The sequence below is a fragment of the Ahaetulla prasina genome, chromosome 16, assembly GCF_028640845.1.
Source record: "Ahaetulla prasina isolate Xishuangbanna chromosome 16, ASM2864084v1, whole genome shotgun sequence".
Taxonomy (NCBI): domain Eukaryota; kingdom Metazoa; phylum Chordata; class Lepidosauria; order Squamata; family Colubridae; genus Ahaetulla; species Ahaetulla prasina.
Genome location: NC_080554.1, coordinates 1,861,124 through 1,988,233, shown reverse-complemented (window position 1 = coordinate 1,988,233; position 127,110 = coordinate 1,861,124). Strand labels below are relative to the sequence as shown.

General features: G+C 45.5%; 3 protein-coding genes across 6 annotated transcripts; all 3 read right to left on the bottom strand.

Annotated features, from left to right (window-relative positions):
- Nucleotides 1-8,360: 8,360 nt before the first annotated feature.
- Nucleotides 8,361-84,428, bottom strand: ABL1 (ABL proto-oncogene 1, non-receptor tyrosine kinase). Of its 4 annotated transcripts, none has more exons than XM_058159283.1 (11): nt 83,516-84,428; nt 33,714-33,887; nt 32,594-32,889; nt 29,152-29,424; nt 20,484-20,568; nt 19,952-20,129; nt 15,776-15,960; nt 12,021-12,173; nt 11,574-11,663; nt 11,099-11,260; nt 8,361-10,250 (listed from the first exon to the last, which is right to left on the bottom strand). In XM_058159283.1, the coding sequence occupies exons 1-11, from the start codon at nt 83,655-83,657 to the stop codon at nt 8,638-8,640; spliced, it is 3,351 nt and encodes a 1,116-aa protein (XP_058015266.1). In that variant the 5' UTR covers nt 83,658-84,428; the 3' UTR covers nt 8,361-8,637. The 4 variants fall into 4 exon arrangements, with proteins under 4 accessions (XP_058015266.1, XP_058015267.1, XP_058015270.1 ...); XM_058159284.1 differs by having other exon boundaries at nt 33,714-33,884; XM_058159287.1 differs by lacking the exon at nt 83,516-84,428 and adding an exon at nt 42,787-43,362 and having other exon boundaries at nt 33,714-33,884.
- A 2,822-nt stretch (nt 84,429-87,250) lies between these two features.
- Nucleotides 87,251-95,730, bottom strand: EXOSC2 (exosome component 2). Its single transcript, XM_058159288.1, has 9 exons — nt 95,590-95,730; nt 93,612-93,713; nt 93,132-93,177; nt 92,236-92,325; nt 91,708-91,773; nt 90,592-90,660; nt 89,997-90,173; nt 88,842-88,970; nt 87,251-88,565 (listed from the first exon to the last, which is right to left on the bottom strand). The coding sequence occupies exons 1-9, from the start codon at nt 95,712-95,714 to the stop codon at nt 88,485-88,487; spliced, it is 885 nt and encodes a 294-aa protein (XP_058015271.1). The 5' UTR covers nt 95,715-95,730; the 3' UTR covers nt 87,251-88,484.
- Nucleotides 95,731-100,613: 4,883 nt separating this feature from the next.
- PRDM12 (PR/SET domain 12) lies at nt 100,614-117,067 on the bottom strand. The gene is made up of 5 exons (XM_058159555.1): nt 116,800-117,067; nt 110,912-111,111; nt 106,815-106,970; nt 102,581-102,692; nt 100,614-101,253 (listed from the first exon to the last, which is right to left on the bottom strand). Exons 1-5 carry the CDS (start codon nt 117,065-117,067, stop codon nt 100,871-100,873), a joined length of 1,119 nt encoding a protein of 372 aa, XP_058015538.1. The 3' UTR covers nt 100,614-100,870.
- Between the last annotated feature and the right edge of the window lie 10,043 nt (nt 117,068-127,110).

The following is a 127,110-nucleotide window of genomic DNA, read 5'->3' as shown; positions in this document are numbered from 1 at the left end:
GAAAGACTGTGGGAGAGGAAAGACTTCGCTGGAGAGGAATTCACTGTAGATTAAATAAAAGGGGTTTTTGTTGGGACGAAGACTCAGCTTCGTGCTGCTGGGGAAGCCTAGGTCAGAACAATACCATTTCAGAGTTGTCCAATCTATTTCTTAAAACCCTCCCAGGAGTGGTGCCCCCACAACTTCTGGAAGCATCCAGAAGCTTCTGGAAGATTAATTGTTCTCGTGGTTAGGAAATTTCTCCTTAAATTTTAGATGGGATCTCTCCTTGATGAGTTTCCATCCATTGCTCCTTGTTCTGCCTTCAGGTGCTTTGGAGAATAGGTTGACCCCCTCTTCTCTGTGGGAGAACCCCTCAAATATTGGAAGACGCTATTATGCCCATCCCCCAATGCTGTCTTTCATTATGCTGGACATAACCAGTTTCTCCAACCATTCATCCTACAATTTAGCCTCCAGACCCCTAGTCAATCTTTCTTTTTCACATGTTTTGGTGACAACCAAAGAGATAACCTCAGAAAGAGCCTGACTTCGTATTTATTCTAAATCCTTAGGATGGCGCGCCTAAAATGGTTCTTTAAAAAAATCTGCATTTATTTTAACTTTATCGTGCAAAACGTTGTCCAGTCTATTTTTGAAAAACCATGATGGAGCACCCAGAAATAACCAATCCTATCCAAATCACAATTCACGGCTCTCCAAATCGGATAACCCCTAATATTTTTAGGGTCACCCAATCCTTCCTCCATAGGGACGTAAGGGGCTAAGACGCTGAGCTTGTTGACCGAAAGGTCGGCAGTTTGGTGGTTCGAATCCCTAGTGCTGCTGTGTAACGGGGTGAGCTCCCGTGACTTGTCCCAGCTTCTGCCAACCTAGCAGTTTGAAAGCACGTGAAAAATGCAAGTAGAAAAATAGGGACCACCTTTGGTGGGAAGGTCACAGCGTTCCGTGAGCCTTTGGCGTTGAGTCATGCCAGCCACATGACCAGGGAGACGTCTTCGGACAGCGCTGGCTCTTCGGCTTTGAAACGGAGATGAGCACCGTCCCCTAGAGTAGGGAACGACTAGCACATAGGTGGGAGGGGAACCTTTACCTTTACACAATTTTAAAATCTGATCCTTCCACCTCTTAGAATTTTGCAGCCATTTATAGCTTTTGCAGTGTCGGAAACTGGAAAAGTGGCTGAAAGCTAATCCCTTAAAATTCCTTCTGGAGAAGGAGCAGAAGACAAAAATTGTGAAGAACAGGACTGTTGAGAGGTGCCCCAAACTGGGTTAGATTCTAAAGAAGAGATACCATCTGTCACCCACCCTTTCGCCCGAAGGAGCTAATACAGTCCCGGCTTTTGTAAATTCAGCAGATTTGAAGATGGCAAAAGGTTCTACGATTTCATTACAGAAAGCACACTTTCCTGAAACGTTATTAAAGCTTTTGTCGAAGAAAGAAACCGATGAGCAACTTTTATGTCCGTCTTCCACCCTGGGAATGCAGGGCTGTTACATTGCATCCGACTTTGAACACGTGGTTGGGGCAGTGTGTGTGTGTGTGTGTGTAAGGCTAGATTCGAACTGCTGTCCCAATTTAGGCCACTAATAACGGAAAGATGAAAAGGCAACATTTTTCAGAGATGTGAAAACCAGCTGGGTAACTTTGGGCCAATCATCAGGCGATGGTGAGTTCTAATCCCACCTTAGGGATGAAAGCCGGCTGGGTAACTTTGGTCCAATCACCAGGAGATGGTGAGTTCTAGTCCTGCCTTAGGCATGAAAGCCAAGTGGGTAAATTCTGGGCCAATCACCAGGAGATGGTGAGTTCTAGTCCTGCCTTAGGCATGAAAGCCAAGTGGGTAAATTCTGGGCCAATCACCAGGAGATGGTGAGTTCTAGTCCTGCCTTAGGCATGAAAGGCAACTGGATAAATTCTGGGCCAATCACCAGGAGACGGTGAGTTCTAGTTCCACCTTAGGCACGAAAGCCAACTGGGTAAATTCTGGGCCAATCACCAGGAGACGGTGAGTTCTAGTCCCTCCTTAAGCATGAAAGCCACCTGGGTGACTTTTGGCCAATCACCAGGAGACGGTGAGTTCTAGTCCTGCCTTAGGCATGAAAGCCAACTGGGTGAATTTGGGCCAATCCCTCTCTCTCTTTCAGCCCAACCCACCTCACAGGGTTGTTGTTGCAGGGAAAATAGGAAGAAGAAGGAGCACGTTCACCGCTTTGAATTATCCTATAAAGTAATAAAGGTGGGATAAAAATCTAACAAATAACAAAAAAAAAAAAAAGTGAGGGACACAGGCAGGTAATGAAAGGGATAATGACAAAAAAAAGCTTTTAAGAACTTTCAGAAGAAGGCATGTTGACGGTAATTGAATTTGCAAACGCCAAACTTGAGCTGCGGAGGGTGATGGGGTTTGCAAATTCAGTGCTATTTGTGTGTTGTCTTTTTTGGGTAGGGGGGCAAATCAGCCTTATTTGGACTCTCCTTCATTTCTCTCCTTAGAAGTCCACTGGGAGAGATAAGAGCCCAGGCGTTACCGATTCTCTATTCGGTTCCCTAACATTATTTTAATTAAAAAAAAAAGAATAGTTAGAGAGGGATAAAAAGACACAAGAGCACCTCGCCATTAAACTGATTTTTTGCATTAACCCATCTTCGAGTCTCACAATCAGCCTAGTTGATAATTTAAACAAGAAGGCTGGATTTGCACAACGCACAAGCTACCATTAAGCCACAGTTAAATGCATCGGATGATTTGCATTGTGTTAAGTTACAGGCCTGTTGCGGGCTTCCTGCACTTGAGAACACAAACGGTAAGAGAGGTCTTTCTTTCTTGTAGGTTTATACAAGAAAGGTTTAGTTTCGTGAATGAATTAGAACCAGCCTATTAGACAAGGGGATGGGATAACTGGGATTGCCCGGGATGTAGAAATTCAGCCATCGTTTCAGCAGAGGGCAGGAAACAAGGTTTGTCCACTGAGGTCCGTATCGACAAGAGGAGGGTCTCAGGAAATGACAAAAGTGGCCACCCAGTTGTAAGGTTTAGAAAGCTGAGGAGGAACAAAGTCTGAAGCAGAGGCGAAATCCAGTAGGTTCTGACAGGTTGTGGAGAACCGGTGGCAGAAATTTTGAGCAGTTCTGGAGAACCGGTAGCGGAAATTTTGAGTAGTTAGGAGAACCGGCAAATGCCACCTCTGGCTCGCCCCAGAGTGGGTTGGGAATGGAGATTTTTCAATATCCTTCCCCCAGGAGTGGGGTGGGAATGGAGATTTTACAGTATCCTTCCCCCAGGAGTGGGGTGGGAATGGAGATTTTACAGTATCCTTGCCATGCCCACCAAGCCATACCACTCCACACCATGCTTGCCAAGCCACGTCCACAGAACCGATAGTAAAAAAAAAAAATGGATTTCCCCACTGGTCTGAAGCCATGGGATGGGAATGGTGATTTAATTTTAAGGCAATCAAAATGCCGATTAAGGATGGGTCCAGTCAGGATTCAGGTCCCACCTATTATATTAGGACTTCCCAGGAAAAGGGGAGGAAGAGGAGGAGGAGGAGGAGGGGAAGGAGGAGGAGAGAGAGAAGAAAGAAGGGAGGAGGGAGGAGAGGGAGGGGAAGAAGGGGAGGGAGGAGAGAAAAGGGGAGAGGAGGAGGAGGAGGAGTTGTTTATTTTCCCAAACCATAAAGGAGCAAAGCTACTGAGGGACAACCTGTCCATAACGCAGGTCCAGTTTTGAAAAGGCAGAAATATCCTTAGAAGCAGCGCTGCAGCCTCAGTTTCCCTCTCTTGCCCAACTTCAAAGAATTACCTCTGCACCAAGTCAGCTGGAATGGCAAAGCTGCAGGAAACTTTATCGACTTTCCTGGGCCTTTCCCCTCCCCCCTTGGCTTTCTCCCCTCCCCAAAGTGTTCAGAGCCTTCATAAATATTTGCCCTGTCAATTTTCTATCGAGCTGACACCAACAGATGTTTGCAAACTGGACTCGGTTCTAAACGGGCTAATTGGCCGGCTTCAAATCTCCAGCTGACTTCTCTTAGCCGCGGCCAATAAACAAAGTTTTTTCCAAGATTCATGGAGCCCTGGTTTTAATTAAGAGTCCTTGGGGCTTGGGGAGAGCGAGAGAAACTGGAACTGGACTGCTTGCTTTGAGCCACGAATGAATCAAGCAGACGTCGCCCAACAGCCATGGTTTCTTAATCAATGGGCAAGTATGGAAAGGGAAACGCCGCCGCGTCATCTAAGATTGGTGCTTGTCTTGATAGGAAGGAGCACCTGGAGATGGGAAAGATTTCCACGGTTTGGGGTTTTGCTGGCTCGTGGGGGAATGAGTGAGCGGAAAATATTAATTTCGAGGGGGTGGGTGAGTTAGGATTCTGTCCCACCCATTCTATTAGACAGGACCATGGGAGGAGTGGGAGCGGGAGGGGGAGGAGGAGGAGGGAGAGGAGAAGGGGAGGAGGGAGAGGAGGAGGAGGGAGAGGAGAGAAGAAGGAGGAGGGAGAGGAGGAGAGGAGGAGGAGGAGGAGAAGGAAGGAGGAGGAGGAGGAGTTGTTTATTTTCCCAAACCATAAAGGAGCAAAGCTACTGAGGGACAACCTGTCCATAACGCAGGACCAGTTTTGAAAAGGCAGAAACTTCCTTAGAAGCAGCGCTGCAGCCTCAGTTTCCCTCTCTTGCCCAACTTCAAAGAATTACCTCTGCACCAAGTCAGCTGGAATGGCAAAGCTGCAGGAAACTTTATCGACTTTCCTGGGCCTTTCCCCTCCCCCCTTGGCTTTCTCCCCTCCCCAAAGTGTTCAGAGCCTTCATAAATATTCGCCCTGTCAATTTTCTATCGAGCTGACACCAACAGATGTTTGCAAACTGGACTCGGTTCTAAACGAAACGGCCTAATTGGCCGGCTTCAAATCTCCAGCTGACTTCTCTTAGCCGCGGCCAATAAACAAAGTTTTTTCCAAGATTCGTGGAGCCCTGGTTTTAATTAAGAGTCCTTGGGGCTTGGGGAGAGAGAGAGAAACTGGAACTGGACTGCTTGCTTTGAGCCACGAATGAATCAAGCAGACGTCGCCCAACAGCCATGGTTTCTTAATCAATGGGCAAGTATGGAAAGGGAAACGCCGCCGCGTCATCTAAGATTGGTGCTTGTCTTGATAGGAAGGAGCACCTGGAGATGGGAAAGATTTCCACGGTTTGGGGTTTTGCTGGCTCGTGGGGGAATGAGTGAGCGGAAAATATTAATTTCGAGGGGATGGGTGAGTTAGGATTCGGTCCCACCCATTCTATTAGACAGGACCATGGGAGGAGTGGGAGCGGGAGGGGGAGGAGGAGGAGGAGGAGAAGGAGGGAGAAGAGAAGGAGAGAAGGGAGAGGAGGAGGAGGGAGGGGAGGAGAGAGGGAAGAGGAGAGGGGAAGGTAAGGGAGGGAAGGAGAGAAGGAAGAAGAGAAAGGAGAGGAGGGAGGAGGAGGGGGGAGAGAAAGAAGAGGAGAAAGGAGAGAAGAAGGAGAAGGAAAAGGAAAGAAGGGAAGAGGAAAAAGAATGCACCCCTCCATCATGTAAACCCCTCCATTCCTTCTCTTCATTGGCCTCTCTGTTATGCTCACAGCCTAACGTGCAACTTCCCGACCGTATCCATAGTCTGCAGACTCAGGATTAACTATGCCTTGTTAATCTGGGTTTTAGTTTTTCCTCTAAACAGTGTTTGTGGCTGGCTCCCAGGCCTCTGCCAACTCTGGGTTTCAGCAAAGTTTTTAAAATTCTCATCAATTCCGCTTCACCCTTGACAAACGCCAGGCTACCAATCCGTGGCCTCCCCCCCACCCCCACGTGGCTCAGTCTGAATGCGAGAAAGAAGGCAGCTTGCTACGGAGGCCTTCTCCCTTTTTTTCTCGAACGTTCAATTTATTTTAAAAACAAAAACAAAAAAAAACAAAGACTAAGAAATAAACCATCTGGAATCTTTCGAAAGAACGCAGGTAAAATAGTGGTAGTGGAGGAAGAGGAGGAGGAAAACGGGTGAAAAGATCTCTTAAAAAGGTCCTGGATTGGACCAACATAAACTAGAGATGAAGAAGGGTGGGGGGGAGGAAATAAACCCCCCTCCCCTGTTAAGCATTACAGAAATTAAGAATTAAAAAAGTGGCAGTTATTTTACACACTGGAAGGCAGGGCTTACAAAAGGCATTAATACTGAGATATGCACAAGAGTGTATATTACAGTGAGAGATTATTCACAATAAGTCTTGGTACCCTCTGGAAATATCCAACCTTCACTGAATTTGGGGGGCCGTTCCCCCTTCACCTCCATTCTTTCAAAGCTTAAAATCACAGTTTCGTTCCCTTCCCTCCCTGTCCCCCCCGCCCCCCCCCCCCGCCCCGTCCCCGGTTGGGCTGGCCCCGACACACGAGGGCAACCTGGTAAACTGAGTATATGCCAGCAAAAACTGCATCCACATTCGTCACCACCGCTTGCAGGGGAAAAGAATAATTAAAAAGGTTTTCGGATGGAAATGCTTGGCGTAAGGGAGACAATGAATCGAATGTCCCAAATTTATTCCCCCCTTTGACCTCACCCCCAAAGTCTGCGGTGGAGGGTGGGGGGGCTGGCCACATCCCAGGAGCACGGAAGGATTTCTTGTCAGGCCAACGGAGTGAATCATGCAGAAAAGCAGCGGGTGACCTCCTGGTTGTGCATGGACTCAGGCAGAGTGACACCTTCCGAAGTAACCTTCCTCCCAAAATTAAAAAAAAACAAAGACTAAGAAATAAACCATCTGGAATCTTTCGAAAGAACGCAGGTAAAGTAGTGGTAGCGGAGGAAGAGGAGGAGGAAAACGGGTGAAAAGATCTCTTAAAAAGGTCCTGGATTGGACCAACATAAGCTAGAGATGAAGAAGGGTGGGGGGGAGGAAATAAACCCCCCTCCCCTGTTAAGCATTACAGAAATTAAGAATTAAAAAAGTGGCAGTTATTTTACACACTGGAAGGCAGGGCTTACAAAAGGCATTAATACTGAGATATGCACAAGAGTGTATATTACAGCGAGAGATTATTCACAATAAGTCTTGGTACCCTCTGGAAATATCCAACCTTCACTGAATTTGGGGGGCCGTTCCCCCTTCACCTCCATTCTTTCAAAGCTTAAAATCACAGTTTCGTTCCCTTCCCTCCCTGTCCCCCCCGCCCCCCCCCCCCGCCCCGTGCCCGGTTGGGCTGGCCCCGACACACGAGGGCAACCTGGTAAACTGAGTATATGCCAGCAAAAACTGCATCCACATTCGTCACCACCGCTTGCAGGGGAAAAGAATAATTAAAAAGGTTTTCGGATGGAAATGCTTGGCGTAAGGGAGACAATGAATCGAATGTCCCAAATTTGTTCCCCCCTCTGACCTCACCCCCAAAGTCTGCGGTGGAGGGTGGGGGGGCTGGCCACATCCCAGGAGCACGGAAGGATTTCTTGTCAGGCCAACGGAGTGAATCATGCAGAAAAGCAGCGGGTGACCTCCTGGTTGTGCATGGGCTCAGGCAGAGTGACACCTTCCGAAGTAACCTTCCTCCCAAAATAAAAAAAAAAAAGGTGGGGGGGGGGAGAGAAAGAAAAGAGATGTGCAAATGCCCAATGACCCAAATTGGTACAAGCTTAGCTTTGGTTGGAAGCTATAATCGCCTCTTCTGTCCCCCAAAGCAACTGAGGCTACCTCCTGGAAGAAAGAGGAGTGAGGGAAGGGATTGAAATTGTTTATGTAGTCATTCCTTTATCCGGGAGGGGAGAGGGAGGAGTGTTTGTCAGACACAGAGGGCAGTTGCTTCGGTTGGTCCTGGTAAGAGCCCCTGCCTAATTTAAAGACCGAAGTCTGCAGTGGGACAGGAGGGAGACAGAAAGGTTAAGAGAGAAAATGGGGTTGTGAGAACGCACCCGTGTGTGTTTAGAAGGAGTGGCAGAACTAAGAGGGTGGAGTGAAAAGAGACATCAGCCTACAATCCCGATGCACGAAGGCCAACCTCCCTCGAACTCCGTTGACCCTTATTGAACTCCTAGCAGGTGCCGAGGAGATTCCTGTGCGTGGGCTTTTAGCAACAGAGTCGCTTAACTGAACCTCCACGTGTGAACCTGACCTTCCGCCCCTGACAACGTGCAAAGAGGGGCTAAGGGAAGCAACCCAGAGAGATCCCTGCAATCAATTGGGTCTGGAGAAGTGGTTGTCCCGCAGGCCCCACTTCCAACGCAAAGCTGACACTGAACAGCAAGCAAAGCACTAGTCGGAACATCCCAAAGGATGCAGCGTGAAGCTTCACAAGGTTTGGACGTCCCCGAGTTACGAAGCAAATTTCGAGATGATATTCCAGATGAGAAAGATGGATTGGGGGTGGGGGTGGGTGGGCAGGTGTATGTGGAGGGGTCGTGAGGAGCAATGGATGAGCATATCCTGAGGGTGAGAGCAATCCAAGCAACGCGACACCTGGAAGGCTCAAAGTCGACGGTTTTGGATAAACCCAGAGGACGACTAAGATACAGACCACATGGCTAAGTCTTTGTGTTGTCTCTCTGAGGTGTGAGGTCCATTGTTTTGTCCGAGAAACCAAAATGTCTTGAGTCGGCTCCATCTTAACGTGGGTCACCGATGAGCTCTCCACTTCTGCTACCTCTGGACAATGTCGCTGATTTCTTTGACCGAGCCGAGCAACTTGCTAAAATCTGGGGTGGTGGCTGGACCTCCACCGACTGTGGCAGGGCAGATCTGAAGCTCCCGGAGGCTGTTCTCCAGTTTGTTGATGGCCTCTCGGAAAGCAAACTTATTCCGCATCTGCTGGATTGAGTCCACGTAGCTGACGCAGAAGGTGTACAGGTTCTTGCCCGCTTCCAGGACGGCGCTGTGGCTGACCATCTGCTCCGAGTTTTTGTTGATAGTGGTCCGCAGGGCATCGGAGCTCTCCAGGACTGTCCCCTTCGTGACGGTGCCACTCGCTATCTTCTCGGGTGGTTGGCGGGTCTTCCTCAGGGACACCCGGGTGGAAATCAGGGGGATGAAGGCCGTGGAGACCGGTTGGTCTGCAGCAGCCAGAGCTGACGAGACGGTGGGGGGCGATGGAGAAGGGGAACCAAAGAGCAGTTTGGCGGACGAGGGAGATTTCGGCACAGAGGAAATCAGCGGCTTTTTGCTTCCCTCGGCGGACTTGGGAGTCTCAGCATTGACGGGCTCCGCAGCCACTACTGTCTGCTTGCTCTTGGCCAGGGACCCTTCTGGTCCTTCGTGGCTGGGCCCAAGACCACCCTTGCTATTTTTACCCAAGTTCAAGACCGGAGGAGGCGGGGCAGGTTTGAGCTTCGACAGCTTCCCTTTTTCCTTCTCTGGAGCCGGCTTCATCTTCCGTAGACGGGATTCCTCGCCCAAGACTTTGCCAGAAAAGATGCCCAGGGTGTTTTTGGCTACTGTGGTTTGCTCAACTGACGGACCCCCAGGAGCAGAAGGAAGCAAAGGCTGCCTTCGGCTGAATTTAGGGGTGAGGGTAGGCGGGCTGGAGCCCAGGGTACACTCGGTCTCTTTGGACGTCTCTTCCAGCGTCTCCTCGTTCTTCTTCAGCAACCGCGGCCCCGAGGTGACTATTCCCCTGCTGACCAGGTCAGCCTTTACCTCGCTGGCTCGCTTCCGAGGCAGGGCTGGCTTTTCACTCTTGTGGCCCCCGAAGGTAGACGAGTCAAATTGGTGCCCCACGGACTGCGGGTTCCGAGGGAGGGTGACCGACTTCCACTCAGTGTCCCGGCCCCCGTGGGGAACGCAAGAGGCAGAGCAGGAACGCAAGAAACGCTTGCCAGAGATCGAGCCACCGTCCTCTTCATTGGGACCCGGGCGATTATTGGCCGAGAACCCTGATTTTTTCCAAACGTTTGGCGTCAACACATTAGAGCTCCCAGTCCCATTGGCGACACCGGCTGCCTCGTTGCTGGGGTTGGGGAACCTGGAACGGTCCTCTAAATCAGCAGGATGTGCGAGCAAACCCCCGTTGTTGCCATCTTTGGTCTCATCCTCCCCTCCTCCTTTATGCTCCGGGTGGCTCTCCACTTCCCGGAACGAACTACTCCGCTTCGGAGGGGTGGGCGCCGTTTTCTTTTTCTTCTTGATCAGGGCGCTAAAAAGATTGGTCTTTTTGTCTTTGGGGAGCAACCGGTCATCTTCATTTAAACTCCCATCAGCTGCAGTCCTTTCCTTCCGTGGCAGTACAGGGGACACAGCCGGTTCCTGCTCTGTAGATTCTGCAAAATAAAAACAGATTTTTGACACAATGTGTGAAATAGACAGGGAGGAGGCCTCAAGTGGGGCATTAGCCTTGAATCGTTGCATAGTCACAAAAGATCCAGAACTGATCTCCTCTAAGTTCCATGGAAACCTATCTATCATTTCCCGGGGGGGAATTACAGTCAGCTTGGAAAGATTCTCACACAGGAAGTCCTCAACCTATGACCAAAATTGAGCCCAGAATTTCCATCACTAAGCAATGACAGTTGTTAAATGAGCTTTGTTCCATTTTGTGACCTTTCATGTCATAGTGGTATTTGGCGGTTCTCCGAACTACTCAAAATTTCCACTACTGATTCTCTGAACTGCTCAAAATTTCCGCTACCGGTTCTTCAGAACTTGTCAGAATCTGCTGGATTTCACCCCTACCCTACACCATTTCTTGAACCCAACAGTTGTGGATCGGATCACTTCTATCTAACACAATATTCTTAAACCAGTATTTCTCAATGTTGGCTTACTTTAAGATGTGTGGACTTCAACTTCCAGAATTCCCCAGCCGTCATGCCAGTCCATGGGTTGCCCACTATTTATGACAGTACCCAGTTATGCTAAAGAAGGATTAAACTCAGTGGTGGGATTCTACCGGTTCGCACCGGTTCAGTAGAACCGGTTGTTAAGTAGTTAAGCAGTTCGGACAACCGGTTGTTAGAAGAAATTTCATTTTTTTCCCCACTTTACAGGATTAATCCCTCTGAGTAGTCCTTATGCACATAGCCACACCCACCCAGTCACGCCCCAAAATAAGCCACGCCCACAGAACCGGTTGTTAAAAAATTTGAATCCCACCACTGATTAAACTTACCCGTTTCTGCCAGGACTTTGGCAGGCCCCACTTCTAAGCTCTCGACCTCCTTCCATTCAGCCATTTTTCGAGATGACCTGGTTTTCGTGGGCAGCTCTGGAGCTTGCAAAAATGGGCTGGCTGTACTTTTCACCATTTTCTTCCCCAGCTCCTTTTCCACTTCTGAAAAACGAAGAGACAAAAAGGAAAATCGGATTTAAGACCAGGAAACCATATCTGAAATTCAAACTCTCTTGAAATTGAGCTTGGTTCCGGGCACGGACCGTCATGACAGCATCAATTATGCCGCAAAACTTTCTTCTCCTTAAAACTCTTTTGCTCTTTAAAAGGAGAATATTGGTAGCTCAGAATCTACTTATGGAGGGAGGAATCTACAAAGAAGGACTCTACAAGGGAGGGAGGGAGAGAGAGAGAGAGAGAGAAATAGAATTAATTAATTAATTAATTAATTAATTAATTATCTGGAGGCACCCACCATCTGAAATGCTGGATTCTTGAAACATCGTCTCAAATGCTTGGTGGATTTCAGCAAAGGACGGTCTCTCTGAAGCACTCCACTGCCAGCCTAAAGAGAAGATCGAGGGAGCACAAGTGGTGAACAACGCAAAGGGAAACTCCAGAAATGTGATCTTTTCAACCCGGGATAAGAAGGAGTCTGGGTTTTTCCCTGGTCTGTTAGCTTCTGGAGCTTCGAAAAGGCAGTAAGAGGACAGCCGTTCTTCCCTGTTCTGTAGGCTTAATAACCTCCGTGCAAAAAATAAAATTAAAAAAAATGCAATTTTACACTGAATTATCGGCGGCCCCCTGCCTCTTCCCTTAAAGTGGTGGTTAAAGGAAAACAAACCTTCCAGGCCCAGATTTGCGTCGTGGCCTTCCCCAACCTTAAAGGAAATGAACCCCAGGCAGCGGAGCGCAAACTCACACTCTCTCATGAGCTCGTAGACCTTTTCTGGACAGCCCTCGGGACGTTCCATGCGATAGTCCTTCTCCAGAAGCTCGTATACCTGCGACAGGTCAATCCCAGGGTAGGGGGACATGCCGTAAGTGGCAATTTCCCAAAGCAAGACGCCAAAAGCTGTAAGGAAGGACAGGGGGAAAAAAAATCAACCGAGGAAGCGATTTGGTTCCCCCCGCCTGCCCGCCCCTCCGCATCTCAGTTTGCATGCAAGAAAAATATCAGCAAGCAAGCAAGCAACGCATCCGAATGAAAGGAGTTTTAGCCTCCCTTAGAGTTGATTTCTTACTAGGGTGATCCAGCTAATGAGGCTGGCTGTTGGGGACATGATCTGGCGTGGGGAGCTTGGTGCTCTCTGAGCTGGGTGGTTTTCTTGCAGACGTTTCATGACCCAGCTAGATAACATCATCAGTGCTGGAAGGGAATGGGGTTTGTAGAGAGGAGGAGGAGGAGGAGAAGGAGGAAGAGAAGGAGGAGGGCAATGATAGTGGGGTCTATCCTGATCTCGTGAAGAAACAGCTGCCAGCAAATTACTAAACCCAGAGAGCAACAATGACCCCACAGTCCTCCCCCTCCTCTTCTCCCTCCTCCCTCCACTCTCTTCTAGCCCTGATGATGTTACCTAGTTGACATCTGCAAGAAAGCTACTAAACTCAGACCTCCCAGTTCAACTGTGAGCTACAAATATTGTCTTCTATCGGTATATTAGCTGTTCTCCCACAGCTTCCCAGGTTGGTCTCCAGAAGACAGAACGAAGGAAGAAGACCTCAAAAGCTAACCGTTTCTTTCAAAACTCCCAGCGGAGAGGTGAGATCATGCTGTGAGGATGAGTCGAGCCAACATTTTTTTTTACATAAAATATTTCTGCAGAAGCAGGTTACGTATGCTTCTGAAGGGGAACTTGCTAAAACAGAGAGGTGGAGGGAAAGGTCTCCTGGGATCCCATTATGGACACCTAACATCAAAAACGTCATCAAAAAAGCACAGCAAAGAATGTTCTTTCTGCGCCAACTCAGAAAGCTCAGGCTGCTGATCCAGTTCTACAGAGGAATGATTGAGTCTGGCATCTGCACCTCTAGAATTGTCTGGTTTGGCTCGGCAACCCAACAAGACGGACACAGACTTCAATGGATAGTTAGAAAAAACAATGGCTACCAACCTGTCTTTCACTGAGGACCTGTATACTGTACGAGTCAAAAAGAGGGCTGTGAAAATATTTACAGACCCCTCGCATCCTGGACATAAACTGTTTCAACTCCTACCCTCAAAACAATGCTAAAGAGAACAACTAGACACAAGAAGAGTTTTTTCCCAAACGCCATCACTCTGCTAAACAAATAATTCCCTCAACACTGTCAAACTATTCACTAAGTCTGCACTACTATTAATCTTCTCATCATTCCCATCACCCATCTCCTTCCACTTATGACTGCATGACCGTAACCTTGTTGCTGGTATCCTTACGATTTATATTGATATTGATTGTTTCCTAGTATGATTCGATTGCTTATTTGTACCCTCTATCATTAAGTGTTGTACCTTATGATTCTTGACAAATATATCTTGTCTTTTTATGTATACTCAGAGCATATGCTCCAAAGACAAATTCCTTGTGTGTCCAATCACACTTGGCCAATATTCTATTCTATTCTATTCTATTCTATTCTATTCTATTCTATTCTATTCTATTCTATTCTATTCTATTCTATTCTATTCTATTCTATTCTCACTCTACTCTACTCTATTCTACTCTACTCTACTCTATTCTATTTTCTATTCTAATTCTTATTCTATTCTATTCTATTCTATTCTATTCTATTCTATTCTATTCTATTCTATTCTCTCTTCTATTCTATTCTTACTCTACTATACTCTATTCTATTTTCTATTCTAGTTCTTATTCTATTCTATTCTATTCTATTTTCTATTCTATTCTATTCTATTTATTCTACTCTACTCTATTCTACTCTATTTATACTGATAAATAAATATGAAAACCTCCCACGTATCTCTTTGCTTTGGCCCAGCAACATAACAGAAGAGAAAGGAGTTGCTGGGCTTGAAAACAGAAACCTTCAACTTGCATTACGAGATGAATAACGGCTGGTCGTTTCAAGGTGACTATTTTTGAGATCTTTCTTTATTAGGCGTCTCCTCAGGCAGCAAAGGATGGGAAGAAATATGTTGCTAAGTCAGAAAGGAGAAGGAAACCTAAGATGAAAAAGCACCTTTTCCTGCTAGAAGGAAGCTGCTTTTTATGAAATTGCAAAACACAAAGTCCAAACTTTTCAGTCCGTTGCTCTCTTTCAACCCCACCTGGGATTAGAGAAAGGAGTGCACACGGTTGTGCAATTTGATACAACCCCGTCCTTTCTCGGGGCAAGATGCGTATAGAGCGAAGGGGCTTGTCAAAGCGGAGAAAAATCTCCATGTGAAAAAGGCCGAGGTCTGCTCTCCATTGGTGTAAATTATTATTATTATTATTATTTTTAATAAAAAAAGCCTCGGCTGGAAAAATAACCACGTCAAGGGAGCTTAGGCGCGCTGCTCTATGAGCACAAGAAAGATTGATTTGAATTTGATCTGGGCACGTTTGCACACTGGGGATGGGGGGAGAAATATTAGTCCTCGACTTATAACCGTCCGTTTTAACCGAGCGTTCAAAGTTGCAACAGTGCTGGAAAATGTTACTTGAGACCCAAAGGTGCTTTTTCAGGAGGCAACTGGACTTCCTTGTTTTCCTTTGAACTTTTAGGACACCGTGACCTGGTTGACTGAGAATCTCCATAGGTATTACTTAGGATTGGTCTTTGCAGTTGTGAGCGTCAAAACATCCCCATGGTCACTTCTCCTCCTACCTCTGCCTCCACCTCCTCCTCCTCCTCTTCCCCACAAACCCACAAACTTTCTTCTAGCACTGATGATGCTACCTAGTTGGGTCATAAAACCACCAAGCTCAGAGACCACCAAGGACCCCACAGTTCTCTTCCTCCTCCTCCTTCCCACATACCTCCTTCTCTTCTAGAACTGATGATGTTACCTAGTTGGGTCATGAAATGTTTGCAAGAAAACCACCAAGCTCAGAGAGCACCAACAGTTCTCTTCCTCCTCCTCCTCCCTCCACCTCCTCCTCTTCCGCACAAACCCCACTCCCTTCTAGCGCTGATGGTGCTACCTAGTTGGGTCATGAAACGTCTGCAAGGAAACCACCAAGCTCAGAGAGCACCAAGGACCCCACAGTTCAACCCTGAGCTCCAAATATTCTCTTTTACTAGAGAGATTCAGCCACCCATCCACTCATTCGCTGATTTAATAACGGATCCAGTTCATTTACTGGATTTCCTACCTTCAATCTCAACCACCCTGACCCTCAACGCCTTTGGGATGTCTTCCCTCCTTCCCCTCCCCAAATTTGTCTCGGGATTGTATTTTTCAATGGGTCGAAAGGAAAAAGCCGTTAAATACATCAGGAGCAATAATCTTAACTGCACAAGTTTAGGAAACACCTGAAAAACCTCAGCCTAAAAATGTCCACACATCCTTAATCCGGCAACTTTAGGGTGACTTTGAGCTCCAGAAGTTGTGGGTTCTCCATCCATCACTGGAGGTTTTCAAGGAGAGACAGGACAACCGTTTGACCAGGGTGGTATAGGATCTCTTGCTTGAGGAAGGACTAGAAGACCTCCAAGGTCCCTTCCAACTCTCTCCTTCTGTATTCTTACCCCAGACATCAGATTTGATGGAGAATTTGTTATAAGCGAGGCTTTCCGGGGCAGTCCATTTGATAGGGAACTTGGCTCCAGCGTGGGCAGTGTAAGTGTCGCCGGTCATCAATCTGCTTAAGCCAAAATCAGCTACTTTCACCAAGTGGTTCTCTCCTACCAGGCAGTTTCGGGCAGCGAGGTCCCTGCAAGGGGAGAAGAAGATTGCTGTTAAGAAGACACCGATGGAAACAGCTTAAAAAAAAAACAGCTGCAAGGAAAAGCAGGAGTAAGGGAGAAGAACATGCTGAGAGAAGGCAGGTTCAAGAGTAGAAAGATATAGAGAGGAAGGTAAGACAGGTAGATATGACTTGCAGCTTGAAGAGGTGCTACGCTAAACAGGGAGACAGATATGATCGATAGATTCCACTGGAGGAGGAGGGGGAGGAGGAGGAGGAGGAGGAGGAGGAGGAGGAGGAGGAAGAGGAGGAGGAAGAAGAAGAAGAAGAAGAAGAAGAAGAAGAAGAAGAAGAAGAAGGAGAAGGAGAAGGAGAAGGAGAAGGAGAGGAGAAGGAGAGGAGAGGAGAGGAGAGGAGAAGGAGGAGGAGGGGAGGAGGAGGAGAAGAAGAAGGAAGAAGAAGAAGAAGAAGAAGAAGAAGAAGAAGAAGAAGAAGAAGAAGAAGAAGAAGAGAAGAAGAAGAGAAGGAAGAAGGAGAAGGAGAAGGAGAAGGAGAAGGAGAAGAGGAGGAGGAGGAGGAGGAGGAGGAGGAGGAGGAGGAAGAGGAGGAGGAGAAATAATAGAAGAAGAAGGATCCAGACAGACTTGAACCCTGGGCTCTATCTAAGAAAATGCAATTCAGTGGTGAAAAAACAGTTTTATACTTAGGCAAGAACAACCAAATGTACAGGATACGGATTAGATGAAACCTAATGTTTCAGTAGTGATAAATGTGAGAGGGATCTTGGAGTCCTAGTGGACAATCACTTAAATATGAGCCAGTTGTGTGCAGCGGCAGCCAAAAAACCCAACACAGTCCTAAGCTGCATCAAGAGAGAGATAGCATCAAGGTCATATGAAGTGTCAGTACCACTATATACTGCCTTGGTGGGACCACACTTAAAATACTGCATCCAGTTTTGGTCACCATGGTACAAAAATAATTGTGAGTCTCTAGAAACAGTGCGGAGAGGGCCAACAATGATAATAAAAGGTCTGGAGGATAAACCATATGATGAAAGATACAGGAACTGGAATGTCTGCTTGATTGAAAAGAAGGACTAGGGGTAACCGTTTTCTGATATTTGAGGGGCTGCCACAGAGAAGAGGGGGTCAAGCTATTCTCCAAAACACCTGAAGGCAGGACAAGAAGTAACGGATGGAAATGAAACAAGGAGAGAACTAACGTAGAACTAAGGAGGAATTATCCGACAGAACAATAAATCAATGGAATGGCTTGCCTCCAGAAGTTGTGGGTGCGCCATAGCTGGAGATCTTCAAGAAGAGATTGAGACAGTCATGTCTGAAATGGGATAGGGTCTCCTGCCTGAGCAGGTGGTTGGACTAGAAGACCTCCAAAGGCCCCTTCCATCTCTCTTATTCTGAATGGTGTGAGGTCTCCTCCTGCCAGAGCAGGGGGCTGGACTAGAAGACCTCCAAAGGTCCCTTCTGACTCTGTTACTCGGTTATTCTGAACGGCGTAAGGTCTCCTGCCTGAGCAAGGGGGTCAGACTAGAAGCTCTCCAAGGTCCCTTTCAGCTCTCTGTATTCTGTATGCTCTAGAGCTGTGGGGTTTTCTCCAATGGGGGGACGCTCCCCATAACATCAGGCTCGCAAATGTCATTTTTCAAAGTCCCCGGGAAGCATCTTGGCAGCGTCTACCTCCTGTGGAACCGAGTCCCAAATTTATCTCAGGGGGGCGGGGGAGGAGGGAATGATGTAAGAAGGAGCCTGGTTGTTGCTTTTTTTCCCCCCTCTCCCACTGATGGAAGAGTGGATCAAATCTCCCGCTAGGTTTTGCTATTAGGGCGATCAGAGACCATTTCCCCGGACAAAGAATGCAAAGCATGAAGTGTAATTGCCGCTCGCTTAAAGGTCAAAAAATCGTCCTTGCAAAGATGGTTATTAGAGAAAGCCGGGGAGAGGCAGATAAAGCACACTGGACAATAAAGAACCGTGAAAGCCGAGCGGATGACAAGGTGAGTGAAGGATGGACGTTGCCTGCCACAAAAGGAGTTTTGGGAGAGAGAGAGAGAGAGAGAAAGGCACCCAAGGAAGAATGAGAGAGGGAGAGAGACGGAAAGAAAGGGGGGAACTTCATAAGAAGAGAAGATGTTCTAATAGAAGGAGGGCCATTACGGGCAATTTTGGGGCCGTTCCTGGAGGCCTCTTGCGCACTTTGCCGCACAAAGAGATGCGAAGAATGAGGAAGATGGTCTCATTGCCGGCCTTATTACAAAAGCACAAAGGCGGCCAGAACAGCAGCTCACCTCCGCTGCGCAAGACACAAGAGGGGGTCAGCGAAGGAGACGGGGGAGGCTTTTCGGGGGGGTTACGAACCCCCTTACAAGATGCGAGGCCAGGCTTTCGCCATTCCTCTCCACCGAAGAGCAGCTCAGTGGGTTGCCGCCTCTGGAAGGAGGGCAAGGAGGGTGTGTGGAGATACGCGAAGAGGTTGCACAGTGGGGAAAGATGCAGATATTGGGCTCGTCTTGGGTCAAAAAGGAGAGGGCCTCCAGTAATTAGGGTATTTCAGTGGATGTCTCCATCCCACCCACCCCCCAATGGGTTTAGCTGGTCCCACTTGGTTTAGAGGATGGGGCTTGCTGCGGCCCCCTGGCTGTTAAGGAATTTTGGCTGGCAGGGTTGAGGAAGAAGGGCATTTTCTGCTGTGGCCCCTGGAATAATCTGCTGTTGGAGGTGAGATCTGAGAGGGAGAGGAGGAGAGGAGAGAAGAATGAGGGAAGAGAGAAGAGAAGAGAAGAGAGAGAAAGGCACCCAAGGAAGAATGAGAGAGGGAGAGAGACGGAAAGAAAGGGGGGAACTTCATAAGAAGAGAAGATGTTCTAATAGAAGGAGGGCCATTACGGGCAATTTTGGGGCCGTTCCTGGAGGCCTCTTGTGCACTTTGCCGCACAAAGAGATGCGAAGAATGAGGAAGATGGTCTCATTGCCGGCCTTATTACAAAAGCACAAAGGCGGCCGGAACAGCAGCTCACCTCCGCTGCGCAAGACACAAGAGGGGGTCAGCGAAGGAGTCGGGGGAGGCTTTTTGGGGGGGTTACGAACCCCCTTACAAGATGCGAGGCCAGGCTTTCGCCATTCCTCTCCACCGAAGAGCAGCTCAGTGGGTTGCCGCCTCTGGAAGGAGGGCAAGGAGGGTGTGTAGAGATACGCGAAGAGGTTGCACAGTGGGGAAAGATGCAGATATTGGGCTCGTCTTGGGTCAATAAGGAGAGGGCCTCCAGTAATTAGGGTATTTCAGTGGATGTCTCCATCCCACCCACCCCCCAATGGGTTTAGCTGGTCCCACTTGGTTTAGAGGATGGGGCTTGCTGTGGCCCCCTGGCTGTTAAGGAATTTTGGCTGGCAGGGTTGAGGAAGAAGGGCATTTTCTGCTGTGGCCCCTGGAATAATCTGCTGTTGGAGGTGAGATCTGCGAGGGAGAGGGAGAGGAGGAGGAGGAGAGGACAGGAGAAGGAGGGAAGAGAGAAGAGAAGAGAAGAGAAGAGAAGAGAAGAGAAGAGAAGAGAAGAGAAGAGAAGAGAAGGAAAAAGGAGGGGAGGAGAGGGTAGAGTAGAGTAGAGTAGAGTAGAGTAGAGTAGAGTAGGGTTGGGTAGGGCAGGGCAGGGCAGGGCAGGGCAGAGAAGAGAAGAGAAGAGAAGAGAAGAGAAGAGAAGAGAAGAGAAGAGACAAGAAGTAGGAGGGAAGAGGAGAGGAAAGAGAAGAGAAGAGAAGAGAAGTAGGAGAGAAGAGAAGAGACGAGAAGTAGGAGGGAAGAGGAGAGGAAAGAGAAGAGAAGAGAAGAGAAGTAGGAGGGAAGAGGAGAGGAAAGAGAAGAGGAGAGGAGAGAAGAGAAGAGAAGTAGGAGAGAAGAGGAAAGAGAAGAGAAGAGAAGAGAAGAGAAGAGAAGAGAGATGGAGGGAGGGAGGGAGGGAAGGGAGGAAGGGAACTGAGCTGGCATTCTCTGCCCTACCTACCTGTGGATGAAATTCTTCTTCTCCAGGTACTCCATGGCTGAGGAAATCTGGGTGGCCATGTAGAGGAGCACCACTGCATTCACCTCTTGCCGGTTGCAATCCCGCAAGAAATCCAGCAGGTTCCCGTAGGTCATGAACTCCGTGATGATGTAGAACGGGGGCTCCCTGGTGCACACCCCTGCCAAGCAACGCGGACAGTAAGCCAAGACGGAACCTCCGACCTTCCCGTCTTCGGCAGCCTTCAAAAGCCAAACACCGGCGCGAGGAGGCCCCAAAGTAACGCTTCTCAGGTGGGCGCCCGAAGCTTTGGGCCTTCCGTAGACGAAAGCCGCCTCAGAAGAATTAATCAAAGACTCTATTCTGGTTTTGGTTTGTTTTTTTCCCCCTCCTCTTTTTAGGAATTAATTGCTTAGCCCCCTGACAAAGAACTGAAACATCTCGACTTGAAGCTACGGTGCCTCTTGGCTCTTTCGCATCCCCGACGCCAGGAAGCAAAGGGGCTTGCGTGTCGGTGGCCATTTCTGTCACTTACCCAGTAACTGCACCAAATTTGGATGCTTGACTTCTTTCATGACGGCCGCCTCTTTCAAGAATTCTTCTACCTCCATCGTATCTTCCTGTGACGAGAACAGAGAGGAAGGGGGGAGAAGGAATCAGACCCAAAAGTTGGTTGCTGGCCAGAAGGAAGCTATTTTCAGCACAATCATTAGAACTTACTTAGTTACTTACCTCCCTCTTTCCCTCCCTCCCACCCTCCCTTCCTTCCTTCCTTCCCTCTTTCCCTCCCTCCCTTCATTCCGTCCTTCCTTCCTTGGATGGATGGATGAATGGATGGGAGAAGGAAAGGGAAGGGGAAGGAGGAAAGGGAGGGAAGGGGAAGGGAAGGGAAGGGGAAGGAAAGAGAAAGGTGAGGGGAAGAGAGGGAGGGGAAGTAGAAGGGGAAGGAAGGGAAGTGTCTATGGAGATTCTCAGTCCTCCAGGTCATGGTTGTCCCAAAGGTGCTTTTTCAAAAGGCAACTGGAGTTTTCTTTTCCAAAAAGTCCAATGGCTTCTTGAAAAATCACTTTTGGGACAAGGGAAGAGACGGGAAAGGAAGGGGAGGAGAAGGGGAAGGGATGAAGAAGGGAAAGGGTAAATAGGGAAGGGAATAACGAAATGAGTTCTGATCTTCTTTGCAACGACCAAAGCCAACTTGAAATTTCTCCCTTTCTAAAAATCGCACCACCCAGTTCACTTCTCCCCTACGCTGGTCTCCAATCCTAATGAGATCCGTGACCCTGAGACCATCAAGGATGAGAGAAAAAAAGGCAGATCATAAGGTGGAATCGTTGCCCATCGCAACAGCTTTTTCCTTTGATTTCCCCCCCCCCCTTTTCCTCCCATGGAAAACTTGAAAGAACAGGTGGTGAACTTGCAAAAGGATTGCTGGAATGGAATTTGAAAAAAAAGAACAAAACACTCTCTTCTCCAATACTCGCTCAATTCACATCGGTGGAAATCCATTTTCTTCTTCTTCTTCTTTCTTTTTTCTCCCAGAAATTCCATTATCAAGATTCTTTTTTCTTGTGTTGGCCCGAAGGCCACGCGCGGGAAATGCAGAGACGCCGCCGAGCAAGAAACCCCAGTAAAATCAATGTAATTTCTAAAGAACCCCACAAATACCACAAATTTTCTCTCTGCCCTGTTTTTTTTTTTCTTCTCCTCCTTTTTCTGCGTATTTATATGGAGAGGACTGAAAACTGAACTCTGTTGGAAATAGCAGGCTTCCTTCCTTCTTGGAGTGTAGATGCTTCGCTGGCCTCCTCCTAATTTATTTTCTATTTAATTTTAAGGTTGTTACCCCCCCTCCCTTTTTTTTTAAAGGTGCCATTCCAGTACTGCTGGAATAATGCAACCAGTTTTGGTCACCACGCTACAAAAAAAAAAGATCTTGAGACTTTGGAAAAAGGTCCAGAGAAGAGCAACTAAGAGGATCAAAAGGCCTGGAGACTAAAACCTTTTGAAAAATTAAAAATTTTTAATTGTTGTTTTTTAATTTGTATTTATATGTATTTTAACTGCCTGTGAACCGCCCTGAGTCCTTAGGGAGATAGGGCGGTATATAAATTTGAAAAAATAAATAAAAATAAATAAATAAATAAATAAAAATGGCTGCAGGATTTGGGTTTGGCCGGTCTAAAGAAAAGAAGAATTAGGGGTGACATGATAGCAGTCTTCCAGTATTTGAGAGGCTGACCCAAAGAAGGGGGGGGTCAACCTCTTCCCCAAAGCACCAGAAGGCAGGACAAGAAACAATGGATGGAAACTAACCAAAGGGAGAAGCAACCTGGAATTGAGGAGAAACTTCCTAACAGTGAGGACAATTAACAGTGGAACAGCTTGCCACCAGAAATCGTGGGCGCTCCATTACCGGTTTTTAAGAAGAGACTGGACAGTCACTTGTCTGACATGGTATAGGTTCTTCGGCTTGAGCAGGGGGTTGGACTAGAAGACCTCCAAGGTCCCTTCCAATACTATTCTGTTCTATTCTATTCTATTCTATTCATGAACTTTAAGCAATTATAGTTGTATGCAGGTAGTCCTTGACTTATGACTACAATTCTTGATGCACTGTGAGGTTGGGGATTTTCTTGCAAATCTTTCACTACCAAGTTAGGTAACATCAGTGTAAGCAGGGAGTGGAGTTTATAGAGAGGAGGAGGGGGAGGAGGAAGAGGAAGAAGGAGAAGGAGGAGGAGGAGGAGGAGGAGGAGGAGGAGGAGGAGGAGGAGGAGGAGAAGGAGGAGGAGGAGGAGAAGGAGAAGGAGAAGGAGAAGGAGAAGGAGAAGAGGAGGAAGAAGAAGAAGGAGAAAGAAGAAAGACTGTGGGATCCTTGGTGCTCTCATTACCAAACTAGGTAACATCATCCACGCTACTAGAAAGCTTGGCTTGGTTTCTGAGTTAGCTATAGTAAAAGCCACCCCAATTGTTTGCTTGCCTCTCAGAATTTGTGATCCCCTGTGGTGACCAAGCATGTTGGTGTATACATACATACATACATGTGTGTGTGTGTGTTATATATATAAATATTGAATATATATATATATATATATGAATTAGATAAATAGATAGATAGATAGATAGATAGATAGATAGATAGATATAATATATATATATGAATTATATGTATTATTAAAAGGAATTTAAAAGTTAAAAAAAAGTTAAAAGGAAGAAACAGCTGCGATCACACATTGCTCCCAGAAGCACGAAGCTGAAGCCTGAAGATGACGAATGAGACTTCGTCGAAACATCGCCAAGACACTTCCAATTTTACACGGGAGAAAACCCGAACAACCAAAGACCTACATACAAACACCGGTGAAAACCTCAGAATATATATATATATATATGCTGAACATCTGTCAACCATATATATATATATATGGTTGACAGATGTTCAGTACAAAGAGTAACAGATGGATGCTTGTGAATCTGCTAGAAGAATCCTGGCTTCTGAAAAAGGAGACCAACCGTAGCCCTGGGTCTTTATGTATGCATGGAAGGATAGAAAACTCCATGACAGTGATTAAATTCACAGTCAGATAGTCTGATAATTGAGAATGGCATTTCTACTTCCACAGCACTTCTATCTTGGCATCGCAGGAACTAACAGTAGGAGAAACTCGCTGCTTTCCTGCTGACTATCCAAGAGATGCTCCTATTTATTTACGCCTGAGAGAAGCAGAATGTATAGTAGTCCTCTCAAAGACGGGTTGAGCTCCAACATACCTCAGCTCAGCAGGTAGCACGGTTGGAGGTTAGAGAGAGAACGACAGAGTTGGAAGGGACCTTGGAGGTCTTCTAGTCCAGCCTCCTGCTCAAGTCCGAGACCCTATTCCGTTTTACACAAATGGCTTTCCAGTCTCTTCTTAAGAACGTCCAAGAATGGAGCACTCACAACTTCTGAAGGCAACTTCCCTTCCACTGGTTAATTGGTTCTCACTGTCAGCAAATTTCTCCTTAGTTCTAGGTTGCTTCTCTCCTTGATGAGTTTCCATCCATTGCTTCATGTCCTGCCTTCAGGTGCTTTGGAGAACAGGTGGACCCCCTCTTCTTTGGGGCAGCCCCTCAAGTATTGGAAGAATGCCATCATGTCACCCCTAATCTTTCTTTTCATTAAACTGGACATACCCAGTTCCTGCAATTGTTCTTCATACGTTTTAGCTTCCAGCCCACTAAACCTCTTTGTTGCTCTTCTCTGCACTCTTTCTAGTCTCCACATCTTTTTTACATCATGGAGACCAAAACTGGATGCAGTATTACATTTTTGGGGGGGAAAGGCGTAAAATTCATTTCCATGAGGTCGCTACCCCACCCTTCAATCTGAAGTAGAGTTAAAATATGAAAGGATCCAATAAAATGGTACTCCCCGACAAAGTAAACACAGATCTGTGAAATTAAATCTGTGAAATTAAAAATTAATTGGTGGGGGATAAAAAGTAATCTGTGACACTAAAATCCACCATTATCACCACCGTCCAAGCATTTTTTGTACTATCTTGGGTTTTTCTACACGTTTCCATTTACTCCAGCAGACAAAAAACGGCATTGATGTACCGTACAATGGGAAAAGTGGAATACTGAGGGAAGGCAGCTCACAGAGTCTTAAAAAGACTATTGATTCAAAAAATATAAGACAATCAAACCCATAGGCTATTGATTCTGGGCTAAATAGCACCCTTATTAGTTTAACCAATGAGTTTGAGAACGTTGCATGCAAAAATTTAACTGCCGTACCCCACTTTGGGTCAAGTGACCCAGCAATTCATAATTTGATCCTGGAAGGACTGTCGAATCTTTGTTCATTCTTTTTTCTCCCCCTGCAATGAACCAATGGAAGAGTTCTCCATGAGGGCCATTCCTGGTGATGGCCACCACTCCAGAGCATGGTAACAAATTCCACAATGAAATGGGAATCAGAATTTGCTGGAGGGAGGGAAGGAAGAAGAAAGGAAGGAAGGAAGATAGGTAGGTAGGTAGGAAGGGGAGGAGGAAACATGATGAAAAGAAAAAAGGAAGGAAAACGAGGAAGGAAAAGTGGAAAAAAGAAAGAAAGAAGAAGAGAGAAGAAAGGAAGGGCAATGTGAAAGAGAAAAGGGAATGAAAAAGGAAAATGTGAAAAGGGAAAAAAGAAAAGAAGAAGGGAGATGAGAAAGGGGAAAAAGAAGGAAGGAGAAAGGAAGGAAAATGGGGAAGGAAGGAAGGAAGGAAGGAAGGAAGGAAGGAAGGAAGGAAGGAAGGAAGGAAGGAAGGAAAGAAGGACAGATTGGAGTCTGTTAAGAAGAGATTGGACAACCATTTGTCAGAAATAGTACAAGATCTCCTGCTTGAGCAGGGGGTTGGACTAGAAGATCTCTAAGGCCTCTTCCAAGGTTATTCTGACTTTCACGTGGAGTTAATGGCAATGCATTGATTGTGCTGATTGGCTACGCATCGGCAGTGTCACAGAAGGTAGACAAACAAGAACCTTGGCCATCACTAGCTACGGTACAGAGGACCATTAGAGAACATGACTCATTCTTCTCAAAGTTCAGATGTGTGGACTTCATTTCCCAGAATTCCTTGGCCACCACAGCCGGTGCTGAGCACCCTGGGAGTTGAGATGCACAAATGTGGATGTAGCCAAGGTTGGCCCCAGCCTAGACACCGTTTATTTTACCGAGGTTTGCTGAGAACCTAGCGTGGCTTGGCTCCCACTTAAAGCTAAGCCATCAATTATGGTTTATAAAAGCACGCCGAGCCAAACCCAACCCAACCACCTTTCGGCTCTACTCAGTGGGTGAAGCAAGCCACAATGAAGTTGAAACTAATAGAGTTCAGCTAACGGGAAAAAAAATAATAATACAGAGACCGAAAGAAGAAGAATGGAGTTAAGAAGAGTTAAGGAGGAAAAAAATGTATGAGGAAAAATCAAAATATGGACCAGATCTGCAATGGGGAAACTGAGGCAGCCAAGCAAATCTGCACTGCCCCCCCAAATGCAAGGAAGAAGGAAAGTCGCCATCTCGATCAAAAAAATTACGAGACGCCGCTACATCTCAAGATCCCAGACGGCAGCTTTTGCTCACTGTCCTCCACTTACGACCGTTTGTTTAATAGCCATTTGAAGCACTGGGGAAAAATAGTGACTTATGGCCGGTTTTTCACACGTACGACTGTTGACAATATCATCCCCCATGGTCATGTGATCAAAATCGAGGGGCTTGGCCACTGGCATGGACTTACGACGGTCGCGGTGTCTCTGGGGTCGTGTGATCACGCTTTGCGACCATCGAAATCAATGGGGGGGGAGGGGAACTGGATTCATTTAATGACCGTATCTGGGGCGATATGCCCAAACGCTGCAGCAAAAAAACCCAAAGGTCGTTAAAATGGGGCACAACTCTCTTTAACAACCGCCTTGCTTAGCGGCGGACATCTGAGGCTCCATTATGGTTGTAAATTGCGGACTGCCTATAATCCTGGAATTAGGAAAACCACTTTACAAGATCTAAAGCAAAAAAACCCTATGCAGAAAACTAAGAGCGCTTTAGATGGGCTCTTCCAACACATCCCCCTCCCCTTCTGTGTTGGTGTGTGCTTTTGTGTGTGTGTGTGTGTGTGTGTGCAAACATCCCACACTAATTGAAGTCTTATTTAAGGGCATCGAGCTAAACGTTGCAAGGAGTATTGAATGGGGGCAGCATTGGCCTTCATTTATCTCTCTGCACAAACTACTTTGTCAAACCAGCCACTCTATGGCTCCCGGCAACTCCGAAAACAGGATAATAAATAGTCTGCGGCAGAAAAATAATTAATCACCACCCGAAAGTCCCGGTCGGAACTGCAGAGGCGGCTTCCTTCCCGTTATTAGTTCAGTTCAGAGAGCCCACCCCTTGCTGGGGGAGGCAGGCCAAAAGAGATGGTCCCACAGAGGTAGTATCCAGCAGGTTCAATAGATTCGGACGAACTGGTAGCAGCGACTCTGAGTGGCCTGCCCACCCGCTCGGATGTAATGCCGTCCTGTTTAACCACGTTTTCGAGGCTGGGCACATGTATGGAAGGTACACACGCCTGTAAAATCCCGGGCGCATGTGCGGCGAACCGGTGGCAAAAATATGTGAAACCCACCATTGCGGTCCAAGCCACCTTAGACTATTCCCTCCGCCCCTTCCAATGGAGAAAAAAAATATAGTTTTGAAGAGCTTCTCCCCACTACTACCACTCCCCTCTTCTCAAATCCCAAAGTGACCAGTAAGTGACTTGGGTGGGTCTCCCTCTGCTGGTTTTGATGCAGGAATTGGAAGCGTGCTCTCTCTGGAAAGACCGAGCCGTTCATCTTGAAGGTCAAAAAGGCTCAACTGACAAGATTTTTAAAAAGTGTGTACAAGGGGGGCCTGACTTACGGCCAGGATTTCTGTCGTTAAGTGATAAGGTCATTGAAGTGATGAGGGATAAGACCTGAAGGAGTAGGTGCGAGGGGGGCAGTTCCAGTGGTGAAATCCAATTTTTTTTACTACCAGTTCTGTGGGCGTGGCCTGGTGAGCGCAACAGGGAAAGGATACTGCCAAATCCCCAAATCCGCTCCTGGGGGAAGTATATTGCAAAATCTCCATTCCCACCCCACTCTGGGACCAGCCAGAGGTGGCATTTGCCGGCTGATGGTTGACAGACGTCAATCAATCAATCCGCCTCTTTCTATCTGGCAAGCCACATAAGTCCAGACAAGGCAAGACAAGAAACAGCAGATGGAAACTAACCAAGGAGAGAACCAAATCTAGAAATAAAGAGGGATTTCCTGACAGTGAGAACGGTCCATTAGTGGAAGGGCTTTGCCTTCAGAAGTTGTGGGTGCTCCATCAAAAGAGACTGGAACAGTATAGGGTCTCCTTCCAGCTCTTTGATTCCTTCCTTCCTTTCTTCCTTCCTTCCTTCTTTCCTATCTTTCTTTCCTTCCTCCTTCCTTCCTTCCTCCTTCCTTTTTTCCTTCCTTCCTTCCTTCCATCCATCTGAAACAGTATAGGATCTCCTGCTTGACAAGGGGGGTCGGACAAGAAGACCTTATTCTATGCTCTAGGTCCCCGATAAGTTCTAATTCTGGGAAAGAGGGAAGGAAACAGAGGAAGGGGGAAGGGCTCAGTTGCAAGAGTGATGTGGCTACAATTGAGAGACCTGAAAAAAAACAAGCTAGGGATAATAGATTCTCCAGGAGAAAGTCAAAAATGACTTGATTATAATCCATCAGTCATTCAAAAGTGACAAGCGAGTGGGAAAATGTGAAAAGATGAGTAATCTAAGTGTTAGATAACTAGGAGCCGGAGGGAAAGGAGGACTGTCGTCCTAAATCCCTTGAAAAACTAGAAATTAGTGTGACATTATTTTACTCAATTCTTTTTTTTTCCCCTCCAAGGACTTGGGGGTGACAATTCGGCAAACTTGGGGAAGTCAGCAGCGGCCCCGGAAACCTGGTTTCATCCCTGCGATCGGGATATCTCTCAGAATAATCATTGGGGTCTTTTGATATTTTGCACGGGAAGATGCAGAAAAGACAGATATTGAAATAAAGGGTTTTTTTAAAAAAAAGCCATTTCTGCTCTGTCCCCCCCGTCGTTCCCTTTTTTGTGGGGAAAATCGATGGTTTCCTAGGACCGGCACAGCTTCAGGGAAGAGAGATCACAAGCTGTGACGAATGCAAGGGTTGTCTTTCTTCATCAAGTCAGAATTGGAGGCTGAAGAAATTGGTCAGGTTTCATGCCACGAAACCAACAATAAGACAGGCGGTCCTTGGCTTACAAGCACAACTGAGCCCGATATTTCTGCCACTAAGCGAGGCACACTTGTTAACTCAGTTTTGCCCCATTCTACCGCCGGTCGTCGTTAAGTTAGTAACACGGTTCTTAAGCGAATCTGACTTCTTCCCCGCTGACTGGGCTTGTCAGGAGGTGGCCAAAAGTGATCGTGTGCGACTCTTCTTGTGTCCCTTAGGAACAAAAAATCTCCAGAGTTGAGTTGGCCCTTTTTTCTCGCATTAGCCACCATTCCCGATTATTAACACTAGATGGCGGTATTTCCCCATCTTTTAAAAACAATCACAAAAAGGAACTTGGAGGATTTCGCTCTCCCCAAAATGAAGTCCACCAAACGCAATCGAAGGTTGGAAATGAAGATTTGCAAATGCTTACCTTGAGGGTCTTCACCGCCACAGTGAGGTTGTACTTCTTCCAGACGCCTTCGTACACCTCCCCGTATTGTCCGCCCCCCAGCTTGTGTTTCATGGTGATGTCCGTCCGTTCGATCTCCCACTTGTCGTAGTTGGGGGAGACCCCGTAAATGGTGGGCTTGTTCCTCTTCGGAGCAGGGTAGTGGAGAGTGATGATCAGCCCGTCGGCCACGGTTGAGTGATGGTGGACCAGCTCGGCCAAGGTGTTGAAGCGGCTTTCGGAGGAGACGTAAAGCTGGAGAGAAGCGAAAGAGAGAAGTGAGCCCGGCCGATGACTTTGGGCCAATCACCAGGAGACAGGGAGTTCTAGTATCGCCTTAGGCACAGAAGCCCTTTGGGTGACTTTGGGCCAATCACCAGGAGACAGGGAGTTCTAGTATCGCCTTAGGCACAGAAGCCCTTTGGGTGACTTTGGGCCAATCACCAGGAGACAGGGAGTTCTAGTATCGCCTTTGGCACGGAAGCCCTTTGGGTGACTTTGGGCCAATCACCAGGAGACAGGGAGTTCTAGTATCGCCTTAGGCACGGAAGCCCTTTGGGTGACTTTGGGCCAATCACCAGGAGACAGGGAGTTCTAGTATCGCCTTTGGCACGGAAGCCCTTTGGGTGACTTTGGGCCAATCACCAGGAGACAGGGAGTTCTAGTATCGCCTTAGGCACGGAAGCCCTTTGGGTGACTTTGGGCCAATCACCAGGCAACAGGGAGTTCTAGTATCTCCTTAGGCACGGAAGCCCTTTGGGTGACTTTGGGCCAATCACCAGGCGACAGGAAGTTCTAGTCCCACCTTAGGCTGGCTGGGTGACTTTTTCCAATCCCTCTCTCTCTCTCAGCCCAACCCACCTCACAGGGTTGTTGTGGGCAAAATAGGAGGAGGACAAGAGTGTTAAGAAAGTTTCACCCCCTTGAGTGATTCATAAAAAAATATATATTTTTTTCATTCAATTATGTCCAATTCTAAGCCTGGGCAAGTCCCTTTCTTGGCAAGGTTTTTCAGAAGCCATTCGCTATTGTCTCTTTCCTAGGGCTTAGGGAAAGTGGCTGGCCCAAGGTCACCCAGGAATCCCAGGACTAGAACTCAACAGCCTCCCAGTTTTTTAGTCTGATGCCTTAACCGCTCTCATAAAAATAAGAAAAGCTGCATTAAAAAGTCTGAAAAAATGTAATCTAACAATGCAGCTAGAATCACAGTCATTCGTACCCTTCCCCTTTTATCTTCTGTGTTATTTCCCTGCAAAACACATTATATATATATTTCTTCTTAGCATATTTTAAATCTTTGATTTAAAAAGCCACATTCTGCCTTCTTTCCCCTGTGGCTCATGTCAACTTTTACAAAAGATAACAAGATCCTGGATGGGCAGCTTTTGATAGAGGTTTTTTTCAAAAATCCTGCAGGCTCTTTCAAATGCTGATAAAGCGTCATTATACTACACCCCCTGAATGTTAACTTCCTTCTTCCATCATCTTCACCCTGACTTGGTCATCACACTTGGACAATAAAAAATTCTCTTCTCTTCTATTCTCTAGTTTATAGACTTTTAACTTCCTCCCTTCCTCCCTCTTTCCTTCTACTTCCTCCCTTCCTTCCTCCCTTCCCTCCTTCCTTTCCTTCCTTCCTTCCTCATTCCCTCCCACCTTCTTTCTGCCTCTTTCCTTTTCTTTTCTTTCCTTCCTCCCTCCCTCCTTCCCTCCCTTTCCTTCCTTCCTTCTACTTCTTCCCTTCCTTCCTCTTCCGCCCTTCCTCTTTCCTCCCACCTTTCTGCCTCTTTCCTTCTTTCTTTCCTTCCTCCCTCCTTCCTTCCTTCCTGCAGCTAAACACAGGGCCCTCTCAGCAACCAGAGGGAACCGCTGCTCCGTTATATATGATTAATTCAAGGCAGTCTAAACGATTATCAGTCGCCAGAAAATGCAGCCGGCCAAACACGAATTATTCATCCGTAGGCTTCTAGCGGCAGGAACCCTGTCGTGACAAAAATCACCCTGAGAGATAAGGCACCAAAAAGAAAAAAAGCAGAAACGAAGAAAGGAAAGGGGGGGGGGAAAGACGAGGAAATTTAAATCCCGCTGTCATCAGCCACACTTCTTGAAAGTCACCTTAGAAGGCCTGTAGTTACAATTTTTAGAGAAAGCACTGGTGCTCCTTGACTCACAACCATTCATTTACGGACCGTTAATGCCACTGAAAAAAGAGGCCCGTGACTGGTTCTCACACTTATGACCGTTGTAGCATTCCCCGTGGCCACGATGATCAAAATTCGGGCGCTTGGCAGCCAGCACGCAATTATGAAGGTTGCCGAATCTCTGAGTCATGTGATCACCGTTTGTGACCTTCCAATAAGCAGAGTTGATGGGCAAAGCTGGATTCGCTTAATGACCATGTGATCCACTTAACATCCACAGCAAAAAATAAAAAAGATTGTAAAAGACGTTCGCATAATGAGTCGCTTAACGACTGCATCCCCTAGCCATGGAAGTTCAGGTTCCATTTGCAGTCCTTAAGGACTGTCTACGTACGGCTTCTTCCTTGATACCGTTTCTGATACGAGCGACGGGGGGAAAATGACATATTTAACCTCGTTTGCAATTTCTCCTCTGCTTCCCGAGCCCTCCTGACACTTTTGCGAGCGGCTCCCTCCCGCCCCGATTCCGCAGCCTCCAAAAACTGCTTTATTTTCAACACCTGCAGTTATTAACCTGTCCGATTAAATTAATAATGGTGTGATGGGGAGGAAGATTCTTTGGAAGCGAAGAGCTACACCGTCTGGCTCTACCTGATTTCTCCCGGCAAATGCCAGCCGGGCCCCCGAGATACGATATCTATTTTATCAAACAACTTAATATTGTTTCATACGGCAGCGGCGGTGGATAATGGGTCCAACGAGAATCTAATTCCGCGCCGTTTCCTGGATGTTATTTTATTAAAACCAGAAAACCTCCGGCTGATAAGCGTTCTGACAAAAGGAGCCGGTGGACGTTTGGCGCTAATGAAAATCCCCTGGCTGTTATCTCTTCTTGAAAATTCTGATTAAAACAACTGCGGGGTAAGGAAAGAATCGTTAATCTGTTCAGCAAACTCCTCTCCAGGTATTTTCCACCGAGGGAGGAAGGATGGACTGGCCTCTAGTGGAAACAGCGCAGAAGGAAGCATCAGAAGCTCCTTCTAGCAAAATGACGCAAGTAATTTTATGCAGCTGGTGGGACATCTAGCCATCCCAGGTAGTCCTTGTTTAGTGACTGTTCAAAGTCATGACAGCATTGAAAAGTGATTTGTGACCATTTTCACACTTATGACCGTTGCTGCACCCCCATGCAGCATTCACGGGATCGAAACCCAGACACTTGGCTACATAAAACTGGTCACTTGTTGTGTGCTGGTTGCTGGCACAACCTCAGTAAAACTCACCTTCCCGTCAGAGGCGGTGTTGATGCGGTAATGGTAGACTCTCCCCTCGTATCTCAAGGAAATGGATCTCTGACCAGGACTGCTCTCGCTTTCCCGTACCAAAAAGCTGCCGTTTATCCCACTGCTGAGCAGGTACTCCGCTGCGTTGCGTGACACCGGTCCGTGGTACCACGAATGCTTTTCCAAGCTGTTTACGGGAGTGATGTAGTTGCTGGGCACCCAGCCTTGCCCGTTCTTCGTCTGGGCTTCGCACCATTCTCCGTTGTGGTTGTAACCCAAGACGCGAAGTTTTTCCCCTTTGGGATAAAGAAGTGGGGGGGAAACCTGATCACAACTCTGAGAATTGTCGGAGGGGACTCGGAGAGGGTGGTTCGCAGGGAGCAATTAAAACACATCGAAATAGCAAAAGAAGGGAATAGTTGCAGCTTGGGGTTGAACCATGGGGTCCTTGGAGTTCTTTGAACTTCCAGGAGTTTCATGACCCAGTTAGATAACATCATTAGTGCTAAGAACAGGGGTGAAATGCTACCGGTTCGCTCCGGTTCAGGTGAACCGGTAGTGATAAAAACTACCGGTTCAGGCAAACCAGTAGTAAAAAAATTACCGTTCAGGCGGACCGGTAGTAAAAAGAAAGCTACAGGTTCGGGCGAACTGGTAGTTTCTTTTTTATACTACCAGTTCGACGGAACTTGGCACTTTTTTTATCCGTATTTCCAACGATCAGCTGTGCCGCGGGGTTTAGCTTTGCTAGAAAGCAGGAAATCCTGCTTTCTAGCAAAGCTAAACCCCACGGAACAGCTGATTCCCTCCCCGCTGTTCTACTTCCCAAGCCTCCTTTTGGCGCCTACTGCACATGTGCGTCCACGCAGCATGCACCAAAAGGAGGCTTGGGAAGGTAAGTAGAACAGCGGGGTGGGATCAGCTGTGCCGCGCGGTTTAGCTTTGCTAGAAAGCAGGAAATCCTGCATCCTAGCGAAGCTAAATCATGCAGCACAGCTGATCACCCCCCTCGCTTCTACTTACCTTCCTAAGCCTCCTTTTGCCAAGTACTGCCCCAAATTATAAAATTGTTTATAAAGCAGAACATCTTTCCGTTTGGTTTTCCATTTTGAGAACTTACCTTTAGTGATGCTGAGAGTGTTGTCACCGCTGGCGACAAAGTCGTACAAGGCCACAAAAAGATTTGGATCATTTTCACCGGGAGCAGAAAGGAGGTTTTCTTTGGAATTCCAGCGGGCAGCTTCGCTCAAATTCTGCGGCTCGAATTCGGAGGCGACGGGCCGTTGAAGCGCTTCTGGTTGGAAGGAAAGTTGAAGGAGAAAGAAAGAAAGACAGAAAAGGAGAAGTGAGATCGTTTTCTCACCGGAGGATTTGAGCTCTTGCTCTTCTGTTCTCCCGTGGGCTGAGCCTACCCTCCAGTTTTAAAAAGAAAAAAAAAAGTTATCGGAAAAGAAGAACAGAAGAAGGAGCGAAGAAATCGGGAAACGGCGGCAACGGCAAAATGAATCGGTCTATTGTGAGGCCTGCACAATGCCACAACCGTAGGGTATATATTAATATGAATTCTCTTGAATTCAATTTGAGGGGATTGAATGGGGTTCCCTTGAACAAAGAGGGATTATCGGAGAATGGGATTCCATGCAGCCTAAATTCAACCCAGCATTTAAAGTCTGAATTGCAGAGATCTGTATAAATACTTAACTGCGGAAAAAGGGGGATTTTTAGCTTTTTATAACAGTTCTTCCCTCTCACACACAGAGACATTTTCTCTTTTTCTCTCTTTCTCTCTCTCTCATTGTTTCTCTCTCCTTCTCTCTCTTGTCTCTCCTTAGTTTCTCTCTCCTTCTCTTTCTCTCCTCTTTCTCTCTCCTTTCTTTCTCTCCTCTTTCTCCTTTTCTCTCTCCTTGTCTCTCCTTAGTTTATTTCTCCTTCTCTTTCTCTCCTCTTTCTATCTCCTTCTCATTGTTTCTCTCTCCTTCTCTTTCTCTCCTCTTTCTCTCTCCTTTCTTTCTCTCCTCTTTCTCCTTTTCTCTCTCCTTGTCTCTCCTTAGTTTCTCTCTCCTTCTCTTTCTCTCCTCTTTCTCTCTCCTTCTCATTGTTTCTCTCTCCTCTTTCTCTCCTCTTTCTCTCTCCTTCTCCTTTTCTCAATTCATTATAATGTCCCCTTTTCATCCACCCAACATTTCTTGTTGTAGCATCCCAGTTGAAATGTTTATTATTGCACATTATCAACTGCAGGCTATGTTTAACCAACTCAAAACGTTAAAAAAAAAAAAAATTGTGTCAATTACCTCTGTCTCATTTATCCCATTATCATGATAACTCCTTGCAGTTTCCCCAAATCATGTGAATCCCTTTGGCGACCTTCCGACACGCAAAGCCAGCAGGGAAACCAGATTCACTTAACAACGGTCTAACTTACCGACTGCCATGATTCACTTAACAACCAAGGCAAGAAAAGTTGTAAAATGGGAGAAAATTCATTTCACAAATGTCTCGCTTAGCAAGAGAAATGTTATGAACGCTTCTCACATCACAACAATATTGGGATCTCTGGAAGGCCACACTTTTCCTCAATCCAATAAACACTGAAAACCAGGAAAGGAAACCAGCTTCCGGTCTCTTGGTGACCAGCCAAGAGTGATGGAAGGAAAACACAAAAATGTTTATTTGACCAAACCCAACGCAACATGCCTGGAGTTCTGGGTGTGTAACTATCAGTCCTCCAGAAACTCTGTTTCTTTCTCCAAGATCACAAGCACAAATTTCCTTAGCAATTCTGTTATTTCCTCTCCACGACATGGATACAAAGTCAGTTCTGCTACAGTATTGTTGATTTTTTTCCCCCACTCCCAGACTGCAATTTGTCACTAATTTTGGTCTTTGGAAACTGTCCAAGCTTTGATCAACTTTCTGAAAGGTGCAAAACAACAAAATAATTTTTTTAAAAAAACAAGACTACCGGCTATTCATTTCAAGATACGATGGGAAAGATCTTTTCTTTTTTCTCCAAGATATTCATGGAAAGAAGATTAATTTCAGCAGTGAATTAGTCTAGGACTTGATATGTCATGGTAAACCTACAAAGATCGCTCTCTTAAAAAAACCTCAGAGATGTTATGCCTAAGAAGATGGAGAAGCAACAAGAAAAACAAAATCTGAATCCCGGGAAAAAGTAGAAATGATCCGAACAGAACAGAATAACAAGATTGGAAGGGACTTTGGAGGTCATCTAGACCAACCCCGTGTTCAAGCAGGAGACCCCATACCATTTCAGACAAGTAGCTGTCCAGTCTCTTCTTGAAAACCTCCAGTGATGGAGCACCCATAACTTCTGGTGGCAAGCTGTTCCACTGGTTGATTGTCCTCACTGTTAGGAAGCTTCTCCTTAATTCCAGACTGCTTCTCTCCTTGATGAGTTTCCATCAGTTGCTTCTTGTCTTGCCTTCTGCTGCTTTGGAAAATAAGTTGGCCCCCTTCCTCTTCTTTGGAGCAGCCCCTCAAATATTGGAAGACTTGCTATCGTGTCTCCCCTATTCCATGTTTCCCTAGACTAGACATACCCAATCCCCGCAATCGTTCTTTGTAGGTTTTAGCCTCCAGTCTTCTCATCATCCTTGTTGCTCTTCTCTGCACTCTTCCCAGGGTTTCAATATCTTATTATATTGTGGTGATCAGTCGCAATGGATGGCTGTGAAAGTTGGACCATAATGAAGGCTGAGTGCCAAAGAATGGAGGCCTTTGAACAATGGTGCTGGAGAAGACTCCTGCGAGTCCCTTGGACTGCAAGGCGATCCAACCGGTCAGTCCTAGAGGAGATCAACCCTGACTGCTCTTTAGAAGGCCAGATCCTGAAGAGGAAACTTAAATACTTTGGCCACCTGATGAGCAGGAAGGACTCACTGGAGAAGAACCTCATGCTGGGAACGATGGAGGGTAAAAGACGAAGAAGGGGACGGCAGAGAACGAGGTGGCTGGATGGAGTCACTGAAGCAGTCGGCGGGAGCTTAAATGGATTCTCTAGAGGATGGTAGAGGATAGGAAGGCCTGGAGGAACATGGTCCATGGGGTCGTGATGGGTCGGACACAACTTCAGCAACTAACAACAACATATATTTAAATAGCTTGTATTTCACTGTTTGGTGTGTGGTGTGTCCCCCCCCTCCCCCCCGCTTTTTAATTCACAATCAGCCACTTCAGGCCTTGTAAAAGGAGCCGAACAGGCGAGAAAAATGTTTTTTAAAACATAAATTCTTAAAAAGGGAAACTCTTTCATGTCTGGTCGGGCAGGAACTTTGCTCAACAAAGGCTTCACCTTTCCTGGCACCGAGAGAGATCCGTGTTGATAAACAGGGGAATCACCGCTGGGGAGTGCAAATCGTTTCCAACTGTTTTGCAAAATCAGAGGCTTTTGATCCGTTTCCCAGACACCACCGCCACCACCATCATCACCCAACTCTTTAATGGTCATAACGGAGGAGCCACACAAGAGAATTCTTCGCAGCATTCCTCAAGGTTCCCAAGACTGAATGGACGCAGAGACCAGGTGGTTCTCGACTTACGTCCATGATGGACGCCCAGCGTTTATGTTGCTAAGGCAGACAGCTGTGAAGTGAGCTTTGCCCTGTTTCACGACCTTCCTCTTGCCAACCGTTGTTAAATGAATCACTGCCGTTGTTAAGATAGTAATGAAGCTGCTAAGTGAATCGGGCTTCCCCGTTGACTTTGCTGGACTTTCCTTTCCTTTCTCTTCCACCCTTCCTTTTTCCTTTCTCTTTCTTTCTTTCTCATCTTTTCTTTCTTTCTTTTTCTTCCTTCCTTTCTTTTTTCCTTCTTTCCTTTCTTTTTCTTTCTCTTCTTTTCTTTCTCTTTTTTCTTCCTTCTTTTCTTTTTTATTTCTTTTCTATCTCGTCTTTTCTTTCTTTTTCTTCCTTCCTTCCTTTCTTTTTACCTTCTTCCTTTTTCTTTCTTTCTCATCTTTTCTTTCTCTTTATTTTTTTCCTTCTTTCACGTCTTTCTTTCTCTTTTCTTTCCCCTTTGATCTTTCAATGGGAATTTCAAACTTCGCAGGAATAATTTCCCCTTTCAAAAAAAAACCTTTTCAGTTATGTCACTTTTGTTTTCCCAAAGCAAGTTTTTTCGGGGAGAAATTCCACCTGGTTCCTTTTTTCTTCAGGGTTTAGCAGAGGCTGTTGGGACGTATTTCTGCCTGGGAGGGGTCGCACATATTGCAAGCAGGAGGGGAGGGTGGGGAGGCTTTGCAAACCGGCCAGGCTGAGCTGCCAAAATCTTTCCTTCTTCCGGCCACTTGAGATAATATTTACCAGGTGGAATTGAGTGGAAAAGAGGATACAAATCAAGATTGGTGGAAACCACAAAAAGGAGAGTTTGGTTAAGTGCCCTGAATTGGTATCTTTGGAGCTAAGCCAAGTCTTTTTTTAAAAAAAAAAAAGAAAGAAAGAAAAATTGGCTCACCCAAGACATAAACTCAAAAGAAGTTGGAAGAAAATTTGTCGCTGGGAATTGGTTTTAGGAAGCTCGGCATGAAAAGAGCAAAGAAGAAGTTTCATAGATAACTTGCAGGTTGTTCGGGGTGGGTGGGTGTGTCTGTGTGATTGCCAAGTGTGAATGGAGAAACGCAATCTGGCAGATGGCAGATCTGGAACATAGCTGTGCCGTGTGATCGTCGGAACCTTTTTTTAAAAAAAAACTTTTTTAAAGCATTTTTTAACTACAGGTTTGGGCGAATAAGTAGTAAAAAATGCTTTAAAAAGTTGGCCACGCCCACCCAGTCGCATGACCCTCCCACCAAGCCACACCTACAGAACCGGTAGCAAAAAAATTTGCATTTCACCACTGGTTTGAAGGAAACTTGGAGGTCTTCAGATCCAGCCCCGCTACTCAAGCAGGGACCTTATACCATTCTGGACAAATGGCTGGCCAGTCTCCTTTTGAAAACCTTCTGTGATGGAATATCTGTAACTTCTGGAGGCAAGTTGTTCCACTGATTTCTTGTTCTCATTGTCAGGGAATTTCTCCTAGGTTGGAGCTCTCCTTGATAAGTCTCCATCCATCTAGGTTGCTTCTCTCCTGGATTGGTTCCCATCTGTTGTTTCTTCTCCTGCCTTCAGATGCTTTGGAGAACAGCTTGACCGGTTCTTCTTTGGGGCAGCTCCTCAAATATTGGAAGGCTGCTATCATGTCATCCTTAGTCCTTCTCTTCTTTAGACTTAGACCAGGGGTCTGCAAACTTGGCTCTTTTAAGACTTGTGGACTTCAACTTCCAGAGCTCCTCAGTCAGCTTTGCTGGCTGAGGAACTGGGAGTTGAAGTCCACAAGTCTTAAAAGAGCCAAGTTTGCAGACCCCTGGACTAGACATACCTAGTTCCCTCAATCGTTCATCATATGTTTTAGCTCCAGCCCCCTAATCATCTTTGTTTCTCTTCTCCACACTTTTTCTAGGGTCTCAACATCTTTTTCTATATCATGGGGACGGGATCAGAACTGGACACAGTATTCCAAGTGTGGTAAAAGGACAGATATCAGCAAAAAGAGTGGAGGTTGAATGTTGCACTAGTGCACCAACGCGAAAGAGATGTTGAGGGCCTTCAAATGATCAGGAGTTGGATGCTACGGGAGATAACAACAATCCAAAGACTGCACATCGTTGGAAGCCTTCTTTTATCTAAATGGGATCACAAATTGTGTGATGGAATGGTAAGGCCACACTTGGAATACTGCATCCAGTTTTGATCGCCATGATGTAAAAAAGATGCTGAGACTCCAGAAAGAGTGCAGAGAAGAGCAACAAAGAGGATTAGAGGACTGGAGGCTAGAACATATGAAGAACAGTTGCAGGAACTGGGTATGTCTAGTTTAATGAAAAGAAGGACTAGGGGAGACATGATAGCAGTGTTGCAATATCTCAGGGGTTGCCCCAAAGAAGAGGGAGTCAAGCTATTCTCCAAACCACCTGAGGGTAGAACAAGAAGCAATGGGTGGAAACTAATCAAGGAGAGAAGCAACCTAGAACTAAGGAGAAATTTCCCAACAGTTAGAACAATTACATTACCACAGTCGTAAGTGTGGAAAAACACACATAAGTCACTTCCAGCTCTATTCTGATTGATTCCTAAAAGTTGGGCTGATTTTTCCAGTTTGGAGGTTTTAAGGAACAAAAATAGTCCCTTAAGGTTTTACCTTTAGATGCCCCCCACCACAATCATCTAAACCCCAAGGTATATCCTCAGGGTTCAATCTGAATACTTGGAGGTCATCGTATCGTCAGCTGTGCTTCTTAGGTCCCCCAGGAAGACAGAGGATTTTAATACAGTCTTCAGTCCCAAAAGATTTCTCTCTGAGATGGTTGTGACTTAATTAAGAAATAATGTGTTACGTGAGAAGCCAGGGGATATTGGTAAAATAGCAATCTTCTAATATTTGATCTGTCACACAAAAGAGGGAGGCAATCTATTCTCCAAAGCACCTGAGGGCAGAACAAGAAGTAACTAATGGAAACTATCCAAGGAGAGATCCAACCTAGAATTAAGTAGAAATTACCTGGCAGTGAGGACAATTAATCAGTGGAACGGCTTGCCACCAGAAGTTGTGGGTGCTCCAACACGGGAGGTTTTTAAGAAGAGGTTGGATAACCATTTGTCTGAACTGGTGTAGGGTTTCCTGCCTAAGCAGGGGGCTGGACTAGAAGACCTCCAAGAGCCCTTCCAGCTCTATTTTATTGTATTCTATTGGGCTTTGACTTAGAATAGAATAGCAGAGTTGGAAGGGACCTTGGAGGTCTTCTAGTCCAACCCACTGTTTTGGCAGGAAACCCTATATCATTTCAGACAAATGGTTATCCAATCTCTTGTCCTTCTGCTCTTCCTCTTCTTCTTCCTCCTCCTCCTCCTCTCTACAAACCCCACTCCCTTCTAAGATTGATGATGCTACCTAGTTGGGTCATGAAACGTCTGCAAGAAAACCACCAAGCTCAGGGACCACCAAGGGCCCCATAGCCCTCCTCCTCCTCCTCCTCCTCTCTACAAACTCCATTCCCTTCTAACACTGATGATGCTACCTAGCTGGGTCATGAAATGTCTGCACGAAACCAAGCAAGCTCAGAGAGCACCAAGGAGCCCACAGTTCAATTTTGAGCTACAAATAATCTCTTCTATCAGTAATCCTGCCTTTGCTTTGAATTCTCCAAGAGACGGAGCCCTGTGTGTCCGTTCCCACCCCCCACCCCCCCACCTCAAGATGACCAAGAAAATACTTGCTTTTGATTCAGGGACGTTTCTAATCAAAGAGGCTCCTTTGAACCCACTTTTTCAAACTTTTGAGTTTCGGGGAGGAATTTATTTATTTTTTGGCCATCTTTTGACACTCAAGCAACCCACAGCGCTGACTGGCTGGGGGAAAAAAATCACGTGCCCCTGTTTCTGCTTTCAAAACTGACAGGCCGAGAAAATGAAAAAGAAAAAAAAAATTCTTGGCCTGCCTGATGTTTGCCTTTGAGTGGCGTCCAGAACTCCTGACTAATCCAACCCTTGAAATCCTGGAAAAACAAAAGTTATTAAAGTACAATACCACGGGAAAGAGGAGATGGGGATGGGTGGGTGGGAGAGATTTCTCCTCGATTTGGAAAGCAGCGACGGTTGCCCGTTGCAAAAAAACGCAGCATAGCAAAGACGCGACGAAGGAACTACTTCACCCAGTCCGAGCGGAAAGTATGCGATGAGCTACAACAAACATCCAATGGGCCACATTCCCCAGAAATGCCATAATTAACATGATTAATCCTTCCCCGGGTTGAAGGGGGGGGGCAACCAATGTTTTCCTCACTCTTAATGTGGATTGGAAGGTCACTCCCCTCAAAATCCTAAATCCCAAAGGATGGGCAAAGATGGAAATCCGAAGGGAACGTTAAATTTAGCAGGGAAAAATATGAAGCTGAAAGGAATCATGGCTGCAAAGACGCAATGCGTTTCCCTTCCCTTTCTCCCCTCGCCCCCCCTAAAAGCTTTTGGGGAGGGGGCTTCTTTAGATTTGGTTAAGTATTCTTCTTGCAAAGTCCAAGTGATTTTATCTTTTTTTTTTAATCCACCAAACTGGAACAGGGGTATTAGATAGCCAAAGGCCTGCTGGTTAGGTTGTTGTTTTTTTCTCACCAACCTTCCTCAATGTTCTTCTACCATACATGGAAAAGAGGCACAACTTTTTTGTGGGCTAGAAGTTAATAAAAATCACCTGTTGGGCCAGTACTTTTTTCCCATGTTGGGAGGGAGGAGGAGAAGGAGAAGGAGAAGGAGAAGGAGAAGGAGGAGGAGAAGGAGAAGGAGGAGGACGAGGAGGAGGAGAAGGAGAAGGAGAAAGAGAAAGAGAAGGAGAAGAAGGAAAAGGAGAAGGAGAAGGAGAAGGAGAAGGAGAAGAAGGAGAAGGAGAAGGAGAAGGAGAAGGAGGAGAAGGAGAAGGAGAAGGAGAAGGAGAAGGAGAAGGAGAAGGAGAAGAAGGAGAAGGGGTCTTTGGGGATCTCTGAGCTTGCTTGTTTTCTTGCAGCCATTTCATGACCCAGCTAGATAACATCATCAGTGCTAGAAGGGAGTAGGACTTGTGAGAGGAGGAGGAGAAGGAAAAGGAGGAGGAGGAGGGTTTAAGGGGAAGGGGAGGGAGAGGAGGAAAGGAAGAGGAAGACAAAGAGGGAGAGGAAGAGGAAGATGAGATGGATAAGCACACTATCCTCTCTCACTTGAGCATGGCCTGAGGTGGGCCAAGGAGAAACTGAGGCAGCCAATATCCACTGCTTATTCCATTTCCCTGTTTTCTGCTGGAAAAGAAAAGAAAAGAAAAGAGGGATGGATGGAGGGAGGGAGGGATGGATGGATAGGGGACTGAGAGGGAGGGAGGGAGGACGGGAGGGAGGAAAGAAGAGGGAGGGAAGGAAGGAAGGAAGGAAGGAAGGAAGGAAGGAAGGAAGGAAGGAAGGAAGGAAGGAAAGGAAGGAAAGGGACAAGGACTTTGAAAGTTCCCAATTCAGCCCCCTTCCCAAAGGAGCCCTTCTTCTCCAGATGCACCACAGAGTCACTTCCTAGAAGGACTTCTGCTCCAAGACAAGGAGACCCACTACAGGCCTACAACTGAACTGAGGGGGAACAAAACAAAAATCTACTTTTCAACCATTGCAGCCCTGGACTTACCTTCCAAATAGCAACTGGAAGACGAAGAGAGTCCCTTTTTCGACTTACAACCGACTAATTTCAGGCAGATCTCCAACATTTTCATTGGTTAGAGGTCCACCTCCAGCCGATACTCTCCTTCCAATTTTCCTCCTCTTCTCCCTCAACCTCCAAGCCAAAAAACAAAACAAAACCCCTCTCTGCCTTTTTTTTTATCCAAAAATAATAATAATAATAATTCCACTATAAATCCAGCCTTCTGAAAACCGTTAATTCAACGCCGTCCGTCCATTTCTGACACCTTCCATCGCGCCTCTCCCCAAAAGTTAGAAGGTGCTTGTCCCGAGCTTTGCATTCTTAAGCAACTCCGGCAGAAAAGAAAAGAGAGAAGTTGGCTTTTTTAAAAAAAAAAAAAGGGAGGGGAAATGGAGGGCGAGAGAAACCGAAGTTACTTGGAGCAAAGGCTCCTGAATTTCCCCATCCCTCCTTCTGTCCGTCCGTCCCTCCCTCCGTCTGTCCATCCAGGGAGGGGAGGCAGGGGCTGGCTCGCTGCTCCTCAGCTCAGCAGACGCTGGATTTGCAAAGCTTGCATTGCCAACAAAGGCCTTCCTTCATTCTTTGGCGTGACATCAGGGACGCCTGGCCCGCCCACTGCACACACTTAACTCCTAAGAGTCCCGGTTTTGTTGAGACCAAAAGAGTCAAGCAACTTGAGAGAGAGAGAGAGAGAGAGAGAGAGAGAGAGACTAAAAGAGAGAGAGAGAGAAAGAGACTGTTGGGAAATTCCTAGCGGGAGAAAAAAAACGTCTCCGGATGCCCTCGGTCACCCTTCCGGGTCTTGCAATGGGCCACGCAAAGCAAAGTTTTATTTCAGCAGGAAGTCAATCAATCAGGATGGAGCTGGAAGGGACCTTGGAAGGTCTTCTAGTCCAGCCCCTTGCTCAAGAAGGAAATCCTACACCAGTGAGGGCAAATGTTTTCAGCACCGGATTACGCACGTGCCAGAAACCCAAAGATCAGCTGGCTGGTGCACGCGCGCCGGCCAGCTGGTCTTTGTGCGCGCCGGAACGCCAGAAATCTGAAGATGAGCTAGCGACAACACATGTGCCTACAGAGAAGGTTCTCCGTGCCACCTCTGGGACACGTGCCATAGGTTCGCCCTCACAGTCCTATACCGTTCCAGACAAATGGCTGTCCAGTCTTTTCTTAGAAACCTCCAGTGATGAACCGCTGAACTTCTGGAGGCAAGTTGTTCCACTGGTTAATTGTTCTCACTGTCAGGAAATTCCTCCTTAGTTCCAAGGTTGCTTCTCTCCTCGGTTAGTTTCCATCCGCTGCTTCTTCTCCTGCCTTCTGGTCCTTTGGGAAATAAGTTGACCCCCCTCTTCTTCGTGGCAGCCCCCCAAATACTGGAAGACTGCTATTGTGTCACCCCTAGTCCTTCTTTTCTCTAGACTGGCCATGCCCAGTTCCTGCTAACCGTTCTTCATTTCTTTTTGTCTTCATCGTCTTCGTTGCTCTTCTTCGCCCTTTTTCCAAAGTCCCAACCTCTTTTTTTCTTTTTTCTTTTGGTCATGTGGTGGCCGAAACTGGATGCAGCATTCCAGGTGTGGCCTTACTAAGGCTTTATAAAGCGGTACTACTAATACTTCCCGTGATTTTGATTCTACGCCTCTATTTATGCAACCAAGGATTGTATTCGCTTTTTTGGCTGCTGCCACAAAACGGTTGGTTGGTGTTTTAAGTGATCCCAAAGGTGCTTTCCCCACCCACCTCCCAAAAAAAGGCAACTGAACTTTCTTGGTCTTTTTTCCCCCCCACTTGAAAATTTCACTTCTCATCCGAGTCTTCTAGTACTTGAGGGGCTGTCAGAGAAGAAGGGGGTCAACCTTTTCTCCAAAGCACTTGAGGACAAAGCACTTTAGTCACAACAACACAAAAAGCTTGCTGAGATTCAAAAAAAAAAAAGATGCAGACAAGAGCAACTACGATGATAAAGGGACTGGATGGCTATAAAAGGCTATGATGAATGATGGAGGGACGTAGGAACGTCTAGCCCAAGGAAGAGAAGGCTTAGGGTGGACATGATAGCATCATCAATTGTGTTGTAAATGTTGTACCTTGATGAACGTATCTTTTCTTTTATGTACACTGAGAGCATATGCACCAAGACAAATTCATTGTGTGTCCAATCACACTTGGCCAATAAAATTCTATTCTATTCTATTCTATTCTATTCTATTCCAATATTTGAAGGGCTGTCACAGAGTGGATTGATTTATATTCCAAAGCCCCTGAGGGCAGGACAAGAAGCAATAGATGGAGACTTATCAAGGAGAGATCCAACCTAGAATTAAGGAGAAATTCCCTGACAATAGGAACAATTAAGCAGTGGAACAGCTTCCCTCCAGAACTTGTAAGTTGCTCCATCACTGGAGTTTTTCAAGAAGAGACTGGACAGCCGCTTGTCCAGAAGGCTATAGGGCTTCCTGCTTGAGCAATGGGCTGGACTAGAAGACCTTTAAGGTCTCCTCCAGCCCTATTATTCTAGGTTCTATCCATGTTGGTCAGGGATAGTATTCACTTACTTTCCTTACCCGTTTCGCAAATGTGAGCATGCGCCCTGTCCACGCATGCGCCCGGCCTTCCGTCAGGGGTGGGTTCCTCCTGCTGGTTTTACTACCGGTTCGATAGAACCGGACTGAACCAGGAGCAACCCACCAATTGCCTTCCGTGCCTAAGCTTTGCTGGTGCGCGTGACTTCTGCGTATGCGCCCGGCCTCAAAAACGTGCCTAAATAGGATGGCATAAAGCCAGGGCTAAGTGGGCGGCCGGGCCCACCCGCGATTTCCGCTACCGGTCCAAACTGGCTGTACACCACCTCTGATGTTGGTGTTTTTTTCACAACAATATGGAAACTGTAGACCCTTCTATTTTCCTGAATGCTTTTCCCCCCTCCAATTCTCCTATATTGATGGCTTCTGAAATTCTTTGAGAGTTGCCCCCCCCGCCCCCCATTCGATCATTAACAAAATTCAACCCTGTTTGGCTCTTTGAGATCAGCTGTCAACCAGGATTCCTTGTTTTCCAACGGGCCTTCGCCGTCTCTCTTTTCCCAGCTGATTTTTCCTTGTTTTCAGAGGAATTCAGGAAGGAAGAGTCACTTGGCAGAAGGGACCAGAACTTGCAGCACCGCTGACAATGGCCGGAAGGAATTCCTGTTTAGATAGCTGTCCAGCCATCTGATATCCGTTGTTTGGTTTACACTGGGTTGTGTCCCTGGTTCCTAAGCTTTTGATCTCGCCCTCAAAACGATAACATCACCTTGCAAGCCGGAGTGACTTTCACCTCTTACTCCAAGGTGGGTCAAGGTAGAGTTATCTTGGATCAAAGGAACAGCTGTGCCTTCAGAGGTTGTGGGTGCTCTACCCCTGGTTTTGAAGAAGAGATTGGACAGCCATTTGTCTGAAATGGTATAGTCCCTATACTACAGGGTTTCCTCCCTAAGCAGGGGGTTGGACTAGAAGACCTCCAGGTACCTTCCAACTATTCTATTCTATTCTAATTCTATTCTAATTCTATTCTATTCCTTGTTCTATTCTATTCCTTGTTCTATTCTATTCTATTCTAATCTAATCTAATCTAATCTAATTCTATTCTAATTCTATTCTATTCCTTGTTCTATTCTATTCTATTCTATTCTATTCTAATTCTATTCTAATTCTATTCTATTCCTTGTTCTATTCTATTCCTTGTTCTATTCTATTCTATTCTATTCTATTCTAATTCTATTCTATTCCTTGTTCTATTCTATTCCTTGTTCTATTCTATTCTATTCTATTCTAATTCTATTCTATTCCTTGTTCTATTCTATTCCTTGTTCTATTCTATTCTATTCTAATCTAATTCTATTCTAATTCTATTCTATTCCTTGTTCTATTCTATTCCTTGTTCTATTCTATTCTATTCTATTCTATTCTATTCTATTCTATTCTAAAAAGAAAGAGAAAGAAACCCAAATTCCTCTCCTCACCCTCAGGATGAGACGAATTAAACCCCCAAACCAGAACCCACCCACCCCATTTCTGGAAGGAAAGTCGCCATTCCAGGCCCACAAAAGGAACCATTGTGTGCGCTCTATCACGACAAAACTGACTAATCCATATTCCTCGATAAGCAGAGTTGACCATGAAGTCTCTGGGGGAGGGGAGGGGGAAGGGACAGCAAACCACAAGAGAACCCAAGATTACGTAACGGGGGGGGGGGGGTCTCGGGCCGCCTAGCCGGGGAGAAAACACTTCTGGGAAATGGGAGTGTGGCTGCGCTCGGAGGGGTTGTGTCACGAGAGCGAAGCTTGGAACCGAGTCCTCCTTAAGTTATTCGGCTTGCTGTAACTGGAGGCCCGTCTCCAGCCGCCCAGCTGCAGGATTCCAGAAAGAATTCCAGTAGAATTACTAAACGGGATTGCTAAACCCACCCGCCCCCCCCCTTACCCCTCGAGATCGCCAAGCAACAAGGTTAACGCACTCAAAGCCAAAGGACTAAGACTGAGTCAGAGAAAGTTATTTGAACAGCCTTTGTCAACGCCAGCACAACTTTTCTTCTTCTTCTTCTTCTTCTTCTTCTTCTTCTTCTTCTTCTTCTTCTTCTTCTTCTTCTTCTTCTTCTTCTTCTTCTTCTTCTTCTTCTTCTTCTTCTTCGTCTTCATCTGCTTCTTCTTTTTCTTCTTCTGCTTTGTAATCGTCTGCTTCTTCTTTTTCTGGTTTGTCTTCCATCTTCTTCTTCTTCTTCTTCTCCTTCATCGTCTTCTCTTCTTCTTCTTCTTCTTCTTCTTCTTCTTCTGCTTCTTCTTTCTCTTCTTTGTCTTCTTCTGCTTCTCTTCTCCTTCCCTTCTCATTCTTCCCTTCTCCTCTTTTCTGTCTCCTCTTCTTCTTTCTTTCCTTCTCTTCTCCTTCTCCCTTTCTCCATCTCCTCCTTTCCCTTTTCTTTCTTCTTCTCCTCCTTTTCCTTCCTCCCTTCTCTTTCTCCCCCCCCCCCCACATTCCACCTTTACTGAGATGGGTAGAAATTCAGACAATATTTCCAGAGCTTCGTGACCGAAATGGAAATGTTTAGGATGAGTGGGACAATTGAGACTTTCATTATTTTCAACGAAAACACAGAGATGTTAGAGGGGTTGGGACGCCAGGGCTAATAAGCCAGAGCTAATAAGCATATTCGCCTTCAATTTACCTCAGTTTTAAAACCTGTTCCACTGGGGGAATAATTCCCATGGGTGACCTTGTGCCAATCTTGCCATGATTCATGTCAGGAGGGACCTAACCACTTTTGGAAGTCTTTTTTCTTCAGCCTGGGCGGGGCATCTATTTTTCTGTTGAGAGTTGTATCCATGTGTTACAAGGCTAGAACCCAGAAGCTAAAACAACCTCCTTCCTCAACTCATTTTAAAACTTCAACCGTAAAATCATGGAGCTGGAAGGGACCTCGGAGGTTTTCTAGTCTAACCTCCTGCTCAAGGCAGGCGGCTTTATACCATCCCAGTCAAATGGTTGTCCAACCTCTTGTTGAAAACCTCCAGCGATGGAGCACCCACAACTTCTGGAGGCAAACCGTTCCATGGGTTAATCACTCTCATTGTCAGGAAATTTCTCCTTAGTTCTAGGTTGCTTCTCCCTTTAAAGATCTTCTACCTGTTACTTCTTGTCCTGCCCTCAAACCAATGGTGTAATCCAGATTTTTTTTTACTACCAGTTCTGTGGGTGTGGCTTGGTGGGCGTGGCAGGGGAAGGATACTGCAAAATCTCCATTCCCACCCCACTCTGGGGCCAGCCAGAGGTGGTAGTTGCCGGTTCTCCAAACTACTCAAAATTTCCGCTACCGGTTTTCCAGAATCTGTCAGAACCTGCTGGATTTCACCCCTGCCTCGAACGCTGTGGAGAATAAGCTGCAGATTCATAGAGCCCACAATGTAGAGATGATGTCTTCAGAGACAACCAAATTAAATTGTTGGGGTTTTTTTAAAAAGAAAAATTAAGACAAAAGGACCAGAATCTTGCATGTTCTTCTCCCATTTCTAAGAAGACTTCAAGGGAGAATGGTGGACCTCTATACGACATTCGGCTCCCCAAAGCTTGTGAGGTTTGGGGCCAGAACAGTGATATCTCCTCAGTTCTTGGAGGTGAGAAGGTTAAGATTTTGACCATCTGTCCTCCTTCTTGGCTGGAGGACAAAACTCCTGGAGGACATATCAGATCTGAGAGGCTATGCATGCGTGTATCAGTGGAAGCTCCATCAAACTCAGCATCTACTCCCAACAGAAGTGAAGCAGATGGTTGCTGGGCCCGCTTCCAACATCTAGTAGATGACCAGCGCTATGGGGACACATAGGGACGCGGTGGCTTAGTGGCTAAGACGCTGAGCTTGTCGATCGAAAGGTCAGCAGTTCAATGGTTCAACTCCCCAGTGCCGCGTAACGGGGTGAGCTCCCGTTCCTTGTCCCAGCTTCTGCCAACCTAGCAGTTCGAAAGCAGGTAAAAAATGCAAGTAGAAAAATAGGGACCGCCTTGGGTGGGAAGGGAACAGCGTTCCGTGCACCTTTGGCGTTGAGTCATGCCGGCTACATGACCACGGAGACGTCTTCGGACAGCGCTGGCTCTTCGGCTTTGAAACGGAGACGAGCACCGTCCCCTAGAATCGGGAACGACTTGCACATATGAAAGCTCCATCAAACTCGGACTCTACTCCCAACAAAGGTGAAGCAGACGGTTGCTGGGCCCGCTTCCAACATCTAGTAGATGACCAGCACTATGGGGACACACAACCCAGCTCATACACAATCTCATCTATGAGGAGAACAAGGGTCCCACAGCAGAAAACGCATGTCGGCCAGCCAGCACACCCTTCAACTGCAGACACAATCATGATCTCATTAAGGCACCATAGCAAGTGTGTTTTCTATCTTGACATGCTGTTGGGGGGGGGGTGTTATTTAAAAAACCCCTAGCTTAAATAAATAAATACCAGTTGTATTTGGGGAAAGAAACTATGTGTGATGGGGAAAAACAATCTGGAAGAGGAGGGGACAGAAAGCCAAAGGAGAAAGGCACAAGCTCATATATTTTTTTTAAAGTAGGAAAATATGGGTCCAAATCCAGGCTAATGTAACACGGTTGCTGGATTCACACAACATACAGTCCTGAAAGAAATCTGACAATGCTAACACGTCTGTGTTGGTCTTCCTGAAGAATTAAATCCTATATACCGGTACTTATTTTAGGCTAGGATTCAAACCAAACCAGGATTTGACCATGGTTTTGCAATCCAGGCTGAGGCTGGGTTTGGGTCACCCAAATGAAAGCTGTAACCTTTAGCTTGGTATCGATGCAAAAACAGCAACTCTTATTTTGCTCTCTGAATAAAATCCAACTTTACAATAGGATGCAATGCTCTGAACAGCCATTAGATGGCAGCAAAATTTAAGAGTTTTTCTGTTGCTCTCTGTCACCATCTAGTGTTGCTCTGGAGGTTTGCAATGCAGATCAAGTAACTCTAAAACAAACTCACCAATTTACAGTGTACAGGTTGTCCTTGACTTATGACCATAATGGAACCTGGAATTTCTATTGTAAGCGATGACGGTCGTACGTCGAGGCATATAACTAACTCAATTTTAACCTAGGATCACTACAACGGTTGTAAACTGTAGTGCATAAACTACGAACTGGTTGCCAAGCATCTGAATCTTGATCATATGACCATGGGGATGCTGCAACGGTCGTTAAGTGTGAACAATGGTCATAAATCACTTTTTTCAGTGCCGTTGTAAGTTTGAACTGTCACTAAATGAACTGTTGTAAGTCAAGGACTATCTATTTTGGATAAATGGCTGTCCAGTCTCTTCTTGAAAACCTCCAGTGATGGAGCACCCACAACTTCTGGTGGCAAGCCGTTCCGCTGATTAAAAAGCCTAACGCCATAGCAGAACGTAAGCCTTGGTTCTGTTCGAATGAGAGAAAAGAAATACACACGCCACAATCTCTCACACACCACACACAGCACAGCAGCCCTCTACAGTCCGTCTAAAAAAGACAGGAGAATTCAAAGTATTTACAACATATGACTTTGTTTTAATTTATCGTCTCCATGCATTTATTTTAACCCAAATTACCAAGTATGTCGGCCTGGAGCATCTTACGAGCCGTTGGGAATGCATGAAATAAGAAGAAATAAACCCTCTGCCAGCCCCAAGTATAAAACTCTTTCCAAATGCAACGGAGAGGAAAGAGTTAATGGTTCCATAAAAAGAGGAACAGGCCCCAAAGATCAAATTACATCCGAAGGGAGAAAAGAAAAGAAAAAGAAAGAAAATCGAAGAACTGGATGGGAGTTAACAAGGAGGAGGGAAGATTTTTCCAAAGTTGTTTCTAGGGTTCTTAAAAGAAATTGGAAAGAAAAAGAAAAGAAAAAAAACCTTTGGTGCCTTTTCAGCCCAAAAGGTATACAGGCAACACACCTCGACTTTTAACGGTTCATGTTAAGTCGAGGTCTGCCTGTACAGGTAATCCTTGATTTACGACCACAGCCGAGACCAAAAATTTTTGGTTGCTAAGCGAGACAGCTGCCCCCCCCCCTTTTATGATCTTTCCTGCTGCAGCTGTTCAGGGAATCACGGCGGTTGTGAAGTTAGTTAAGAAGCGCCCGAATTTTGATCCCGCGAGTCCTGGGGATGTTGCAATGGTTATAAGTGTGGGACATGGTCGTAAGTCCCTTCTTCGGTGCCGTGGTAAGTTCAAAGGGTCACTAAAGGAACTGTTGTAAGTCGAGGACTTACGGTTCTTTCAACCCAAAAAAAGTACCAGAGAGTGGCCATTACAAATCAGTACTTTTCTTGCCATTTATTTCTCCTTTTGTGTCATGTGGTTTTCAAAACTTTTGAGTGGAATTTGGGCATCCAGCTGCGAGCAGAGTTTGACTCTAGTGTTGGTTGGGTGTGGAGTCACAATGCCTTCTGGACACGGTTCTCCTCCTCCGAGGTTGCTCTTAGGATTAGCAAAATCCAGCGTGTTTCTGTTTGTGAAGGAGGCAATGCCCATTTGGGTCATGTTTTCCCAGCTGTGTGTTGAGAGCCCAGCCGCGCCTTCCAGCGGGAGGGGAAGGAGCCCAGCCAAGAGCGCCAAGAATTGGCAAGAGGCAGAAGGGAAGGAGGGACAAAATTAGGGGAAGATTACGGGTACCCAGGCCTTGAAAACCTAAGGGATAACAGAGATGGAAGGGACCCTGGAGGTCTTCTAGTCCAACCCTCTGCTCAAGAAAGAGATCCAGTCAGTCAGTCAGTCAATCTATCTATCATAATAGAGCTGGAAGGGACCTTGGAGGTCTTCTAGTCCAACCCCCTGCTCAAGCAGGAGACCCTATATCATTTTAGACAAGTGGCTGTCCAATCTCTTCTTAAAAGCCTCCAATGATGGAGCACCCACAACTTCTGGTGGCAAGCCATTCCACTGGTTAATTTGTTCTCACTGTCAGGAAATTTCTCCTTAATTCTAGGCTGTATCTCTCCTTCAATGAATTCTGAATATCTCATATTAATTGTCAGAGAAAAAAGTTACTTGAAGAGGTTACTGCCTCTCATAGGATCGGCCCAACCGTTTTGAGGGTTGGTGTGTTCCGGCTAGTTTACGAATGACTGTGTGAGTTGCTTAACAACTCCAATCAAAAACGGTCCCAAAATTGCAGCTAACAACTGCTTCACTTAGTGCCGATCCCAAGTTGAGAACTTAGCTGCATCAAGAGGATAGCTAAAAGAGCACAACAGGAAACACAATGAATAACCCACCACAGCATTTGACGAATGCTTTTCCGATTCAGATGCCACACAAGGAACACACACTCACACAACCGCACACGTCGTCCCCCCCTTGTGTCTTAAGTTGCAGCAACACACAGAAGGCACCCAAAAGATGTGTGACCTACTTAAAATTGCCTTCCAGTAACCCCGGTTGTGTTGAAAGGCGACGCCGCGTTAAGTGAAACCAGGCAGGATGGGGGGCAAGAAAGCTTTGGGGTTCTCGGAAGCGACTTGACGGAGACGTTGGTCGAACATTTTGCTTCTACAAGACCACAACTCTGGGAAGCCCACATGCTGGACCCAGATGGCCTGTTCCAGTGATAGAAGTTTGTCATCTTGTGTGTGCCACCACCCATAATGCAATGCGAGTGTCCCTGCGCATGCGCGCATGACTCCCCCACAGTCCCCCGCACATGCACACGCGATTCCCCCCGTCCCCCATGAATGTACACGCAACCTCCCCAAGCCACGTTTTGGGCCTAGTAGGCCTCCCTGGGGGAGCACCGCACCCACCATGCTCCCCTCTCCCCCTGTGCATATGCACACAACCCCTGCCCCCCCACGAAAGCACACAAGACCCCCCACACATGCGCATGTGTCTCCCGCATGCGTCCTACCCCCCCTCCACACACATCCCAAAAATCAACTGGCCAGCGGGAGGCGCAAGCGTGCATGCGCGGTGGAGCTCAACCGGGCAACGGCTCACGTGCCCGCTGAGAGGGCTCTGCGTGCCAGCTGTGGCACGCGTGCCATAGGTTCACCATCACAGGTAGTCCTCGACTGACAACAGTTTGAAGTGACAACGGCCCTGGAAAAAGAAAAGAGACTTAGGGTCGCTTTTCGCACGTACGACCGTTGCGGCTTCCCCGTCCGTGGTCATACGATCAAAACTTGGACGCCCCTGTTGAAGAACGGATTTTGGAAATTGACTGAATTAGCAGAGGTGGCCAAATAAACTGCTTTGCTTAGAGATCATGGACTAGGCAGCTATTGTAAGGAACTGGAAACCGTTTGTGGACTTTCTACCCACGAAATGTAATAACAGAGGGTTAAGCAGAGGGATTTGAAGATCAGTGCAATGTTTAGCTCAACCTGTTGACTTCTTTTTTCTTAGATGAGATAGATAGCTAGCTAGCTAGCTAGCTAGCTAGCTAGCTAGCTAGATAGATAGATAGATAGATAGATATAGATAATTAGAGATAGATAGATAAAAATTAGATATTGGAGAGAGAGAGAGAGAGAGAGAGAGAGAGAGAGAGAGAGAGAGAGAGACGGACAGACAGATAGATAGACAGATAGATAAGGATGGATGGATGGATGGATGGATGGATGGATGGATAAGAGAGAGAGAGAGTGAGAGAGAGTGAGAGAGAGAGATGATAGGGATGGTTGGTTGGCTGGCTGGAGAGATAGAGATAGATAGATAGAGATAGATATAATGTAAAAGGGGAGGAGAATATATTGCTTTTTATTTCCTTTCAACACCAGGGTGGCTACATGTTAAATGTTAAATTCAATTGACTCCTTTCTTCTCCTTTTCTGTACACTATTTTTTGTTGTTGTTGTTGTTAGGGTTGAATGTACGTTTTTGTTTTGTTTCATGTTCTTTGTTTGTTTTACTATCCTGTATTTTATTCTCTGAGATAAAACAATAAAGTTAAATTAAAAAAAATAAATATATCCAGGCACGCTTGGCAACTGGTTCAAATTTATGACCGTCGCTGTGTGCCAAGGTGACGTGACCTCTCTTTCACCGCCCAATTCGGTTTGAATTTGGGGAAAGAATTTAACCTTCAGATCAAAATATTTACAACTTCTGCAAAAACAAAACAAAAACAAACCAACCAACCAATGATTAGGATAAGAATGTGAAATTAGAAATCGTAGCGAAGTTAGGCTTCCGGTAGATTTCACTGGTATGCTGTGTTGGGCTTGAGGGATAAATAAATTAGCTGCACACGAGTTGGAATGGAAAAATAATGGCCATAATAATTACAAAATAACCTACCCCTAGGAAGACACAGAGTGGTATTTCCATAAAATATTTAAACATAAAAAAATGTAATAATGTTGAACGAACATCTTGCTGTTGTCTAGCTGCCCGACTGTTTCCATTTTATTTTGTTTTTACTGTATGTGTTTCTATTTTAATGGGTATTTTTAGTGTGTTTTATTGTACCACCCAGAGAGTTACAACTATGGAGCAGCTTTAAAATGTTTAATAAATAAAATTCAGGTGGTAAAAATGTATTTTGTCTTCTGAATTTTAAAAAAACAAACCCTCTCTACCCTCCAAAAGGATTCTTACCATACTTACAAGCTATGCAGCGTTAAATTGATTAGGGGGGTCATTTTAATATGTTTGTATATTGATATTTCATTTGTTTTTATTGGGTTGTAATGAACCATCCAGGGGAGAGGAGGAGGAGGAGGAAGAGGACGATTGTGGAGATCCTTGGGGCTCTCTGAGCTTGGCTGTTTTCTTGCAGACATTTCATGACCCAACTAAATAACATCATCCATGCTAACAGAGTGTGTGGAGGAGGAGGAGAAGGAAGAGACCACTAAATAACTGAGATTAAGCTGAAAAAGGAAGGACGGACGGAAGGGAGAGAGAGAGAGAGAGAGAGAGAGAGAGGGAGAAAGAAAGAAAGAAAGAAAGAAAGAAAGAAAGAAAGAAAGAAAGAAAGAAAGAAAGAAAGAAAGAAAGGCCCATAGATAGATGCAGGGGTGGGCTTCAAAACTTTTAGCAAAGAGTTCTCTGTCCGGTTGCTGGTGGGCGTGGCCATGGTGGGTGTGGCCTACTCCGCCTCCTGCACCACAGCTGGGGGGGGGCGGGTACCCTCCCTGGGCTCTGGAGGCTGGGGTGAAAACAGCCTCCCCAGGCTCTGGAGACCCACTGGAGGCTGGAAACAGGCCCAACTTCCCCAACTTCCGTTTTTCGCCCTCCCCAAGCCTCCGGGCGTGCCCTGCACTTACCTGTATCCAAAATGGGCCACTTGGGGACTCCTGGGGGTGGCGGGGGGGCAGGGCCAGCCAGGAATGGGATTTGAGGGTTCTCTGAACTGCACAGAATCTTAGCTAGAGGTTCTCCCGAACCCCTGTGACCTCCCAGCAGCCTACCCCTGGATAGATGGTGTCATCTAAATAGGTAGGCAGGCAGGCAGGCAGGCAGGCAGGCAGGCAGACCTAGTCTTCTAGATAGGGATACATGGATGGAGAGAGAGAGAGAGAGATGGAGTTCTAGATGGATGGATGGATATGAATAGATATGAACAGGCAGAGTTTAAAGACCAATATACAACCGTACACAAAACAATTATGAATAATATAAAATATCTCTGTCCTTACAAACGAACGGTAAGGATCTTGCTAGAAGAACTACTCAAATAACCCCTGGGCTGAAGGTCCCAAGCCATTTTTAAAGCCACAAAGAGCAAATCACATCACATCCGTGCCACCAGATTTCACTGCTCTGGAGATATTTCAACACTAACCACAGGAGCAACCACAGCAATTCTAAAGACCTTCTAAAGACCTTCGGGCTTGTCTCATTCCCACTTCCTTCCTCCTGTCTAGCCACTTCCTAAGAACTTCGGCAATTTTATTTATTTGGTCATCATGAATTGTCAATGGGTTTTGAGAGCGAAAGCCTTCCGCAAATCCCCTGATGTACGCGGTACAGTTCAATTTTATCAAGCTGACTGGAGGTCTTCAACTGCCCATGGCTGACATCGTGTCATCCAACGCTGGAAGGGAGATTTTTGGATAAAATGATGGAGAAGACACCCAAATCCCTGCTCAGCCTCTCTGGTCCAAGAACCTTCAAAGAACGTATTTCTGGGCCAAAGAGATAAGATAGTCTTGGATAACTGCCACCTGGCCTTCTGAAGTTCTCAACTTCTTCTGATGTTCAACCAAGACATACCATATAAACAGATGGAGAAGACACCCCAATCCCTGTCTGGCTTTTTTGGTCCAAGGATCATCAGAAAACCTGTTTCTAAGATTCTTGGATCACTGCCCGGTTGCCTTCTGAAGTTCTCAACTTCTTCCGATGTTCAACCAAGACATATTATATATCTACAAATCAGTTTTATATCTGCTTTTTTTTTTATTCCCTCTGATCTCCACTTCTCAGTTACTCTCTCCCAGGTTAAAAAAATTGAAAATCGCCACCGTTTTTACATCAAATTTAACCATCCATTCCCTACATATTTGACCCATCAAGTAATTACTGAAAAGTACAGATTATGTACAAAAGAGAATGGGTATTGATTATTATGCTGTCAACACCAAAGTATCCAATTCTCTTTTACAGAATAAAAGAACACTAAGGGAAACATTTGTGGATTGAATAAGTTGCAATTTGCAATTAAAAAAAAAAAAGAACAGGGAACCATAAATATTTTTCTTTCACTGCTACAATGATTTATTTTATTTATTTATTTATTTTGTCGAGTACCAATGCAACTGTGTAGCAAGAAAAATTGTGTCCAATGCAACTGTGTTGCAAGAAAAATTGTGTCCATCATACTGAAATAATCCGTCGGCGCCACTTCGTAACAGCAAAAATAAAACACCAAATCCATCAGGACATAATAATCCATAAATGCAACTTGGCAACAGCAAAGATAAAATGTTATACCCACCAGAACTCTGAATTAAAACTGCAGCATTCCGTTAAGCTCGGCACAGTGATCAAGGAGAAATTTTTTACAGCCATCCCAAAGCAAATACATCGAGTTTTGGAGAGAATAAAAGTAGAATTAAATAAGGAACTGAAAGCACAGCTCCAACACTCACTCTTAAACATCCCCAAAACCCAAAGTAAAATAGAAGGCAATCTCACAAGATCATGATGAGTGGGAGGGGGGATTGGACTAGATGACCTCTACAAGGTTCCTTCCAACTCTGTCAATCTGTATCTGTATCAATAAAGGAGAAAGTTTGTAGCTCAGAGTTGAAACATGGGGTTCTTGGTGCCATCTGAGCATGGTGATTTTCTTGCAGACATTTAATTATCCAACTAGGGAACGTCATCAGTGCTAGAAGGGAGTGGGGTGTGTGGAGAGGAGGGGAGAGGACGGGGGTGGGGCAGGAGAAGCAGGAAGAGGAGGAGGAAGAAGAGGTCTCCTGCTGGAGCAGGGAAATTAGATTAGAAGACCTGCAAGATTCCTCCCTCGTTATTCTACTTTCTATGGATGGATGGATGGATGGATGGGTGGGAGGATGGATGGATAGATAGATAGATAGATGAAAGATAGATAAATCAGGGGTCACCAACCTTTTGGAGCTCAGGGCACTAAATTCATAATTTTAAATCCCATGGACCACTAATATGATTTTTTTTAAAAAGATAAATAGTATTTAGTGCAATATAATTTTTCTGTGGGCCACCAAAATTTCCTCATGGACCACCAGTTGGTGACTGCTGAGACAGAGAGATAGATAGATAGATAGATAGATAGATAGATAGATAGATAGATAGATAGATAGATAGATGAAAGATAGATAGATAGATAGATAGATAGATGATAGATAGATGAAAGATGATAGATAGATAGATAGATAGATAGATAGATAGATAGATAGATAGATAGAGATGATAAATGAAAGATAGATAGATGATAGATAGTTAGATGAAAGATAGATAGATGAAAGATAGATAGATAGATGATAAGATAGATGAAAGATAGATAGATATAGATGATAGATGAAAGATAGATGAAAGATAGATAGATAGATAGATAGATAGATAGATAGATAGATAGATGATAGATAGTTAGATGAAAGAGAGAGATGAAAGAGAGAGAGAGAGAGAGAGATACTGTAGATAGTTGATAGACAGAGAGGCAGACAGACATATAGTGTTAGTTTTTGTTTCTATAAACCTCAACTAAATTATTACAAAAATAAAGAGCTGCCAAAACACAGACCGATCTCTCAAATAGGCAAAGAGCAAAATGGAGTGTAAGAAAATCTAAGTTTCCTCCCCTGGTTCTTCCCCTTTGTTGAGTGTGTTCCATTTCTAAGCATTCGCTTTGAAACTAAATCTGGGTTCTTTATTCCTACAAAAAGCCCCTATGCCTCTCAGAGTCGATTGATCCCATTCCATTGAACCCAAATTCCCTGCCTTTTTTAAGGCTTATTTTTTCCATTCCCGGTTTGTCCGAAAACTTGGAGCTATGGACGTCACCACTGTTCCCAAATCCAAAGTGTCAAATTGCCCACGAAATGTTGCAACTGCTAGTTTTCTTTCTTTACACGGCCTCTAATACCTGCTAAAACTCCAAGGGCCTCATTCTCTGTCGTCAGAGGTTTTTAAGCAAAGGATGAATTGCCTCCTCCGATGACCCCAGAATACAAATACATCCATTAAGATGATTCATAGATTGGCTGTTGATATACAAACGGATGCGTAAGCTGTTTTCCTCCAAAAAAATTTAAAAAATACATATATCTTATGCAACCATTGTGTGAAAGCCAAGCGAGGCTGCCCTAAGTCAAGGAAAGGTTTCCAGTGGCATTGAACAGAAATTAAAGCTTTGATTAACTCTGTGCAGGTGGTGATCCACCGAAGGAAAAAGAGTGGGAAAGAAAAAGAGAGAGAGAGAGAGAGAGAGAGAGAGAGAGAGAGAATGAATGAATGAATGAATGAATGAATGAATGAATGAATGGAAGGAAGGAAGGAAGGAAGGAAGGAAGGAAGGAAGGAAGGAAAAAAGAAAGAAAGAAAAAGAGAAAGAGAGAGAGAGAGAGAAAATTAAAGAGAAAGAAAGAATGAATGAATGGAAGGAAGGAAGGAGGGAAGAAATAAAGAGAAAAAAAGAGAAAAAGAATGGCAGGAAGGAAGAAAGAAAAAGAAAGAAAAAAGAGACAGAGAGAAAGAGAGAGAGAAAGATTGAATGAAAGGAAGAAAAGAGAAAAAGAAAGAGACAGAGAGACAGAGAAAGAATGATTGGAAGGAAGGAAGGAAGAGAGAAAGAAAGAGAGACAGAGAGAGAGAGAGAAAGATAAAGAAAGAAAGAAAGAAAGAAAGAAAGAGAAGAGAAAAAGAAAAAGAAAAAGAAAAAGAAAAAGAAAAAGAAAAAGAAAAAAAAAGAAGAAGGAAAATGTCTCTTGGGGAGTAAGGCAAAACTAGCCATGTGGTTTTCTTTTGCAAGTACATAGAATCATCGGGCTGGAAGGGACCTCAGAGGTCTTCTAGTCCAACCCGCTGCTCCAGGCAAAGAGCCCTATACTATCCCGGTCAAATGGTTGCTCAACCTCTTTTAGAACAGAATTCTTTATCAGCCAAGGGTAATTGAACACACAAGGAATTTGTCTCCAGTGTGTAAGCTCTCCGTGTACATGGCAAGCAGCAAAGTGATAAATCACAAATCAGAACGACAGTCATATGTCATAAGATACAAACCAACAACTGATAGTCATAAACGATATAGGAGAAGGTAATAGGAGAGATAAGAAGGATGGTGGTAATACAGTCCTACCACATGGTTAGATATCCTTAGGTATAACATAATCCCAACGCTGTGGGAATTAGGTGTTCACCAGAGTGATAGCATGGGGCGAAAATGATCTCTGTGTCTAGATATTTTGGCATGCAGTGCCCTCTAGCTACGTAATGCCCTCTTGCCCTATAGCAACGCCCTTCTGGAAAACCTCCAGTCATGGAGCACCCAAAACTCTGGGAGACAAGCCCATCACACGCACACATATACACACCCTAGTTAGGTTTTGCCCCTACTGCAAATGTGATTTTACAGCTGCTTCTTTTCAAACAAGCCTTCATTAAAAAAAAATTCTCTTTTTGGAAGAGTACCATCCAGTGGTGAAAAGCAAGAATCGTCAGTAGAATCAGTTAAAACCGAAAACACTTCCTTGAAAAAACTTTTGAAACCTTGTGTTGCTTTGACCAGGGCAGAGCAAACCTGAAAACCATGAACTGCATTAAAAAAACCCAAAAATACATGTACTGTAGATAATAGTTTTCCAGGTGTTTACATTCAGGATGAGCCTTGCAAAGCGAAGCTTAAGGTGGTGGTAGAAAAGAGGGGATATCGTCTCAAATTAAGTATACTTGATGATTTTGAATATTCATCATATTTATCTTGTTTTGAATCTTCAAACTTCGGGGGCCTTTTGGGAGTTCCATTATAATTTTGAATGGTCGCTAAGCAACCGGTCATACATTGAGAATTACCTGTATTCCATAAATCAATCTTTTTCTCAACCCTTCCCAAGTACCCTCAGGATAGCTGAGGCTTTGGGGGTTGAAGGCCTCTGCAGAAGACCGACAGCACAGTTCGCAAACTGGATCCATGTTCCCCAGCAGAATTTCCCCTATATCTAACATGGCCTGGCTTAAGAGGATTCGGGATTTGGGCTCCACTTAAAGACGACGTAAGAGGCGGTTGAAAGGTTTTGTAACAAGGCTCAGCCAATGTTTTGAAGAGCATTGACAGACCTATAAAACAATGTTAATGCCAAAAAGCCGTAAGATGTGGATTTATTTGATGATAAAGTGGCCTTCCCGTAAATAATACAGGATTGATGAGTCTGAAAATCAACAACTGGATGAGCACCGAAAAGCTCAAATGGATATAAGAAATATTGATTAAGCCGGCTGCCTCTCTTTTTGAGTTAAAATGCCATTCCCAGGCTGAAAAATAATTAGTTTGTGAGTTAAGCGTCTTTTCTGAAGACATTCATGCTAGGAACTAATTTTATTTTTTCCAGAATGCCTGTAAATATTTTAAGGCAGAGCGATTTTATAGCGAGCATTTTTTCCCCACTCTTTGGTTTTCCTTCAGATGATGATTCAAGATGAGCTATGACCCATCCTTTAGATTTCAACTGCCCAAGCCGTCTGCATAAAAATTAACTCTAATCAACTCCGTGATGTGTGCTCCCTGCAATTTAAATTTCTTTTTCTTTAAAATTGCATCAGGGATCATTTTGAAAAAAAGCACAAACCTTTATAGGCAAGCATGGCACAATTAGGACGGTTAAGAATCTGAGCCTGCCCACCGGCTAGGTTTAATCATCAAAACAGGGAGGAAGAAGAAACAGTGACTCACAACTGTGATGTTACAAATTGTTAAGAAATGTGACTGCATCAGTCATCCCATTTGGACAAGAAGACCTCAAAGGTCCCTTCCAGCTCAACTCAACTCAACTCAACCCAACCCAACCCAACTCAACTCTTTTCTCTTCTATATTCTCTTCTCTTCTCCTCTCCTCTCTTCTCCTCCTCTTCTCTTAATTCCTATTCTATTCTGTTCAATTCTATCCTTAATTCATATTCTATTCTCTTCTTTTCTCTTCTTTTCTCTTAAGTCCTATTCTATTCTATTCAATTCTATCCTTAATTCATATTCATATTCATATTCATATTCATATTCATATTCTATTCTATTCTATTCTATTCTGTTCTGTTCTGTTCTGTTCTGTTCTGTTCTTCTATCCTATCCTATCCTATCCTATCCTATCCTATCCTATCCTATCCTATCCTACTCTACTCTACTAATTTCACTTAGGTGCATTTGCTTTAAAAGCAATACAGGTAGTCCTCGACGTACGACTAACATCTTGCTTAGCAACAGACATTTTGGACTCAATTGTAGTTGTAAGTCGAGGAGTACTTGTGCACCTTTCTAGCAAAGGGTTTTTTTTTTTCCCTCCCGTACCAATTATAAAAAAGAAAGGAAGATTTTAGCAGGGGCATGGTGGCTTTAGAATTTGAAGGAAACCCATTCCGATATCCCATTTGTATTTCTGACCATACAAAATCTAGCAATTTCTGCAATGCTGTAATGTCAACACATTTTCTGCTAGGATTATACAACTTAAATCAATGACTTTATTATTAATTCATGCCGGGCTGCGTTTTGGGGTTTCAATAATTTATTGAAACAAGCTGCTCTTGGTAAGGATCTCTCAAATCATCTTCATAAATAGTGGTGTTAAAACAGAAGTGGAAAAAATAATTAAGGGATGGGTCAGCCCGGATTCCTTTTCGAAACAATCAAGAAATTCCAAAAAGATAAAACTTGGCTTCTATTTCTTTCTGCGCATGAAACAATTCCCGAATTTTATCAAGCAATAGTTTGTTTAGTGACTGTTCAAAGCTACAACAGCACTGAAAAAACTGACTTATGACCCTTTTTCACGTGTACGACCATGGCAGCATCCCCATATTCACAGGATCAATATTCAGAGGCATGGCAACTGGCGTGTACTTATGACAGTGTTGTGGTCCGCCAGCAGCCTGCGGAGCTAGCAACAGAGTCAGACAATGAGGAGGCTGGGGAGGAATATGGGCCAGTCCTGGAGTCAGGGGAAGGCTCTGATGAGGGCTCTGCATCAGAGGCAGAGCTGGGGCCAGGGCCATCTGGGAATTATGTGCTGCCTCCGGAGCCTCCAGAGTCAGACGTCAGTGAGGCAGAGGAACAGGGGGAGCCTGTTCCCAGTGCGCGCATGCACAGAGCTGCCAGAAGGCAAGAACAGTTAAAATAAAAGGGACAACTCAGGAGTAAGGCTTGGAGATGATTGGCCCCTCCCATAAGACATATAGGAAGAGCAAAGGCACATGAGCCTTTGAAGGAAGCAATGTTGTGGATGGTGTCAGTTTGTACATTGAAGCTCCTTTTTTGACTGTGTGGCTTTGCCAAGATAATTGCCAATTAGGTCTTTGGCAGCCTGTCAAAGAAGATAAAGGTGGGTATTTACCAGCCTTATCTGAAGGACTGTGGCAGACTTCTCTTGGACTTATTATAAACTCTTGGTGATTCAGCACCTACTGTGAATGAAAGGATTCACAGCCATTAAAATAAAAAAAGGGGGTGTTGAGACTAATCGTGTGCTTTTTACTATATCAGAAAGTCTAGGTCAGAACAGATAGTTGCAGTGTCTCGGGGTCACATGATCCCTTTTTGCAACCTTCTGACAAGCAAAGTCCATAGGGAAGCCAGATTCACTTGAACAACCATGTGACTAACTTATCAACTGCAACCATTCGCTTAAGAACCGTGGCAAGAAAGAGTGTAAAATGGGTCAAAATTCACTTAACAAATGACTCACTTAGTAACAGACATTTTGGGCTCAATTGTGGTCAAGGTAGTGAAATTTCAAAGCACTAGCTTTGAAATGGTTCGAAAAAATGTTTGCATACGTGAAAGCGCCCTCAAGAGTGAAATGACTTCTATATTTTAGCTCCCTTAATGTTGGCAAAGTTAAAACACCACGCGTGAAAGTCGAAGCAAGAGAAAACAGCATGCATTTGGGGAAAAGGGCAAAGGGAATAATTAAAAAAATAAGTGTTTTCCCCAGTCGGATAGCGTTCAGCCCTAAACTGATTTTCATTATGTCGAATTACCCGATAAAGAAATTAAAACATTCCTCAAAGTGACTCAGGTTGAAATTTTAAAAAGCGCAATGCTCAATAACGGCAGAGAATATATTTTCGGCTCGGTTGAACGTCGAAAAAAAAATAAATCTCAGCGACCAAAACAAAAACAAAAAAACCCCCTCACGCTTGATGGATTATTTCCAAGCTAAAATATTGCTTCCCTCTCCTACAGAAAATGATGGAAGGAAATTGGGGTCGTCAGAATTCCATTCGTTCATTCACTCACTCACTGATTCATTCATTCAGAAAATATTGTAAAATTTGGGAACACAGAACCATTAGGAGGGAAAATGGGATGAATTTTGTCTGAATTTATACCTGCAAAGAACTTTTTTTAAAAAAAAAACTAACAAGGAGAAAAGCAACCTAGAACTAACGAGAAACTTTCTAATAGTGAGAACAATTAACCAGTGGAACGACTTGCCTCCAGAAATTCTGAGCGGTCCAACACTGGAGGTTTTCAAGAAGTTATTGGACAATCATTTGTCTGGGATGATATAGGGTCTCCTACCTGAGTAGGACGTGGTGGCTTAGTGGGTCAGACGCTGAGCTTGGCGATCGAAAGGTCGACAGTTCAGCGGTTCGAATCCCTAGCGCCGCGTAACGGGGTGAGCTCCTGTTATTTGTCCCGGCTTCTGCCAACCTAGCAGTTCGAAAGCACGTAAAAAAAGAAATGCAAGTAGAAAAAATAGGGACCACCTTTGGTGGGAAGGTAAGAGTGCTCCATGTGCCTTTGGTGTTGAGTCATGCTGGCCACATGACCACGGAGACGTCTTCGGACAGTGCTGGCTCTTCGGCTTTGAAATGGATTGTGAGCACCGCCCCCTAGAGTCGGGAACGACTAGCACATATCTGCAAGGGGAACCTTTACCTTTACTTGAGTAGGGGGTTGGACTAGAAGACCTCCAAGGTCCCTTTCAACTCTGTTCTTCTGCATCTAGAGCAGGATAAGAGAGCAATTTGGTCTATTTCATTAAAGGATACAACCACTGCCGAGTCCCAAACTTCTCCCAAAGTGGCTGTTTTGACAAAGTCAACACCGTCCTTCCAAAATTGTCAGTCTAACTCTTTTGAGAAACTCTACAGTCATGTAAATTAGCCATCCTGGGTCTTTCAAGTCCTATTTAAAGAAGGAAATTAATTGCACACCATTCGGTGAAGTTATTTCATTTGTGTGTCGGTCATCTTCTTCTTCTTTTCTTTTTTAAGTTTTTTTTCCCTTTTTTCTTCTTTTCTTTCTTTCTGGGCTGCCGCCGCCGCTGCTGTTCATTTATTCCAATCTGCTGCATATTCCCGCAGCAAGGTTATTAGCTCTTTTGCTAATGGCTGCCAGGACTCATTTAATTCTGCTTAATGAATGTATGTCTGAGCAGCGGAACCTATTATGTGGAGCTTAATAAAGGTTGGGAATGAATTCCCCCCCCAAATTTATGGCTACAGGCTGCTGCTTCCAGATAAAATACACCGTAATTGCTAGGAAGAAACCAGGCAGGGGAAATGATGGGGGGGAAAAAACATACCCCAAGATGGGTGAGTAGCAGGTAAGGAAGGTATCCCGTAAAGGTATCAACCTATACGAATCTGATTTTTTTGGGGAGGGGGGAAATTACTGCCGTTGTTAAGTTAGTGACACCGGTTGTTAAGTAAATCAGGCTTCCTCCTTGACCGGAAGGTTGCAAAAAGGGATCACGTGACTCCGGACACTGCAACCATCGTAAGTATGAGTCAGTTGTCAAGGGTCCGAATTAACTGTGGGGATGCCGCAACGGTCGTAAATATGAAGAACAGTCGTTAAGACACTTTTTTCAGTGCTGTTGTGATTTTGAACGCTCACTAAATGAACTGCAAATGCACCTGTGAATGTAAGAATTGGCGTTTCTCTGAGCATCTCCGTAAATGTTTCTCCGTGGACATTTGTTGTCTAGGAATCTCCATATACGTTTCTCTAAGCAAAGTTAACGTTGGCGCCTCTGCTGGATCCATCATCTCCTTCCACCATCCCTCCGTTGTTGAGTGTCTCAGAGCCCTTCCATTTTTACATTCCACCAACTCCTTCTCCTAACCACAAAACTCACCGAAGACGTCACCCAACACCTCCTGCCTGCCTTCCTGACTCACTCCTGGGCTAGGTTGGTGACGCATCGATTCAGCGAGATGACTCACCAGCAACTCACCCAAACTCTTCCGAGATGCATCAGGCCACATGTGAGCCGTGAAGTTGGGTAGACCCATCTCCAAACTCAGCTTCCTAATTTGGAAGAGAGTTTATTAGCAGAATAACTGAGGTAGAAGGGGCTTCTAGCCGAACCCCTTGCTCAAACATCTACCTATATAAGCATCTACCTATATGCCTGTAAAAAAGGTGTGGAGACTCTAGAAAGAGTGCAGAGAAGAGCAACAAAGATGATTAGGGGACTGGAGGCTAAAACATATGAAGAACGGTTGCAGGAACTGGGTATGTCTAGACTAGATTAGGGGAGACATGATAGCAATGTTCTAATATCTCAGGGGCTGCCCCAAAGAAGAGGGAGTCAAACTATTCTCCAAAGCCCCTGAGGGCAGGACAAGAAGCAATGGGTGGAAACTAATCAAGGAGAGAAACAACTTAGAACTAAGGAGAAATTTCCTGACAATGAGAACAATTATTCAGTGGAAGAAGTTGTCTCCAGAAATTGTGAATGCTCCAACACTGGAAGTTTTTAAGAAGAGATCGGATAACCATTTTGTCTGAAGTGGTGTAGGGTTTCCTGCCTAAGCAGGGGGTTGGACTAGAAGACCTCCAAGGTCCCTTCCAACTCTGTTATTCTATTCTATATCACTTCAGATAGATCAGTGGTTCTCAACCTTTATAGTGCTGCGACCCCTTTAATACAATTCCCCATGATGTGGCGACCCCGACCATAAAATTATTTTCGTTTTGAATTTATCGCGCCTGAAGCCGTCTTGGCTAGCGATCTGAACTGCTTGCGATTGCCTTGAGGACGGAGGCATTAAAGCGGAGACTCCTCCCCTATTAAGTTTATGGCGCCTGAAGCCAGATTAGGCTAGCGATTGGGAGTGATTGCAGCTGGCTTGAGAGGAAGACATCAGAGCAAAGATTTCTCTCTTTTTTAATTCATTGCGCCTGAAGCCGAATTCGGCTAGTGATTTGAAGAGCCTGCAGCTGGCTTGTGGAGTCAACCATTGGAGCGCGATTCTTTGACTCGCAAGTATACTTCCCATATTTCCGATGGTCTTAGGCGACCCCTGGCAAATCGTCATTCGACCCCCAACGGGGTCCCGACCCACAGGTTGAGAACCGCTGAGATAGATGGTTGTCCAATCTCTTCTTAAAAACCTCCAGCAATGGAGCAGCCATAGCTGATTAATGGTTCTGTCATGAAACTTCTCCTTAGTTCTAAGTTGCTTCTCTCTTTGATTAGTTTCCACCCATTGTTTTTTGTCCTGCCTTCTTGTGCTTTGGAGAATAGCTTGATTCCCTCTTCTTTGGGGCAGCCCCTGAGATATTGGAACACTGCTATCATGTCACCCCATATGTCCTTCTTTTCATGAAACATATCCACTGAACCATTCATAGACATATCCACTGAGGCCAAACTTCCTTCCTTCCCTTTCCTGAAAAGCAACAAATTAAGATCACCAGTCACATAAAAGTAACCTGCTTTGCATGAACGTGCAGGCGGTGAATGAATGAGTATGCAAAATCTGCACAGTTCCAGAAGCAAACCGGATTTATTGGCCTTACCGCCCAAGCCCAGCCTGTTCTTCCTTCGCTCGCTGCCTGCCGCGTGTGAAGAATTAAGAGCAAATCTCGCCCTTGTTGGCTCCCAGTCCAAATGCTCTTGGTTGCACGTGATCGATTTCACAGGCCATCACTTATTTAATGTGTGACTCGTGTAACAATTAGAGGCAAATAATGGAGAATCGGTCAGTCAGCGGCTGCCAAAACTCCAAGCTTTATTATTCCGATATGATCCATGGCTGGAAGGATGATTATTCTGATGTGATCCATGGCTGGAAAGATGGTCTTGTTAAAAGAGCCAGGAAGGTTGATCAACCTCCATCAAGCGGGGGACAGGAGGGAAGGATGCAGCCCAGCTCTCAACATTTCTTGATGAACACTGTCTCCAAGCCCCCTGGAATGTTGTTGTTGCTGTTAGTTGCGAAGTTGTGTTCGACCCATTGCAATCCCCTGGACCACGTTCCTCCAGGCCTTCCTGTCCTTTACCATCCTCTGGAGTCCATTTAAGTTCACGCCGACTGCTTCAGTGACTCCATCCAGCCACCTCGTTCTCTCCCGTCCCCTTCTTCTTTTGCCCTCCATCGTTCCCAGCATTAGGCTCTTCTCCAGGGAGTCCTTCTTTCTCATTAGGTGGCCAAAGTATTTGAGTTTCCTCTTCAGGATCTGGCCTTCTAAAGAGCAGCCAGGGTTGATCTCCTCTAGAACTGACTTGTTTGTTCGCCATGCAGTCCAAGGGACTCGCAGGAATCTTCTGCAGCACCAGAGTTCAAAGGCCTCCATTCTTTGGCGCTCAGCCTTCCTTATGGTCCAACTTTCACAGCCATGCATTGCAACTGGCTCCTGGAATAAATCATGTTAAAGAAAACCACGCATGCTATTGGTTTCACACTCCTTGTGCAGGTAGTGCTTGATTTACGACCACGGTTGAGCCCCAAATTTCCACTGCTAAGTCAGATAGTTGTTCAGTGAGCTTTGCCCCATTTTTTTTACCACCTTTCTTGCTGCGGTTGTTAAGTGAAACACTGCAGTGGTTCGGACAGCAACCTGGTTGTTAATTGAACCTGCCTTTCCCCATGGACTTTGCCTGGCAGAAGTCGGAAAAGGGGATCACAACTTCTCCGTCATAAATATGATTCCGTTGCCAAGCATCTGAATTTTGATCACCGTGACCATGGGGTGTGTGGGGGTGGGTGCTGCAGCAGTGTTTGAAAAATGGTCATAAATCATTGTTACCTGGAATGGCCACTAAATGAACTAAATGAACTGTCCTTGACTTGCAATTACTCGTTTGGTGACCGTTCAAAGTTTATTTGTATTTATTTATATTTCTCATTTCTAGACCGCCCCATCTCCCTCCAGGTGGGACCTGCTACAAGCAGAGCGACAACGGCCCTAGCAAGAAGGAAAGAAGTACCGTTGTTAAGCAAGGCAGTTGTTAAGTGAGTCGCACCCAATTTTATGACCTTTTGGCCATAATTGTCAGGTGAACCACTACAGTTGTTAAGTAACTCAGCTGTTTCTCCGAATATAGAGCATTAGCATTTGCAGGAAAGCAGAAAGGTAGATATATTTAGACACAATAATAATTATAGATAACTAAACCCCACGCCAATGTCTTATGTCAGCCAAGAACTAAATGTCAAAGCTGGAACAGAAGGGCGGCACAGGGGGAAAAAAACCCACAATTCTGGAAAAATTCACCCACGGCCCAGCCAATTAATTTTCCCAGGGTCTGCTCCAATTACAGATCCTCCTTCTATCCAATCAGATTTGCACCCACCTCCAGACAAGTCAAAAATTGCTTCCTCCACCTCTAATCATCTGTAATTTTTTATATAAAAGCTCTAAATTTCTCCCTTAATTCTTCAAAGCAGCACTCAGGGATGCTATTTTTTTTTTAAAAAAAAAAGAACAACGCAATATGTTTTTCATAATTATATTATGGTTCTCCCCACCCCACCCAAAAAAAATAAAAATAAAAAATAAGATAAGGTGGAGAACTGGAGAACAAGGTAGAAAGAGATTAGAGAGGGAGATTCAACGTTATTTCCCATCTAGGCAGACATTTTGTGAGTGTGCCTATGAAACAATCCAATAGCAATCCAGCCCAGCAAGGGACAGTTCAGTGCTGACTTAGGCAGGAAAAAGAAATGCACAGGTATAGAATAAGTGGTACCTGGTTCAATAGGGGCAACTGCGAGAGGGATCTTGGAGGTTACTTAAATACGAGCCAGCCATGTGCGTCGGCTGTCAGAAAGGCCAACACAATCCTAGGCTGAATTAATAGAGGGATAATAAGAAGACAATTAACCAGTGGAACGGCTTCAGAGGTCTGAAAGGTTGGGGACTCCTGGACTAGAAGACCTCCAAGGTCCCTTCCAGCTCTATGGTTGTATGAAACGGTCTCAAAAATTCCTCCCCGTGGCCCCCAGCCTCAAAAAGCTTGGGGAACCAAACCCCCTGCTAATTTTCTCTCAGTTTGCATTCCCTTGCTTTTAAAAGAAAAGGGATCAAAGGCTTCCTTGCCAGTCAGGCCCAGGGAAAAGAAAATAAAGGAAAGTTGATTGCCTTGAAGACTGAAGGGGTAGTAGCTGAACAGATGGTTTATTCGTTCATCTCACTGTCTTTTCAAGTTTTAAAACAGCCCCTAATTAAGTCACTTAAAGGAGATCTAATTAGGTGGTGTCAGGAGACTACTCATTATCAAGACATTTCAAAAACAGGCAAAAAGAAAGAAAAAATCCAACCAAAAAAGAGAGAGAGAGAGAGAGAGAGAGAAAGAGGCCCATTATCAGAAAGGAATTTTTAATAGCTTCAGTTATACCTCCAACTGCATTTCTTACTTAGACCAAATCCCATCTTTTTTTTTTAATATTCTAAATAAATTCTGAACATGCCAAAGCTCGGTTAAGAAAAGTCAGTCAGGGGTGTAGCTCAAATTATGAAACAATTGTTCCCTGAATCATGTTTGGCCAAGTCATCATGAAAAAGGCCGTTTAAAAGTGTTTTTAAATTATGAATGCGGGTAGTTCTCGACTTGCAACCTTGTTTAGTGGCCGTCTGACGTTACAAGGGCAGTGAAAAGAGTGACTTAAGAACATTTTTTTTCACACTTACGGCCACTGCAGCAGTCCCCGGGGTCACGTGATCAAAATTTGGATGCCTGGCAACTGGCATGTAACTATGACGGTTGCAGTCTCCTGGGGTCACGTGATCCCTTTTTGGCCACCTTCTGACAAGCCAATGGGAAAGCAACTGGGATACTAACCCTAACAATTGTAGTGATTCACTTAACAACTCTGGCAAGAAAGGTCGTAAAATGGGGCAAAGCTTACTTAACAAATGTCTCACTTAGCGACAGAAATTTTGGGCTCAACTGTAGTCATACTTCGAGGACTATTTGCAGTGTCCCAAAAAACTCATGACAGCAATTTTTGCTTGAAAAAACAACCTTTACTTCCAGTTTTGGCCAAAACCACCCCATCATGAACAATGGCTTCACTTAAGGACCACAGGGCTCTCTTAACGGCCGCCACAAAAAGGATCACTGATTCAGGACAATCACACGATGACCTGCTTTTATAACTGTTATGAATTACGACCGTAATTGGCAGGGTCCACCATAGGTCACAAGGTGAGGACTAGCTGACCTTAATTTTAAGCTGCGCTTCCTTAATTAATTAATTAATTTATTATTTATTTATTTAATCGTATTTATATACCGCCCTATCTCCCAAGGGACTCAGGGCGGTTTACAGGCACTAAAAACAGATAAATACAATATAAATACAATATAAAACATTTTAAAAACTTATTCTAAAGCCCGTCCAATTAAAAATAGAAATAAAACCCAATTTAAAACCCAAAATTTAAAATCTAGCTCAGTCCTGCACAATTAAATAAGTATGTTTTAAGCCCGCGGCGGAAGGTCCGAAGGTCCGAAAGCTGACGAAGTCCGGGGGGTAGATCGTTCCAGAGGGTGGGAGCCCCCACAGAGAAGGCCCTTCCCCTGGGCGTCGCCAGACGACATTGCCTCGCTGACGGCACCCTGAGGAGACCCTCTCTGTGAGAGCGCACGGGACGGTGGGAGGTATTCGGTCGCAGTAGGCGGTCCCGTAAATAACCCGGCCCAATGCCATGGAGCGCTTTAAAGGTGGTCACCAAAACCTTGAAGCGCACCCGGAAGGCCACAGGAAGCCAGTGCAGTCTGCGCAGGATAGGTGTCATATGGGAGCCACGAGGGGCTCCCTCTATCACCCGCGCAGCTGCATTCTGGACTAACTGTAGCCTCCGGATGCCCCTCAAGGGGAGCCCCATGTAGAGAGCATTGCAGTAATCCAGGCGAGACGTCACGAGTGCGTGAGTAACCGTGGATAGGGCATCCCGGTCCAGAAAGGGGCGCAACTGGCGTACCAGGCGAACCTGGTAGAACGCTCTCCTGGAGACGGCCGTCAGATGATCTTCTAGAGACAGCCGTTCATCCAAATCAAATAAGTGCCAAAATTATCTGTTACGACAAAGGCATTTCCAAAGTAGAAATTAACACCGTCACAAACAGGGAACTATTTTCTTCCAGCAACAGAAGAAAAAAGAAAAACATCTTTTTTTTAAAAAAAAATATCCATTTCTTACAAACCAGTTGTTTTTATTTATTCAATCTTTTTCTTATTATTTCTTGAATTGGTATGCCGGCCGACTCCCAGGCACAGTGACTCTGGGTGGTTGAGAAATGGAAAACAAGAAAAGGACATTTTATTTATGCACCTTCAAACGTTTTTACGGCCGCTTGTTTCAACTGAGTGGGTCGCTGACAATACAGAAAAACAGAATAGAATAAAAACAATACAAGGCCATGAAAAAAAAATTTCTTAAATGCCCCGGGGGGGTGGGGGTGGGCTGCAAAAAACACAGTTTTTCCATCAAGTCAGGCTTTTGAATGCTGATGCAATTTATTGGCAGGTTTAAAAGCTGTGGTTCGTTCCTGGGAGTCCTGCAAACTCCACCAAGAAATGTCTTAATAATAAGGGGGGGGAAAAATTGTTTTCCAGAAAAATGTAATTCGCAGATCGGGACCCAAAGATAAGAAAGGCTCTTGTGAGAGCATTTGTAAACCCAGAATCGTATTAAGAGGAAGAGGAAGAAAATGGTTAAACTGTTAGGGACCCTAAGGATCGTACATAGAATATGGGGGCCTTGAAGGTCTTCTAGACCAGGGGTCTCCAACCTTGGCAACTTGAAGCCTGGCGGATTTCAACTCCCAGAACCCCCCAGCCAGCAAAGCTGGCTGGGGAATTCTGGGAGTTGAAGTCCACCAGGCTTCAAGTTGCCAAGGTTGGAGACCCCTGGTCTAGACCACCCTTCTGCGCATGCCAGGGCATCGCATATCGTTCCAGAGAAATGGCTGACCAATCTCTTCTATAGAAAAACTCCAGGTGATGGAGCGTCGAACTAGACCGTGTTGTTTCTCTGGGCCATATAATATATGTGGGCACATACATAATTTTGTATTTATTTATTTTGGCCTGGTTATGTAGTGTACATAATGCGGTGTACAGAGCCACGGTGGCGCAGTGGTTAAAAGTGCAGTATTGCAGATTACTTCTGCTGATCACCGGCTGCCAGCAGTTTGGCAGTTCGAATCTCACCAGGCTCAAGGTTGACTCAGCCTTCCATCCTTCCAAGGTGGGTAAAATGAGGACCCAGATTGTTGGGGGAAATAGGCTGACTCTACAGAGAGGGTTGTGAAGCGGTATATACCCTGTTTCCCCAAAAACAAGACATGTGAATGCGCAAACCCGCGAGCAAACCGGTAGCGACTGAAATCGAAACCCACTACTGGTGGTGGTGATCCTTTTGAGAGCTGGGTGCAATGAAATTTCATTTTAATGCATGCCGATTAGTGTACATTCAAAGTGGCAATAAAATTTCTTTTCTATTCTATTCTCTATTCCTATTCCACTCCTATTCTATATTCTATATTCTATTCTTATTCCTATTCTATATTCTATATTCTATATTCTACATTCTATTCTTATTCTTATTCCTATTCCATTCTTATTCTATATTCTATATTCTATATTCTATATTCTATATTCTATATTCTATATTCTATATTCTATATTCTATATTCTATATTCTATTCCTATTCCATTCCTATTCTATATTCTACATTCTACATTCTATTCTTATTCTTATTCCTATTCCATTCTTATTCTATATTCTATATTCTATATTCTATTCCTATTCCATTCCTATTCTACATTCTACATTCTACATTCTACATTCTATTCTTATTCCTATTCCATTCCATTCCATTCCTGTTCTATATTCTATATTCTATAGTCTATACAGTCTATAGTCTATAGTCTATTCTTATTCCTATTCCATTCTATTGATTGTAAGGCGAGGAGTAATCGCAATGACCCTTGTACTTGAATTTCAAATATTTCAAAGAGAAGCAGAGCTGACTTCAAGGCCAATTAATTATGGGAGTTTCCAAAATTTGGTCACTCCAAGAACCTCACATGCAGTAAAGTGTACCAAACCTTTTGTGAACAGGGAACTTTTCTCAAGCCATCCTTTCGCTGTTTCTGTGCGCAGACCCTTCCTGCCACCCTGTGGTCAGTTTTTCACACCTACGCAAACACACAAGCTCTGCTTGAAAGCAGAGGGATATTTAAATAACACCACAGCCAGAAAGCAAAATTTCTCAGGCCAATCTTGCAATGCAGGCAGTCCTTGACTTATGACCCCTCTTGGGACTAGATTTTCCATTGCTAAGCAAGACAGTTTATTCACTTGTTGCAATTTTACAATTTTTCTTGGGGAGGGCGGCAGCAGGTTTCTAAAGCCAATTACTGTTAAGTGAAAGATGCTAAATTTACAGATGCCTCCAATTCAGAATTTTTGTCGTGAGAGCACCAAAAAGCTGCAAAATCCTTTGGAACATTCCCATTCCTCCTCTTGCCTTTTAGCTTAAGCTGTTCAACACAGGTGGTGCTCAATTTACAGCTGTTTTGTTTAGTGTCCGTTCCGAGTTACAACAGCACTGAAAAAAAGTGACTTATCCCGTATTTCACGCTTACGACCGTTAACAGGATCCCTGCAGTCACGTGATCAAAATCCAGGCGCTTGGCAACTGGCATGTACATATGGCTGTTGCAGCGCCCCAAGGTCACGCGATCTCCTTCTGCGACCTTCAAAGTCAAGGGTTCACTTAACCACCGGGTTACTGACTTATCAACTGCATAGATTCGCTTAACCACGGTGGCAAGGAAGGGGCAAAACTGACTTAACGAACAGCTCGTTTAAGGACAAGAATTTGGGGCTCGGTTGTGGTCGTAAGTCGAGGACTTCCTCTGCCTGCAATCTCTTGGGCGGACCCACAAACGCTCCCCTTCGCACCAGATTTCACAAGCTCCTTAGGAGACGAGAAGTCGGGACCGATGATGCCAAAAGGAACCGTGAATTCCTTCTTCCTCCTGCAGCAAACGCGACTTGCTCGGCACTTCTCCGGGAAAACAGAAAATGAAATAAAATAAAACACCCGATCCGTCCTTCTCTTTTGCTGCTGCCAAACCAAAGCAAATGTGCAACTCAGCAGCGATCAGAATAAATATTTATAGGCCTGATGGTGCATTTTCTACCCACCCACCCACAAAAAAAAAATCAATTCTCCCTCCTGGCAGCTCCAATTTGGTGAAGGGGTTAGATAGAAAATGCAGGCTGCACCTTCGTGTTTGGGGATCTGCTGATTAAAACAATGGAATTGTTTCACACTGTAAAAATTTGGGGGGCGGGGGTGTCATCTGATGCTCAGCGACCCCTTCCCAAACCAAAGGGCGGGGAATGTAGCGCTTCATTGCCAAAATGTAGTTGTTCATATAATGTTGTTAAATCCAAGGAGGAAGTCTCACATCAATTTTTAAGTACATGGATGAAGTCAGCAGGCTGCAACTAGAGCTACCAAGTTTCAAGTCCTCATTGTGGGTCGGCGCCCAGGAAGTAGGCCGGACCAAGAAGAAACAAAGACCAAGAACAACCAAGAAGATTTACGGGAATGGAGACTGACACGTACTGTACAGAGAACAGTTGTAGGAATTGGGTATGTCTAGCCTAAGGAAGAAAAGGATTAGGGGAGACGTGATAGCAGTCTTCCAATATTTGAGGGGCTGCCCCAAAGAAGAAGGGGTCAAGCTATTCTCCAAAGCCCCTGAGGGCAGGACAAGAAGCAACAAATGGAAACCAATCAAGGAGAGAAGCAACTTAGAACTAAGAAGAAATTTCCTGACAGTGACAACAATGAATCAGTGGAACAACTTGCCACCAGAAGTTGTGAATGCTCCAACACTGGAAGTTTTAAAGAAGAGGTTGGACAACTTTTGTCTGGATTGGTATAGGGTTTTCTGCATGAGCAGGGGGTTGGACTAGATGACCTCCGAGGTCCCTTCCAACTCTTCTTACTGTTACCGTCTTTTATTGAGTTTGGCTGTCCCAACCATCTTGCAAATCTGATTCTGCTGGGTCGTTAAGAAAACTTTGGTCATAAATCGAAGACAGTGCAATCAAATCAACACAAAAGAAAATGAACTGTAGTGGTTGGGGGTCTTGCCTATATTTTGAGCATGGCCCAAAGTGACCCCCAACCCTTAAAAAAAAAACCTGGGGGATCCATTTCAAAGTTATCCACGGGCTTCTCTATTTCTCGACCAAGCAATAGCCCACCAGTAACCAAACTTCGATTTAATTTCCTTGAAAGACTTTTGCTTCAGTTTTGTTTTTTTAAGGGGTCCTTTGACCTGAAATCTTTCCCTTCCAAACTGCCCCCCACCCATATAGAAAGGCCTCTGTCTTAAATGTCCAACAATTTCAGGTTGGAGGAGTTAAGACAGGCTCCAGTCATAAATCTGGAAGTGTCACTGTGGGACTGGTGACCTTCCTGAGCATCTGAGCCCACAGTCTGACTCAGTTTAAAACAATTTCCTAAGCTTGCATATTTCCAGCGTTTTTGGAAGGGGATCTGCTCTAAACCTCAATGATGATGCAATTCAAGGAGCCTTCTTAAAAACTGTAAAAACTGTTTGGAATAGTCTTGGGAAAAGTTTTGTTTTTACGAGTCAGATCTCTCCTGGTGTAGAAAAATTCTTGCACGAAAGCCTGTTGGCTATTTGTTAAATGCTCTGTTTAACAAACCAATGTGTAAAAATAGAGGTCCGTTAAATCAGAATGTCCATTATATCTGAAAGAGAATATGATCTACTATTTGGAACTATTTGTTTTATTTTTACAAGTCAGATCTCTCCTGGTCCAGAAAAAATCCTTGCATGAAAGCCCTTTGGCTATTGGCTATTTGTATTGACTTTCAACTCTACTTTTGGCGAAGTAGAATAGTGCAGTAGTAACATAAAACTTCAAACTTTCATATACTAGTCATTTCTATAACAACAAATGTACATTATCAGCAAAACCTTCCCCAGCACCATCGTTCAAAGGCCTCCATTCTTTGGCGCTCAGCCTTCCTTATGGTCCCACTTTCACCGCCATACATTGGAACTGGGAAAACCAGAGCCTTGACTATACACACTTTTGTTGGCAGGGTGATGTCTCTGCTTTTTAGTATGCTGTCTAGGTTTGCCATGGCTTTCCTCCCCAGGAGCAAGCCTCTTTTAACTTCTTGGCTGCAGTCCCCATCTGCGGTAATCTTGGAGCCCAGGAAAATAAAATCCGTCACTACCTCACTGTCACTACCTCGCTATTATGGACTTGCTGCCGTGAACATATATAATAACATCAAAGGCACATCAACAACCATCAGTCTCTTTGTGTATCTCTGGGACTGTAGCCGTGGACCAAATAATGTTATTTTACCAGGTGAAAACGCACAAGGACAAGTTTGACTCATCAAAGCCACTAAAGTGAACTCTAGTGAAATCTCGCATCCCAACCACGTTATGAAACCTACTTACTTGCCATCCATCATTCCCCTTAATTAGCCTGCACATCACTAGAAGAAAAACCTGTTTCCAGAGGAACTAAACTGCACCCCACAGAACATGAAGCGGAAGGAATAAAAGTCGACCAACTTTGCTTTTCTTCCAAAAAAAAAAAAAGAGAGAGAGAGAGAGAGAGTAACCCACCAACGTTTCTACAATTGGAATGAGCTAGGAGACCCAGGTGTAAACTTGAACCGGAATTCAAAATTCAATATTCCACTTTAAGGTGTTATTTATCGTACAAAGCTTCATAAAACCGCAAGGCCAAATAGGGAACAACTGGGTGCTTTAAGTAACTGAAAGGCATTTAAAAAAAAAAAACACCGTTTCCATTCAGAGAGATTATTCTGTAAAAACAGGCAAGGGTCCTCTTGAGGCTTAGTCAGGTTTTGGCTGATCTTTAATAGGTGTTTTTTTTCCCCCTCTTTCAAGTTATAGTCTTCTATTCTCCCTGATCAATTAGGATACAAATAATTTCTACCAACATATGGCGAGAAGATGGTACGGAAGTTTATTTCCGCTGGGAAAAAAAATCCAGGATTTTCCCCAACCAAAGATATTAAAGTGCAATCAACTTTCAAAAACAATGATAAATATCCCGTTGGGGGGATTGATGTTAAGAGCATCGAGACGTGTGTTTCAACAGGAAAAAAGTTCGTTTATTGGATCGGGAGTTTTTTTCTGCCTAAAACTTTCAAAATCTCTCCTCCGAAAGGGAGAGAAGCATAAAGTTGTGGAGTTGGATGGATCCCCAAGGGTTATCTAGTCCAACCCTCTACATAATAGAAAAACTTTCTTTGAGAACTAGCGAACCAGCCTCCTGAAGAGATGGAGACAACCCAAATGGTGGACTGTTCCATTGTTGGACCAATGTTACTATAAACTTTTAGTACTAATATTAGAAATTTATTGGCCCTCGAACATAGAACATACAATCATATGTTCAAGGGACCTTGGAGCAGGGGTGAAATGCTCCCGGTTTGGACCGGATCAGCCGATCCGGTAGCAATGGCGGTGGGTGGTTCGGAGAACCGGTAGCAAAAATCCCTGCCCCCCTCCCCGCCCATGCCCACCCAATCGCCCGGTCACCCGCTTGCCGCTTCTTTCTGTCTCGCTCGCTTTTCCTGCCCGAATGGTAGGAATAGGTTGTAAAAAATGCTTTTAAAAGGTTAAAAAAAAGGCTCTGAGAGATTGGGATAAATAAATACCCGGACAACGGCGGGTTATCAGCTAGTCTCTTCTTAAAAACCTCCAGTGTTGGAGCATTCACAATCTCTAGAGGAAAGTCACTCCCCTGATCAATTTTTCTCACTGTCAGAAAATTTCTCCTTAGTTCTAAATTGCGTTTCTATGTTCAAAAATTTCTCAGCAGATTATCAGCTAAGGTGGGAAGCTAAGATGTGAAAAGAACACCACCAGGAGATCCCAACAGTAGGGAAAACTAAACCAGGAAGCTGAAAACTATCGCAAAGAAAAGTGCTTCTAAACCACTGCTAAAAACATCAAGATGCACGCGTCTGCATCGTCCCCAGAAAGCCAATATGATTTTCCTTTTTAAAAAAAATTCATTTCCTCTTCGTCCTTTTTAAAACTTTCAGATACCAAGATAACCTTAACCGCCTTGTGAACTCCGAGTCACACCAGGGCAGCGTGGACTGGCTAAAACCCAAGACACCAATTTTATATTTGCTTTTTCTGTTATCCCACTCGGTGGAAATTATCTGTAACTCAAACCCGGAGTCTTAGCTTCCCACATAATAGAGAGGCAAGAAAAACAACTTCCAGCCACCCAAATGAAGAGGGCTCCTGTGTTTGTGTGCGTGCTTCACAAACTTTGTGCGTTTGGACCACAAGCAGCGTGGTTTTTAAGGTGGGAAAACTTAACCCTAGCGATAACACCCGAGAAAAAGGCGGAGAACCAAGCATGGTTCTCTGCAGGATCAACCACAAAGCAATCCATAATTCAAGATTTCGGACGCAGTCCAGGTCTCCCTGGAGAAGGCGGCAAGGCTGCCAAAAATGAGACGCACAAACCAGAGGTCGGCAGAGCAGGAGGATCAGGATCCAACCACAAGACCGAAGCTTGGCTTGGGCAGCTGCTTGCAGAATCCATTTGGAAAACGGATCCCGCTCTCAACCCGTGAATTAAAGAGAAAACCAAAGTCAAAAGTTCAGCTCCAGGCAGGGTTGACCCATCGTCCGTTGGTTGCAGAGGACTCAGCGAAAGCTGAGAAAGACGCGGGTGTGTGTGTGTGTGGAAGGTCTGTAGGAGTCATGCGAACAGGAGAGAAATCTTGTTTTTCAAGCCCCTTTAAGGCTCTGGGGTGGAAATGTATTTGTCAATCAAGGCAGAAGGGCAAAAACATCCACAAACGTCAGATTTGCATCTGCCTGTTTGGAAAAAGAGCCATTTTTGCAAAAGGACAAGAGCAGGAAAAAAAATAAGAATCTTCTTTCTTCCAACGGTCATGGAAGGGCTCTCCACAATCCAGCCCCGTCTCCCGCCAGCCAGCTGGTCTTCAGGTCTCTGCTGCACATGTGTGCATGTCTGCGCATGCGCGGGTGCATGTCCGCACATAAGCATGTTCACATACACACACACTTTTCTGTTTGGGCACTCCTTGTTTAAAAGGTTCGCCATCGCTTCCCTAAACCAAGCACTCCCAATCCAGGCCAAGCGAAAATGATTCAGCCCAGCCAATAATGTACTGTCCCCATTTTCTTGTCTCTCTTAAGCTAATTTGAGAGGCTATGCACCTTCCCCTTTTCAAAATGTTTTAATTAACCAGTCCAAAATTCAATTTCCCAACTCCTAAGAGCCTAAAACCGAATTCTCTGCCATCCTTCCCACCACCAGTTCAGGTGTCAGCTGACTCGAGACGCGGAATTAACTTCCGATATGTAGGAAGAAGAAGGGATGCGGTGGCTCAGCGGCTAAGATGCTGAGCTTGTCGACCGAAAGGTCGGCAGTTCAACGGTTCGATTCCCTAGTGCCGCGTAACGGGGTGAGCTCCTGTGACTTGTCCCAGCTTCTGCCAACCTAGCAGTTCGAAAGCACGTAAAAAAGGCAAGGAAGAAAACAGGGACCACCTTTGGTGGGAAGGGAACGGCGTTCGGTGCGCCTTTGGCGTTGAGTCATGCTGGCCACATGACCACGGAGACGTCTTTGGACAGTGCTGGCTCTTCGGCTTTGAAACGGAGATGAGCACCGCCCCCTAGAGTCGGGAACGACTAGCACGTATGTGCGAGGGGAACCTTTACCTTTATATAGGAAGAGGCGAGAGAGATAAATAAATGTATAAAATAAATAAATAAATAAGGGAAATGTGTCTGGAGCCGAACTAATCACCCAGCTGATTAAATGATTACTAAGTAGCTCAGATCTTTTATTTAAAGGCTTGCAACGAAAGCAAATTAAACCCTACTCAGAAGCAATTCAAGACAGAGATCACACAAACTCTTGTTGTGGTTGCTTTCATGTGTCATACGAATCCCAAGTTTGTGGCAGTTTACGGAGGGCAGGTTGCGTCTGCACAACTTCCTTTTCCTTGTTTATTCGGATTTCTTTTCTTAGATTTCTTTTTTCTCCCTAATAACCATAGACCAGCGTTTGTTCTTTTCCTTCATTCTTCAGGCCAATCGTGGGAAGCACCTGAAAACTACCTCAAGAGACCGGCTATGTTCAAACAACCGCTCAAGCCATTATTTAGGTCTGTGATGGGGAACCTATGGCACAGATGCCAGAGGTGGCACACAGCGGCCTCTCCGTGGGCATGCAAACCGTCACCCCAGGTCATCTCTGCCACGCATACGTGCGCCTCCCACCGGCCAGCTAGTCTTCAGATCTCTACTGCGCATGCGCAGGGGGCGGGGCTCACGGGCACGGGGCGGGGTTCATACGGGGCGCACACACGCATGCGGGGCAGCGCATATGCGGGGGGTGGACGCATGTGGGGGGGCACATGAAGGGGCCGTGCACACATGCGCAAGGTGGTTGCGGGGGGGCCCGCACACACATGGCATTTTGGGAGTTAGGGCACATGTGGATTCGCGTGTGCATGTATGTGCTTTGGGCACTCGGTCTGGAAAAGGTTAGCCATCACTGATTTAGGTTAACTACAGTTTGTTGGATGACTTTGGGGCTGAGCCACTGTTTAAACATCACAACAAGGTGTAGCCCACAAGCCTACATATCATGATAGGCCACAAACCAGCATCACTTAGCATGTGTGATCACGGCCTCCTTATCTTTCAAACCTGGTTTGAGTAACACAGAAAAGCAAATAGCATGATATGTATTACGTCCAAATAGGGAATCTTGTTTTGGCCACATTTCCAACAGTTCTTCCAACGGGCTTAAATTTGGGTATATCTTGGCTAATCTAGAGGGTGCCAGGTGCCAGCGATAAAACTTTTTATACTGGTTCTCTTTGTACGTTGCCGATTTGGTTATTTTATAATTTCTATTCCTAATTTTTCCCCAATCCTCCAGTTCAATACTATTCCCGACATTTTTTTGCCCAGGTTATCATAACTCCCTTCACTATATCTTCAGCTCTATCAACTTCTAGTAAGTAGTTATAAATTTTTGTTATCCATTTTTCATTTGGACCAATCAGTATTTTGCCCAATTGCTGCGGCACAATCTCAATTCCGTACTCGTCTTTCTCTTTCTTGTACCCTGACTGAAGTTGCAAATATGGCCACCAATCAATGTTTATGCCCCGTTTTTCCAATTCCAAACTAGTTTTATCTACTTCTACTTCTATCATATATGGTGGTTGTGCCCCGAAATGAAAAAATACTGGAAGAAAATACATAGGTGGTTACAGGAATTAACAGGACTTCAGATAGAATACACCCTGGAACTATTTCTCCTAGGGATAGTTAAAGGAAAATACGATAAAAGAATAATATAAATCATCTTACATATCACAACCGCAGGAAGAAAAGCTTTCGCACAATAATTTTGAAATACAAATATACCTTCCGAAGGTTTAGTAATTAAAAAAAATTCGACTGCACAGAAATGGACAAACTGACAATTGAACTGAAAGGACAAATAGATTCGGTATTCTACGCAATATGGGAGAACTGGTACAACTGGATTGAGAACAGAAAAATGAAAAAGAAATAAACAAAATGGAAACAAAATTAAAATCGATTGTAAAAATGCATAAAGTGTATTTGAATTGGAACATTGTGGTATGTAAATGGTCGCAATTGTGCTTAAAATGTAAGTAAGACTTGTTTAATTGTAAAAATATAATAACAATTTTTAAAAAAACCAAATAGGGAGTCCTTCCCTTACGGTCAAAAATTGGGACTCAAATTCCCATCGCTAAGCAAGGTGGATGTTTAAGTGAGTCGCGCCCGACTTTATGACCTTTTTTTTAACCCGGTTGTTAAGTGAACTTTGCAGTTGTTAAATGAATCTGGCTATCCCGTTGACTTGGCGTTGTCAGAAGGTCGCAAAAGGGGATGACATGACCCACATTGCAACCGTCGTAACTATGAGCCAAGCGTCCGGATTTTGCTCTTATAACCATGAGAAAGGTCGTTTTAAGTGTGAAAAGCGAACGTTAAGTCCCCTTGTTCAGTGCCATTGCAACTTCAAATCACGGTCGTTAAGTGGAGCTCTACCTGAATGTTCAGGCTTAAAGGCTCAGCCCCCCCCTCCTCCCCCCATGCAAATTCACCTGGCCGTGCTCAAAACAAACCTACCCAGCCTGCTCAAAACAAACCAGGACTCTTACCATGCTCCAGAAAGACATTGCAATGGGTGCCCACTTGCTTTGACGACGAGGTTTCCTTCTTCACCCCACCTTTGATAAAGTGTAGGGCGGGAAGACTGGGCCTCCGTTGGTCGCCCAGGACTTTTCCAGGTTGCTGACCCATAGATTTTCCTCCCACTCGAGACACACCAACGCGGCCTTCCGGACAGGAGAGGAAATTTCAGCGTCGCCTTCCCAGCACCAGCTTTTCAAAGCAAAAGCCACGCTTCTTCTCCCTCTCTCTGTCTCTGTCTCGTTCTCCCCTTCAGCCCTGCGTAAATTTGCAAACTTCCATCCGGTCAGCAGGCGGGAGTTTTAAAGAGCCCTCCGCCTTGCAACTTCACCTGTGGTAAGGTGAGGTCATCATCAGATTGCAAGAAGACACTCGCATGAAGGTCTCCTTTTCCCGGCATAGCGCAAGGCCAAATCCCCCCTGTGGCTCCAAGCGTTATTCCAACGGAATCAAACAAGAGTCCAAGAATTGTAAAAAATAATAATAATAATAATAAATTTGTTTTTGTTTTTGGTCGTTCACTAGCCCTCCGTAAAAGTCCCCAAATTGACATCTGTAAGAGGAAGGCAAGGAAAAGGGAATATTTCAGTACTATTCGGTCCGATGCAAACGCTTATGGGTGCCGTAGTCATTCTGGCGTTGCTTCTGCCCCGATTCTGTTCTTTGGACATTCCAGTAAAATGAGAATGGATGCCAGTGGTGGTGGTGGTGGGGTCCATTTTAAAGACCAAATTGTGAAGACGCGGCGATATTTGCGGATAAATTCAATAAATCCAGCCACAATCGGACGTTCTGAGAAGCAAAATATTTGAAGGAAGGATGTGGTTAGTCCGAAGAGACGGAAAGTTGCAATGGAGGGTCATCTCAGGTCAGTACCGGTCAGGTTGTCCTCAAAAGCAGGTGGTTTCTATTTTTTTGGGGGGGGGGTAATCAGTCAATTCCTGAAGATTGGGGTCCAGCATCGATTCAACAGCAGCAGCAGCAGCAGCAGGAAGACCCAGGCAAACTTGGGAGCCTCTGAGAACGGAGATCGGAAGGGCCCCGTTCGAATTATGCTGTTAGAGAAAAAACAGGATTGGGGAAAAAATTGGGAAAGAAGGAAAGGGAAGGGAAGAGGAAAGGAAGGAAGGAAGGAAGGAAGGAAGATGGAGAAAGCTAAAGGAAAGAAAAATGTGACAGAGGGTGAGATGAGGGACCAGGGGAAGGAACTAGGAAAAGAAAAGAGGAAGGAAGGAGGGAGGGAGGAAGGAAAGTCTGAGGGAGTCAGAAAGTGAAAGGAAAAGAAAGGGGGGAAGGTGTTAATGAAAGGGTGAAGCCAAGGGAGGAAGGATGAGGAAAAAGGAAGGAAAGAAGGAAAGGGAAGAAGGAGAGAAAGGGAAAAAGGAGAGGAGAGAAAGGGGGGAAAAAAGGAAGGAAGGAAGGAAAAGAAGGAAAGAAAGAGAGAAAGGGAAAAAGAAGGAAAGGAGAGGAGAGAAAGGGGAAAAAAGGAAGGAAGGAAGGAAAGAGAGAAAGAGGAAAGGAAAGAAAGGAGGAAGGAGAGAAAGGGAAAAAGAAAGAAAGGAGAGGAGAGAATGAGGAAAGGAAGGAAGGAAAAGAAGGAAGGAAAGAGAGGAGAGGAAGAGGAAAGGAAAAGAAGGAAGGAAGGAAGGAAGGAAGGAAGGAAGGAAGGAAGGAAAATATGGAAAATGTTCTGAGAAGGAAGGGAAGGAAGGAAGGAAGGAAGGAAGGGAAGGAAGGAAGGAAGGAAGGAAGGAAGGGGATGAAAAGGAAAAAGAGAAGGAAGGAGAGAAAAGAGGGAGGGAAAGAAAAAAGGGGAGCTCCAGAGGGCGGCGAGGCCGGCGGAAGAGAAGCCCGAAGGCCCCGGGAGCCGGCGGGGCAGGGCGGGCGGGCGGGCGGCGGGGGTCTCCGGGCGGCCTCTCCGGCCTAGGGAGCGGCGGCGGCGGCGGCCATGGCTGCGGAGGGCCGGCGGGAGGGCGAGGGCGGCGCCCGGCAGGGAGGAGAAGGCGGAGCGGCCCGGACACCGCCGGAGGGAGGGAGGGAGGGGGGGCCCGCGAGCCCATCCTCCCCTGCCGCCCCACAGGCAGCGGGTCCCATGCTCCGCCGCCGCCCCCCGCTTTTCCTCTACCTTTCCCCCCCTCCCCCGCCTCAGGTCCCATCATCCCCAGCCGGCAGACCCCACAACCACCCCTCCGCTTTTTACCTCACGGGCAGAGCTGGGCGATGGGTCCCATCCTCCACTGCCGTCCTCGCTGGGTGGAGTGTCTGGCTTTGGCACTTCCCTCCCATTTTCCATCATCCCCAGCCGGCCGACCCCTCACCCCTCCTCTTTTTACCTCAGGGACAGTGGACTACAACTCCCATTGTCCACGGGGGGCTGGGTGAGGACTCCCATCCTCCACTGCCATCCTCACTGGGTGGAGTGTCCGGCTTTGGCACTTCCCTCCTGTTTTCCATCATCCCCAGCCGGCCGACCCCTCAATCCTCCTCTTTTTACCTCAGGGATAGTGGACTACAACTCCCACTGTCAACGGGGGCTGGGTGAGGACTCCCATCCTCCACTGCCATCCTCACTGGGTGGAGTGTCCGACTTTGGCACTTCCCTCCCGTTTTCCATCATCCCCAGCCGGCCAACCTCCACCCTTTCCTCTCCTGTTTACCTCAAGGATACTGGACTACAACTCCCATTGTCCATGGTGATGGGTGAGGATTCCCATCCTCACGTCTGACTTTGGCACTACCCTCCTCTATTTTCCATCCCCCCCAGCCAACAGACCTCTCCTCTTTACCTCAAGAGCATTGGACTACAACCCCCATCATCCCACAGGGCTGAGCAGAGAATCCCATTCTCCACAGCCCAAACCTGATTCTCATTTGTTGTGTTGGGCTCTGGTATCCATCATCCTCTGCCAGGGATGCCCGAGGCTCAGACATCTCTTAACAAAGAGATTTCTATTTTATTTAATTTTTAATTAAAAGCAAACTCCTAAATCTCTGTAATAAGCCACCAGTTTAAAAATATAAAAAAAATAAGAAACTAATGCATCCTGAGGTGTGTTGTTGTTTTTTAAAGTCCTGGCTTAACTGTAGCAAGACTGTATCCTAAAATTATATAATAAACAAGTTTAAAATGTAAATAATGTATTCTTAGCCCATTTTTGTTTCGAAGTCCTGATGCCACAGTAATGAATTCAACAAAAAAAAACCTTTAAAAATAGAAACAATAAATTGTGGCGAATTGCGCCTTGAAACCTGGCAGACAAATTCCATTTATTTTTCTCCTCTAATTTTTCATCCAGAAGGAAAGACAGCAGATTGTATTTTAATTTTTTTTAAAGGCAGGCTTGATGCAAATGAATCTTGACTTCCAACGACAACTTGGGGGGAAAAAAACCCACAAATTTCTGCAGTTTTCTTGGCAAGATTTCAGAAGCGGCTTGCCATTGCCTGCTTCCTAGGGCTGAGAGAGAGTGGCTGGCCCAAGGTCACCCAGTTGGCTTTTGCGTCCAAGGCAGGATTAGAACTCAGAATTAGAATTTATTCCTTTGTCCAATAAAATGAGCAAACGAGACGCATTTCGGAATTTGGTTTCACTCCGAATTAAACACAGCAGCAACCGCAAGGTTGCAAAGACAGCAATTCCAATTCGCTGTCCCCAAAATCGGAGGACTATTCTCTCGGCTGCCCAAACCACGATGTAAAAATAGAAATTTAAAAAGATTATTTATTGATTAAACATATTTAAATAGCCTTCCAAACTCGCTCATAGGTGACTCCCAGGCAGCTTGTAACATTTTCTTTAATTAAGATACACAGTTTAAGGAGGAGAGATGTAAATTACACAGGAATTGGTGCTGGGTAGGTTCTCTTTTTTAACTTCAGATCCTTTTTGCGGTAATGAACCATTTTTACGCTTAAGAAATCTCTTTCTTGTGCAATTTTTGGATTTTCAAAAAAAAATCCAAATTTGGATTTTTAGGGATGCTGAACGTTAAAATCAAGCATTTAGCAGGCTAGGGACAAACACTGGAGCAATGTTCAAATAAAAGAAGAGGAATAAAAAACTGGAACGTGTGGAGATGTTTGAAGAAAAGAAGGGTGAGAATTATATTAGCTCTTCCTTGCTGCTCATCCTTCCTGTTGAGTCTAGAATCTTCTCCAATGATATTTCCAGGTTAAGAGGTCATGGAGCAAGGCGACGTCCAAGCTTTTGATATTGTTCACAGAAAGAGAGAAGATGGACAGACAATGGGACCACAACTCTCTGTGGTCTACAACAGGGTGCCACAACAACCTGGGCTGCAGCCTACTACCGGGCCACGGCCTGTTTGGAAACCAGGCCACGCGAGGAAGGAAGGGAGATGAATGGGATGGATGGAAGAAGGACGACAGGGATGGGATAAGGACAGAAGAAAAGATGGAAGAAGAGAGGGGAGGGAGGGAAGGAGGGAGGGAAGGGAAGATGGAAAGAAGGAAGATATGAAATGAATGGATGATAGGTGGGTGGGTGGGTGGAAGGAAGGAAGGAAGGGAGATGAATGGAAAATGGAAGAGAGGGATGGGATAAGAAGGAAGGGAAGAAGAAAAGATGGAAGAAGAAAAGAGAAGAAAAGGAAGATGAATGGGATGGATGGAAGAAGGATGGGATAAGAAGGACAGAAGAAAAGATGGAAGAAAAGGCGGGAGGAAAAGAAAAAATGAAAAGAATGAGTATATGAGATGAATGGGATGGATAGATGGATGGATGGATAGTGGGTGGAAGGAAGGAAGCAAAGGGATGGATGGATGGATGGAAGAAGGAAGAGAGATAGGGATAAGAAGGAAAAAAGAAAAGATGGAAGAAAAGGGAGGGAGGGAAAGAAGGAAGGAGATGGATGGATGAGTGGATGGAAGGAAGGAAGGAAGGAATCCTTGCCGCTCCTCACCACTCCTTCTCTATCCTCATCCTTCCAGTTCGAGGAGCCTCTGGCGTGTCTGCAACGCAATCTCCTCCATCACTTCTGGTTTGAGAAGGTCTTTGATCTGCAGGAAAGGAGGAGACATCCAGATTATACATCACGCTTCCCTCTTCCCCCCACCTCTGGCTTGGAAGCCCCCTTGCTAACTTGAGTTCCTGCCGGGCAACTCTGGGCATTGGAAGTCCACACGGGTCTTCCTTCCCCTCGCCAAGGGTGAGAAACCCGGCCTCAGAAGGCTGCCCCGCCAAGGAGTTGGGCGCGCAACCCAACCCGTTTCCCTTGAAGAACCTTCAGGTTCTCTGGTGGAGACCCGGTGCCCAATGCCAAGGAGAGGCTCTACCTGGTGAGGGAGAGAAGCTTCGTAACAGTAAAGGATGCTGGTATCGTACAAACTCATCTTCTGGGAGACCAGAGCCAGGATACAGTTTCGGAGGCGGGAGATGACCTCGCGGTCAGACAGGGGCACCGGCTGAGAAGACGGACACGGAACCTGAGCAGCTTCATGCTTGGTGCATATCAGTTACAACCATTCGTTCAGCAACCAAATACTCCACTCTTTACTCTTTCTTTCTTCCTTTCTTCCTTTCCTTCTTTCTCTTTTCTTCCTTCCTTTTTTCTTTGCTACCTCCCTTCCCTTCCTTTCTTTCCTCCCTCCCTTCCTTTCCTTCCTTCTTTCTTTCTTTCCTTTTCTTCCTTCCTTCCTTTTGCTTTCTTTTCTTCCTTTCTTTTTTCTTTGCTACCTTCCTTCCTCCTTCCTTCCTTCCTCCCTCCTTCCTTCCTTCCTTCTTTCTTTCTTTCCTTTTTCCTTCCTTCCTTCTTCCTTTCTTTTCTTTGCTACCTTCCTTCCTTCCTTCCTTCCTTTCTTCCTTTCTTCCATCTTTCTTTCTTTCCCTTTTCTGCCTTACTTCCTTTTTCTTTGCTACCTTCTTTCCCCTCCTTCCTCCCTTTTTCCTTCCTTCCTTCCTCCCTTCCATCTTTCTTTCTTTCCTTCTTTCTCTTTTCTTCCTTCCTTCCTTTTTTCTTCCTATTCTTCCTTCCTTTTTTCTTTGCTACCTTCCTTCCCCTTCCTCCCTTCCTTTCTTTCCTTCCTTCTTTCTTATTTATATCTTCACCACTCATCTCCCTCAGAGAACCGCTCCACGCAAAGTACCATTTAATCAATAAAATTAAGCATTTAAAAACAGAATAGTTTAAGATTATTTTTTTTTTAAAAAAAGAAAAACATAAAACAATATAGAATTCTTTACTGGCCAAGTGTGATTGGACACACAGGGAACATTCTAGAATAACAAAGGAGACTTCCAAGTATGGGGAGGTTAGCAGTTGTTAACCCAGTAGATGAGGGGTCCCATGGGGCCAACTATCCCCCATGGTTGTGTGCCCCCCTCCCACGCAAGGCTCCAAGGCAGGTTTTGGCCCATTCGCGGAAGGCCAAGAAATTGGGGCCTTTCCTCCCCAAAGTTTCGGTCACGGTTTCGCCGAGCCTTCAACTCACCTCCAGGTTAGCCACGAAGCCCCCAGCCTCGTCCTCTTTCTGCTCAGCAGTAGGGTAGATCCAGATGAAGCCATTGTTGCCAAGAATGACGGAAGCCCCGCACGGTAAGTCGTGGAAGTGAGTTTTCTGACGTTTCACTAAAGACGGAGAGACCTGGACTAAGACCCCCTGGCCGAGCTGGAAAGAGAAATAATAAGGCCACGAGGAATAAGAGTGAAGGTTGGAAAAACACAGCCGTAGAATGAACACCTTGGAATTAAATGAATTACTCAGTCAGTAAATGAATCCCGCAGCCGTTAAGTTAATCCAGCCTCTCCCATCTTTGCCTGAAATAGATAGTCCTCGACTTATGACCACAATTTATGTTGCTAAGGGAGAAAGTTGTTGCGGGTTTTGCCCCATTTATGACTTTAAAAAAAAATCAGCTAAAACTTTGCCTAAAAGTTATAGAGAACTGAATAACTTTCTTCCTTCTCTTATGTCCAGTTAATTCCGATAAAAAAACACTAGTCCTATATAAGAAGAAAAATAACATACATTTCCAGAGCGTCCTGTCGCCTCTCAATGCATGAAGAAAAAATTAAAAGCAACTCACCTTTCCGTACTTGAGACTTCGAGTATGCAACGAGACTGCCCCGTCGGAAAACACCGCTTGGACTTCGGCCTGCAGGAAGCATTTAAGGAAATAAAACTACAGTGGGGTTCCCCTGCATTTCTTGTTGTTAGTTGCCAAGTCGTGTCCGACCCATTGCAACCCCATGGACAACGTTCCTCCAGGCCTTCCTGTCCTCTACCATCCTCTGGAGTCCATTGAAGCTCACGCCGACTGCTTCAGTGACTCCATCCAGCCACCTCATTCTCTGCTGTCCCTTTCTTCTTTTGCCCTCCATTGTTCCCAGCATTAGGCTCTTCTCCAGGGAGTCCTTCCTTCTCCTTAGGTGGCCAAAGGATTTGAGTTTCCTCTTCAGGATCTAGTCTTCTAAAGAGCAGTCACGGTTGATCTCCTCTAGGACTGACCGGTTGGATGGCCTTTCAGTCCAAGGGACTCGCAGGAATCTTCTCCAGCACCAGAGTTCAAAGGCCTCCATTCTTTGGCGCTCAGCCTTCCTTATGGTCCAACTTTCACCACCATCCATTGCAACTGGGAAAACCATCATCTTGACTATACGCACTTTTGTTGGCAGAGCGATGTCTCTGCTTTTTAGTAAACTGTCTAGGTTTGCCATGGCTTTCCTCCCCAGGAGCAAGCGTCTTTTAATTTCTTGGCTGCAGTCCCCATCTGCAGTGATCTTGGGAGCCCAGGAAAATAAAATCTGTCACTACCTCCATTTCCTGCATTTCTACCACCGATAAATACAAAACAAATCGATGGCTGAACTTATTCGAAGTTCTCCTTCCAGAATGGCTGAACCGCTCTTCCCAGCATCCAGCCAGGTGTGAGAGTTAAAGGTATTGGGAAATGTATACCACCTGAGGAATTCTGGGAGTTGAAGTCAAGTGGCCAAGGTTGAGAAACACTGACCCAGCTTGGTATTATGGGCGCAGGAGCCCATAAAAACGTTCAGTAGTCAGCATGGGGACCTGCAGGAGGGATGGAACGCATATCCCATCATCCCCAGATTACGGGCAACGGTGCTCCATCAACAACAGGGCTAGAACAAGGTTCTTAAAAAGAGATTTCCTTTTCACTTCCAAACCCAAAAAAGGATACACTGACAAGGTCTCCTTCTTGAAGGAAATCCCTCATGGCCAGCTCATCTTCTGCAGATCGGCGTCTCTGGGGAATAAATAAATCAATTTAATTGAATACCATATTTTTCAGGCTGTAAGACACACCTAAGTTTAGAAGAGGAAAACAACAAGAAAAAGTTTTTGGCCACACTTTTTGGGGGGCCTTTTCCAGCCTTTTTTCCAGCCAGTTTTCGGGGCTTTTTTCGGCCCATTTTCTAGTCTTTTTTTGGCCCATGTTTGAGGTTTTAACCACATTTTTCCCCCCAATGCTGTGATTCACTTAACAACGGGGGCAAGAAAGGCCTCAAAATGGGGCAAAACTCACTTAAAACAAATGTTTCACTTAACAACAGGGCTCAATTGTAGTCGTAAGTCAAGAACTACCTGTAATCGGAGTTTAAAAAGCCCAACCCAAATAATAATTAAAAAATCAAAATTAACCCTCCATATAAATCCCACCCATTTCTCAACGAAAACAACATTACCAAAGATCTGAGGATAAACTCACCAACTCTCCGCCTGGAAGATTCATGGATGAGAGCAACAGCACAGATTCTAGCCTAGAATTAGTCTCCACCTTCCATCGTTTCTGCTGAACCTAAAAAAATTATATATATATATATATATATAAATTATATATGTGTGTATATATGTGTATGTGTAATATATGTGTATTACATATATGTGTAATATATATATATATTATATATATAACATCTCAAAAATTAAATCCAAACTTGTTCAAAAAGCTGTCCACAATATTTGGTGGGCACAGGACTTATAATTGGTTGTCCTAAACCACCCCATTCTTCGGCAGATGTCATTTTAGGAGTTATTGTCCTATATTTTACATTCCTAACAAATTGTTCCACGTGATGGACAAACCAGCAGTGCAGAAAAGTAACAGCAAACATTTTCAATATGGGTTTTTTTTAAAAAAAATACAAGTTCAGAACTTTCACCGAAAAAAAATAATTACAGAATTATTGCGGTTCTGCATATTTCTGGGAAGGAGGGAAGGAGAGAAGGAAGGAAGGAAGGAAGGAAGGAAGGAAGGAAGGAAGGAAGGAAGGAAGGAAGGAAGGAAGGAAGGAAGGAGAGAGGGAGGAGGAAGGAGGAAGGAGAGGAAGAGAAAGGAAGGGGAGGAGAGAGAGGAAGAAGGAAGGGGGAGAAAGAGGAAGGAAGGAAGGAAGGAAGGAGGGAAGGAGAAGGAAGGCGGAAAGAGGGAGGGAGGAAGGGGGAGGAAGAGGAAGGAAGGGGAGGAGAGAGGGAAGAAGGAAGGGGAAGGAAGGAAGATAATATGCTTAGGGTAGGGAAGGGAAGGGAGGGAGAAGGGAGGGAGGATGGGAGGGGGATGGATGGGAGGGAGGGAGGGAGAGGTGTATGTTTAAATGAAAACATTACCTCTGTAATTCGCCCAACGACAATGTCTCCAACTTCACCATTGTACCTGCCAGGAAAATCAAAAAGAAACATTATTCAATAATCCCCCAGCTAAAGGTAGAACACGTACCCTTATGCCATAATAAATGTGCTAATCTTTAAACAAACCCTTGAGATTATGGAGTTACTTTTCAGCATTAAATCAGAGGTCGGAACTGGAGCAGAAAGAAAAGCTCGGATCTACGATAATCAAACAGACGCACCAAAGTCCTCTGTTGAGAATTATGAATTTAATTTAAAGGCTTGGCTCAGTGTTTCTCCATTTAGTAACCTTTTAAGATGCCTGGATTTCAACTCCCAGAATTCCCCCCAGCCAGCCATGCTATCAATATATCATCATGCTGGCTGGGGAATTCTGGGAGTTGAAGTTCAATTCCACACAGCTTACCTCGCTTATGGTTCCCAGGATCACATATATTGAACACAACTTCTTTTTCTCACCTGGTTTTTAACGCTTTGACACACACCAGTTTGTTCACTCTTTCCACAACTCCCGCCACCGAAGCGATCAGCTTCTCATCCCCCAGGTAGGTTCCGTGACCCCTAGAAAAACCAAACGGAAAGAAAATGAAAAGAGGCGAGGAGAGAAACGAGGAAAAAAAACCTTGTGGGTTGTTTTACATTGTTTTGGAATAGGTACATAGACGGACAGGTAGATTACAGGGAGTCCTCAACTTACAAGAGTTCACTTAGTGACTGCTCAAAGTTATAACGGCATTGAAAATGTGATTTATGACCGTTTTTCACACTTACGACCGTTGAAACATCCCCAGGGTCACGTGATTTACATTTGGGTACTTGACAGCAGAGTCACATTTATGACGGTCGCAGCGTCGCAGGGTCACTTTTGCGACCCTCTGACAAAGTCAATGGGGGATTCACTTAACAACCAAGTGACTAACTGGAATGATTCACCTAACAATTTTGGGAAGAAAGGTCATAAAACAGGGCAAAACTCATTTAACAAATGTCTCACTTAACAATAAATTTTGAGCTCAAAAAAAACCAAGTTCAGAGAAGACCAAGGACCCCACAGTCCTCCTCCTCCTCCTCCTCCTCCTCCTCTCCACAAACCCAACGGCCTTCTAGCACTGATGATATTACCTAGTTTGGGTCATGAAAGGTCTGGAAAAAAAGAACCAAGAGAGCCCCAAGGACCTCTCAGATAGATGACAAATAAATGACAAGTAGATAATACACAAGATGATAGATAGGTGATGGATGATAGATAGAAAGATAAGCAGAGGATAGAGAAAGAGATTATAGGTGGGTCAATGGATAAGATAGAGAGAGAGACAGAGAGAGAGAGAGAGAGAGAGAGAGAGAGAGAGAGAGAGAGAGACAGATAGGTAGATGGATGGATGGATGGATGGATGGATGGATGGATGGATGGATGGATGGATAGGTAGGTAGGTAGGTAGACAGACAGACAGACAGACAGATAAGAATGGATGGATGGATGATGGATGGATGGAGATTGATATCATATGATATGATATATGATATGATATCAGTAGATATAGATATATATTATAGGAGAGAGAGAGATGAGAGAGATAAATGAGAGAGATAGAGAGAGAGAGAGAGAGATATTAGAGATAGATAGATAGATAGATAGATAGATTATCTATCTATCTATCTATCTATCTATCTATCTCTAATATCTCTCTCTCTCTCTCTATCTATCTATCTCTATCTTAGATAGATAGATAGATAGATAGATAGATAGATAGATAGATAGATAGATAGATAGATAGATAGATAGATAGATAGGGATGGATGGATGGATGGATGGATGGATGGATGATGGATGGATGGAGATTGATATGATATGATATCGGTAGATATAGATGATATATATTATAGGAGAGAGAGAGAGATGAAAGAGATAAATGAGAGAGAGAGATGATAGATAGATATAGATAGATATGGATGGAGATAGATAGATAGATAGATAGATAGATAAGATTATACAGAGAGAGAGAGACAGACAGACATGGATAGAGAGAAAAATGATCAATAAAAACTTCTGCACGTTTCTTTTCTGCAAAATCTTTCCAAGCCTGCATGCTGGGGAACCCAATCCCGCCCCCCCCTCCTCCTCCTCCTCCAGGCAGCCCCTCTTCCTACCCCAGGAAAAAAAGCCCCCCCAACCCCTCCCCCCCCACACAGACACACTTTGGACAATCGCCTTTCCACGGGGAGGGGAGGGCTGGTGGTCAAGGGTGGCTCCACGCTCTCCGCCCATGCTCAGGAGCCCTCCCTGACGCGCGCCCCCTCCCCCTTCTTGCAGCAGAATGGGGCTCCTGAGCACGTGCAGAGAGCATCGCCAGACCCAAGGGGGCTCCTGAGCACGTGCAGAGCGCACCCTTTGGGCTCCAGCGCAGCCCCGCGGGGGGGAAGGTGCACCCGCCCTCACCGCATGTATCCCGGGTCGGTGGTGATGGTGTCCCCGGGGACCACTAAATCCCGGTCGCTGCTCCGGGACAGGGTGGCCGCTAAACGCTTCCTCGCCACGGGCAGCCTGAACTCCAACGCCGCCATCTTGGTTGAGGGCGCACCGGGCAGTCCACCGCGCATGCGCAGAATCCCGCGCGGCCTCTGCCGCCGGCATGTCTCCCCCTGGCGGGTTCTAGAGGAAAGGGTTGCGAGCGCAGAAGGGACACCTCCGGCTTCCATTCGCGGCGCTGGGAAAACGAGGGAAGGGTCCCTCTTCCTTAATAGAATAGAATAGAATAGAATAGAATAGAATAGAATAGAATAGAATAGAATAGAATAGAATAGAATAGAATTCTTTATTGGCCAAGTGTGATTGGACACACAAGGAATTTGTCTTGGTGCATAAGCTCTCAGTGTACATAAAAGAAAAGATACATCAGTCAAGAATCATAGAATAGAATAGAATAGAATAGAATAGAATAGAATAGAATAGAATTCTTTATTGGCCAAGTGTGATTGGACACAGAAGGAATTTGTCTTGGTGCATAAGCTCTCAGTGTACATAAAAGAAAAGATACCTTCATCAAGGTACAACATTTACAACACATTTAAGCCACCCTTCTCGCCATTGGACACCTTGCAGAGGTGGGTTTCAGCAGGTTCTGACCGGTTCTCCAGAACCGGTAGCGGGAATTTTGAGGAGTTTGGAGAATCGGTAGTTAAAATTCTGACTGGCCCTGCCCCCATCTATTCTCTGCCCCCCCCAAGTCCCAGCTGATGGGGAGGGAATGGGGATTTTGCAGTATCCTTCCCCTGGATTGGGGAGGGAATTTTATTTATTTATTTATTAAATTTTTTATACCGCCCTTCTCCCGAAGGACTCAGGGCGGTGTACAGCCAAATGGGGATTTTGCAGTATCCTTCCCCTGGAGTGGGGAGGGAATGGGGATTTTGCAGTATCCTTCCCCTGGATTGGGGAGGGAATGGGGATTTTGCAGTATCCTTCCCCTGGATTGGGGCGGGAATGGGGATTTTGCAGTATCCTTCCCCTGCCACACTCACCAAGCCACGCCCACCAAGCCACAGCCACAGAACCGGTAGTAAAAAAATTTGAAACCCACCCCTGGCACCTTGGATTATGGTCAGGGGCGCGCTGAATCCCCGCCTCACCCCCACCCCCCAATTTGGAGAGTCTTGTTGTGACTGTGTCCAAGATAAGGGGCGTGCATAAGAGCACAAAAGTGCCCACCGTTCCTGTCCTATCGTTTCCTTTCATTATATCAAATTAATATAGTCATTGCATACTTTTGCTCATATATATATATATATATATATATATATATATATATATATATATATATATATATATATATATATATGCTTATATGATATGTAGTTATTTTATGTTGATGCTTGTGTATACTGTTGTGACTAAATAAATAAATAAATAAAATAAATGAAATAAAAGATTGGATTTGTCTGAGATGGTATATATAGGGTTCTCCTGTTGGAGCAGGGGGTGGGGGGGCTGGACTAGAAGACCTCCAAAGTCCCTTCCAGCTCTATTCTGATTCATCTCTTAAGTCATCGAGACTTCCCGCGATTGCAACGGCTGCGTTTTGCGCGCACAGCCCACCCACCCACCCACACAGAGGGGTGTGCGCGCAACCCCCAAAACTTTAACCTTAGACCAGGGGTCTCCAACCTTGGCCACTTTAAGACTTGTGGACTTCAACTTCAGCAAAGCTGGCTGATGAACTCTGGGAATTGAAGTCCACAAGTCTTAAAGTGGCCAAGGTTGGAGACCCCTGCCTTAGACCGTATGACCTCAACCCCATCCCTAAGAGGGGCTTGCATAAGTGCCCTTGCATGCCTACCGCCCCTGTCCTACTGCCCCCATTTATTCATATCCATTTCATGTATTCATAATCATGTTTATACTTTTAGCTGTAATCTTATATATGCGTGACAAAATAAATAAAATAAAATAATAAGAAAGAAACTTTCTCTTGGGGTTAGCAGAGCCCAGGAGAAGGCTCTGCGCCTATTTTAAAAGCGGTGCTCTGTCGCCCTCTAGTGCCGATTTAGAGGATATGCTTTATTTCCCCAAGTCTGCTGTTAAAAGTACATTTTATTTATTTATTTATTTATTTATTTATTTAATCATATTTATATACCGCCCTATCTCCCGAGGGACTCAGGGCGGTTTACAGGCACTAAAAACAGATAAATAGAATATAAATACAATATAAAACATTTAAAAAACTTATTCTAAAGCCCGTCCAATTAAAAATAGAAATAAAACCCAATTTAAAACCCAAAATTTAAAATCTAGCTCAGTCCTGCACAATTAAATAAGTATGTTTTAAGCCCGCGGCGGAATTAAGCAGGTAAGTGAAAGAGTTAAGGGAGTTTTGCCCCATTTTATGACCTTCCTCGCCACAGTTGTTAAGTGAATCCCGCCAGTTGTTAGGTTAGTAACACAGTTGTTAAGTGAATGTAGCTTGTCAGAAGTTTGCAAAAAAAGATCACATGACCTCATAAATATGAAGCAGTTGCCGAGCATCTCAGTTTTGATCACTAGGGTTATAAGTGTGAAAAAGAATCATAAAGTCACTTTTTTCATTGCCTTTATAATTTTGAATGTCACTGAACAAATTGTTGTTAAGTGTACCCAGTTCCACTTTCCGTCCTTTGAAAGAGTCCATCCAGGACGGGGGCGGGGGGGACGCTTCTCTACATTGGCAAATTTGAATTTCCTAAATTTATAGATTCATGGAATCAGAGAATTGGAAGGTTTTGTGAAGAAAAGGAAACCAACGGTGACAGAGTTCACACACTTCTCTACATCAAATTATATTATGAGGCACATGCTGGCTGAGGAATTCTGGGAATCGAAGTCCACACATGCCATCTGGTGAATTTTGGGAGTTAAAAGTTACTGAGGCTGAGAAACATTTCAGCAAATTGTAAAACTGATCTGTGAAAGGAGTGTAAGCTTTTCTTAAAAATCAAAGAAAAATCAACAAATGGAACAAAGAGGACTAGAAACTTGAAATCACCAGTTCCCTTATCCCCAGAACACAGCGGTTATAAGCTATCCGTCCTAAAAAAGCTTTTCATTTCATGTCATATTTTGTTCATGCTTTTATTATTATTCTTGATTTAGAATACGAGAGCATGAGCGATACAAAGATATATTTATATATATATATTTATGTATTTACAGCTGTGTACATCATACAATTATCATATAATTGATATTAAAGTGTTGGGTTTTGTTTGTTTTTTCTTTTGTTTTACATGATCTTTATCTACAAGGTTAAAGTGACCATTGTGTATAACAACTCAAGACAATTTATCCTTATCAGGAGAGATTTTTTCCGAAGCAGCAGCCGGGGACTTTTGCGTTTCTTAAAAATGTCTATTTTACAAAAAAATAAAATAAAATAGAAAGTTCATTTCTGAATCCCATTTTAGGTCCGTAATGGGAATTAGACAAAGAAGCTGTTTCTTCTGTATGTAGAAGATGGAAGTCAGTACCAAGCATTTGCAAAACTTTTGATTTGACAAAAGACAGAAATTGCACAATTATTATTATTTTTTCCTGGGGAAACCTAAAAAAGTTGCAATCCCAGCATACAAAGCTGAGTAGGATCCTTTCCTAAAACAATGTCTTTGTTTTTATTTCACATCTTTTTTTTTTCCTTTAAATTTTAAACATGAGTGGGCCCCTGTTTTGTTTTTTTTATCCATCAGACAAACTTACACCAGGGAGAGAGGCAGAAAAAAATTGTGCAACCGGTTAAAACTATTTTTAAAAGGAGACAGCCATTTGCAAAGACTTTCGATTGAGTTGACCTAAATTAAATGCAGTGCAGAGGTGCAGCCATCTTGACTGGGATGGGAAGCTAAGCAGGATTCAGCCCGCTTAGTAGTTGGAGGGGACTGGAGTGGAAGAAAGGAAGTTGGTTTTATTTATTTGTTTAAAAATCTCTTTTGAACTGTGGCCCAGCAAGAGAAGGAAGTCTTCAGAGCAGGCCTCGTGTTTTGGGGCATGGGAATATAACACCCCTGCCAAGTAGGCTGATGTTATCTGCAGGTAGTCCTCGATTTACGACCATAATTGGGACCGGCCGTTAAGCAAATTGCATGTCATGAAGCAAATCCGGCTTGCTGCCCTGATTTTGCTGGTCGGAAGACAGCTGTGACCGTCGTAAAAAGTGAGCCGGTGGCGAAGCGCCTGGGATGGTTATCAGACACGTCGATGGACATAAGTGCGAGGACTGGTCGTAAGAGACTTTATTCAGTGCTGCTGTAACTTTGAATGATGGCTAAATGAACGTTCATGAGTGGAGGGCTACCTTAGTCCCACGTTGCAAATGGGAGAAGAGAAAGTCTCCCCCTTGTGGCTGAAATGGGAAATGAGCAACGATGGGAGGATTTACAAGCTGCCCAAAATCCAGAATTTTCCTCAAATTAATTGTTTCTTTCTGGGAAATGATCTCTAGACTCGGGCAAGGAGCATCAGCCCTGTGATATATTCTAGATTGCAACCCCATTGGTTTAGGGGTCTTTCTTTCTTTTTCTCTTTCTTTTTTTCTCTTTTTTTATTTATTAAATTTCTATGCTCCCATCTCCCTTACAAGATATTCTGGGCAGTTTACCATTTTTTTACTTCCTTCTTTCTTTCTTTCTTTCTTTCTTTCTTTCTTTCTTTCTTTCTTTCTTTCTTTCCTTCCTTCCTTCCTTCCTTCCTTCCTTTCCCTCTCGCCTCTGGAAAGCCTGAGTGGAGAAACTGCTGGGCCACAATTTGCCATTCCCCCTTTCTCTCCTCTTTTGACGTCCCGTTTCTACCACAACTTGCTTCCCCCGACAGCTGCACGTCCCCCAACCGGAGGGGGGGGTTTGAAAAACCTCCTTCCTTCATCCTCTCCCACCCCCCAAAAAAACCGATCCAAATCCTCCCCCCCTCCCCCGAATTAAAAAGTCTCTTTTGGAAAAACAAAAAACAAAAAACAGACCAGACTCCTTCCCTCGCCTGGCTGCCCACAAGAAAACTGCTGAAAAACCGGATCTTCTCCCGATATTCTGCACCGTTATGTCCGCGTCGCTTTGCCGGAACAAAGCCGAGATGGCTGTACAGTAACTCAGACTTTGTGTGTCCAACGGGGGGCAAGCCAAGGTCACCGGGGGGACCACACCATGGGGCCACAGAGACAAGTCACCCCCATTGTGCAGCGTGGGCTTCCCCCCGGCCTTCACAGCACCATGGTGGGGATGTGGTGTCCAAGAGCCGTGGGATGCGCCACGGGCAAGGCGGGCGAGTGCGGTTGCAAGGCCCCGTTGGGAGGACGGTGGCGGGCGCTTTTCTGGTGCGCCCGGAGGCCGGCCAGCTGCGAGTAGGCGCTTTGGCAGACTTGGCACTTGTAAGGCCGCTCTCCGGTGTGCAGGCGGACGTGGTTGCGCAAGGTGGAGGACTGGCTGAAGCGGCGGTTGCAGAAGCGGCAGATGAAGGGCTTGTCCAGGGTGTGGATCCGCATGTGGGAACGCAGGTTGCTGCGGGAGTTGAAGCCGCGGTGGCAGATGACGCAGCGCATGCGGCCCACCGTGTTGACCCCGCCTTCGACCAGGTGGAAGTCCTCTGGGGTGGGGGGAGAAAGGAAGGAAGGAAGGAAGGAAGGAAGAGGAGGAATAAGAAGGACCTTTCTACCGATGGGGGTTTGGGGGAGGTCGCCGCTGCTGTGCCCATGATGCCACGAGAGCCCTGGGCTCTCTTGGAAATCAAGAATGCTCCTCAGAAACCGAGAGATTAGATTTGGCCATTGGGAGAAGTCTGGAGGTGTCTATCCATCCACTCCTCTCTCCCTCTCTCTCTCTCTCCATCCATACCGCTCTGTCTGTCTGTCTGCCTGTCTGTCTATCTATCTATTATCTACCTAACATATATCCAAATCTATCTCTAATTATCTAATATATATCTAATTATCTAATATTTATCTATCTACTGTATATCTATCTATATCTCTAATTATATATCTAATATCTATCATCTAACATCTATCAGTCTGTGTCTGTCTGTCTATCTCTAATTATCTATCTAACATCTATCTCTAATTATCTAATATGTATCTATCTAATCTATTACTTATCTATCTAATATCTACTGTATATCTATCTATATCTCTAATTATCTAATATCTATCTATCTATCATCTGACATCTATCAGTCTGTCTGTCTGTTTGTCTATCTCTAATTATCCAACATCTATCTCTAATTATCTATCTATCTAACTATCTATCTATCTATCTATCTATCTATCTATCTATCTATCTATCTAATACCTAACATATCTATCTATATCTATCTCTAATTATCTAATATTTATCTAATTATCTAATATCTATTATCTAATATCTATCTACCATATATATATCTATATCTATCTCTAATTATTTAATGACTATCTATCTTCTATCATCTAACATCTATCAGTCTCTCTGTGTGTGTCTGTCTATCTTCCATCCATATCTATCTATCTATCTATCTATCTATCTATCTATCTATCTATCTATCTATCTATCTATCTATCTATCCTGTCCATTTCATCTCTCTCTCTCCCTCCAAATCGTCTATCTTATCGATTTATCTGCCTGACCTTCCATCTCATCTATCTTCTGCTGGAGAAGTCTCCAAGACTAATCATGAGAGGACCTGGGTTATCCCTACAACCCTCAGCTCCTTTGCATCCATCATCTACAGGACTGTAGTTTGTCTCTATCATCAAAGCCTTAAGTACGAGGGATGCCGAGGGCGTCATTGGTGCTATATTGGCGTGCTGATGTCATGACAGATGGGATGTCCTGGACGCCTAGGAAGGCGTCAAACCAAGCGGTCAAGCAAGAGTCTTCCAGGCGATATGACCCAGGAAGATCTTGCCAACGCCAAAAGACTCTAGCCATCTCCTCACCGTGTTTGTTCTTCTTTTGTTCCTCTTCGAGTCCCAGGACACCAGGAATCCCCAAAAAGGTGTTGTGAGAATTTCCATACCAAACCAGCAATTCTTGATCTGGTGGGATCATCTGGAGAGAGAGGAGAGTAGACAGAATAGGGTTGACTCTGTTGGTCCTTTCCTAAGAACGTGCGATGGAGACCAGTTGCATCGTTCAAGAGAAAACCTCCCCCAACCTTGAACCATGACCGCCCAAACCGATAAAAACTTCGCGGTGCTGCCCTCAACCGTGTTACTAGCTGAAGAACTGCGACGGTTCCCTTAACAACGGTGGCAAGGAAGGCCGTAGAATGGGCCAAAACGCACTTAACAAATGTTTCACGTAGCGGCATAAATTTTGGGCTCAATCGTGGTCGTAAGTCAAGGCCTACCTACAGTATAGCCACTGTTTCGATCCTCTAAGGCAGTGATGGCGAACCGTCGCGTGCCAAAATCTGGGGGAGCACGGGGGAGTGTGGAGGCCCTCCCCGGAGGCCGGAAACAGCCCGTTTCTGACTTCCAGAAGGCCCAAAAATCAGCTACCTGGCGCGCATACATGCTGGGGCTGAGCTAGGGCAACGCTCATGTGCCCACAGATATGGCTTCGCGTGCCACCTGTGGCACACGGGCCATAGTTTCGCCATCATGGCTCTAAGGACACCTACTGAAAAAAGCAAGATCAAAATCGCAGCCGGCGTGTGGTTTCCTCCTTCCCGTTTAAACCTTTTGATGATAATTATATCTTTAAAAAATTAGCCAAAGGCAGCTAGGGGGCACCTGGGAAGCCAGCCGTCGCTGCGATTCCCGCTCGGCCCTTCGAAAGCACCTACGGCTTAAAAAAAAATAAAAAATAAAAATTAGGACCGCAAATGCCGAGCTGATTAATTAAATCAGTTTCGAACGTTTAGCTCTAATGAAGCGGGTTGCTTGTAAGGAGGGAAGTATTTATTTTGTGGGTTCGAAAACCATCCCGAGCATTAAATGGGATTTAATTTTTCACGCTGCAGAGAAGTACTGTACTTTTGGGAGGAAAGGGTAGGGGGGGCTGTTTCTGTTAATTGGTTTTTAATACAGGTGTTTACATGAGCTGCAGGCAGCAAGCCACAATGTGTGAGGAGTGTGTGTGTGTGTTTGTGGAGGGTTTGCGTGTGGAAATGACAAACACCGCAACTTCTAATAGGGGTCAAATCCTTCCTGTGATTTTACACCTATTAGAAGCAAATATCTCTACTGTAATTGTCAGGAGTTAGATGGCAACAATTTCTTTTCTTTTCTTTTTTAAAAAGAGGATTTTTGCTGATGGCTTAAGGTCCTGACAGCTTCACCTGTCTGCCCTCTGTCCTATTTTCTTGTTTGCTCTCTTTGACAGCGTCGCACCGCTGTCATTATCTCCCTTTTTTTGTGTGTGGGTTGCCAAAGAAATAAGCCGCCAGCCGCCATCAACAAGCATTTGAAAACCTCTAAAAAAGAAAAGAGAAGGGGGGAAAAAAGAGATAGATAGATAGATAGACTTGGGTGGGTGTTTCCCCCCCCCACCTCCTTCCGAAGAGTCTTGAGTGAGAATCTTAACTGTTATTTTTCCCATTAGGTAGTCCAACCTGAGCCATAAAAGAAACGCGCCACCCCGTAATAACAGTACTTAGTTCATGCGCGGCGCGGAATCACATAGATTGAGGACGCGCGAGGAGGCGCCACAAACATCGCAACCTGTTAGTGGGTGGGCGCGTCGCTCTTTTGCGTGGCCGGGAATTTTAGCATTTTTCAAGCTGCAAAAGCTCAGAGCCATTAAGGTTGTTAAATCGATCAACGGAGGCTTTAAAGTGCCGTTCTCAAAAGCTAGGCTCACAACGAGCAGAGGGAAATTATGACGCCCAGAGATCATGGGGTTGTTGTTGTTTTTTTCCGTAAACTTCCTTCCTTTTTTTTTTTAAAAAGAGGATTTTTGCTGATGGCTTAAGGTCCTGACAGCTTCACCTGTCTGCCCTCTGTCCTATTTTCTTGTTTGCTCTCTTTGACAGCGTCGCACCGCTGTCATTATCTCCCTTTTTTTGTGTGTGGGTTGCCAAAGAAATAAGCCGCCAGCCGCCATCAACAAGCATTTGAAAACCTCTAAAAAAGAAAAGAGAAGGGGGGAAAAAAGAGATAGATAGATAGATAGACTTGGGTGGGTGTTTCCCCCCCCCACCTCCTTCCGAAGAGTCTTGAGTGAGAATCTTAACTGTTATTTTTCCCATTAGGTAGTCCAACCTGAGCCATAAAAGAAACGCGCCACCCCGTAATAACAGTACTTAGTTCATGCGCGGCGCGGAATCACATAGATTGAGGACGCGCGAGGAGGCGCCACAAACATCGCAACCTGTTAGTGGGTGGGCGCGTCGCTCTTTTGCGTGGCCGGGAATTTTAGCATTTTTCAAGCTGCAAAAGCTCAGAGCCATTAAGGTTGTTAAATCGATCAACGGAGGCTTTAAAGTGCCGTTCTCAAAAGCTAGGCTCACAACGAGCAGAGGGAAATTATGACGCCCAGAGATCATGGGGTTGTTGTTGTTTTTTTCCGTAAACTTCCTTCCTTTTTTTTTTTTTTTAAAACGGCAAATTGTCGCTTAGCAAAGCAAACTTGGATGTGGGCTTGCTTGCTTTGCTTCTTCAGCCCGAACTCAAGTTTAAAAACACGCCTTTCGAAACGGTTTAAAAACCCCAGCCTTTTTGGGGAGGGGGATGTAGCCAAAAGAGGCTCTTTTAGAACAGGGGTCTCCAACCTTGGCCGCTTTGTGGACTTCAACTCCCAGAATTCCCCAGCCAGCTTTGTCTTAAAGCGGCCAAGGTTGGGAGACCCCTGTTTTAGGATGAGAAATTAACGGCATATGAAAGAAAATGAAGCTATTTTCTGTAAATGCAGGTAGCCCTCCTTGACTTAGAGCCATAACCGGGACTGGAAATTTTATGGTATGCCATCGTGGTGGAAAGTCCAGTTGGAGCCGGTTTTCTGACAACCTTTACGGCGGTTGTTAAGCAAATCGCGTGGTGTTAAGTGAAACATGATGTCATTAAGCAAGTTGCCCAGGGATGTGTTCCTTTCAACCTTATGATTCTATAAGTACATCTATGAATATATGAGTCTATGGTTATATGAGTATATTATTATGAAACGGTGATATTAAAGGGTTGTGAAAATATTTACAGACCCCTCGCATCCTGGACATAAACTGTTTCAACTCCTACCCTCAAAACGACATTATAGAGCACTGCACACCAGAACAACTAGACACAAGGAGAGTTTTTTCCCAAACGCCATCACTCTGCTAAACAAATAATTCCCTCCACACTGTCAAATTAGTTACTAAATCTGCACTACTATTAATCTTCTCATCATTCCCATCACCCATCTCCTCCCACTTATGACTGTATGACTGTAACCTTGCTTGTATCCTTACGATTTATATTGACTGTTTCCTAATATGATTTGATTGCTTATTTGTACCCTATGATTATCATTATGATTCTTGACGAATGTATCTTTTTATGTACACTGGGAGCATATGCACCAAAGACAAATTCCTTGTGTGTCCAATCACGCTTGGCCAATAAAGAATTCCATTCTATTCTATATTATAGTTCTATGAATCTAAGTTCTATGATTCTATAAGTCCATGGATCTATGGTTCTATCATTCTATCATCTTCTTTTAACGACCCCATAATCCCTTGCGGCAGGGGCGGCTTTCAAAACCCATCGCTACCGGTTCGCTTGTGGCCACAGGCTGGTGGGTGGAGCCTCCTACTTCCACCTCTACCGGTTTGCCCGAACCGGGGCGAACCGGGAGCAACCCACCACTGCCTTGCGTGGTGGAGCCTGGGCAACTGAATGGAGCTAGCATAGTGTTTTAATGGCCAGATGCCCTTCCTGTCACCAATACGGAGTTTTGTTCAGCAGATATATTCTCAGTGTGCCCAAATATCTGCCTCAACCCAGGATCGAACTCACAGCCTCCTGATTGTGAGGCGAGAGCTCCCCCTCTAGGCCACCGCAGCACTCTGTGGTTCTATTATTCTATGTTACTATGATATTGTAGTTCTATGAATCTACGGTTCTGGAGCTCTACGGGTCTATGAAAATAAAAATGAAATAAAAGAAAATACAGACAGAGATGAGGTGGTCAACTCCCTGCAGTCAGTATCCGAGAACCTCCCTTCATTTGGGCTGCCCCATTTCATACCTCGATGGCTTTGTAGAAGATGCTATTCCCGATCTGGACCACTTCCAAATTTTGTTCCTGTTCGTTGCGGGCACATTTGATGTAGGTCATCCAACTGCGATGATCTTCTTGGCTCGCGTCAATGAAGTATCGAACTGTCCCATCTTCGTTGAAGACCTGAGGTTAAGAAAACCCAACGATTAATCCTGGTTGGTTGCTGTTGTTTTTTAAAAAGAAATCTTCAATAGATAATACTTTATTGAGTAGCCATTAGAGCAGTGTTTCTCTCCCTTGGCAATTTAAGACAGGTGGACTTCAACTCCCAGAATTCCCCAGCCAGCCTGAGGAATTATGGGGAATAATGCAGAGTTTCTTTCTACTGCTGACGTGATTCTTAAAATGGTTTGATCCAATGGCTCCTTATCTCAATTTCAAATTATGTCCTTACCCCCATATAAAAAAATCCCACACCGCCTCATTTTATGCAAAGAGCCCAGGCTGAATCCAGGACTCACAAATGAGCAATGGCAAGTAACTGCATTGTTCCCAGAATACATCCAGATTATCTCCAGTTCATATTGATATAAAGAGAATTAAGTTGCTGGACATGAGTAGATGGTGTATCAGATTATGAAAAAACACTGCAGAAAATAGATGGAAATGACTTTGTTTAAAGACCAAAAAGGGGCTTTAAAAATCTCTCAGGAGCTTCTAAGAATCCATGCCTAGATATCCTGATTAGCCTGGTTTAGAATAAAGGAAAATCTTATTCATTGTTTCAAGTGAGCAGAGCAGTGATTAAATTTTCTTTGCTGTGTGAGCCACACAAGAATAATTTGGGGTATCTTCTAATTTAGGAATATCTCTCTCTCTCTCTCTCTCTCTCTCTCTCTCTCTCTCTCAATTGGAAAACTTGCAGAGAGCAAAAAGAAAGATAAGGAAGCTTGCAAAAAGGGAAGAAAACATGTAAGGAGAAATAAAGAAAAAGAAAACTCACAAAGAGGAAAAAGAAAAGTGGTCATTGGCTAAGAGGAAAAGAGAAGAAAACTCGGGAAGGAAGGAAGGAAGGAAGGAAGGAAGGAGAAGAAAGAAAGAAAGAAAGAAAGAAAGAAAGAAAGAAAGAAAGAAAGAAAGAAAGAAAGAAAGGAGAAGAAAACTCACAAAGAGGAAAAAGAAAGAAGATAATTAGAATAGAATAGAATAGAATAGAATAGAATAGAATAGAATAGAATAGAATAGAATAGAATTTTATTGGCCAAGTGTGGTTGGACACACAAGGAATTTGTCTTGGTGCATATGCTCTCAGTGTACATAAAAGAAAAGATACGTTCATCAAGGTACAACATTTACAACACAATTGATGATCAATATATCAATATAAATCATAAGGATTGCCAGCAACAAGTTATAGTCATACAGTCATAAGTGGAAAGAGATTGGTGATGGGAACTATGAAACGATTAATAGTAGTGCAGATTCAGTAAATAGTCTGACAGTGTTGAGGGAATTATTTGTTTAGCAGAGTGATGGCCTTCGGGAAAAAACTGTTCTTGCGTCTAGTTGTTCTGGTGTGCAGTGCTCTATAGCGTCGTTTTGAGGGTAGGAGTTGAAACAGTTTATGTCCAGGATGCGAGGGATTAGCTAAGAAGAAAAGAGAAGAAAACTCATGAAGGAAGGAAAAGGAAGGAAGGAAGGAGAATGAGAGAAGGAAGGAAGGAAGGTCACAAGAGGAAAAAGAAAGAAGATAATTGGCTAAGAAAAAAAGAGAAGGAAACTCATGAAGGAAGGAAAAGGAAGGAAGGAAGGAAAATGAGAGAAGGAAGGAAGGAAGGTCGCAAGAGGAAAAAGAAAGAAGATAATTGGTTAAGAAGAAAAGAGAAGAAAACTCATGAAGGAAGGAAAAGGAAGGAAGGAAGGAGAATGAGAGAAGGAAGGAAGCTGCAGAATATCCTACGTGGGCTTTGCAAAAAAAAAAAAAAAAGGCTGCCTCGGAAGAATTCAAGCGCGCGAGAGGGAAGAAATGTCTTCAGTTTCACACTTTGCCAATCAAACAGGAAACATCCAGAAAATAGGCTTATGCCCTCTTTCAAATCAAATCGCACACGAAAAGCCCTCCGTCGCACATGATGATGCATTCGTGAAAAAATTACTTTTTAAAAAAAAAAAAAAAATGGAACTCGCCAAGGCTGGTTACTTGCAAAAGTAGGGAAAGCTTTTTTTTTGGGGGGGGGGAAAGAGGGGAGGAAAAAACAGCAACTGCAAAAAAATACATACAAATTTAAATTCCTGTATTTATAGGTGTGCATCTCCCACCCAATAGATAAAGAATGAACTGAAGTGCGAGGCAGGAAAGAAAAAAAAAACCTTGAGCCTAATAGGCAGCTTCCTTTATTCCCTGGGTTGAATAGCTGTCATTTGCCTTCATTTATGGAGTTTTGAATAAAGAAAAAATTAGAAAGGCACCATTATGCCTCTAATGGCAGCTTAAAACACACATTCAGCTCCGTTTTTCTCAAGGCAGGTAACAAAAATTTCATTCAAGCCGGGCTGGTTTTAACCTTGGTTTCTTTTTAGCCGGCTTGGCTTCCTGAATTCAGCCTCTTTTTCCTAGCTTAAGGGTTCGCAACCTAACATTAATATTTATCGTTGAGGATTTTACCTGTTTTCGGGCAGGAGCGCAGAAGGAGCCACCCGTAAATAACCAAAGCTGCCCAAAGTTACTTTGTAAAGGTAAAGGTTCCTCTCGCACATACGTGCTAGTCGTTCCTGACTCTAGGGGGTGCTGCTCATCTCCGTTTCAAAGCAGAAGAGCCAGTGCTGTCCGAAGACGTCCCCGTGGTTATGTGGCCGGCATGACTCAACGCCAAAGGCGCACGGAACGCTGTGACCTTCCCACCAAAGGTGGTCCCTGTTTTTCTACTCGCATTTTTAAAGTGCTTTCGAACTGCTAGGTTGGCAGAAGCTGGGACGAGTCACGGGAGCTCACCCCATTACGTGGCGCTAGGGATTCGAACCGCCGAACTGCCGACCTTATGGTCAACAAGCTCAGCGTCTTAGCCACTGAGCCACCACATCCCACTCTGTGGCAATAGGGATGGCCAATAAATTTTACAAACATACAGGCTGGGGTTCTGAAAACCTGCCCAACACCAAAGTAACCAAGTTTAAAACTAACCAGGATTAGCATGTCGTGAGAAAGGGGCGAGCCAACCCTCTCCTGAGCAGGTTAAAGGTGAATTACAGATAGTCCTTGACTTACTAACAACCACGGAGGCCGAACTTTCTTTGGCTAATCGACATGGTTGTTCAAATGGGTTGTGTCCATTTTACGACCACTTTGGCCTCAGTTGTTAAGTGGGGAAGTCGTGCAGTTGGGGATGTGAGTCACACGGTTGTTAAGTGGATCGGCCGTCCGCCTTGACTTTGCTCGTCAGGAGGTCGCGAAAGGGGATCATCACGTAACTTGAACACGACAATGCAACAGACGTAAGTACATGCCAGTTGCCAAGCATGTCAATGGTGATCACGTGATCACACAGGGATGCTAGGGCGGTTGTGAGAAAAAAACGGTCATAATTCACTTTTTTTCCCCCCCCAACGGTTTTGTAACTTCGAACGGTCACTAAACAAGTCGAGTCGAGGACTGCCTATAGGCAGAGGTGGGTTTCAGCAGGTTCTGACCAGTTCTGGAGAACCGATAGCGGAATTTTTGAGTAATTTGGGGAACCGGTAGTAAAAATTCTGACTGGCTCTGCCCCCATCTATTCTCTGCCTCCCGAGTCCCAGCTGATCGGGAGGAAATGAGGATTTTACAGTATCCTTCCCTTGGATTGGGGTGGGAATGGAGATTTTACAGTATCCTTCCCCTGGAGTGGGGTGGGAATGGAGATTTTACAGTATCCTTCCCTTGGATTGGGGTGGGAATGGAGATTTTACGGTATCCTTCCCCTGCCACGCCCACCAAGCCACACCCACCAAGCCACGCCACGCCCACCAAGCCACACTCACAGAACCGGTAGTAAAAAAAAATCGAAACCCACCACTGCCTCTAGGCTGGGTGTGTCACTGGAAGCCCCCAACCCGTGAGCCTTCTTTGCGCGCGCAGAGTCTGCCTTTACCTCCCACATGAGACTGTTGTTCTTGCACAGGTCCACGTGTTCGGGGGAGATGATCCGGCCCGTAAAAGGTCCCATCTCCGTGCCGGCTTTGATCCAAGTTTTGGAGAAGATGCCCAGTCCTTCCCCAGGGATAGAGCTCTGGGCGATGATGACCTCCGAAGGCAGGACGAGGCTGGAGAGCTTCTGGACTTCTGCAAACAAGAGAATCAGTAAGAGAGGGAGAGATTAAACACACCGGAATAACAGAAAGGGGCCTTCGAGATCTTCTAGTCCAACCCCCTCATCAAGCAGGAGTCCCTATCCCATTCCGGACCAAAACAAAAAACAAAACCAACGCTCACAAAAGTGCAAGTCACATCACAAAATTGCCCTCCCTCCTCTGGGTTTAATTGACACACTTTTATCCTGGTTTCTCCGCAACCAGGTTTTGCCGAATTAACCATCATTACCTAGATTTGCCCATTGTACGAAGAAGCTGGCCTGGCTTCACCCCTGCATTAACGAACCAATCCCAGTTTGCACCCTGACCTACAACCTAAACTAGGGGGCGTCAAACTCAAGGCCCGTGGGCAGGATCCGGCCCGTGGGGTCCTTAGATCTGGCCCGCGGGGGCCACCCTGGAAATAGCGAAGGACCGACTTGCAAGTGCGGTGCCTCCAGCAGCCTTCGCTGGCAGAGGGCTGCAGGAGAATCCCCCCACCAGCCCCGCCCGGGCCACCACAGGTGCCCCCTGCCTACACCAATGATGCCCACCCCAGCAATGCCCCTCAGCCCCCCCCCCCCGCCAGGTCAAACATAATCCTGATGAGGCCCTCAATGAAATGACATTTGACATCCCTAATCTAAACCATCATTTCCCAATTGTGGGGGAAGGCGAACAAGCCACAACCTCATTTGGCACCCGCCGATGAAACCCTGATTGCTAAAATTGCGCAGGGCAGCTGCACCTTCAGTAATGCACGCAAACCCACCCACCCCGACAACGACAATAAGAAAAAGGCATTTTAGTCAGCTTAATCCTCCATCGAAATACTAGAAATTATATTAGTTTAGGGGAGCAATGGGGATCGTCTGGGAATTAGCTTCTTGGCAACAACATGACACAAACTGGGAAATGCAGTTGTTTGTTTGGTTGTTTTTAAAGATTTGGGGACTCCTAAAACCTTCCAGATGCATTTTGGATGCAGACAACTTGCACAAGGAGGAGAGGCTTGTGTTAATGAGTTAATGGTCAAGAAGGTTCGGTGGATGTGAATTTGCCCATAAAACCTCCATCAGTTATTCTCACCCTCTTCCTAATCACTCTGCTTGGTTCCAGTTTTTTTTAAAATGTTGATCAGTTTATTTATTGATCTATTTACCGCCTGTAAGCCGCTCAGAGTACCTTTATAGGTGAAAGGTGCAGCAAATAAATTTAATCAATAAAATAAAACAAAACTGGTGTGTTTGCGGACTAGCAAGGTTCTCCTTGCACCTTTCTTGGTTAAATTGTAGATGCGAACACCTTGGGCAATCAGTCAATCAATCAATCCTTTTTACAGTTCTATTTTCCCAGAGAAAATTAAATGCAAACAGAGTTAAGACAGGGATTGGAGAGAAACATTTGCAAATATCTTTCGGAAAGCTCAAGTCACCTTAAAGTTGCTATTAACAAAAACAGGCTGGCGAAGAATTGAAGCCGAGCACCGTCGGTTATGATGTCATTAAGCAAGTTGGCCGGGCATTTGTCCAGGATGGTCTGAGAGTTCTGGGTTGGGCTAGAAGACCTTCAAGGTTCCTTCCAACCCTATGGTTCTATGGTACTCTAGTTCTATGAATCTATGATTACATGATCCTATATTATTATGAAACTGTAATATTACAGTTGTATGAACCTATTCTATGATTCTATCAGATAATATAGAGAAATTTAGCATCACAGCCTCTTAGGAATCAGGTGGAGAAAGCTATAGAGGTAAGACGCGGTAGACGCTTGGAATGGAAAACCGATTTCATGGCAGTTTTATTATTAGGGTCAGTGGCCCCGTCCGCCAGATGTTCAGACTGGGTTTGGCATTTTTGTCCAGCTACCGAGTCTTTCCCGATGACCTGGGACAAGATTCTATCAGATAATATAGAGAAATTTAGCATCACAGCCTCTTAGGAATCAGGTGGAGAAAGCTATTGAGGTAAGACGCGGTAGACGCTTGGAATGGAAAACCGATTTCATGGCAGTTTTATTATTAGGGTCAGCGGCCCCGTCCGCCAGATGTTCAGACTGGGTTTGGCATTTTTGTCCAGCTACCGAGTCTTTCCCGATGACCTGGGACAAGCAGATGCGGATGTTTGATGGGGTTGCAAATATAGTCGCGGGGTGTAAGCCGTTGCTGATAAAGCTGCCTTTGGCAATTGACCGATGGGGATTTTGTCAATGCCGACGGTGTTCAAGAGATGCTCCAGATGTTTTTGGGATTGCACCCAAGGTGCCTATGACTAATGGTACTTTATTATCAAAGTTATTTGCCGCCTATGTCACAGTTCCCGGCAACTCTGAGCGACCTAATCAATCAATCAATCAATCCAGTCAATCAAAAAATTAGTTTGCAAACCATCCATCAGCCATTGTCTCTTGTATAGTAAGGATCGTGCACAGAAACACATACATCCACACACTCTCTTCCCCACAATTGCAAAGTGCAAACACACACCCCGCCACTATCAAAATTAATTTAATTTATTCATTCTCCCAAAGCCCCAAGTGTTTGTTTTTAAATGTTCGCCTCTGATTTTCGGGTATCGGAACACCAGCCATAAGGAGCTAGTCTGTTTTACACCAATAATAATTGGCGTAATAATTGGCCAATAATAATTGGTTGGAAGTCAATTATTGGGGTATATCAAGACCTCCTTCTTTTTGAAACCACCCTGAAAAATACACTTATATATAGTGTTAAAAAAAAAGTATAAATTTCAAGGATATACTAAATATCTTTCCATCATGGCAGACTCGGTGCTAAAATAATTATACGCCCTACAGCATCCTCTTTTGCAAATGGCACATGATTTGTGTTGCGTGCCCATGTTGGAAGTAAGGGTGCCATGCACAATACAGGACACACTTGTTGTGAAGTTATGGCCAAGTCACGCACCCAGCCCGAAACGACACACGCTCCAGGTGGGTTTTCTCTGACTGAGATCTGAAAAATGTGAGCGGTCAAATGGACAAAATTTGCACGAGGGAATCTAACGTTTGAGACGCATGGGGTGTCAATCATCAGACGTCGAATTTGAGATCTCCTTGTTTGCTCCTATAGGGTCTTTTTCTCCAAATGCATCTATCCAACTCCAAAAAAAAAAAAAAAAGGATTTTAAATTAGTGTCCATTTTTTTCTTTTCTTTTTTTTGCACACACCGAAATTTTCTGTCTCCACTGTTCGCCCTTTTTACCTCTCTGTGGGCTTTCTAAGAGAGAGCTAAACACCCCCCACCCTTGCTGAAAAGCAAATACACCCACACTGTATTTGAAGCTAAAGAAACAAACCAGGCAACACCCAACTCCATGTGTGCGGGGCTTCTGCAAGATTGAAACCTGTGGCATCCTTAAGATTAATTTTTTCCCCTCTATTCATTCTCTCTCTCTCTCTTTTTCTTTCTCTCTCCCTCTTTTTGCCTCTTTTCCACTCTCTCTCTCCCTCCCCCCTCTCTTTCTCTCTCTCTCTCTCTCTCTTTCTCTCTCTCTCTTTTTGTCTCTTTTCCTCTCTCTCTCTCTCTTCCTCCCTCTCTCTCTTTCTCTCTCCTTCTCTTTTTGCCTCTGTCTCTCTCTCTCTCTCTCTCCATCCCTCCCGCTCTCTCTCTCTTTGACACCTGGGGCTCTGCACCAGTTCATTTTGCCACCCCTCTTCCCAGGAAAAGTGGAACAAGGAACCGGACTTTAAAAATAAGACAACCGCAACAAGGCTACCTTGTTAAGATGGCTCAAGAAAGAACTTGGGAGGGAGAGAGGGAGAGAAGGAGGGAGAGAGAGAGAGAGAGAGAGAGAGAGAGAGAGAGAGAGAGAGAGAGAGAGAGAGAGAGAGAGAGATGGAAAATCTTTAAAAAGCGAAGAGTGTGAGGTTAAATGGTGCCACAGCATTGCATAAAGCAATTTGTCACGCTGTTTAAAGTGATCCGCATTCATTCAAGACCCTTAGAAGGAAAATGGCTAATTCTAAATTCATTAGCCTTTAGAGAATGCTGTCGGCCAATACTGGGGAGAACTGAATGGCTTAAGAAACTTGTTTTAAAAGGCGCAGGAATTTCTGGCGACAAAATGGGAAAGATTAGCGGGGCGACATCTTTTCAAAGGAGACAGAATGGAGTTTTCACGGTAGATTAAGAAAGGAACAGTAATCTTTTGGGGTGAGGCGGGGCGGGGTGGACAAAGACCAGGGAATCCCAAATGCCAATAGGGAAAGAGAATTTTGCTCGTCCGGGAGTTTGATGAATGAAGAGTAAGGACTTGAGACAGGTTAAAGAAAAGAAAAATGGTCCCAGCAACTTTTAAAAAGTTTCTCAGTTTAAGTGGGAACGCGCTCCCCCACCCACCCACCCCTTTAAGGTCAGGCTCAAGTTAACTAAATGAATTTAAAACCTTTTTTTGAAATCAGTCAACTGCTATTACACGCCTAATAAGCCTTTAAATGCCCAGGGCTTTTGCAAAAGAAAAAAAAAATGAAGGCAGGAAGAGACATCGAAGGGAAAACTTGAGTGGGAAAAGCCATAAAAAGGAGGATTATTATGAGGGTTATTATTTATTTATTGAAACCTTTGGGACAAAAGCACCTCGCAATCTGAGCTTAATCAGGTTAGAAGTGGCAGAAAGGAAAGATCTTGAAGAGGGGATACAAAAAAAAAAAAAAGAGAGGGAGGAAAAGTTTTGGTCAGTGTTAAACACAGTCAGGATAGAGTGAAGCTTCAGCCATTAAACAGAAGCTAAAGAATTAAGACGAAATTTGTGCTGCTTCTTTTTTATATATAAAAAATAAACACTTTTGCTGAGAGGATCCGGTAGATCAGAAGTTGCTGCTCCGGATTTGATCGGGGAGGGGAAGGAGAGAGAGAGAGAGAAAGGCAGGATTCACGCAAGAATGGCTTCAAATGGCTTCATTCCTGTGTCAAGTGGTTGTGTGAATTAGGCTTTTATGTAAACTAAACCATGATGGAGTTGGTGGGGCATTGTGCAGTCTGTATTTTGGATGGTTTTCCGGGAGGGAGGAGGGCGGATTCAGGATTTCAAGGTTGTGTGAACTTCGTTTGGTAGCCCCAACGCGGGTCTGGTGTGGCTTGGGGAAGGCGGTGGCGATTTCAACGTTAGGTTTTAATTTTAATTCTTTTAAGTCGTCTCTTTTAAACTTGGCATACCCGCATGCATGATTTGTGGCAAATCCTGGACCTCTAAAACACCCAGATGCGCACACAGACTAAGAACAGGACATACACGTGTAGAGAAATGCGGATACACACAACCCGGGTCTCTAGTACAATTCAGAGGAGGAGGGCATTGGGGCCACGAAAAATCTCCTAAAAAATGACAAATGTGTCCCTGCTCGTCTTCCTGAGTCGAAAGAACCCCTCGCCGGAGGTCTTTCTCACGACGCGAGGGTCCAAACCGGGCGAAGCGCACACGTGTCCGACCCCGGTCCTTAGCCCTCTCCCAGGCGTTTCCTCTCCGAAGGCGAAGGAGGAGAGAGACGCGGGCTTCCAGAATCCTGCAGCTCTCCTTTACACGCGTCAGCCACCTCCACCTCCCCCGCCAACCCGTTCCTGCGAAGGCTCAGAGCATTCACACGTACAAAGTCTAGTTCTCCCCCCAGCGTCCCCCCCTCCCTCAAAAAAACCCACCACGGTTGGAAAAGAGAGGGAAAACTCACCTCCGGAAAAGGACTGAGCCAGGACCTCCGCCGTGAAGGCCGTTTTGGGGTTCCCGTGGCCGCCGCTAACGCCACCCCCGGCCGCCGCCGGCGGCCCGACCCCAGCTCCGCTCTTCTCCTCCAGCAGCTGCTCCCCCAGCACGTTCCTCCAGCGGCCGTAGAGAAAGCTGTGCAGGATATCCGACGTGATCACTTCGGCCAAGGAGAGGCTGGGGGGCTTCAGAGACCCTTTCAGGACCAGCGCTTCGGCCGGCAGCACGGAGCCCATCATGAGGAAGGCAGGCCGGCGAGGGTCGCGGGCAGCAGCCCCACTACCACTTGGGCGCGGAAGAGCTGGAGGGAGCGCGGGGGGGGGGGGCAGCCGATTTCCCAGCTCCGGGCCAAATCGCGAAGTCTGGGACGCAACTCCGAGGCTGGTATATATATATATGGGCTTGGGGGGGTGACCTTTCTAATTGCTTATTAATGACCTACCTACCCCTCCTCCCTGACGTTGCGGGAGAGAGAGAGAGAAAGAGAGAGAGGGAGAGAGAGAGAGACCCAGTTTTTTTCCAGAATGAAGCCCAAAGAGAGAGGAGAGGCGGGAGGTGCCCCCCTCCCCTTGGTGGAAGGGGTGGGGGCTCGGCTAGGAGAGAGAGGCGGGAGGAGGCGAGGCTCCGCCAGCCTGAGCCCACCCACCAAACGAAGGGAGACTGGGCTGCTCCCACCCCAAAGACACCTGCTCTCTTCCAAGGTTCTTCGCAGACCAGGGGGAAATAAAGGGGAGGGGGCGGCCAACCCCACGAGGCGGAAGAGAAGCTCGGGAAAGAAGGCAGGTTCAGCCGGAGGAGTGGGTTTTAACGCCCACCTGCTCACCTCCGCGGGGCGGCCAAGACGCCTTTGGGTTCTGGTTCCTAATTCTCCTTTTTGGGGGGGTTGGGTTTGGAAGAGGTGGGAATTTATGTTCGCATTCAAAAGAACCGGGGTTCCTCATTTTTCTCCTGGGGTTTCTCTCCCCCACCCCAGCCACCCTCACCCTCACCCTCGTTCGAGTTTTAGCGGGTGCAAAAATCGAGGCGAGGCGGCTCCCACGGAGCTGCTGCCGGGCGAGCCAAAGAGCGCGCTGTGAAATTGACGAGAAAGGAGGGCGGAAATTGACCAGACTTTGGGAAAATCGATTCGGAATTTTTTTTTTTTTTTTTTAACCAGATGGGAAGGAGATCAAGTCTCTGGTTTAGTCCCAGCCATCCAATTTCAAATCGGTGGCTTCTGCCTCCGCGCAACCGAAGCTTTCCCCTGTGCGATCCGCAACGCACGCACACACGCCGGGACGCGCAGCGGAATCCAACAGTCCCGATTTCGGGATTCTCCCAAAAGTTTTGTCCTGAGCCGGAGGAAGATGTAAGGCAGCTTTCCGAGTGGGAGGAAGGAACGGACGGATGGGGTGGGGGGGTTGATTTATTTTTTGTAATATTCATTTGGATCCGTCCGTCTCTCCTCCCTCTGCGCCCCTTCCTTTGTCAAGGAACGGATCGCGCGTTTTTAAGGCAGCGCATCTCTTCCTTCGGAAGGGGAGGGGCGGGAGCCCTAAACTCCGATCCCCACCTTGTGCAAACCCCCCCACCAAAAAAGGGGTGGGCGCAACTCAAGGAAACCAGCGCCGGACAAGGCAGGGGGGCGCGCTGGCCGTTCTGCGGGCGCGGGCAAAAGATGCGGGGCGCGCCCGGGGAAAAAGAGAGAGAGACAGAGCGATGCGTTTCTTCTGGAAGCGCTATAAAAGCGACCGAGCGCGCCCCTCTTCCGAAAGATTGGGGGCTCACGAACGCGCCTTTCAAATCGGAAATCTTGGATTGAAGAACAAACACACCCACACCCCATTTACAGGGCTGGCAATTATAAGGACAATTCAGGAAAGGGAGAGAAAAATGAAACGCCCTGGAATAATAATAATAATAATAATAATAATAATAATAATAATAATAATAATAATAATAATAATAATAATAATAATAATAATAATAATAATAATAATAATAATAATAATATCATCATCATCAAATTAAATCACCTTTGGCGTTTTGTGTGTCTTCAGTAACGAGAAGCAAAGGTTAGAAGCAGAAGAGTAAACGGAAAGTAAGTTAAGATTTTATCAAAGGATGGAGTCGGGTCCCACCACCCCCTTTCTCGACACGCACCCCCTGCTCAGTTCAGGGGCACCCACAATTGCAGAAACGGCTCTTGATTTTGGATAATGTGAAAGTCCTTTAATTCCGGGCGAAATGAGCAGCCAAAAACAGCTTTCCGTTGTTCACGACTCCCCGAAGGTCGTTTAATCTCAATACAAAAACGCGAGGCAGGTTCGGGGCAGAACTGCGGCGGTTTATTCCTATTTATTTTATTTTATACTTTTTGTTCCTTTGAAAGCTTAAAACATGTTGTCGCCCACCGCCAACCTTTCTGAGGAGGTCGGGGGGGGGGCCTTACCTGCAAGACCATTTGGCATTGAGAGCGCTTTTGTATTCAGGGGAGGGGGAAAAAAACATCGGGGAAGGTGGATTTAAAATCCCAAAGAGCGGCTTTTTACGGATCAGCTTCCCGCCGGGCGTTAAGACAGCCCGGTGAAAGAATAAAAAGAGATTTGGTTTTCAAGAGAACACCCCCAAAATGGACAATAGGCTGGTAGGTGAATTCCGAAACGAGTCCTCTTAACTTAAAAGAGGCTCGTTCCGGAGGAAAACTTACTTGGTAACCGCGTTACCATCCCAGGTTTAAACTAGAGTCGGGGTTGGTTCAGTTTGACTAAACACAAACAGAGGAAAAACTAATCCCAGCCTGGGGGGGGCGGCGGGGGGGAACTAGCTCCAAAATTAAAGTTTAAAGCGAAGCAAAGCCGGTCTTTTTCGGACTCATGGGTTAACGCATCGCATCAAAACTTAAGAGTCCTGTTTTTTTCGATAGCTCTGCATCCGATCTTTAATGGGGAATGGCGAGAAAGGGACGTTAGGAGAACAGTGCAAACCAAATTCAGAATTGGAAGTTCATGCCCAACAAAAGAATGACACACGAACACACACACACAAATACACACACACAGAACGCGAATCGGATTAAACTCAAGCCCTAACACGGAAGTTGATTTTCGGAGGTTGCCAGCCGATGATGGATAAAACGGGGCGCGCGCACAGATTGAAGTGTCCCGATGCCGGATCGGGAGGTCGCTTCATCAGCCCTTCGTAAACGGGACGCGGTCCTCTTCCCGTTCTTTACCCCGGATCTGACAACGCCACCTCCGTGGAGGTGGCCGGACCCAAATTAAGCGAAGCGGAGAGAAGGGACCGAAAAAGGATTCTCGAAGGGAAAAAAATAATAATTTTCAAACAAATTTTCTCCGTTTATTAGGCGAGAGGAGACGGGGGAAGGCGCTCCGCTGTGAAAGCCGCAAAAGACCCGTCCGCGGCTTGCGGGGTTTCACACGTTTCGGGGAAGCCGCGAACGCTTCGTTTCGCTTTGGTGAAAATAAACCGGAGGTTTTGGGGAGCCTGACCCGACACGCTTATGAATAGGTTACAAGAAGCGAGCCGAGACTCCAGCAACCCGCGTTCCCACTTAGGGGCGACGGGCGGACACTTGGCATTCTTTCACACGTGCTAGGATAGCAAAGCTAACAGAATAACAGAGTCGGGAGTGACCCGGGTCATCTAGTCCAACCCCCCTGCCCAAGCAGGAGACCCTACATCAGATGGCAGTCCAGCTAGCTAGCTTCGCCCAGTTTTTTACGCGGCTAAATACCTTGGCGTCTTTTTCCTTATCCATGGGGGGGGCGGTTGTGGGGGGGCGACTAAGAACTTCCCAGCCAATTAAGATTCCCACGTTTCATCGAGTTCACACGTTACGTTAATATAAATCTACCCCGGACGTCGGTAAAGCCTTGCGAAGTTACTACTACTTTTACTGTTATTACTAAGTTATTACTAGTTATTCCTGTTTTGATCACAGAGTGCATTTTACGCGCGGGGCAAAATCTGACTTTGTCTCTCCCTCTCTCTCTCTCTTTGTAAGTAACTCGCTTCAAACTGATATTAGATTTATATTTCATCAATTCTTGTTTTGCTGGCTGAGAATTTTCTTAATCCAGCAAGAACCATGGGAGTGGGGGGGACCATTTATGTGGGTGTTGATTTCCGGGAAAATCGGGGTGTTAACATTTACAGGCAAAACCAACATTCGCCTTTGCGCTTTTCGGAGTCGAGCGTGCGTAAAGACCGGGCGATAGACGCGGAGAAATTTATCACGGGCCAGGACTGAGTCCGTTTCAAGGAAAAACCTTCCCGCGTGGGAGAGGGAAAGAAAGGCGGGGGGGGGGGATAAACGCTAGGGCGCAAATCCATTTACTCGCAAGTAAACCTATTCCGGAGGTGCCTCCGGATTCCGAAGACCTCCGCTGCCAAAGTTAAGAGCAGATGGAGGAAAAATAGCAGGAAATCCGCCCTTTGATTCCCACTATTCGGTATTCAAGGGATAGACTGCCTTGAGAAGTGGAGGTTCTATTTGAGCAAAAGGTGAAATGTTGCCAGGGAGATCTGAGCCTCCTCCTCCCCTTCTCCAGCCTTTTGCGAACAAAAGCAGGTTATTATTTCTTCCACTAGCAAATCTATCCAAAAGGTGTTTGAGACCCCCGGGTCTCCATCTTAAGGACTTTCAGCATTTTGAAACAAAGTTTTCTCGGAATTGGAGTTGAAGTCGGAGGAGGAAGAGGAGGAGGAGGAGGAGGAGAGGGGGAGGGGGAGGAGAAGGAAAAGAAGAAGAAATAATAGAAGAAGAAGAAGAAGAAGAAGAAGAAGAAGAAGAAGAAGAAGAAGAAGAAGAAGAAGAAGAAGAAGAAGAAGAAGAAGAAGAAGAAGAAGAAGGAAGAGGAGGAGGAGGAGGGAGGGGGGGAGGAGGAGGAGGAGAAGAAGAGGAAGAGGAGGAAGAAGAAGAAATTTGAATAGCTTAAAAAAGAAAAACGGGGCAAAAACGGGGGGGGCAGGCCATTGTCCCAAAGATAATCCAGAATCAGCGGACTGAAGAGACACTCAAAGATCATCTACCCCGTTTCCAATGTGCCAGGTCATGAATTAAACCAGCCATGAGTTCTCAGTCTTTTCAGAACTGTGGTTTTCTTCCGAGATAATGAACCTGAGAACAATTAACCAGTGGAACTGCCTGCCTCCAGAAGTTGTGGGTGCTCCATCAATGGAGGTTTTCAAGAACAGATTGGACAGCCATTTGTCCGGAACATTGTAAGTTTCTCCTGCTTGAGAAGATGGTTGGACTAGAAGACCTCTGAGGTCCCTTCCACCTCTGCTTATTCTGTATTCTATCCCATTCTATCGATTCATACAATCTACGGAGGATCGTCAATCAATCAGTCTGGGGTTCTGACATCAGGAATCTGAATTCCTGTCTTTAGCCTCTCCTTCTGGGATTTTTCTGGCACTGACCCATCCAACTGGGGGGGGGGGCAGGAAGCACACCCACCTATGAGGCCATTTCTCCCTGTAAACCATCATAGTTAAACCAACCGAGGTTGAGATTGTGGAAACTGTTCCATCAAGGAGGAACAGAGGCAAAGTAGGGGGAGCCAGGATTAAGCCGGAATTCAAAACTCTCCCCCATTCTGGAACTAGGGAATAAATCGGCTCTTCTTAGCTGACATCTTGGTTCGTTCAGTTTGCACCCGAAAAAATCCTGCATCCCCCCAAAAAACCTGTGCCTCTCCAAGCAATCTGTGTCCAGTTCAATTATCTTGGGTGGGTGGGTGGGAGATGCAACATTCAGCAAACTTAAGAGGGACATATCACCACTTACTTTCCTGCCTGATCCAATAGGGGCAGTCCTCGACTTAACAATGGTTCAGTTAGTGACCAAACGTTACAACGGCAGTGAAAAAAAGTGACTTAGTGACCATGGTCCACTCCAAAATTCAAAGAAGCATTTTCTATGAACCTGTTTTCATAGAACCTATGAACTTATTTTCCCAGACTCCCTTCTCCTTCCTCTTCTTCTCTTTCCTTCGCCTCCTCTTCCCATCTTCTTCCTCTCCTCCTCCTCCCCCTCTTCCTTCTCCTTTTTTCCCTTCTTCTTGCCTTCCTGGGAGAGGATAGTGTGCTTCTCCATCTCCTCCTCCTCCTCTTCTCTTCCTCCTCCTCCTCTTCTCTTCTTCTCCTCCTCCTCCTTTTCTCCTCCTCCTCTTCTTCTCCTCCTTCTCCTCCTCCTCCTTCTCCTCCTTCTCCCCTTCTCCTCCTCCTCCTCTCTTCTTCTTCTTCTCCTCCTCCTCCTCCTCCTCTTCTCCTCCTCCTCCTCCTCTTCTCCTCCTCCTCCTCTTCTTCTTCTCCTCCTCCTCCTCCTCCTTTTCTCCTCCTCCTCCTCCTTTTCTCCTCCTCCTCCTCTTCTTCTTCTCTCCTCCTCCTCCTCTTCTTCTCCTCCTTCTTCTCCTCCTTCCCCCTCCTCCTCCTCCTTCTCCTAGCCTTCCTCCACCCTCTCCTCCTCTCTCTCCTCCAACAGTCCAGAACTTTCCAATCCCCATGTCCCTTGATCTTCACAACAGCCCTAGAAGGTAGGCTAGTTTTGCAAATCCAGGACCATGAGTGAGGCACACCCTGTCTTCCTGGGCTGACTTAAAGCTCCGGAGATGACTGTAGCAAGAAGCAAAAAGGGATCGCTCTCTGCTCACCCCTGGTGGCCTTTTGGAGTTTAGCAACCCTGACACAGTCCCTGTAGTTAACTCTAATGCTTTAAATTCAGGGATTTGGAGTTCGAAAACTGTTGTTTTTCTCTTTCTCTCACCGAATTGAAAAGATTGCTTGGGGAAAGTGGGGGAAGCAAGTTTCTCGCCTCTGTTTTGAAATCCCAGGTCCAACTTCGTATTTCACCCTGTGCCATGCGGGATGGGACTTATCACCCACTCAGAAAGGGAGTGTGCAGCCACCCATTGCAGCCGACAGAGGGCGTCAGTATCGATCAGCCTGGATTGGCTTTTGTTTGCAAACTAATTCTGTTTGTTTGTTTTGTTTTTGCTGGAGAGTCCCCCCCCACCTCCCCCGCCCCCAGAATGAAAACTGAGCTGCCAGCCAGACCCCAATGCTGTGTAGCGGCCCAACCAAAACCCCGAAGAAGAGTTCACAGCGGATCTAGGATGGGTTCACACAATCCGTGGCCCACAGATGTTTGCAACAGGACCCAGATTGAAAGAAACCTCTGATTAAGTCAGAATCTGAGTACTTCCTGGACCAAAGGTGACTCTAAGGGCCTTCTCTCAGTCCAACCTACCTTACAGGGTTGTTGTGGGTTTCAAAGGGAGTGCCCCGTCACAGCCAATTTGAGCTCAATCCAACCAATCTGCAAGTATTTCCCTTTGGCGGCCTGCTTCTTCCTAAGGGCTGTCTGAATGGCATATAGGGTCTCCTGCTTGAGCAGGGGGTCGGACTAGATGACCTCCGAAATCCCTTCCCATTCTTACTCCGAAACTCTCTCGGTAAGATTTCCTCCCAACAACAACAGCCCTGCGAGATAGGCCCGATAGGCTGAAACCAAATCTGTTTTTTTCTCTCTCTCTTTCACCGGAACAAAGTTGGCTTCCCTTTAAACTTGACATCCCTCCACCCTGTCAAATAAATTTTAAAAAGAAAAAAACAACAACAGTCGCTTCCATTTTCACACTCGTCCCTTCCTCTGATTTCTGTGTCTCTTTCCAACCTCCTGTTTGGGGAGAATAAAAATAAAAATTGGGGTTTCTGAGTGTTTCCTTTGCCCGGTTTTTTTCCTCCAAAGTTTTTTTTTTCTTTTAAATTTCCATAGGGGGGGAGAGAAAAAAACCCACTTTAATATTCATAGCCTTTAATAGACCAGCCGTTCTCTTTAGGCCCCATTGTTACCCCACTCTTGCCCTGTCTATATTCCCATAGTTCCTTCAGAAAGACGTTAATATTCATTGATGTTAATAGAGAGACCCCTAGTATATCGCAGCATTGTTCCAAGGTGTTCTTGTAACCACGAAGTCAATAGCCAAAGCCCTCTCTCTCTCTCTTTCTCTCTCTCTCTCTCTCTCCTCGTCCCCCTTCCACCCCCTCTTTCCCCCCCTCCCTCTCCTTTAGACTAGAGGACATCTTTATCCCGGCTTTAGATTTGGCCCGGTCCCCTATTCAGAGGCAGACACACACAGACCCCCTCCCCAAAACCATGTCAAGGAGGGGAACGGTGGAACAGATCAATCATGTACGGTGCGGCGGAGCAATCTGACATCCATGAGGCTGTTGGCTGTATTGAAAAAAACACGGGCCTGGTTTGGCGGAGGTGGGGGAGATGATGGGTGATGGAAAGGCGAGGGCGTGGGGAGGCTGGAGGGAGAGCGGGGATCTGTTGGGGGGCTGAGGGGCGACAGGAGAAAAGGGAGGCCCCAGAGAGCCACAGGGAGGGAAAAAGTGAAGGGGAAAAAAAAGAAATTAACGCAACAGCTGCTTTTTTTGAGGGAGGGGGGAGGAGAGGGAGGGGGCGATCCCAGGAGGGGAAAGGAGAAGAAGGGGTCCTTGGCGAAGCTCATTCAGCACCCTTCAATAGGGATTGCGGGGAGGGGGGGTGGGGGCTGTGGGTGGGGTGAGGGAGGGTTGATTTATGTCTCTGCCGACTGAACATGTATTTCTCCGAGAAGATAAAGAGGGCAGGCTGTGCCTTCCCCCCCCCTCCTCGGTCTTTAGAGGGGATCAATTGAAGCTGGGTCCCCGCAAAGCGCTGATGGGCGTTTAATGGTCTGGCCTAAAAATGAGAATAAAATATTTCTCTTCGCCAGCTCTCGCCCCCCCCCCCACACCACCGCCCCATTCCCCAGAAACAGCCCTGAGTGCGGGCAGAGACCATCCTCACTCGTCTCTTGCTTGCCCGGGGTCTCAGCCAAGGGGAGTGGGAGAGCCGCTTGGTTTGGCGGCTGTAGGAGGTTTCGGAAAGGGAACGCTGGAGAAATGCGCTCCTTCTCTCATCTCCTTCCTTCCTTCCTTCCTTCCTTCCTTCCTTCCTTCCTTCCTTCCTTCCTTCCTTCCTTCCTTCCTCCCTCCCTCCTCCCTCCTTCCTTCCTCCTCCTCCCTCCTTCCTTCTTTCCTTCCTTCCCTCCCTCCCTCTTTTCTTCTTTCCCCTTCACTTCTCCTTCCCTGCCTCTTTTTCCTTCCTTCCTTCTTTCCTTCCTTCCTTCCTTCCTCCCTCCCTCTCAATTCTTCCTCCTCCCTCCCTCCTGTCTTTTCCTTCCTTCCTCCCTCCTCTTTTCTTCTTTCCCTTCACTTCTCCTTCGCTGCCTCTTTTTCCTTCCTTCCTTCCTTCCTTCCTTCCTTCTTTCCTTCCTTCCTTCCTTCCTACCTACCTACCTTCCACCTCTTTCTTCCCTCTCTTCCTTCCTTTTTTCCTCCCTCCGTTCTTCCTCCCTCCCTTTTCCTTCCTTCCTCCCTTCCTTCCCTCCTTCCATCTCTTTCCTCCCTCTCTCCCTTCCTTCTTTCTCTCTCCCTTTTCCTCCCTCCCTTCCCTCCTTCCGCCTCTTTCCTTCCTCCCTTATTTCCCTCCCTCCTTTCCCCCCGCTCTCTTCTTTCCTTCTTTCCTCCCTCCCTCCCTCCCTCTCAGAAAGAAAGGAAGAAAAAGAGCAAAAAAATGGTTTAGGTAAAAAGAACTGAAGAGTGGAACGGTTGCCAGCATGCGTGGTTCCTCCCTTCATCCATTTGGTACAGTGCTCAGCCCACGAAAATCATAAAGGAATCGTGTTAGTACAACAGGCTAACCAACGAAGTAACTAACCCGCCTTAAAACCAACCGAAAAGGAACTCATTTCGGCGGATCAGCCTCTCCGCAGCTACGGGCTGACTTGCCTTGAAGCCCGCTAGTGACAGTTCACAGAAGCGCGTGAGGACGGAGAGAGAGAAAAGAAAAGATTGTATGAAAGAGAGGTGTGTTCGCCCCAGACCCAGGAGTCTAGATCACCCAAATGAACCCCGGTTAAAAAAGTTCGCCAACTCGCGTCGCCCGCTGGTTGTAGGAACGCAGTTTAGCTAGAACGTGGCCGGACCGCAGCTGGCTACTCCAGGGTGCGCGGGTGCGCGCGTTTGTGCGTATGAAAGTGAGAACGAGGATGTGCCAAAGAGATGCGTGTTTGGGAGAAAGAGGATGGATGGAAGCGAAGCGTGTCACAGCCCGCGCGAGAAAGGAGAGCAGAAGGCGCGTGTTTAAAGGGCGGGTGAAGAGAGGACTCGCGTGTGCAAGCCTGGGGACCAAATGTCCCCGATTGAGGGTGGGCGCAGGGGGTCTTTCCGAGAGCGGGAG

Excerpts from the sequence above, each read along its gene's own strand:
- ABL1 (XM_058159283.1), bottom strand. The coding sequence starts at position 83,657 with ATGGGTCAGCAACCTGGAAAAGTCCTGGGCGACCAACGGAGGCCCAGT. Across the intron at positions 20,130-20,483 it reads AAATTTGGTGCAGTTACTGG|GGGTGTGCACCAGGGAGCCC; the intron begins GTAAGTGACAGA and ends GTTGCTTGGCAG. Across the intron at positions 11,261-11,573 it reads AGAATCCAGCATTTCAGATG|AAGTGGAAAAGGAGCTGGGG; the intron begins GTGGGTGCCTCC and ends TTCGTTTTTCAG.
- EXOSC2 (XM_058159288.1), bottom strand. The coding sequence starts at position 95,714 with ATGGCGGCGTTGGAGTTCAGGCTGCCCGTGGCGAGGAAGCGTTTAGCG. Across the intron at positions 92,326-93,131 it reads TCGTTGGGCGAATTACAGAG|GTTCAGCAGAAACGATGGAA; the intron begins GTAATGTTTTCA and ends TAATTTTTTTAG. Across the intron at positions 90,661-91,707 it reads AAGAAGGAGACCTTGTCAGT|GCCGAAGTCCAAGCGGTGTT; the intron begins GTATCCTTTTTT and ends TGCTTCCTGCAG.
- PRDM12 (XM_058159555.1), bottom strand. The coding sequence starts at position 117,067 with ATGGGCTCCGTGCTGCCGGCCGAAGCGCTGGTCCTGAAAGGGTCTCTG. Across the intron at positions 102,693-106,814 it reads TCTTCTACAAAGCCATCGAG|ATGATCCCACCAGATCAAGA; the intron begins GTATGAAATGGG and ends CTCTCTCTCCAG. Across the intron at positions 101,254-102,580 it reads ACAAAAGAAGAACAAACACG|AGGACTTCCACCTGGTCGAA; the intron begins GTGAGGAGATGG and ends CCCCCACCCCAG.